This window comes from Dipodomys spectabilis, unplaced genomic scaffold (genome assembly GCF_019054845.1).
Source record: "Dipodomys spectabilis isolate Male_0828 unplaced genomic scaffold, ASM1905484v1 ptg000115l, whole genome shotgun sequence".
Lineage (NCBI taxonomy): Eukaryota > Metazoa > Chordata > Mammalia > Rodentia > Heteromyidae > Dipodomys > Dipodomys spectabilis.
This window is the reverse complement of record NW_024870792.1, coordinates 11,859,198-11,996,789: the sequence shown is the minus strand read 5'-3', so window position 1 is coordinate 11,996,789 and position 137,592 is coordinate 11,859,198. Positions and strand designations below refer to the sequence as shown.

General features: G+C 38.4%; 2 protein-coding genes and 1 long non-coding RNA gene across 4 annotated transcripts; 2 read left to right on the top strand and 1 right to left on the bottom strand.

Annotated features, from left to right (window-relative positions):
* The first annotated feature begins 18,936 nt into the window (after window positions 1-18,936).
* Window positions 18,937-36,311, top strand: Dusp19 (dual specificity phosphatase 19). Its single transcript, XM_042688304.1, has 4 exons — window positions 18,937-19,246; window positions 23,927-23,973; window positions 30,382-30,534; window positions 36,028-36,311. Exons 1-4 carry the CDS (start codon window positions 19,021-19,023, stop codon window positions 36,265-36,267), a joined length of 666 nt encoding a protein of 221 aa, XP_042544238.1. The 5' UTR covers window positions 18,937-19,020; the 3' UTR covers window positions 36,268-36,311.
* LOC122115009 lies at window positions 35,997-37,784 on the bottom strand. The gene is made up of 2 exons (XR_006148680.1): window positions 37,743-37,784; window positions 35,997-36,197 (listed from the first exon to the last, which is right to left on the bottom strand). It is a non-coding gene; the product is annotated as an uncharacterized LOC122115009 (long non-coding RNA).
* Window positions 37,785-44,647: 6,863 nt separating this feature from the next.
* Window positions 44,648-77,891, top strand: Nup35 (nucleoporin 35). 2 transcript variants are annotated; one of them, XM_042688302.1, is made up of 9 exons: window positions 44,648-44,771; window positions 50,076-50,246; window positions 53,147-53,274; window positions 54,940-54,997; window positions 64,978-65,119; window positions 70,945-71,014; window positions 72,710-72,838; window positions 75,413-75,577; window positions 77,248-77,891. In XM_042688302.1, exons 1-9 carry the CDS (start codon window positions 44,732-44,734, stop codon window positions 77,323-77,325), a joined length of 981 nt encoding a protein of 326 aa, XP_042544236.1. In that variant the 5' UTR covers window positions 44,648-44,731; the 3' UTR covers window positions 77,326-77,891. The 2 variants fall into 2 exon arrangements, with proteins under 2 accessions (XP_042544236.1, XP_042544237.1); XM_042688303.1 differs by lacking the exons at window positions 44,648-44,771; window positions 50,076-50,246 and adding an exon at window positions 50,260-50,287.
* Window positions 77,892-137,592: the final 59,701 nt, after the last annotated feature.

Below are 137,592 nucleotides of genomic sequence, written 5' to 3'. Positions count from 1 at the left end.
TTTGGTGGTTAATTGGAGATAAGAGTCTCAGAGACTTTTCTGCCCAGGCTAGCTTTGAATGGCAATCCTCAGATCTCAGTCTCCAGAGTAGCTAGGATTACAACATAAGCAACCAGCACCTGGCCCCAGGCATGACTCTTAATGACATTTTTCCCAAAGTTGCATATAAAGACTTGTAATTTGTCTATAAGCCTGAATTCTCTGATTTATGCTATGATTTGAAAAATGGAATAGAAACAATAGAAATTCTCAGAAGTAACTGAAATTATTCAAAGATAACTACTTTTAGTTCCCTCAGAAAGGTATTATTTTCACAGTTCTCAGTTGTAGTTTTAGTGATCTTTTTGAAAGAGGACACTGTAAGCATAAATATTAAAGTGACACTCCAGGCAGTAGCCAAATTAAGGAGGAAAATTTGATACCATCAGTTAATGACATATCTCTTTATGAAATGGAACTTTAACTAACATGGTCATGGTTCCATGACTCTAAGTAGTGCTTCCTAAATCTGAAGCTTGTGAGAAGGCTATCAAGAATGCACTTTGTGCTTTTATGGCTGTGTTACAAGGTACAAAGAGAGGAAGATAAACTGTCTTTTTCTTTTTGGTAATTCCCTCCTTTTTAAGAACTCACTGGTATAAAAACACCAGGCCTTATACAATCTGTCCTGTCTTCAGTAATTCTCTTTTTTTTTTTTTTTTGGTCCGGTCGTGGGGCCTGAACTCTGGGTCTGGGCGCTGTCCCTCAGCTCTTCAGCTCAAGGCTAGTGCTCTACCACTTGAGCCACAGCACCACTTCCAGCTTTTTTCTTTTTGCTTATGTAGTGCTGAGGAATCGAACCCAGGGCATGCAAGGCAAGCGCTCTACCACTGAGCCACCTTCCCAGCCCTGAGTCTTCAATAATTCTCATCCCTTGTTTGTTCAATACACTTTAATGTCAGACAAAGCAGCATGATAAACTAGAAATTTGATTATGTGAAAAGCTTTCTGGATGATCTAGAAGTGTGAACAAATAATATCCAATAATATAATAAAATTATTTCCCTCTTAAGAATAATAAAGGCAATTATTTGTAGGTACTCATACCTATAGCTTTGGAAAAGTTAACTTATTTTATTGATAAGCCTACTCCATCTAATTTTCGTTTAGTAAATTTTAAGTTAAACCTAAATTTGGGGCTGGGAAGGTGACTCAGTGGTAGAACGCTTGCCTTGCATGCATGAGGCCCTGGATTCGATTCCTCCGCACCACATAAGCAAAAAGAAAAAAGCCGGAAGTGGCACTGTTGCTCAAGTGGTAGAGCTCTAGCCTTGAGCTGAAGATCTGAGGGACAGCGCCCAGGCCCGGAGTTCAGGCCCCACGACCGGACCCCCCCCCCCAAAAAAAAAAAAAACCACTAAAATCATTGTAAAATGCTACAATAAATAAATATTAACCTTTATAAATTTGTATTGTTTATAAAATCAAATATCTTCTCCTTTCTATAGCACACACATAAAATATCCACATTTTATTTATTTATTTATTTATTTATTTTATAGCATGCAAAGAAAAAGAGATCCTTAAAATTTAGAACAGCAAGAAATTTTAGAAAACAAGAAATATTAAGATTAGGGCTGGGATACAGCTCAGTGGTAAGACACTTGTTTAACAAGTGCAATGTCCTTGGTCGATCCACAACCAAAAAGAAAAGACAAAAAAAGAATACAGTTAAAACAAAACAAAACAGAAATCTTAACTTCAGAAACAATTTGTTCTTGTTGTACAACTATTTTAAAGTTTAAGGTAAAAATGAATAGAAAAAAACGCTTTGCATAAAAGAGTACTTTGATACATTGCTGTAACTTGCAGACAGCTATTTAAACATATTCATCAAGAACATTGAAATTATTCTTGCTTTGTAAAAAACAATGCACACTTATACATTTGAAATTCCACTCCTAAAAATAGTAGGACTTGTCAGAATAAGTGAACAGCTATGAGTATGATACTCACAAGTCAAAAAATCATTTGAAAGCAATTTACTAGAACTAAATGAAAGGCCTATCTCATCCCTATCTCTGTAAACCCTGGAGCAGAGAGAAGTTCCTGGCATTGAGCGCTCTGATGTCATTGGCAGCTACCAAAACCAACAAACTAGCTTTATACTTTTCTGGAAAATGCTGAGTAGAATCAGTAGTGCTTTCCCCATGATACTTTTTTTTTTTCCTGGCCACTCCTAAGGTCACAGTGGCTTTCCTCCTTTATTACAACCTAAGTAGAGAGATGGGGAGAGTATGTCAGAATGAAGTTTAAAACCAACAGAAGGGAGTTTTCTACCAGTAAGAAAATTCTTCAATCTGTCTTCAATTAGAAAAATTAGGTATTTTAAACTTCATGGAAATGTAATCAACTGTAAGAGAAAAGAATAACAATAGTAAAATATTTGGAATTGACAGGACCACTACTCAGTTGTAATAGTTTTAAAACTCCTTTGTGTCACCTAGAAAGAGTAATGTGTGTATTTTCCTTGACTATTTTCTCATAATAATTAAAGTGAATGGCAAAATCATAAAATATAATTTCAAAGCTAAATAGGGTCTGGAGGATTGTTTTTTCTCTTCATTTTATGGACAGGAAATCCCAGAAAGGATCATGAAATACAAGAAGTTAAAAAGTTGCAAACATCTAAATAACCATAAAATAAAAATCAGGGCCCACAAAATAAATACTCAGCTTATTGCAGAAATTTTCAATACAGTTAGCCTTATTTTCTCTGTAGGGTTGAATATGTTGTTGTTGTCTCTCTCTTGGTAAAGGAATGGATGAAGGTGGTTGGTTTTTTTTCCAAAATTGTTCTTTGCTGCCACAATGGAAATCTACCAAAAAAAAAAAGGGTAATCAACTATTCTGGGACCATTGTTCTGGAGTGACTTTATCTTAGAACTGGTTACCATGGAGATGAGCACATGTTGTATGACTCTACAGCTGGCAGGTTGGAATCTTCTATGCTCCTGAGACACAAATAGCTGTATATACACCCAGATTCACAGGAGCCCAGACACATACGCATGCTGAAGTTATGCTTTTCTCATTTTGTAAAGTAATAATAATAACATTTCATGAAGCACTGACTCCTGCTGGTGGAAGAATCAGCAAAAGGTCTGGAAGTTTCAAACAGTAATATTGTACAATGATATCAAAACCACTTGTAAAAACCATCATCAAGTAGTCTGTATCCAGTTAAAAGGTTAATACACTTAACATGTAAAATAAATATTGAGGACACACTTTTAGCGTTCACTTCTCTTTAAAGTGTAAGTATAAAAATAAGAAGATAGGGGCTGGGAACTTGGTTCAGTAATAGAGTGCTTATCTTGCATGCATGGGGCACTGGGTTTGATTCCTCAGCACCACATAAGCAGAAAGAGCTGGAAGTGGCGTTGTGGCTCAAGTGGGTAGGGTGCTAGCCTTGAGCTGAAGAATTAAGAGACAGTGGATAGGCCCAGAGTTCAGGCCCCTTGGCCGACAAAAAAATAAATAAACGAATAAATAAATAAGAAGGTAAAGCTACTCAAAATATATTACGAAAAGTTATTTTATTTTTCCCAAAACATTCAATAATGTTACTCATAGCTATTTGCCTATGCCTTCTCACCTATCTCTTTTTCTCCCTCTTTATGTGTAGCTAGCTATGTTTTTGGTTGGTTGTTTGCTTTTAAGATACTTCCTTTTTCTGTTGAGCACTGGTACCTAACACGTGTAATCCTAGGTACATAAGAGGATGAGATATGAGGATCACAGTTCAAAGCCAGCCTGGGCAGTAAAGTCTGTGAGACTCTTATCTCCAATAAACTACCCTTCCTCCAAAATAAAGCCAGAAGTAGAGCTCTGGCTCAAGTGATAGGATGCTAGCCTTGGGCAAAAGAAGTTCAAGGACAGTGCCTATGCCCTGAATTCACACCCCAGGACTGACAGGGGAAAAAAGTTCCTTTCCTGGAATTGTCTTTTCCTTCAAAAAGCAAAGATTTTTAGTATGTTTAAAATTCCAAGTCATTTTTAGGAGCTCACAGAGGCATGAATGTTTATTAGTTTGCCTTTACATTTACTTTACATAATGATATTTTCAAACAAAAAGAGAAGAAATAGTAAAACTAAACACCCGTTTGTCCATCATCCAACTTCAATATTTGTCAACAGATGATTAATTCTATTTGTCTTTTAAAGATTATTTTTATTTTTTGGCCAGTCCTGGGGCTTGAACTCTGGGCCTGGACACTGTCCCTTAGCTTCTTTGCCCAAGGACAGCACTCTACCACTTGAGCCACAGCGCCACTTCTGTCTTTTTCTGCTTATGTGGTACTGAGGAATTGAACCCAGAGCATTTTGCATGCTAAGCAAGCACTCTACCACTAAGCCACATTCCCACAATTATTTTTATTTTAAGTAGTTGTACAAACAGGTTTCAATTCAACAAGTCTGATTATAGTACAATAAATCTTAAATAATGTTTGTTTGTTTTGTAACTCTCTTTCCCCCATCATTTTAAGCCAAATGGAAAGCATCATGACAAATATGCATTTGAAAAATTACAGGTAATGAGAAAATGTTTATTTCTTTAAGTTGGAGTTTTTCTTCTTTTCTTGGAATCTTCAAATGTTTTATTAGATACAAAAACTAATTTTATTATATGTAAAGTATTAATTTCAGTAGTATAATAATGACTAGAATTCAAAAACTAATAACTACTTCTAATGTACCAATTTAATATTTATTTTTCAAGACTAAAATTTAAAAGAAGACATTCATTTTGAGTTGCTTTATATGAACATAAGAATTGTACAAGTTTTCACTTTATCTTAACATATTTAGCCAGTAATGAAACACTGTATCTGCTAAAGAGTGCACTAACAGTATAACTATAAAAACTATAAAACAGCATATCATTTTTCACAATCTTTTCAGAGAAAAAAAAATTCTTGGGGTTAGAACTCAGAAGTAAGGGTACTTGCTTAAATATGTGAGGTCTTAGGTTCAATCCCTAGCACTGAACAACAACAATAATGGTATTTAATATTTGTTGTCATTTTCCAACTGAAGCATTTAGAGCTGGAATAAATTCTTCAGTTGAAAATCAACATAATACAAAGGTGAGGAGCTGGGAAGGTGGCTCAACAGTAGAGTGCTTGCCTTGCATTCACGAGGCCGTGGGTTTGATTCCTCAGCACCACATAAACAGAAAAGGCCGGAAGTGGCACTGTGGCTCCAAGTGGTAGAGTGCTAGCCTTAAGCCTTAAGCTAAAGAGCTCAGGGACAGTGCGCAGGCCCAGAGTTCAAGCCCCACGACCAGCAAAAATCAAACAAAAAATACACAGGTGATATCAGCACAATGTTGATAACATTTGTTCTTTTTTACTTCAATACTATTGCCATGGTGTTTTCTAAAGTTTTAGAACTGAAAATTTTGTGAAACTTCTATTTTTCTATCCAAACACATTGATCTAATATTCTTTATTCTATGTTATGTATTTTTGTATCAATGCCTTAACAATTTGATCCAAATCTTTAAAAATCCAGTTTTAAATCTTTTGTCAGGATGTGAAAGATTTTTTTTTCCATAGAATTCAAGAAAGACTCCTCAGAGATCGGGAAAAATTTCTTTCATTCTAACTTCTTCACAAAGTAATTAGTAAGAAGTTAAATAGCCATTGTTTGAAAAATGATTTCTCCTCTGTGTTTAACTCTACTGATGCTAGTTTTTACTATTAATCATCAGACAATTATATTGATAGTGATATTTATACAGTGCTTTCAGAGTATTTCCAAAGGAAAAAAGTTAATAAAACTTAATTGAAAAGGAGAGTATTGAAGATAAAAATAGAATACATGTATATTGCATTGTACCAACTAGAATGTTAATACGAAAACAGATTTGAAAGGGACATATAGTAATTGTTGAATTTGTCCATCAGAAATGCAAAAATATGGATGGTTTCCTTATTGAACTGGATCAATTCATGAGTGACCCAAACATCTGCTAAGCTTCTTGATCACTATTCTGCTTTGTGAATACCAGATATGACACCATAGTCCGTTTACTGCCCATATGTCATTTCAATTGACATAAAAATACTTTTAAGTTTCAAGATTGTTTTTAATATCATTTTATTTAGTTCACATTATCCATTTCATTCCTCTTGAGCTCTTCAGCTCAAGGCTAGCACTCTACCGCTTGAGCCACAGAACCAATTCCAATTTCCTGGTGGTTTATTGGAAATAAGAGTCTCTTGGACTTTCTTACCCAGGCTGGCTTTGAACTGTGATCCTCAGATCTCAGCCTTCTAAGTGGGTAGGATTACATGCATGAGCCACCAGCACCTGGCTCATTCCTGATTTTTTTTTTAAAAAAGACTACATTTCTTCTCATCATAATCATTATTTTTTTTGTTATTTGAGATGCAATCTTGTTTTGTTTATTTATTTTTGGGTTCGGTCGTGGGGCCTGAACTCTGGGCCTGGGCACTGTCCCTCAGCTTTTCAGCTCAAGGCTAGCACTCTACCACTTGAACCACAGTGCCACTTCCAGCTTTTTTCTTTTTGCTTATGTGGTGCTGAGGGATCAAACCCAGGGCCTCATGCATGCAAGGCAAGCACTCTGCCACTGAGCCACCTTCCCAGCCCATTGAGATGCAATCTTGTTATATAGCCAAAGCTGTGCTCAAATTTGTGATACTCCTACTTCAACCTCTCAAGTAGCTAAGATTACAGGTGTGTTCCACTGTGCTGAGTATTGGTCCTAGTATTTGAAATCTCATATACAGGCTGGGTTCCAGTGGCTCACACCTGTAATCCTAGCTACTCAGGAAGCTGAGATCTGAGGAGAGCAATTCAAAGCTAGCTTAGGCTGGAAAATCTGTGAGACTTTTATCTCCAATTCACTACCTACGAAAAGAAAATCTGGAAGTAGAACTGTGGCTCAAGTGGTAGAGGCTAACAGCTGAGGGACAGTGACTAGGCCCTGAATTCAGGCAATAGTCTGGCACATAAACACACAAAAAAGTCACATATGCCAGGCACTGGTGGCTCACCCCTGTAATCCTAGCTACTCTTGAGGATGAGATCTGAGAGTCACAGTTAAAAGCCAGTCCGGGCAGGAAAATCCATGAGACTCTTATCTCCAATAAACCACTAGAAAACAGGAAGTGGCCCTGTGGCTCAAGTAGTAGAGGGCTCGCCTTGAGCTGAAGAGTGCAGGGACGACTTAAAGATGTTAGAAAAGATAAATTCTCGGAAGACTATGGGCATATCATCATCTCTTGAGGATGACACTATGGCAGTGAATTTGATTTTTCTTTTTTTTTTTTGGGGGGGGGGTCTGGTCGTGGGGCCTGAACTCTGGGCCTGGGGGCTGTCCCTCAGCTCTTCAGCTCAAGGCTAGCGCTCTACCACTTGAGCCACAGTGCCACTTCTGGCTTTTTTCCTTTTTTGCTTATGTGGTGCTGAGGAATAGAACCCAGCGCCTCAGGCATGCAAGGCAAGCGCTCTACCACTGAGTCACCTTCCCAGCCCCTGGCAGTGAATTTTCTATCTTGATAATCGAATGTATTCTGAACAAGACCTACATCTATCTCTACTTCCAACTGATCAAACCCCTTTAACCTCTCTAATTTCAATTATTTGTTCCTACCACACTACTAAAGCTATCTTACTAAAAAGTGGCCAATAGAACCCATCATTTCAAGTTATCTTTTCTTAGTATCAGTGGCCTCTCTGAAGCTTTTCACACTATTGGACAAGTCAGTTAAGAAAAAATTCTAAAGCTGGAAGTGGAGCTGTAGCTCAAGTGGTAGACCACTGGCCTTGAGCAAAAAAAAGCTCAGGGGCAGTGTCCAGGCCTTGAGTTCAAACCCCAGGACTGGCATGCCTTGCACACACACACACACACACACACACACACACACACACACACACACACACACACACCAAATACTTTGGATTACATGGTCCAGGGTGTCTACTGATTTCTGTAACTTCTTATCTGGTAAGTATTCATGTTTCAATGTTTTTAGATCTTCTAATTTTGTCATTGTTCTTTGTGAGCTTTGTCCAGACGAGCTCTTTTGAAAAGTTCATGCCATCTCACTCAATTATCACCTTGATAAGAATGGTTTCAACTCAGATGCCCTGGGTTTACGTGTTCATTCATTCACTGATGAAATATTTACTGAATGCTTACAATGGGGTAGCCACTAAATAAATTAGTTGAGCTGCTCCCTAGAACAATACAGCTCATAGCAATTGTAAAACTAGTGTTCAAGTTTCCCTAACTAGAAACTGTCATCTTTATTGACTCTCTTTCTTTAACCCCTATATTCATTGTTTTAGTAAGCTTCATTAATTATTTCAAAAGCACTTTTTGAGTCATCAGTTCTCTTATGGGGTTCAATATAATCCAGTTTATGAAGTCCCTTATACCTAGATTACTACTTAGCTTTCTAGTTGGTCCTCAGGTTCATTTCTTCAACTTTCATGATAGTACTTGATCATATCATTGCTAGTGTTTGTAAATGCTATATGCCCAAAATCTCTACCTAGTTTTTTTAAAACTTATATAATTTAGACACACGATAGCATGTAAATATTATTCAGTCTTTTTATAATTAGGAAGTATCCCCACAAACGTGTGCTCTTTTTGCTTATTGCATTTGATGTCTTTCTTTATACTGTGATTTCTTTTCTCATTTCTGTATTTATTTTTATGACTCCCAAGCAAAATTATAGGCTCTCAGAGAACAGAATCTATTTTTAATCTAATTTCATCAACTCTGAGATATTTGTACTTTGTATGATTTATTTTAAAATCAGGATGCATTTTAAAATCAGCATCAAACACCAATGTCAAAAATCAATATCTTAAATATTTAACATTATTGGAAATATTTATTTTAGTGTTACTCAAAATATCAATCAATGTTATTTTTAATTAAATAAAATATCTTTTTATACACCTTTACATCCCTTGGTGAAGTATTAAGCCCATTGCAGATAATCCAGAATTGCTTATAGTTGATTGATTTCCTGGCCATACAGTTAAGAAGCACTGTATCTAATCACTATCTAATATATCACTAATTTCAAATGCAAATTTTAAAATGGTTTGTTTTTTGACAGAAATTAGAAAAGATGAAAAGGAATCTGACAGGTATAGAAAACTATTTTTTAAATATATATAGAATGTATATCACAAAGTCTGGAATTCTAATATTCTGAATTGTATCTTGGTTTTATGTCTCTAAGCTTTGAAAAAATGTTATTTATAAGCAATGAAAGGTTCTTAAAAATCACCAGAGACTTGAAAATAATTAATGCTGCGAAGGAAATCCAGAAGGATTTGACTTCTGTTCTTGCTTCTGTAGATGGTATCATTATAACATAAGCAAAATCATGCTTGTATAACAAAAAACCTGTTGTGTAACCAAAATGCTCAATTAAATTTATATATGAAGCATTGTGTTCATAAAGAAAATTTGTATTCAAATTATGTTTTAATTGAACTATATCTTATGAAAATGTCTTTAAAGAATCATAGGGGGAGCAGATGCAACAATAACAAAAGGAATTTTTCCTTTATTTTCGTTTCAAGCTGTGTCTACATGTTCCTAGTGAATTACATAATTAAGGTTACTAATTCATACCAGAGACTGTAATGCAAAGTAGAAGGTTGTAGGTTACAGTATCTATCATCCTTTTTACCCATATTAGTTATATCTAAATTGATAAAGTTTATATATTTCCGTTGCAGATTTTATTATGTAATATGTCAAAGTATGTAATGTCACAGGAAAGAAAATAGGTCTCAGAATCCAATATACCTGAGATTGAACACACAATCTGCTACTTACTAGTGCTTTGTATTCTAGTAACAATCTGAAAATGGTATTTTTTTAAAATGAAGATTAGAAGCAATACTTGGAAAATGTCTAACACTTTCATTTCTGGCTTGATATTTCATGTGTGTGTACTTGGCACAGACACTCTAAATCTGTTAGGAGGGTGCAAGAACATATTCTCGAGTATATTCACTACATTTTCACCTTCTCCTTAGACGTAGGCCCCTTAGTCTTTTGAAACAAGTGTCCCTCTTCCTTACCAATCCCTTGCTGATCATGTTTCAGCACAGCCAATGCCTCCCTCATGGGTGCAATGTGAGCTTTGTGCTTTGGCTTGGGTCTCATGATACTTTGCATCTTCTTTCTCTTTTGGCAGCACTCAAACATGAGAGAGATGCTTCTAGACTATCTTTTTGAAAAGTATTTTTTCCCTTAAAAGTATTTTTTCCGGTAAGACATATAGTGCAGTAAGCATTGTATACGGAATCAAAAGACCTGGAATCACAGTGATATTTCTTTAGGCAAATCAGACTATTTCTCTGGAAGATTCATCTTCTGTAAAATGCTGCATTCAATTGAATAGTTTACAAATCAGTGTATTCACACCGAGGGCTGCCACAGTCATGTTATTATCATAGCCTTATCATCAGGATCTGTGAGCAAAAATTTCTACTCATATTCTGTCGAATGATCTGCAAAGACTCTTGAATAAGATAGGTGTTCCATCAACCTTATTACTGTGCAATCAAGGGCAAAGTCCTCTTTCTTTCTTTCTCTTTTTCTGTCTTTCTCTCTTCCTTTCTTCTTTCTTTCTTTCTTTTTTCTTCTTTTTTTTGTCAATCCCATGGCTTGAACTTAGGGCCTGGGCTCTGTTCCTGAGCCTCTTTGTGCTCAAGGATAGTGCTCTACCAGGATCCTCAGACCTCAGCCTCCTGAGTAGCTAGGATTACAGGCATGAGCCACTGGCACCCATCTTCCTTCCACTTTTCTGACCATTCCATCCAAATCTCCTTGGCTGAATTGTCCCCATCCTTCCATTCCTGAATGAGAACAAACATGGGGCTTCCCTATCAACCCTCTCAGATGGTGAGGGTTGATCATTGTTTCATCATCTCATTGTTTCATTCAGTTCCACAACTTTAATGACATTTTTTGAGCTGATTATTCAAAAATTTACATTTCCAAAAGATACCTTCTTAGGAGTCCAGATAAATACATATTGCTGGTCACTTCATATATGCACTTGATTGAATGTATATTAATATATCTGAAACCACTTTTCTTATATACATTGTCCCTTTCTTGGCAAATGACTAATCTATTCTTTGGCTTCTCAGGCCAATTTTTACAAGTTATTCTAAAAGTCCTTACCCTGATATATTAATAAATCCTCTTGGCTTGATTTTCATATGAAAGCATATTTTACAACTTTTTTCCCTTTAGGGTGGTGAAAAAATGATTTTCACTAAGTGGAAATACACTATGAATTCTGATCTTCTCCTGGGCTAGTACATGAGCTGCTACATTTTCTAGCAATGCTGGGAAGCAGCAATGAGAGCTGAAAGCTCCCAGTCAGCCACAGCATCATGAGGGCAACCAACTCATGCTCTACAGGTGTGTTGTTAAGCTATGATATCTGGTAGGTTAGGCGTATTAAATGTTTATTTTCAACTCACAACATTTCATAATGTGATGAACTTACTGGGATAAGATTCTATCCTAAGTTGAGGACCATGTGTATCTAGACTATGCCACCATCTCTGCTGCCCAAGTGACTGTCATCTTCCACCCAAAACATGACAATAGTCTCCCTACTTTAATCTGTCCCCTCCCACTCCTTACAAAAGCCAGAAAAATCTTTGTACAGTATAAGCAATACCATATCACTTGTCACAGATTGGGTTTCTTTGGAAGCAGACTGAGGCAGAGTGTAGCATGCAGTTATTTTTAAAGGAGTGTCTTGGGAAAACCACTTGTGGAAGGGAAGAATGAAGCAGGACTTGGAATAGAGGAAAAGTCACTAGTTACGGAGAACTGATGACAGATTTAGCCAGTCAGAGCTAGAATTTCCCTTTAGAGTTGTTCCAAGTTGGTCTGTGAATGGCCAGGCCTCTATACTCACTGATCAATCACTCATGGATGTGGTCTCTACATTGAGGAGCACAACCTCTACAAGTAACCTTCTGTTGCTGAGGCGATCTTTGATCAGACTGTCAACACTCAGCCATATACCCAGGAGTGGAGAGAACAGGTTTCACCCAAGAGGGACCTGGTTAACACAGGTCTCTATCATATCACAGTGCCTCCAAGTTTTCTCCATTGGCTTTCCATCTCATTCAGAATGCAATCTAAAGTTCTTTCCCATTTTGTCTTCATCTCCTTCAAGTCTTCTACTAACTCATTTTTCTAAAGCCATATTAGCTACCTCACTATTTCTTGAAGCTTTCTCACTGTCTGCATGCTAACTACCAACAGGTATACCTGTCTCACTTCCCAGTAAAGCATGTAGGCATTAAGTATTTAGATTTAGATACTTCCTTCTTTCCTACTTTCCTACATATATCTACAAGGCTGGCTTCTGCTTGTGACTAAAGTCTCTTAAAATTGCACATTATCAGAGAGGATTTCTCTCACAAACCTACAGCAAAGAGCGCATTACCTTTTACTCTCTTCCCTTATTTGCTTGACATTTCTTTTTCATTTAAATGATGTTTCAGCATGTTTACACACACACACATTCACCTAAAATTCTAAGTGTGAGCTGGGAATTAATCTGGCCTGTAATGCTAGCTGCTCAGGAGGCTGAGATCTGAGGATCACAGTTCTAAGTCAGCCCAGGCATAAAAGTCTGTAAGACTCTCATTTCCAATAAACTACTTAGAAAAAGCCAGATGTGGCTGTATGGATCAAGTGGTAGAGTGCTAGCCTTGAACACAAAGAGGCTCAGAGACAGAGCCCAAGCCCTGAGTTCAAGCCCCACAACTGGCAAAACAACAACAATAACAATAAGAGAGTCTAACGATGAAACTGTAGAGATGAAAGAGGGGAGGGGAAAGGGGGGAGTAATTTTTGAAATATACTGCAGATGAACTACATTGAGATTCCTTTGCCATCTTCACATAGTTGCAATGTAAAGACGGCATAAGGAGTCTCAAGGAAAGCTGCTGATTAGTAGGGAGTTGTAGGGGTGGGAAAACAGCAACAGAGAAGATTTTTCTGAGTAAAATACAAAATATTCATGTCAGGGCTGGGAAGTTGGCTCAGTGGTAGAGTGCTTGCCTTGCATGCCCTGAGTTCAATTCCTCAGCACAACATAGGCAGAGAAAAGCCAGAAGTGGTAGGGTGGTAGGCTTGAGGTGAAGAGCTGAGGGACAGTGCCCAGGCCCAGAGTTCAGCCCCACAACTGACAAAAAAAATCATGTCAGTAACGTTGTGGTAAAACTCTTGGTAAAATATACACTACAAAATAAAATAATAAAACAGGAAAGTTAGACTGGGGACTGGGTACCAGACAGGTAGGTGTGGATGAATATAATTGAAATAGTTTATTTACATATTTGGAAATAGAATGATGACATCTGTTGAAATTGTTTGATGAAGCCATCATAACCCTCATTCCAAAACCAGGCAGGGACTCATCAAAGAAAGAGAACTACTGACCCATTTCTTTGATGAACATTGATGCAAAACTTCTCAACCAAATTTTGGCCAATCGACTTCAACAATTCATCCAAAGAACCATACACCACGATCAAACAGGATTCATTTCAGGGATGCAAAGCTGGTTCAATATATGCAAATAAATTAATATAATTCATCACATCAACAGGAGCAAGGATAAGAACCACATGGTTATCTCAATAGATGCAGAAAAAGTATTTGACAAGATCCAACACCCCTTTATGATGAAGATTCTGGAAAAATTAGGAATCCATGGAACATTCCTCATATAATAAAGGCTGCATATGACAAACCTACAGCCAGCCTTGTACTTACTGGTGACAAACTAAAGCCATTTCCTCTTAACTCAGGAAGGAGACAAGGTTGTCCACTGTCTCCACTGCTCTTCAATCTGGTATTAGAATGCCTAGCTACAGCAACTAGGCAAGATGCAAACATAAAGGGGATCCAAATAGGGAAAGAAGAAGTAAAAAATCTCCTCATTGCAGATGACATGATCTTGTATTCCCACAGAATCTCACATCCACTCCCAAATCACTCAAACTGATTCAAAACTTTGGCAAAGTAGCAGGGTATAAAATTAAACCTCAAAAATCAATGGCTGTTCTGTATGCCAACAATGAGAAAAGTGTGGCTGAAATTAGAAAAGCAACTCCATTCATAATAGCCCCACAAAAAATAAAATACCTAGGAATTAACTTAACCAAAGAAGTGAAGGACCTCTATGATGAAAACTTTAAAAACTTGAAAAAAGAAATCAAAACAGAACTTAGAAAGTGGCAAAAACTCCCATGCTCCTGGATTGGAAAGATCAACATCGTGAAAATGGCGATACTTCCCAAGGCTATCTACAAATTCAATGCGATACTTAACAGTATTCCATCCTCATTCTTCAAGGAAATAGAAGAGGCAATCCAAAAATTCATATGGAATAATAAAAGACCCCGAATAGCTAAAACGATCCTCAACAGAAAGAACACTGCTGGAGGAATATCAATACCAAATTTCAAACTCTACTACAAAGTCATAGTAATCAAAACAGCTTGGTACTGGCACAAGAATAGACCTCAGGACCAATGGAATAGAATTGAAAACCCAGGAATGAACCTACAGACCTATAGCCATCTAATCTTCGATAAGGGAGCTAAAACAATAGAATGGAAGAAAGACAGCCTCTTCAGTAAATGGTGCTGGCAAAATTGGTTAACTACATGTAGAAAACTAAAGCTAGATCCTTATATATCACCCTGCACCAGAATCACCTCCAAATGGATCAAAGACCTTGAAGTCAAAGCAGACACTCTGAAAACATTACAGGATGGAATAGGAGAAACCCTAGGTCTCCTTGGTTCAGGCCGAAATTTTCTGAATAGAGACCCGGAAACACAACAAATCAAAGAAAGGTTGGACAAATGGGATTGCATGAAGTTGCAGAGCTTCTGCATGGCAAAGGACATAGTTAGCAAGATCAATAGAAAGCCCACGGATTGCGAGAAGATCTTCACTAGCCATACAACAGACATGGTCTCATATCTAAAATATACCTGGAACTCAAAAAATTAAATTCCCCCAACAACAAATCTTCAAAGAAACAACTGCCCAATAAATAAATGGGCTAAAGACTTAAAGAGAAACTTCTCTGAAGAGGAAAGAAGAATGGCCAATAGACACATGAAGAAATGTTCAACCTCCCTAGCCATAAAATGCAAATCAAAACAACATTGAGATACCACCTCACTCCAGTTAGAATGGCTATAATCAAGAACTCTAATAACAACAGATGCTGGAGGGGATGTGGACAGAAGGGAACCTTACTGCATTGTTGGTGGGAGGGTAAACTTGTTCAACCACTTTGGAAAGCAGTATGGAGGTTCCTCAAAAGACTCCACATAGAGCTCCCCTATACCCAGCAATCCCACTTTTAGGCATTTACCCAAATGATCACAAACAAGGCCACACTAAAGCTACCAGCACAACTATGTTTATTGCAGCATTATTTACCATAGCTAAGATACGGAACCAACCCAGATGCCCCTCAGTAGATGAATGAATCAAGAAAATGTGGTATATATACACAATGGAATTCTATGCCTCCATCAGAAAGAATGACATTTCCCCATTTGTTAGGAAATGGAAAAACTTGGAAAAAATTATATTAAGTGAAGTAAGCCAGGCCCAAAGAAACATAGGTCCCATGGTTTCCCTTATTTGCAATATCTAGTATATGTATGAGTCAAGCGGAAAAGGTCAGATAATGTGATGTTAGGAAAACGAACCCTTAGATATGTATTTTAATATTTTTTTCTTTCATGCATGTGTTTCTAACGCATTTATAAGATTATTTCTTTGTTGCTTTGTATGTCCCTCCCCCACAGTGTAACCCCCGCTTTCACTATATTTGATGTCAGTATAACATGTGGAGGAGATGGGGACAAACAAGTCGTTTAAGGATTCAGGTGGACCTGTTGCAACAATGAGAAGTACAAAATGTCATGTCAAAACCAGCTTTACAATGTCGGTGTGTGGGGGGGGTATGATTGGGTGGGGGGGAGGGGGGAGGCTGGGAAGGGAGGTGAAGGGTAAACAAAGGAGGAGGCTGCAATGCTTGGTAAGAAATGTATGCATTATCCTGCCCATGTAATTGTAACTCCTCTGTACAGTATGTTCTCAAATAAAATAAAAAAAAAAAAAAAAAAAGATATGGAACCAACCCAGATGCCCCTCAGTAGATGAATGGATCAAAAAAATGTGGTATATATACACAATGGAATTCTATGCCTCCATCAGAAAGAATGACATTGCCCCATTTGTTAGGAAATGGAAAGACTTGGAGAAAATTATATTAAGTGAAGTAAGCCAGGCCCAAAGAAACTTAGGTCCCATGGTTTCCCTTATTTGCAATAACTAGTATATGTCTGAGTCAAGCAGAAATTGTCAGATAAATTGATGTTAGGGAAATGAACCCTAAGATATGTATTCAAATGTTTTTTTCTTTCATGCGATTGTTTCTAACATATTTATAAGATTATTTTTGGGGGGCTGGGAAGGTGGCTCAGTGTGAAAGGTTAAAGTTTGAGGCAGTGACCACCATGTGTTGCTTGTTTCTGTCTAGCAAAGCAACACGTGGTGATAATCAAAACACTTGGTTGATTGTGTGCCTTTATAAGACCTGCAAATCCTTAGCTCGGGGCTCTCCTCCTGGGCTCTGCTGTGTCAGAGTGTAGGAAGAGGCCAGAGCTGCAACCTGTCTAAATAAAACAGCTGTAGAGTCTGACTCTCGGTGGTCTTCTTGTGGGGGGTCCTGAGACCTTGGCATTACAAGTGGTAGAGCGCTTGCCTTGCATGCCTGAGACCCTGGGTTCGATTCCTCAGCACCACATAAGCAAAAAGAAAAAGCTGGAAGTGGCGCCGTGGATCAAGTGGTAGAGCGCTAGCCTTGAGCTGAAGAGCTGAGGGACAATGCCCAGGCCCAGAGTTCAGGCCCCACTACTGGACCCCCCCTCCCCCCGAAAAAAAGATTATTTCTTTGTTGCTTTGTATGTCCCTCCCCCACGGTATAATTCCTGCTTTCACTGTATTTGAGGTAGGTATAATTTGTGGAGGGGAAGGGAAAAAACAAATCGTTTAAATAGGGATACAGGTGGAACCATTGCAACAATGAGATGTACAAGTCAGTTATGTGGAAAAATGAACTTTACAACTTTGGGGGGGAGGAGGAATTGGGTGGGGGGGCAGGGGAGGCTGAGAAGGGGAAACAAAGAAGGAGGCTAAAATGCTAGATAAGAAATGTACTCATTATCTTGCCCATGTAATTGTAACCCCTCTGTATTTTCACAATTAAAAAAAATTGAGAAGGAAGAGGAAGAGAGTAATAGAGGAGAAGAGTGTGATTAGGGAAATATGTGGAAATGTCACATGAAACTTCCCTTGTACAACTAATGTAATAAGAGGGCTGGAAATGTGGCTCAGTGTAGAGTGCTTGCCTAGAGTGCATGAAGCCCTGGGTTCGATTCCTAAGTATCACATAAAAAAGTACCAGAAAAAGCCAGAAGTGGCGCTGTGGCTAAAATGGTAGAGTGCTAGTCTTGTGCAAAAAGAAGCCAGGGACAGCGCTGAGGCCCTGATTTCACAAGCCCCAGGACTGGCAAAACAACAACAATAACAACAAAAATTAATATACTAAGAGTTTTTGTTAACTGCAATTTTTCCACTTTATGCATGTTTGCTTAAATTGTGATTTATTTTAACAAAGGTTAGGACAATTCCTGTTGAAGAAATATGTCTTTTGCAAAGAAAATTCTTTTTTTTTTGTAATTAGAATCTGAATTCTATTATATTTATGCTTTGGAAATTTGGCTGTTTGCACACTTAACTTTTCCCCACTCTGTATAGAAAGACTTGCAGTGATATATATATATATATATATATATATATATATGACACTTCCTTAATAATAATTTATTTCATTAGCTCTACAGTAGTACTTCAGCAGGTAAAAACTCAGAAAATACAAAAACAAAATTAAGACTTGATAATAATCTATCTATATCTATGTATACAAGCATACTTTTTTTTTGTCGGTCATGGGGCTTGAACTCTGTTCCTCAGTTCATCAGCTCAAGGCCAGTGCTCTATCGCTGAGCCACAGCAACATTTCCGGTTTCCTGGTGGCTTATTGGTTAAGAGTCTCACAGACTTTTATGCCAGGCTGGCTATGAACCTGGATCTTCAGATTTCAGACTCCTGAGTAGCTAGGGTTACAGGCGTGAGTCACTGGCACCCGGCGGCATACATGATTTTTAAAGTTAGTGTGTCTTCTTCAGGCTTTATTTAAATTGCTGCCTCACAAAAGTTCTGTTAGTTTGACCTAGTAAGCGTTGCTCTTGGTGGTAACAGTAGAGAGAAAGCCAAACGTTTCCCAAGGTAGACCTAGGGCAGGCCGGCAGGAAGGCAGGACTGGTAGGGAGGCCTCTGGTGCCACTGGCCTCATTCGATCAGGATAACATGGAATCAGGAAGGATAACCAATTATCATTAGCGGTCACTACCATAAAGTGACACCAGTCGAACTTTCCAGAAAACCACTGCCTTTATAAACCTTGGAAAGATCAATCCTCTCGCCAAATTAAATCTTGCATTTTACCATCCTGTCTGTCTGTATAATTAAGGTAGATTGAAACCAGAACATCACTAAACCATGCAGATTACTGCTGGGCTGGTGTGTAAATGTGTGTGTGTGTGTGTGTGTGTGTGTAAACAGGTTTTACGTCAGAAGGAAGAAGAAGCATCACCCAATCGGCGCTGGCTTCTCAGTGACCAATCAAAGCTCGCCTTACACAGTCATACTGTGAAAGACCGAGTTAGGCGTCTGGCTCCCGGCGCAGCGCGGCTGCTGCGGTCACCTGCCGGGTTGTGCGTCCCCGCGGCCGGGCTAATTGCTGGCGCTCGCTGTGCTCGCCACCGCTCATGTGATGCACTCTCTTAACCAGGAAATTAAAGCGTTCTCCCGGAATAACCTCAGGAAGCAATGCACCAGGGTGACGACGCTAACTGGAAAGAAAATTATAGAAACGTGGAAAGATGCTCGAATGCAGGTGGTGGAGGAAGTGGAGCCGAGCGGAGGGGGTGGTTGTGGTTACGTGCAGGACCACAGCTTGGACCTGCAGGTTGGCGTTGTTAAGCCTTGGTTGCTTCTAGGTGAGTATGCCAACTTGCAACGGTGGTTGAGCTTTTAGCTGGATGGCTGTCTCTCCCCCCTCCGCACACCTCCCCGAAGCGTAACTGCCTGAACCACCAGCCGTCCTGCCGAGAAGCTGAAAGGTTTCCTTTTTTGTATGTGAAACCTACACTAACCAGCTGGAAACTCTCAGTGTACCTCTTAAGATAGGCCTGGAGCCTAAATAGCACTTTGGCCTTGAATTTTTCGAATAACTTTCCCCCTACTTTTCTAATGCTGATCTTCTGTTTCGTTGCATTAAGAAAAGCTACAGGCTTTTAAAAATTAAAAACTGGTTTTCTCAGGCAAGACAAGTGAAAGTGTTACAAGTGATACACACCGATCTAGTGTGTGCCTGCTTGGCTGTTTATTACAAACCACGTGCAGCGCATGCCTCCTATGGTCACGTCTCTGGGTGAGAGTTTCTGGAGTTTTAAGGAGATTTTTCTTTTCCTTTCTGGTGGCGTTTTAGGCTTCTATTTTGTAGTTGTGTGTCTGATCGTCTTATCGCGGGTGTGCTTGCGTGTGTGTGTGTGTGTGTGTGTGTGTGTGTGTGTGTGTGTGTGTGTACTGGGGCTTGGGCTCAGGACCTGGGCCCTGTTCCTTAGCTTTTTTCGCTCAAGGCTAGTGCTCTTTCACTTGAACCACAGCTTCATATCCTGCTTTTTGGTGGTTAATTGGAGATAAGAGTCTCATGAACTTTCTGCCTGGGCTGACTTAGAACCAAGATCCTTAGGCCTCAGCCTCCTAAGTAGCTAGAATTAAAGACGTGAGCCACCAGCTCCTTGCTTCCCCTTTAAAATCTTAACATCTTGACTGGGCGCTGGTGACTCACGCCTGTAATCCTAGCTACTCAGGAGGCTGAGATATGAGGATCGAGGTTCAAAACCAGCCCCGGGCAGGAAAGTCTGTGAGACTCTTTATTTCCAATAAACTACTAGAAAACCGGAAATGGTGCTGTGGCTCAAGTGGTAGAGTACTTGTCTTGAGCTGAAGAATGCAGGGACAGCGCTCAAACCCAGAGTTCAAGCCCCACGACCGACTCCCCCCCCCTCCCCAAAAAAAATCTTAACACATAGCTGCAACATACAGCGTCCATATACAATTGCAAATGAGTTTATGTGTGTATCTGGAGCTTAGAATTGACTTGAACTGAATATTTCTAAGTATTATATGTTAACAAGCTGATTTTCTGAGGTCTGTTTTTATTCACCTTTCACTTATTTCCCTATACTGTTAATAGTTATTTAATTTCACATTGTTCAGAAAAGCAGAAAATACATGTTATATTTTTCTTGACTCAAGAATATTAATTTGTGTCTACATAATCATATTTTGAAAGTCACTTTGAAAATGTGGTCGCCAGCTCTAATGTATCACCTTTTCTGTTTGGGATTTGTGTCTGTGTGTGTGTTTAGTAAAAATTATCAAAGCATCTGCTGTTGATAAATGTTTATCATAATGAAAGTGTTGGGTTAAAAAAAGAAAAATGGGGGGCTGGGAAGGTGGCTCAGTGGTAGAGCGCTTGCCTTGCATGCCTGAGGCCCTGGGTTCGATTCCTCAGCACCACATAAGCAAAAAGAAAAAAGCCGGAAGTGGCGCTGTGGCTCAAGTGGTAGAGCGCTAGCCTTGAGCTGAAGAGCTGAGGGACAGCGCCCAGGCCCAGAGTTCAGGCCCCATGACCGGACCCCCCCCCCCCCAAAAAAAAAAATTATTCATTTAAGCCATGACTTTGGTTTTTGCTGCTTAAGGAAAGGGAAGAGATCAATCACTTAAGAGATGATGTGCATGTTAAACTACTGAATTTAATTTATTTGAACCTATTTTCCCCTGGAGATGGTTACAATTTCCTATAGTAGAAAATTGAGATTGAAGAATGTATTTATCATTTAAAATTTACAAAAATCACAGAAAACAGTATCACAAACAATTATGTATGCATGATCCAACTTTTAAAAATGGAGTATTTTAATAGGCCCACTTTTAAGTCAAGCTGAATTTAGGCTTAGTTAGCAACCTGCAAACATGGTGTTATTAAGATAATATTGGCTAAACTGCCCTTCCTGGCCTTTAGCTACAAAATCATGAAATAAAAACTAATGGCTGGGGGCTGGGAATGTAGCTTAGTAGAAGAGTGCTTACCTAGCATTCATGAAGCCATGGGTTTGATTCTTCAGTATCACATACACAGAAAAAGCCAGAAATGATGCTGTGGCTCAGTGGTAGAGTGCTAGCCTTGAGCAAAAGAAGCTCAAGGAAAGTGCCCAGGCACTGAATTCAAGCCCCGGGACTGGCAAAACAAAACAAAAAACAAACAAAAAACCCAAAACTGAAAACTAATGGGTGATGTGGCTTACACCTGTAATCTTAGCTATTGAGAAGGCTGAGACCTGAGGACTATAATTTGACTCTAGCCTGGGTAGAAAGTAATAAGTAAATAAAGCTGGCTCATTTTCTTAGATAAGAAAATGAGAAAAACATTAGGTGAGAAAAACATTATGAGACTGTCACCTAAATCAGGAAAGTAGAATGTTTAAAATCTTGAAATATATTGTCCTATTTTTTGAGTTGTGAACCTTGTGTTATTTAAGCTATTCTCTGAGGTGAGAATATGCTTATTAACTAGAGTTAGTTTTCAAGTGTAGGAGATCTGGAAAGGCAACTTCTACAGAAAAACACTGTAAAAATGGTACATGCAGCGTGGGTGGAATCATCCTGCAGATCTCAAAGCTACTGAGTGTTCCCAAACCAGTTGGTGCTGTCAGATTGTGGGTGTCTGACTTTCTCATTACTCTCTTTTCAGTTATAAAATAAAGAAGTGTCCATTATTAAAAATACAAATGAGAGCCAGGCACCCATGGTTCATGCCATAATCCTACCTACTCAGAGGTTGAGAGTTCAAAGCTATCCAGTTCAAAGCCATCCCAGTTCAAAGCTATCCAGGCAGGAATGTCTGTGATCCTTTTTTTTTCCCGCCAATCCTGGGTCTTGTGAACTCAGGGCCTGGGCACTGTCCCTGAGCTTCTTTTGCACAAAGCTAGTACTCTACTACTTGAGCCACAGCCCACTTGTGGCTTTTTCTGTATATGTGGTACTGAGAAATCAAACCCAGGGCTTCATGAATGCTAGGCAAGCATTTTACCACTAAATCACATTCCTGTGATACTTTTATCTAATTAATCGTGAGGGGGAAAAAAGCCCAGTAGTGGAGTTGTGGCTCCAGGGGCAGAGCATTAGACTTGAGCAAACAAACAAATAGTGCCCCAGCCCTAAGTTCAAGGCTATAGACAGACATAGAAACAACAGCAGCAACCAGAAAAAAGTAAATTTAAGAAGAAAAAAATTACCTGAGACTCTACATCTTGTGTTCTGTATTCTTCCTGGCCATTCTTGAGGATATACATATTTTGGGCTTTTATAAAAATATATAATATTTTATAACTGACTTATGACTTAAAATATTAAGAACAAATATCTATACCATAAATATTTTTCTTATTTTTAATGGTTCTGAAGGCTATATATATTTCAGTATGTAATTTTACTGCTTTAAAAAATAACCTTTATTTAACATGTGAATTACAGAAAAAATATATAAGCAAAAAGCAAAGGATTAAGCAGTTCAGTTGGACATGACTGTCTAGATCCTCCAGGTACACATACCAATATGTACTGCTTTTTATTTAACTCAGCTTCTACAGTAGGATGTGTGTGTGTGTGTGTGTGTGTGTGTGTGTGTGTGTGTGTGTGTGTGTGTGTGTGTGTGTGTGTGTGTGTGTGTGTGTGTGTGTGTGTGTGTGTGTGTGTGTGTGTGTGTGTGTGTGTGTGTGTGTGTGTGTGTGTGTGTGTGTGTGTGTACCAATGCTGGGAATTGAACTCAGAGCCTGGGTGCTGTCCCTGAGCATCTTTTGCTCAAGGCTAGTACTCTACCACTTGAGCAACAGCTCCACTTCTGGCTTATTTGGTTGTTTAATTCAGAAAAGAGTCTCATAGACTTTCCTGCCTTGGCTGCCTTCAAATCACAGTCCTCAGATCTCAGTCTCCTGAGTAGCTAGAATTAAAGGTATGACCCACTGCCACCCAGCTATATTAGGGTTTTTAATTCCTTTTTGTTTTGTTTTATTTCTGTTTGTTGTGATTCAAACAATAGTATGATGAAATCCCTATAGGTAATTATTACAACATCTGTAAGTTTTAAGATACATTCTTTTTTTTTTTTTTTGGTCGGTCGTGGGGCTTGAACTCTGGGCCTGGGTGCTGTCCCTCACCTCTTCAGCTCAAGGCAAGCGCTCTACCAACTTGAGCTACAGTGCCAGTTCCGGTTTTCTGGTGGTTTATTGGAGATAGGAGTCTCACGGTCTCTCCTGCCCGGGCTGGCTTTGAACCGCGATCCTCAGATCTCAGCCTTCTGAGTAGCTAGGATTACAGGCGTGAGCCACCAGCGCCTGGCTTAAGATACATTCTTAGATGTGGAAAATCTAAATCTGAAGAATATTACTAATACTTTATGAAGAATACTGCCAATCATTACAATGAAATCTTCACAAGTTGTTGGATACACATACACACACATATTCAACAGAATTGTTGAATACATTAAATAAAAAGTGAGGTAATGAGATTTATTGATTTGATTTATTGATATGATTTATTTCTTTTAGGGTCACAAGATGCTGCTCATGATCTGGATATACTGAGAAAGTACAAGGTAAAAATGCTTTAAGTCTGGCCCTACCTTTAAGGAATATTTTAATTTTTATATTTAGGGAAGTTCCTTTGTATATATAATTAATTTATTTAAAAAAGTGAGCCGGGCACCGGTGGCTCACACCTGTAATCCTAGTTTCTCAGAGGCTGAGATCTGAGAATCGAGGTTTGAAGCCAGCCTGGGCAGAAAAGTCCCCTTGAGACTCTTTTCTCCAATTAACCACTCAAAAACTGGAAGTGATGCTGTGGCTCAACTGGTAGAACACTAGCCTTAAGCAAGCACAAAAAGGCTCAGAGACAGTACCCAGGCCTTGAGTTCAAGCCTCACAACCGACACACACACACACACACACAAAGAGAGGAAAATAAAAAAAAAGCCATGGTCCATCTTTTAACAACTTTGTCTGTTACTCTTTTGACTATTAAAAAGTAATTATATCTAATAAACATATGTGGATCTACATTCTTCCCAATCTATTTGTGTAATCTCATAAATTTACTTGGAAGTGCATTTTTTTTTACTTCACTTAAGTAATTCTTCTATGTAAGAGAGACTTTCTCTCATCTCTGCTTGCTAAAGATGTATCATGCCTTGAGTACCAATTCATATACCATTTCTTTTCTGATACTATTTCCTCCCATCCTTCTGCACACAGCTGATATGACTTATTCCTTATTTTCAGTATTTACACAAAAAGAATTTTTTGCTATCATTGTGTCAAGAAATATGTCAGGTTATGGAATTGCTATGGCTTGAATAGCATAAGAGATTCTTTTTTTTTTTTTTTTGGTCGGTCGTGGGGCTTGAACTCTGGGCCTGGGCGCTGTCCCTCAGCTCTTTAGCTCAAGGCGAGTGCTCTACCACTTGAGCTACAGCGCCACTTCCGGTTTTCTGGTGGTTTATTGGAGATAGGAGTCTCACGGTCTCTCCAGCCCGGGCTGGCTTTGAACCTCGATCCTTAGATCTCAGCCTCCTGAGTAGCTAGGATTACAAGCGTGAGCCTCCAGCGCCCGGCGCATAAGAGATTCTTGTGCTCATAAAGTTTAGCTTCAAATTCAGATTTCTCCTGCCTTAGCCTCCTGTGCGCTAGAATAATAGATGTAGGCCACCACTTGGCTGGTGTTGCTCATTTTTAATTTCAGATGCTGTAGACCATCAAAGTAGAGTTTAATGGACTGTACTTGCATATAGAGTAGAGACAGTGCAGGAAGAAGATATTTGTAGTAGTAAATTATAAACAGCAATTGAAATCATTTGGCCAGTGAAATCACTTTCAGAACTGTTTAATGCAAATAGAGAAGGCCTTTGTGGAAGACTGTTAGAACTGCTAAGTGGTGTGATACTGATCTGTAAGGTATGATCAAGGAAGAAGAATCTAAAGGGTAAAAGAAGTTATGAAAGGTAATAGAAATGTCAAAACAGATCATGGATGCCAAAAGAGAAAATTTTAAGGAAAAGAGTTGTCAGTGTCACATGCTGGAAAGTTTAAGTATAAATAGAATTAAGTTATGTTAGATTAAGGTTTCAAAAAATTAAGAACTAGAGAGGTAACCTTTTGGCTGTCTGAATAGCACCATGATGATTGGCAAGAATATTTTACCAAAGTTGACAAAAAGGGAGCTATGAGGAAAGTAGATGATCTGTTGTCTAAGAAAGGTTAGTATGATATGAAAACAACAGCATGTTCAATAAAAGGAATCAAGAAACCAGAATTGAATCTGATGCTTCAGGGGTTGACTAAGGTGCAGAATAGAATTTTATGTAGAAATTCAAGCTAATTCCTGAGCACGGCCAGGAAAAAAACCTGACTGACTAATGTTCATGGAATAGACCATAACATGACCATGTGTACCATGATCAAAAAATATATGGCAGACTATGATTTAGGCTGAAAAAGAATGAGCTGATTAGACATGAATCACCAATCCAAGGAACTATTTAAAATTTAGATCTTTCATCATGTCAAATAAAAGAGTCTTGCTTGTGAAGGAAAAAAAAAACCCGAGAGCAGCTGTAATTGTGGAATATGGGAGCATTTTGAGCATATTTTAAGGCTCATGTACAGGAAAGAATGGAACATAAAAAAGCAAGAATTAAGCTGGGAGCTGGTGGTTCACTCCTATAATCCTAGTTACTCAGGAGGCTGAGATCTGAGGATCTCTGTTCAAAGCCAGCCTGGGCAGGAAAGTTCATGAGACTCTTTAATTAACCACCAGAAACCCGGAAGTGCTGCTGTAGCACTAGTGGTAAAGCACTCACCTTGAGCTGAAGAGCTTGGGGACAGTGCCCAGCACCCCAGTTCAAGTCCCATGACCGACCAAAAAAAAAAAAAAGCAAGAATTATAAATAGAGCGAGATGCCAAGAAAGTAGGACTCAGTGTTATGCAGGCATAAGTACTAGAATGAGCCTTTAAAAGGCTGCAGGAGCAGATGATTTCTTGTAATAAGAAGACAAAAAGAAGGAGTGTAGGTGTAGGTAAGTGTAGATTTGATGGAGAGAGGTACAGATTCTTATGTGATGGCTTCTCTTTTTACTATAAAGAAGTCAATTATGAAGAGATGGTAGAGTTGAAAGATTTTAGAAGACTGGGAAAGTTAGAAGGAACTGGCACAGAATGAAGGACAGAGCCCGCTAGGAAGATAGAGTTGCTAAACCCTGATGCAAGTCCAGAGGGATTTCTCTAATAATTTTTGGTAAGCATGAAATGCAGAATTGTATTGCTTTTCTCCAGCAATGCTTTGTAGTCTGGGAATACAATGAAATTTTGCTAGACAGGTGTAGGGGAAGTGGACTTTGGACTGAAAGAAAAAAGAACTTTAGTTTGTATTGAAGGTAAAATTTTATATAATAAAGACAATTATTTTTCTAAGGAAAATAAATAGCCTATAACCAATGAATTTACTAGCCTGATATATGTAATATATATACATATATGTGTACTTAATTTGTACTAGTCTGATATTTTTACTTGTCAGTTTACTGATTTGTGTTTAAACTGATTTTGCTACCAACAATTACCATCTGGCAATGAGAAATAATGGCCTAAATTAAATAAAGAATAGGAGGGTCACTGATTGCATTTTTTCTATTGATACTGTGATTTGAATTCTGGGCCTCAAGCTCTTCCTTGTTATTTTAGTTCAAGGCTGACAACCACTTGAGCCTCTCTTCTACTTCTGGTTTTTTGGTAGTTAGTTGGAGACAAGAGTCTCATGGGCCTACTTGACAAGGCTGGCTTTGAACCTCCATCTTCAGACCTCAGCCTCCTGAACAGCTAGGATAATGGGCATAAGCCATTAACAACCTGCTTACAGTGGATTTCTTAAGAGGGTTCTCAAATACCAATATTTTAAGAAAGGTAAAATAAATTTCAAAGTCTTGCTTCTACTAACAAATTAGTATTCCATAGGGTAAAATAACAAATAGAATTTTTGTATTATCAAGAGGTTTATTTTTGTTTTGGTTTTTTAATTATCTCACCCTGCAAGGCATTGGTGACTTACTTCTGTAATCCTAGGTTCTTAGGAGACTGAGAGCTAGAGATTTGGTTCCAAGCTAGTCCAGGCAGGAAAACCCGAGACTCCTATCTCCAATTAACCACCAGGAAACAGGAAGTGGAGATGTGGATTAAAGTGGTAGAGTTCTAGCCTTAAGCAAAAAAGCTCAGGGACAGTGCCCAGAGTCAAGTTCCACAACCTAAAAAAATAAAAAACAAAAAATGACCTTTTTAATGACCCAGTAGTTCAAACTCTGTTTTACCTAGTGATGTGAAATGAGAATATGCTGTAAGCTCTTGTAATCAAACAACCTTGTTATTCAAAACTTGAGGAAACAAAACTAAACTGAGTTGCTGAGCAGAGGTTTCTAGAATAATTTAAGGATTCTGCAGAAATGCTGGGGCACATTTTAAAGCAATGCTTTAGAATTTTGATTAAGTATTGTAACTAGTAGGACTTCTCTTGTGGTGGTCTATTTCAGGAATTTAATTTTAATGTTTATAAATGGTAATAATAGTTGGATTAGAATGAGGTGCTCCATGAGCACATGGTGTCCACCTAATAAAGCACTTTGGAAAATAGAATACTAAATGTAACATAAAATGTTCCACTTTAAAAGTTCAATATTATACAAAATAGCAAATTATTGAAAATACTCACCTGCCCTTCCATAAAGAACACACTTAAGAGACAATAGTAAACCCATACTGTGGAATACAGGGGGAGATTTCTGGACCAAAGGGCAGGGTAGTCATGCCAGGGCCTGGGACTAGGGAATAGGAAGGCCATCCAGGAGAGCCCTTCTCTCCCATGTCCCTCACTATTCATCGACTCCATTCATCTCTTTGTGTAGCAGGAATTCTTCACTTTCCCTGAGCACTTAATAGAAAAGGACTGTTTCAGAGTCCAAGTTTTGGATCACAATAGCTATCTTTTAACCTTATTTTAAAATTTCTTTTTTTTTTTTTTTTTGTCAGTCGTGGGGCCTGAACTCTGGGCCTAGGCACTGTTCCTCAGCTCTTCAGCTCAAGGCTGGTGCTCTACCACTTGAGCCACAGTGCCACCTCCAGCTTTTTCTACTTATGTGGTGCTGAAGAATCGAACCCAGGGCTTCATGCATGCAAGGCAAGCACTCTACCACTGAGCCACCTTCCCAGCCCTTATTTTAAAATTTCTAAAGATAATCATCTTAACTTTGACTCTAATTTCTCTCTCTCTCTCTCTTTTTTTGTTGGTTATGGGGCTTGAACTCAGCCTGAGCACTGTCCCTCAGCTCTTCAGCTCAAAGCAAGTGCTCTACCACTTGAGCTACAGCACCACTTCCGGTTTTCTGAGTGTTTATTGGAGATAAGAGTTTCACGGACTTTCCTGAGTAGCTAGGATTACAGGCGTGAGCCACCGGTGCCCAGCTTGGCTCTTCTCTTAAATCTCCCAAGTCTAGTCAGCTATGTAGCAAGGGTGAGAAGTAGATATTTTCAGAGCGTAAGTGTGAGGGTAGTGAAGGGAAGAGAGGCAGGGCTAGATACATATTGAAATATATGAAATACATGAAAATAATGAGAAGTATATGAAAACTGGAGACTAGGTTATACCTCAGACTTATGCTAAGAAACAAATAGAATAAATACATTGAGTAATACTTTTATACCTATATTTATGATTTTCTGAACCATTTAGCTTTTGGCACCCTCTTCTCTCCTTTCTATCCCTTTCCCTCCCTTCTCCCCTTCCCTTCCTTCCTTTTCTCTTCCTTCCTTTCCCCTCCATTCTTCTTTTTTTCCCTCTCTCTCCCTCTTGAACTTTCAGGGCCTCATTAATGCTAGGTAATCACTGACCACTAAGCTATGTACATAGCACTGATTCTTCTTAATGATTTTGTTTGTTTGCTTTTGAGACAGAGTCTTGCTGTGTAGTACACAGTCTAGTATGCCTGGATTCAATTGTCATAACTGTCTCAACTTCCCAAGTACCTGGGGCTATAGGTATCTATCTGTCACCCTGCCAGGTTGCTTAATAGACTTCCCGTAAGTCACCTTTACAAGATAGGAAAGGAGCTCAAAACAGAGATGAAGTAAAATCTTCTTACCCTCTGCCAACCTCCCTGTTCAGCCAGATAAATTTATCAGAATCTTTGGAGCTGTGGCTCTGTGGCATTAATAGTTTCTAAAAGCTCATCAGATGATTCTTTGTTCAGCCACACTCAAGAACCATTTTACTAGTAAAGAATATGAAGGAAAATAGCAGAATAATCATTGAAAGCAGAGTCGTATACCACAGATACAAGTTTTTTTTTTTTTTTGTCGGTCGTGGGGCTTGAACTCTGGGCCTGGACGCTGTCCCTCAGCTCTTCAGCTCAAGGCGAGCACTCTACCACTTGAGCTACAGCACCACTTCTGGTTTTCTGATGGTTTATTGGAGATAGGAGTCTCACGGTCTCTCTTGCCCGGGTTGGCTTTGAACCTCGATCCTTAGATCTCAGCCTCCTGAGTAGCTAGGATTACAGGTGTGAGCCACCAGCGCCCGGCTAGATACAAGTTTTTATATGGATATAATGCATAAGTTTTTATATGGATATTCCCTGATTTATGTAACATGTATGTAAAGTGCTTTCTGCTAGGCTTGCAGTGCTTATAATAGTAACTTCCTGGAGTACCTAGTGAGGGAGACAATGTAAGTGGGAGGAGACTATGTAAGTTAGGGGAGCAAGCATAGGGGCTATGAATGTACAGAGGGAAGACTGTTGGTAGGCGACATTGTAGCCTGAGAAAGCTTCCAGGAGGAAATTTCAATCAAGGGAGTCATGTTGGAAATTTCTTCTTCTTTTTACAGATGCCAATATCACAGCTTCTTTTTATATAACCTAACTTAAGGGACTTTGAAAAAATCATCTTTTTTTTCCTTCTCTTTAAGGTGACTCATATTCTCAATGTTGCATATGGAATTGAAAATGCTTTCCTCAGTGAGTTTACATACAAGAACATTTCTATATTGGATTTGCCTGAGACCAATATCCTGTCTTATTTTCCAGAATGCTTTGAATTTATTGAACAAGCAAAAATGAAGGTAAGCTTCATTTTGATCCACAGTTCTTCAAAGGATTTTCTTTTGAAAGGATTGGTCAGCTAGCAATTTTTATTCTTCGTGATGAATTTAAGAAGAACCATTATGAAAATTTTCCTTCAAAAGTGTTCATTAACTCCATCAGTTCTTTCAGTTCTATAATTGCTCTTTACTTCCTGAGAAATTTACTCTTTTACATTAATTCAGCTTCTATTCTTATGCCTTACTGAAATAGATTAGGAGATAAAATTTCCAACTTGTTGAATTTCCCTATATAAATATGTATTTAGATTTCCTTTGAGGGCATGTAATCATTTTCCCTCTGAATAATTTGTAACATAACTATGGACCAGAGGGTAGAGACTGCTTTTTGTCTTGTCAATACTTTTATGATGATAGGGATTATTTATTAAGGAATTTGAAAATAATTTTTAAATTTGGAAGTCTCTCTGGGGACTAAACATCCATTGCTTTATTTTGATTGTATGAAAATGTTAACCAGAAGCTGTTCATTGGATTTTGTGTTTTAAGAAGACAAACAAAATATTTCAGGCATGGTGTTGAAGCTATGTCAACACTGATGAGGCTTTTAAGCAGGCTGTTATCAATAATTAGGTTTTGAAATGGCATCATATTTACTTAGTAAATCTTACAAAATGTACATAAAATAGGTGGATGAGGGATGTAAAATCAGTAATAAAGAGAAATAATTCCCCTGGAACACCTAGCAAAGACAGGTTTGAATCCAGTTTGAATTCTGATTTCATGGGTTCACTTCAACTTCCTTTCTTGCCTTAGGTGGTAAATATCATCTATATTCATACTAAAATGAGAAGGGATATACATGCTGCAAGTAAAATTGTATCTCAAAAAGAAGAGTGGGAAATTGAATAATTAATAAGTTTTGGAATTTAAAAATATTATAAATACAAAATTTTCCTTAGTTTGGAGCACTAGAGTAGTTCTTAGCTTGGATTTCTTAAAGAGTATCAAGGATTATGAACTGATGTTTAATTCAAAAGATCACCATCCCTAGGCAGTGACAGTAGTTAAGACAGCAAACTATAGTAGGAGTCTCATAGCATTCTGTACGTGACTACATCTACATCTACATTACTATATGTCTATGTGTTCATATGTGTTACTATATGCCTGCATATACATATACATCACTATATGTCTTCAGTGAAATGGAAATGGTGATTTGAAGTTTTGAGGCATCATATTTCATCACAGAAATGAGCAACAGATTAATTTATTCTCTCATCAAATATTTGTGGAATACTTAATACGTGCCAAGAATTTGACTCAAAGATAGATAAGATACACTTTCTGCCCTCATCTCATTTGGAAAGAGTCTTAGTACCAAAGCCAAAGTTAGTGGTACCAGTTTTTTTTTTTTTTTTTTTTTTTTTTGATCGGTCGGTCGTGGGGCTTGAACTCTGGGCTTGGGCGCTGTCCCTGGGCTCTTCAGCTCAAGGCAAGTACTCTACCGCTTGAGCCACAGCGGCATTTCCTGGTACCAGTAAACTCAAAGGTCTTCCAGGCAGAAGACACCAGCAAGCACAAAGGAAAAAGTTGCTTTATAAACGTTTTTTAAATCACAATTTTGAGTTTGAGAAAGGGAATATAATGACAATTATTTTCTGGAAATATTTTCCAGGCTCACATGATACCTAGGAATAATAACATAAAAAGTAGGTAAGTCAAAAGTCATAGAAGCCAGGTATAATGATGAATACCTGCAATCTCTCTCTCTCTCTCTCTCTCTCTCACACACACACACACACACACACACACACACACAAATGTAGAAACCAGTTGTTATACAAAGCAAGTAGCAAAGGAAAAGAAAATAATATTACAAGTTTCTCTGGAATATATGATTAACTTGTTTTGAGCTAATTGAAGTACATTTATAATTTCCAAGTTTCTATAATAAAATTTTTTCCCTTTAAAAAATTGTTATTATGGGTAGATGTTGGTGGCTCACACCTGTAATCCTGGCTACTCAGGAGGCTGAGATCTGAGGATCATGGTTCAAAGCCAGCCTGGGCAGAAAACTCCCTGAGACTCTTATCTCCAATAAACCATCAGAAAACTGGAAGTGGCACTGTGGCTCAAGTGGTAGAGCACTCGCCTTTAGCTGAAGAGCTGAGGGACAGTGCCCGAGCCCAGAGTTCAAGCCCCATGATCAACAACAACAACAAAAAAACCCAAAAAAATTGTTATTATGGGCCAGGTGCTAGTGGCTCACACCTGTAATCCTAGCTACTCAGGAGGCTGAGATCTGAGGATCATGGTTCAAAGCCAGCCTGGGCAGGAAAGTCTGTGAGACTCTTTTCTCCAATTAACTACCAGAAAACTGTAAGTGGTGTTGTGGCTCAACTGGTAGAGTGCTCGCCTTGAGCTGAAGAGCTCAGGGATAATGCACAGGCCCAGAATTTAAGCCCAATGTCTGACATAAATAAATAAATGGTTATTCTGAAGGTGAGATACAGAGGAGTTACAGTTACATAAGCCAGGTAATGAGTATATTTCTTTCTTTCTTTTTTTGGGGGGTCTGGTCGTGGGGCCTGAACTCTGGGTTCCCTCAGCTCTTCAGCTCAAGGCTAGCGCTCTACCACTTGAGCCACAGTGCCACTTGTGGCTTTTTTCTTTTTGCTTATGTGGTGCTGAGGAATTGAACCCAGGGCCTCAGGCATGCAAGGCAAGCGCTCTACCACTGAGCCACCTTCCCAGCCCCATGAGTATATTTCTTTTTGGACAATGTCATCCCTTTCATCACTCTCTTCCAATTTTTTCCTTCTGTCTCCACACACAAGTCGTATAGTTCATTTTCAATATAGTGTCTAGTTAGTTCCACTGCTGCATTTGTTCACCCTTTGTTCCCCCCCCCCCCCCACTCTCCCAAAGACAGAAAAATGAACACATAAAATAAAAGAAAATAAAAACAGCAACAAAGAAAAATCCCTACTGTTTCAATTTCCTGGATATAATAAAGTTCTTAAACCTCATGTTTTTAAAATGAGCTGTTGTTACAAAGTGAGGGAAGTTCCGGATGGATATAGAAACTGCTTCTTTGTTTTCCTTGTGCAGAAAAAGTTTGAAGGTGAATCATAAATATCTATTTGAAATAGTTAAGATTTTCTTTTTTGATATAATTTTCAAATTATTAACTAACTTTGTTGTTAGTCATCTTTGAAAAGAGATACACTTGCCAGTTTGTTACAAGGGATCAAAGAAAAGAATTGTATGAACAGATACATAAATGTGAGAAAAGTGCCTTGCAAACAGAAAATAAGCCAATGAATCATTTCAATGATATTGTGTGGTCTTTTCTTTTCCTCCTCCTCCTCCTCCTCTTCCTTTTCCTCCTCCCCCCCCCCATTCTTTTCCTTTGTTGTTTGCTAAATGGAGTGAGAGAAATGTCTCGTTCTGTGGAGGTGCTCCCAGTTCACCACATTTCATTTAGATCATTAACTTTTCACCAGCCTGAGGCGGGCCAAGCTGTATCAGTGCCATCCCATCAGATCTGTCACACTCATTATTCATGCAATATTGCCCCGTCAGCATTGGCCTGCACTGTGTCCCTTTTCAAGTGGAAAGTATTATTTTCAAGTTACCTGAAACGTTTCTCATTTATTCACCTTGTGCTGGTGTCTGATTACCTTTTCTACTTCATGTTGTCATGAGCTGTTCATGATCTAACCATTTTACTGAGTCATAAACAAATGTTTTTAAGATGCTAGCATCCAGAATAAAGTAATCCAATGTGGGGAAAACATTCCTTGCTGAGTTGTGTATATATGTGTGTGGGTGTGTTGGTGTGGGTATGCCAGTAATAGGGCTTAAACTTGGGGCCTAAGTGCTGTCCCTTTTTCCCTTTTCTTTTTTTTCTCAAGGTCAGCACTACCACTTGAGCCATAGTTCTGCTGTTTTCCTTCCTTCCTTTCTTCCTCCCTCCGTCCCTCCCTCCTTTTTTTCTTTCTTTCTTTCTTTCTTTCTTTTCTTCTTTCTTTCCTGGTTAATCAGAAAGAAGTCTCACATACTTTACTGCCTGGAATGGTGTTGAACTTCAATCCTCAGATCTCAGGTTTCTGAGTGGGCCAAATTGCAGGTGTTAGTCATCAATACCCAGCTCACCAATACCCAGCTCTTTGCTGATTTTTTTTTTGGGGGGGGGGAGTAGGGGGATTGGTCATTGAGCTCTCCAGCTCAATGCGAGTGCTCTACTGCTTGAGTCACAGCGCCACTTCCAGTTTTCTGGTGGCATATTGGAGATAAGAGTCTCACGGATTTGGGCTGGGAAGGTGGCTTAGTGGTAAAGTGCTTGCCTTGCATGCATGAGGCCCTGGGTTCGATTCTTCAGCACCACATAAGCAAAAAGAAAAAAGCCAGAAGTGGCACTGTGGCTCAAGTGGTAGAGTGCTAGCCTTGAGCTGAAGAGCTGAGGGACAGTGCCCCAGCCCAGAGTTCAGGCCCCACGACCGGATCCCCACCCCCCCCAAAAAAAAGTCTCATGGACTTTCCTGCCTGGGCTGGCTTTGAACCACGATCCTCAGTTCTCAGCCTCCTGAGTAGCTAGGATTACAGGTGTGAGCCACCAGTGCCCGGCTTTGCTGATTTTTATACATAGATGTCCAAGCCAGTGGCATTAATTTCCTCATGAGAATATATACTTTGTACTGTTTCTGGCTTTCTGTTTAGTTTGTGATTATGTCTTATGTTTCCATTTGTATATTCCAGGTGGTTTTTCTCTTACTCATATACATGGGCTGTTGATATGCTTAATAGCAACTACAGTTTTTATACTTTTATGTATACTTTACTAGATTACTTTTTTAGTTGTTTCGGTTGTGGGTCTTGAACTCCAGGCCTGGGCGCTGTCCCTCAGCTCTTCAGCTCAAGGCTATCACTCTACCACTTGAGCCACAGTGCCACATTCAGCTTTTTCTGTTTATATGGTACTGAGGAATCAAACCCAGGGCCTCACGCATGCAAGGCAAGCACTCTACCACCTTCCCAGCCCCATTACTTTTGTTTTATTAATTATACTGTTTTACAATTCCAAATACATCATCATAGCCTTTCAATCCTGAGAGGAAGCAGTGTTGGTTCTATTAATTAATTTTTTAAATTCATTAGTTGCAATTAGTTATATTTTGAAAATAAAGTAAGTCTAGACAAAATACAACATATGCTTCATAATTGTAAGTAGGATAAGATTATGCATAATTGATTTAATAATCTTACATTAATATTTCATAACTTTGCTTTTATTTCAGGATGGTGTGGTTCTTGTTCATTGTAATGCAGGAGTTTCCAGGGCTGCCACAATTGTAATAGGCTTTCTGATGCATTCTGAAGAAATCTCCTTTCCTGGTGCATTTTCTTTGGTGAAAAATGCAAGGCCTTCCATCTGTCCAAATTCTGGCTTCATGGATTGATTTAATAATCTTACATTAATATTTCATAACTTTGCTTTTATTTCAGGATGGTGTGGTTCTTGTTCATTGTAATGCAGGAGTTTCCAGGGCTGCCACAATTGTAATAGGCTTTCTGATGCATTCTGAAGAAATCTCCTTTCCTGGTGCATTTTCTTTGGTGAAAAATGCAAGGCCTTCCATCTGTCCAAATTCTGGCTTCATGGAGCAGCTTCGGACCTATCAAGAGGGCAAGTCAAGCAGTTTGTGTGCTGACACACCAGAATTGGGAAAGAGCAATAGCTCATGAGTTTCATTTTAACAGATGATGGACGAATGCAATTTCTGAATTGGTATTGGCAGCCATCTTTCCTCTTTTGGGGAGAGTAAACAAGTAACTTGCTTTTAACAAGTGGAAATGAGGGTCAATTTGTTCTGAATTAATGTCTGAATACATTTGAAAAATTATACTGCTTTCTCTTTGTTACTATAATATTTGTGTGTTTCTTTGATGTTTATAGAAGAAAAAGGCTTACATTTCAAGGCTATATTACAGAAAGAATAAATCAGTTAATGAGAACTTTTATCATTTTCTATCACAGCATCCAACTAAATAAAGCAAAAACCTTAAAGGGCTACTTGACTTCTATTTCTGAAAGAAGTAAATTTTTTGGTAAAGAATTTTAAAGTTAAAATGTGAATACCTTCTTACAGGACACTATATTGAAAATGAACTATACAATATTGGTGTGGGGGGGCGGGAAGAATTGGGGATGTGGGGAGGGAAGTGATGGTAGGGGGAAAATGTACTCATTTCCCAACTCAATGAAATACACTCATTACCCTACTCATGTAACTGTAACCCCTCTGTACAACATTTTTACAATAAAAAATTAATTAAAAAATATGAATACCTTCCAACTCCCAGGAGTGTATTGGAATCTTAAGGTTTATTTAATATGTAGTGGTTACAGTGTTTAGAAAAGTTTTAAATCTTCTTATAAAAACATATGTACATTTCATTTTGATTTTTAAAACTGTTTCATTTATTTTTTATTTTGCAATGTTTATATAGAAGCTCTCTCATGTTACTGTGAACTTATTATTTGTCATATTTCTTTATGTTTTGGGCTTTTGTTCCTTGGGTGCTTAGCATTCTATTGTTGGATTTCATTTTTTTATTTTTTTGGTTTCCATAGGCCTGTGGGAAAATGTTTCATAAGGAAATACCATTTAGACATAATGATAGGAGTAAGTCACTAGATGGAATTCAGTTTTTTAAATTGAGGGCCCTGTGCAAGACAAGGATACAGATACAGTGTGTTTATTGTACTTCCCATGGAGATTAGGCTTACCTAATCATTTATTTTGTGTGTTTGTGTGTGTGTGTGTTTGTGTGTGTGTGTGTGTGTGTGTTTGTGTGTGTGTATGCTACCAGGGACTGAATGAATTCAGTGTCTTACTCTACCTCTTGAGCCATACTTCCAGTCTTTTTTTTTTTCTCTTTCACATAGAATCTCTTCCTTTGCCCAGGCTGCTTTTGAACCACTATCTCCTACCTCTTACTTCTGAGTAGCTGAGTTCACAAGTGTGCACCACTATGCCTGCCCTCATTATTTTTAGGAAACAACATTTTCATTAAGATATTTAATTATATATTATAAGTGAAAAGCATATACATCACATATGAGTCTGTTTTGAGTAAGGTAAAAATATTTCATGCAGTTTTTGTTTTAATCTTTTTATTTTAAAAATAGATTTTCCATCCAGGCACCACTGACTCACCTCTGTAATCCTAGCTCCTTAGGAGTCTTGAAATCTGGACTGTGGTTCAAAGTCATCCTCGGCAGGAAAGTCCATGAGAGTCTTATCTCTAAATAATCAACAAAAAGTTGGAGGTAGAGGTGTGGTGCAAGTGGCAAAGCACTAGCCTTGAGCTAAAAGATAAGGGACAGCTTATAGGCCCTGAGTTCAAGTCCCAGTACTAACACAAAAAGGAATTAAAAATCAATGAATAGATTTTCCTACCAGTTTTTAAAGGAAGAGCACCAGCCTTGAGCAGAAAAACCCAAGCAAAAGTGTGAGTCCCTGAGTTCAAGTAGAAGAACCTGCACACACACACACACACACACACACACACACACACACACACACACACACACATTTTTAAAAAATTTAACTAATTTTATTGTTATTATAAAGGTAATTTACAGAGGAGTTACTGTTCCTAAGCCAGATAATGAGTATATTTGTTTTTGGACAATGTTACCCCTTCCATTGCTGTCTCCGTTTTTCCCTCCTGTCCCTGCCCACAAGTTGTATAGTTCATTTTCAACTGAGTACCACTGCTGCATTTGTTCATTCTTTGTCCCTCATTTCTGTGCCCTCTTCCCCCTCCCCTTACCAAAGACAGATAAATGAAGAAACAAGGCAAAAAGAAAAAGAGAAAAGAAAAACTGTCTCCATTTCCTGGAGTTCATTTCTTTTTTTCTTTTTTCTTTTTGGGTCTGGTCGTGGGACCTGAACTCTGGGCCTAGGCGCTGTCCCTCAGCTCTTCAGCTCAAGGCTAGCGCTCTACCACTTGAGCCATAGCGCCACTTCTGGCTTTTTTCTTTTTGCTTATGTGGTCCTGAGGAATCAAACCCAGGGCCTCATGCATGCAAGGCAAGCACTCTACCACTGAGCCACCTTCCCAGCCCCTGGAGTTCATTTCAATAAATATTATCAGAGGCAACAAGGCATTGTACCTCCCTGAGTATCCTTTAGTCTTTTTTTTTTTTTTTTTGGTCAGTTGTGGGGCCTGAACTCTAGGCCTGGGTGCTGTCCCTCAGCTCTTCTGCTCAAGGCTAGCGCTCTACCACTTGAGACACAGCACCACTTCTGGCATTTTCTGCTTATGTGGTGCTGAGGAATCAAACCAGGGCTTCATGCATGCAAGGCAAGCACTCTACCACTGAGCCACCTTCCCAGCCTCTCCTTTAGTCTTAAAAAGGCTAATTATGATTTAATATATAGGATTGTAGTTGCATATAATTGGAATTGTAAAACTGGAAACATCTAGGTCTTTTGAAAGTATCTAGTTCTAGAAGTTTTTTAAGGACAAAATTTAGACGAGCGTACTAACTCAAGGAAAAGATTTCAGAGGAAATTGTGTTATCAGTATTAAATGCTTTTACTGAAATTATACTTGCCTTCCCTTTCTACAACCTTGAAGGAGGCATAGAAATGTATGTGCATACACTAAGGAACCTTTGATTCTAATATATAATGTTAATGGTTATGGGAAACCTGTCGCCATGGTTACTAGGAACTTCAGTTGATGAAATGTATATAGAAAGTTCCCCCAAAAATGTCTTTTCTGGAAATATTATTCAATGTCCCATATATAAATAGGATCTTTATAGAATGACAACCATTGTGTTAGCTCAGTGAAGAATTACCTTTATAAAACCACAATACATTTAAACATAAAAATGTAGCATGATGATGCATTTTTACTTTTTCAACATGACTCTCAATTGTTAATTTTCCTGCCTAAGAGATTCTCAAGAGACTTGGACATCCAGTAGTTACATAGCACTTTAAACCAGAAGATTTTGAATTTTTATGTTCTTGAAGTACATACAATAGCATTTATACTGTGCAAGTGTGGTTTGTTTCCATTGCTATGTTTTAAAAAAAATAACATAGTTAACATTTTCTATTTCAACTATACCCTTGACTTATTTTGTATACATTGTTTTGTGTATATATTCATAATGTTCCCTTTATTGTTTCTAGGTGTTGTGTACTTATATATTTCTCCTGTTAATGTATTTTGTTGAGGACAAAATATCTTGTTTATTTGCTATCAAATTCTAAATTGTTGGGGTGACATTGATTAAGATGTTTTGTACTCATCATCTGACTTGCTGAAATTTTGTACAACTACTTAAAAATGAAATTTAAGTACTTTTAGTAAACAAATTATTGAACTAATGGATTTTCTGTGCATGATTGTTTTAAACTACATGGCACAGTTTGGCACTTAGCACCATACTTGCTTGTTGTTATGTCTTTGACCTCAGGAGGTAGTTTTTTTAATCTGCACTTTTTTTTTTTGGTCAACTGTGGGGCTTGAACTCTGGGCCTGGGCGCTGTCCCTCGGCTCTTCAGCTCAAGATGAGAACTCTACCACTTGAGCCACAGCACCACTTCCAGTTTTCTAGTGGTTTATTGGAGATAAGAGTCTTATAGGTCGGGGCTGGGAAGGTGGCTTAGTGGTAGAGCGCATGCCTTGCATGCCAGAGGCCCTGGGTTCGATTCCTTAGCACCACATAAACAAAAAAAAAAAAAAAGAAAGAAAAAAAAAGCTGGAAGTGGGGCTGTGGCTCAAGTGGTAGAGCACTAGCCTTGAGCTGAAGAGCTGAGGGACAGCGCCCAGGCCCAGAGTTCAGGCCCCATGACCAGACCCCCAAAAAAGAGTCTTATAGGTTTTTCTGCCCGGGCTGTCTTTGAACCTCAATCTTCAAATCTCAGCCTCCTGAATAGCTAGGATTATGGGCATGAGCCACCAGCACCTGGCTTCTTTTTTTTTTTTTTTTGTGAGACAGGGTCTCACTATGTGGCTCGGACTGACCTGGAACTCAAAGACTTCTTGCCTCACCTTACCCAGTGCTGGAATTACAGACTTACACAATTATGTACAGCTTGACCACTCTTCAGCTTCACCACATTGGCTTTTTGTTCTATTCCTTGAAAACATAATTGAGACCTCTACTTTACCCCTGCTATACCCTGTGCTTGGATCACTTTCTCCCCAGAAATACTAGATTTATATTTGAATCTTATCTACTTAGTAAAGATTTCATGACTATGTTATTTAAAATTGTGTGATCCCTAATACTTTTTATGTCTTATTCCCATTTTTTCTGCAAGAATGAACATAGTTTTTGTATTATGCATACTTTATTGTTTTTCATCAAAGCTTAGACTTGACATGATTTTTAATATGTTATATAACAGGCATTCAAAAATGTATGAATTCAAAGCAAGCATTCAAAAATTGTGAATATTGACAATGTAACTGGAGGAAGGAGAAACAAGACCCAAGTTAATAAAATTAGACAAGATATTAATGAAATTCATAAGGTCATTAAGGAAAAATTTGAAAACATTCTAATAAACTGGAAATCTAGAAAAAAAATGGATACATTTCTAGACATACATTACTCAAGAAGACCTCAACCACATAAACATAATAATGAGCAATAAAACTGAAGTAGTAATAATTTCCCAAAAAAGAAGTGTACCATACACAGGTGCCAATTGCTCACACCTGAAATTTTAGCAACTCAGGTGGCTGAGATCTGAGGATGGCAGTTCAGCCTGAGCACTTATGTCCTTGAGACTCATCTCTAATTACTACTAAAAAAGCCAGAAATGGATCTGTGGCTCAAGTGATAGAACACTAGCCTTGAGTAAAAGCAGTTCGGAGACAGGGCTCAGGCCTGGAATTCTAGCCCCAGGACTGCTGCAAAACAAAATACCTTAAAGATACAGCTGAGTGCTGATGGCTTACTGCTGTAATCATAGATATTGAGGAGTCTGAGATTTGAAGATCTGGTTTGAAGCCTGCAGGACAGGAAAGTCAGTGAGACTCATCTCCACTCAAAAATCTGGAAGTAGAGTTGTAGCTCAAGTAGTAAAGCACTAGCCTTGAGTTTAAGCCCCAGTAATGGCACAAAAACAACAAAAGGAAAGAAAGGGAAAAAAAAGAAGACTTGGTCCAGTCATTTATAGAGATCAGATGATACAAATAACAAGTAATGGGGCTTGTATTTTCTCAGGATGATCCTTCCATCTCAAACATTATGAAGGCATTTTAGAGATCATTGTGCTTTGGCACTGAGAAGTCAGAGAAGTCAGTTATCTCTATGTGTTTCAGTGTGATGTCACAATCGAAGTGAATAACAGCCCATGCTAAATACTAGCTACCAAATGGAGAGATGAAGACAACATGGATGATAAAAGATTCCTTTTTCTTCATCTTTCTGAAGATGACTGACTCTATCATTTTCTAAAATCTCACTAAAGGTGAATATCTTTTTTCTTCATTTTGATATTTTAAAATTATTGTTTTATAGAACAGATTGAGAAAGGGCTGGGAAGGTGGCTCAGTGGTAGAGCCCTTGCCTGCATGCCTGAGGCTCTGGGTTGGATTCCTCAGCACCACATAAGCAAAAAGAAAAAAGCCGGAAGTGGCGCTGTGGCTCAAGAGGTAGAGCGCTAGCCTTGAGCTGAAGAGCTGAGGGACAGCGCCCAGGCCCAGAGTTCAGGCCCCACCACTGGACCCCTCCCCCCCCAAAAAAGAACAGATTGAGAAAGATTTTAAGGGCAACAATTTGATTTTATATTTATAAATACTGCACATTAGAAGACATTTACAAATAGGTCAATGAATATTCAGTATATATGACATACACAGGATTGGTTGTGAATGTATCAAAGTTATTGAAATTTTGAGACTATATATTTGATTTTCAAAATTTGTTAGAGTTTAGAAGAAATTTGAAATATGTATGCCTAGAATAAAATTTGAGGTTATTCATCTAAGCTTTCTTGTCTTGTTAGAGGACAGATTAGTCAACAGAACCCTGCCTTGATGGGGCTTATCCTGTTCCTATGGGTTTTTTTTTCTTTTCTTTTTTTGCCAGTCCTGGGGCTTGACCTCGGGGCCTGGGCTCAGTCCCAGGCTTCTTTTGCTCAAGGCTAGCATTTTTACCACTTGAGACGCAGTGCCACTTTTGCCTTTTTCTGTTATGTGGTACTGAAGAATTGAACCCAGGACTTCATGCAAGCGAGGCAAGCACTCTCCACTAAGTCACACTCCCAGCCCTGTTCCTAAGTTTTTTTTTCCTTCAACCAGAGAAGTTCTATTGTATTTCCTAGTTATCTGCACTATGCTTTTAAAGGATTTTTCATCTTAAAATCCCATACTTTCCTTCCCCGGGCTGGCTTTGAACCTTGATCCTCAGATCTCAGCCTTCTGAGTAGCTAGGATTATAAGCATGAGCCATTGGGTACCTGGTTATAACTTGGTTTTGAAGGGAAAGAACCACTTTCTGTTCTCTCAGTTTAGTGCAAATGTTTTCCAATTTTACCTTTTATTTAGAGACCTCTATCTTTATCCCTCCTCCCCAAAATTTATCTATCCTTAATGAACTGATACTATATACACAGATGTTTGTGTTTTTAAGTCACTTAGGTAGGGAATCTTTTTTTTGCCTGCACATTAATCAGATCATAATTATCCTACTATATCTCCTGCATACCTGAGAACATAGCTGCTCAATAAACAAAGCCTGGCTTATTGGTTGAGATAGGATTTAGTTTAGCTAAATCCCCCTACTACGATTGGCTGGCCTTCAACTGGATTTCTGACTCCAGGTAGCTGAGATTACCAGATTGAGCCACTGTGCCTGGCCTGGATTATTATTTTAATTACTACAACTGGGTACTGAAATAGGGCTGATGTGGATTATGCCCCTAAGTCTTGTGGTTTATGTCCTTGTTTACAATTAACCTCTAGAAGCTAGAAAAGGCAAGATAGATTTTCCCCTCTAATGTCTCTAGAAGACACTAGTGTTAGTGGCATGTAGATTATTAATTCCATAAAACTCACTTTGTTTTTCTGACCTTCAAAGTACATAAAGATAAAAAAGTTGTGTTATTTTGCCTAACCAAATTGGTGGTAATCTAGTATGACATCTGAATTTTATTGTATCTACAAGGTCACTATTTCCAAGTAAACTCACATTTGTAGATACAAGAGTAAGCCTTGAACACAACTTTTTGGGTAACAGAATTGGACATACCCAATGAAATTTTTAAAAAGTCAGTTGAAATGGTTTTAAATGATGAATTCTGAGAACCTATTATATAATTCCGGAATTGCTATTGAATTATCTCAGTGACAAAAGTCATTCTAGATTTAGGATTTTTGAAAGCCTCAGAGGAAACAGAAGGACACGTGGCTATTTTTGAAACATGAACTTCATGTTGGGACTACGGAGCATCCCAGAATATGGAACATGCAGCATTTTATAAAGTTTGTAAAAAGTAAATTTAAATTTTTAGTTTTTCACACGTTACAGATTGTGTGTGACCAATACATGATCAGCCTTAAGGAAAAGCAGCAAAGTGAGAGGAGGGGGAAGGCGGCCAGCAAGGCTAGGAGAGCACAGGGGTGCCCTGACTTCTCTTATGAAGGTATACTGTTGTGTGTGTATTAATGTGCACTCCAACAGCCTTGAGACTTACGCCTTAACGTGAGTGTGCCCAGAGAACACAACTAGAATACAGATGAAAATTATGTCTTGACAAGGAAGGGTCCTGTGTTCAGGACAAAATTTGGCCTAGGACATAGCTGACCCATGACACAGGGAAAGTCAGGTCGATTATGGAAAGTGCGGGATTTGCCCTCATGAAATGCAAGCACCACCACATTGGGAGGCTTGACAGCGTGCCCAAGACATGCCCCGAAGCCGATTCCACACCAGCTCAGCGCTCGGCCTGAGAAGCCGGACTACTCACCCGTCCAGACTGCCAGGCAGAGAGGGGAAAGAACCGCCCGCTCGATGCCAGGAGTCCCGCCGCCCTCAGGGTGCCTACCACGCACGTCCGGAAGTGACGCAGCAGCGCACGTAGCGCGCCCCCGCCCGCAGGTGGGGGTGTTTCCGCCATTTTTGAAAAATTGGAAGGTCCTGGGTTTCACGGTAGTTGCCGCGGTCCAGATGGCATCGTTTGCCGTGGAGCCCCAGGCGCCCGCGCTAGGTGAGTGGCCCGCCGCCTGCCGTCCCGCGCCGGCGCTGTCACCCACGCTGCCGGCTGCGAGCGGCTGGGGAGCCAGGGTGCCGCCGCCAGGCAGTGGCCGTTGGCGGGGCGCGTCGTGCTCCGTCGCGGTTCCTCTCGGGCGCCGGCCCCGGCGTGGTCAGCGTGCCCCAGTCGGGGGAGCGGCCGCGGGGTGCGGGCCGCGCGGGCTCCGCCGGCTCCGCGCCCTCCGGGCTGGCCGCGTCTCCCCTCGCTGCGGGCCCCGCGGCGGGGATCGAGCCCGGGCGAGCGTGCGGGCGAGTGTGTGGAGAGTGGACCTGACCCACGTGGGCGGGTGGGCGGGGCCGCCGCGGGCCCGGCGCCCCCCACCCACCCCGGGTTGGTAATGGCCGTGTGCCCCGGTCCAGGTGTCATCCGCCGGATGCTGGGACCCATCGAGAGGACTGGCCTGTGCAGGAAGATAGGAGTTCGAACGGTATGGGGGAAGAGGCCTCGCTGGAGGTCTTCTCCTCTTGATTATCCTCCACGTGGTTTTCTTTTTGTTGTTTTGTTTTCCATACCTGCTGTGCACTGGAGTCTCACGCCTGGAAGCTTAGCTATTCCGGAGTCTGAGATCTGAGGATCGGGGTTCGAAGCCAGTCCGGGCTAGAAAAAGCTGTGAGACTCATCTCCAGTTAACCACCCAAAGCCAGAGGTGGAGCTGTGACTCAAGTGGTGGGGTACTACCTGGGACAGTGCCCAGGCTCGGAGTTTAAACTCCACCCCAGTACAGATAGATATAAACGCACACACACACAAATTCATTCCAATTATTTCTTTGGAACTTCGAAGAAAACTAAAACAAAACCAAGTTAATAATTGATCTTCTTGCTCTGGCGTTTTTTTGTTTTTTTTTTTTAACTTGTGGGAACCGCTGAAACTTAGGAGAAAAAGCAAAACGAAACATTTATTATCACAGCTTACATTAGTATTAAACTATAATTTTCTGAATTTGGACAAGAAAGTACAATGTGTATTGAGAATTTTCTTTCCTCCTCCATTCCTCCTTCCCTTCCTTTGTCTTGAACTCAGGGCCCGACCTGCACACTGTTCCTGAGCCTCTCAGTGTTCAACACTAGCACTCTACCACTCAAGCCACAGCACCGCTTCCGGCTTTTTCTGTTTATGTGGTACTGAGGAATCGAACCCAGGGCTTCATGCATGCTAGGCAAGCACTCTACCACCAAGCCACATTCCTAGCCCGAGAGTTTCTTTAGTTTTGATTTGAAGGGAGTATAATGCTTGCTGTGTTTTGTGTTGCAAACTTTTTTTTTGAGGATAAAATAACATGAATTGTTTTAACATTATAAAAAAACAATAATTTCCATAATGCCAATGAAAACTTGTGTACATATGTTGATCTGGTTATATTTCTTTTAGCTTAGAGACCAAGAAACTTCATTTTTAGTTCTAGTTTTCTCTGTTCCAAACATACTGAAGAGTGCATATTGTTGGGGTTACAAATGTGAATAATGCCACTCCTGATGTTGTTCTAGTCCACGTTGCAGATGAACTCTGGTACCTACATTTTTTTCCCCCAGAACTTTCTGAGATATTAAGTTAAACGTTTATATCAGCAAGTTTTGCTAAGATAAATTACAGTGCTTAATTATTAAAGAGCCCAAACGAAGTTTAAGACAAACAGGGATCCTTGGTTAAGTTATCTTAAGTAAAATTTAACCCCAAGGAATAGTGACATTCTGAAACTGTTGTGCCTTATTCATTCTTTTCTTAAAAAGAGCAACACTTTCTTAAACTTGCCATTTTATTTTCCTCTTGAGAAGAGTGAGTGAAGGTAGTTTGGATTGTTACCAACAACTTGATATTTTATTGCTATGATTTCCTAATGTTTGTTCAAAATATTTTATTTTGGCTTTTAGTTTCATTTTAGTGTTTAATGTTGTAGTACCAGGTAACATAATAACTAACACTTGTGAAATAATTACAATGTAACTATCATGTGTTACATCTTGTTTTAGTATTAACCTTTTTTTTTTAAAGAATGGGTTTTCTCCCTCCCTCTCTCTCTCCCTCCCTCCCCCCTCCTTCCTTCCTTCCTTCCTTCCTTCCTTCCTTCCTTCCTTCCTTCCTTCCTTCCTTCCTTCCTTCCTTCCTTCCTTCCTTCCTTCCTTCCTTCTCTTCCTTTTCTTCCTTTTCCGTCATGGGGTTTGAACTCCGCCTGAACGCTGTCCCCCAGCTCTTCAGCTCAAGGCTAGTACTCTGCCACTTGAGCCACTGCACCACTTCCAGTTTTCTGGTGGTTTATTGGAGATTTGAGTCTCACAGAGTTTCCTGTCCGGGCTGGCTTTGAACCACGATCCTTAGATCTCAGCCTCCTGAGTAGCTAGGATTATAGGCGTGAGCCACCGGTGCCCTTTTAACTATAATTTTACTGTTATTAAGGTGTGGTACAGAGGGGTTATCATTTCATAAATGAGATAGAGTACAGTTTTTTTTGGGCAATGTTACCTGTTTGCTTTCCTCCAGTTTCCCATCTCCCATTCCTGCCTACAAGTTGCATAGTTCATTTCCCACATAGTGTATACTGAATACCATAACTGCATTTGTTCACACTTTTCTTTGTTTCTGCCATTCCCTCTTTACCCCTAAAAAGACCCCCCATTACCCCCCCCACCCCCCCCCCCCCCCCCAGCAAGCAACCTCAAAGCAAATAAGCAGCATCGGGCTGGCAAGGTGGCTTAGTGGTAGAGCGCTTGCCTTGCATGCCTGAGGCCCTGGGTTCGATTCCTCAGCACCACAAAAGAAAATGAAAAAAAAGCCGGAAGTGGTGCTGTGGCTCAAGTGGTAGAGCGCTAGCCTTGAGTTGAAGTGCTGAGGGACAGCACCCAGGCCCAGAGTTCAGGCCCCACGACTGGACCAAAAAAAAAAAAAAAAGCAGCACCATCACCACCACCAAAAAATGTTTCTATTTCCTAGAATTCTAAGAAAGAAATTTTTTTTTTTGGGTCCGGTCGTGGGGCCTGAACTCTGGGCCTGGACGCTGTCCCTCAGCTCTTCAGCTCAAGACTAGCACTCTACCACTTGAGCCACAGCGCCACTTCCGGCTTTTTTCTTTTTTGCTTATATGGTGCTGAGAAATCGAACCCAGGGCCTCATGCATGCAAGGCAAGCATTCTACCACTGAGCCACCTTCCCAGCCCTAAGAAAGAAATTTTTTAGGCTATTTAGAAGTAAAGAAATAGTTAATAAAAGTCATTTAAATAACATTCTGAACACTTGGCCTTTTTTTTTTTTCCCTTAATTGTCCATTGTGGGGCTTGAACTTAAGACCTGGGCACTGTCTTTGAGCTTTTGCGCTTAAGGCTGGTGCTTTACCACTTGGAGCCATAGCACTACTTCTAGTTTTCTGGTGGTTAATTGGAGGTAAGAGTCTCTTGGAGTTTTCTGCCTGGGTTGGCTTTCAAACCATGATCCTCAGATCTCAACCTCCTGAGTAGGTAGGATTACAAGTGTGCTATGAATCAAACTCAGGTTTGTCATATAGTGGAAAAATTGAGGTTTCAAATTTACAGTCACACCTTGTTGTAATTCTAATACTGTAAAAGCTATGATTTTATGGCTACCCTTCTATTCATTTTTTTTTTTTTTTTGGGCCATTCCTGGGTCTTGAACTCAGGGCCTGGGCAATGCCCTTGAGCTTCTTTAGCTCAAGACTAGCACTCTACTACTTGAGCCACAGCTTTTTCTGTTCATGTGGTACTGTAGTGTCCAACCCAGGGTTTCATGCATGCTAGGCAGGCACTCTTATCATTAAGCCACATTCCCAGCCCTGTTCATTTTGCTTAGAGAACTTGAATCCACATATCTGACTGTTTTGGATCTATTTTACTGTGCTTGTTTATTCTGAATAGCTAGAATAAATTAGTTTCCCATAGGACTAATAACTTACGTAAGTTGTGAAGATTAATTTGAGTTATTAGTCATTATTTGATATTAGGAAATCTCATAATTAATCTAGCAACCTAATAATTATGTAATAGGTAATACAGTTATTAGTTATATATTTATTTTAATAGGTATATAATAGTATATTAATATTAATTATATAATTGTGTTATTAATATTGACATTTTATGTAATTTGTATATCTGTTACTATAACATGTATATTAATATAATATTGATATAATTATATATAATGATTATAATTAAATAATAATTAAAGAGATAAAATTTGCAACTCTTTTTAACTATATCTTTTTTTTCCCCCAGAGTTGACATCTGAACTTAGGGCCTTATACTTGTTAGACAAGTACTCTTTCTCTGAGCTAAACCCCCAACTGTACTGTATCTTTTTGCTATAGTTTTTGCTGGATTTTGTTCTGAGGCTTGAACACAGTACCCTTGCATACAACTTGAACCAGACCTCTTGTCTAGCTTTTTCCTGGTTAATTGAAGAGAGTCTGTTAGACTTTGCTGCCTGGGCTGACATTGTACAGTCTTCATTCAGGTCTAAGCCTCCTGAGTAGTCTGAGCCAGGGTCTGGTCTTCAGTGTACCACACTTCCTGAGTAGCTAGGAATACGAGAGACCTTAAATTTCAGTTTTCTTGTCTTAGTCTCCTGAGTGCTGGGATTACTGGCACCCACCCCTATACCTGGCTAATTATTATTATTTAAAATCAGTTACTAGGCACTGGTGGCTCATGCCTCTTATTCTAAGGAAGCTGAGGATCAGAGTTTAAAACAATGGTTATTTCCAATTAACCGCCAAAAATGAGGTACGCAATAGAGGTATGGCAAAAGTGGTAGAGCTCCAGACTTGAGTGGAAAAAGCCAAGTGAGACTCTGAGTTCAAGCTCCAGTATTGCTAGGCACATTAACAGAGAAGCAAGTGTTGATTTTTCCTAAGCCAGTGCAATGTAAACAAAAACAACTGTTGAAGACTAATATTGTGAATAGATGTTTACTTTTGTGTTTCTAGGAATAATATTGGTTTTTTTTTGGGGGGGGGTCCAGTTGTGGGGCCTGAATTCTGGGCCTGGGCGCTGTCCCTCAGCTCTTCAGCTCAAGGCTAGCGCTCTACCATTTGAGCCACAGCGCCACTTTCGGCTTTTTTCTTTTTGCTTATGTGGTGTGCTGAGGAATCAAACCCAGGGCCTCAGGCATGCAAGGCAAGCGTTCTACCACTGAGCCACCTTCCCAGCCCGTAACTTTTTTTTTAAATAAGAATTTTGGTTAAATTCTCAAACTTATGCTAGATTGTTATATCTTTATGATAGATTTAACTTTATGGTTTCATTGATTTAGGATCTGAACCAATGATGCTGGGTTCACCTACATCTCCAAAGCCAGGAGTTAATGCCCAGTTCTTACCTGGATTTTTAATGGGGGATTTGCCCGCTCCAGTGACTCCACAACCTCGAACAATAAGTGGACCTTCAGTTGGAGTTATGGAAATGAGATCACCTTTACTTGCAGGTAGGTGAATTGCATGGAAATGAGATCACCTTTACTTGCAGGTAGGTGAATTGCTTAGAGTAGTTTTATTACAGTGTATCAATGCATGTGTAGCCCATATTTATTGTAGGACTTTTTTTGATTTTTTTTTTTTAGCAAAATTACACTTTAAGAGGTAACTTTCATGTTTTACTTATGTGTAGTAAGAACTGTTGAAATGGAAGAATTCTGTGAACCTAATACTCTTGTTTTTTGGTTGGCCCTGGGGCTTGAACTGTGGGCCTGGGCACTGTCCCTTAGCTCTTCAGCTTAAGGCGGGCCCTCTACCACTTGAGCCACAGTGCCATTTCCGGTTTTCTGGTGGCTAATTGGAGATTAGAGTCTGAAGTCACGGACTTGCTTGCCCAGACTGGCTTTGAATTTTACCCTCCTGAGTAGCTATGATTATAGGCATGAGCTACTGGTGCCTGGCTTCTTCTTTCTTTAGTTGCCTTTTAAAATACTACTTGGCATAAAGTGGTTTCTTACCTTTTTTTATTAGCATTGATGAGACAGGCTTTTGTCATATTATATTTGAAATTAATTCATTTTAAAGCATTATATTCAGGACAGATGTTAAAATATCAGATGTATTATTTTATTGTGGCTTCCATATATTGTTTGTGAGACAGGCTTTATGTTATTTTATAGATTATCTCATGAAAAATACCAATTTTAAAGGGTAGGTGTAAATAGTATCTCTGCTTTTCAAAGGGTAGTATCTACTTTCCAAAAGAGAAATATGAGGTTAAATGTATTAAGCAATTGGCTATGTTCACTTCAGTTGAAGTGAACATAGAAGCCTAGATCCATTTTATTCTATAGCCTTTGCTCTAATTAGCTTATGCTGTACTCCAGTCTAAGGGTAGGTGTAAATAGTATCTCTGCTTTTCAAAGGGTAGTATCTACTTTCCAAAAGAGAAATATGAGGTTAAATGTATTAAGCAATTGGCTATGTTCACTTCAGTTGAAGTGAACATAGAAGCCTAGATCCATTTTATTCTATAGCCTTTGCTCTAATTAGCTTATGCTGTACTCCAGTCTCTCATCATCTTAGGAGAGATGGCGACCTGTGATGGAATCTACCTTGTGTTCTACCTTCCCCGATGCCTCCATTTCATGACTGTGATGATTATGGTCACTCTTCATCAATTCTTCATTAAAAATAATCGATACCCCATGAGTCTTGCCTATCATTTCCTACTCACATCAAGCAGGAACTACTCATTCAAGGATGAGATTGATTGCATTCCACCATTCTTCCTAGGCCCGGAAAAAAGTGTCCCAGGATCTCTGGCCATTCCCTCATCTTAACAGGGCTGACTGGGATTCGTCCTCCGGGCCTCCATTGTCTGGTTAGCCTGTGGCTTCACGAAAACCAGCAGGCCTTCAGCCATGCCAGGTCACTTTCACTCTGCAGGCAGCCATGTTCGTACCCAGAATGGTCACCATGGAAAGAAAAAAAAACATAAAATTGTCAGGTGGAACTTCCAGCTGCTTTTTTTCCCCTCGCGGCTTTTTTTTTTTCCAGCAAGCCCCAGGGTCCTGGGCTGCTTCATTATGCAACTTTGTTGGCTCTCTGACTTACAAAACCATTGTTACGTCACAAAAGTTGATTATTCTATGCATCTTTATTCCTACCTAAATATGCTACTCTGAGAAATATAAATGAAATCTGCTTAATTTTGACAGACAAATTCCACACTTAGAGATAATTCAGGTATTCATGGAATGAAGTATTTTTCAGGCGAGGGTGTTTCTGGGACTTGCATTCCTCCTAGCTTGGGCATTGTCCTTGAGCTTCTATGCTCAAGCCTAGGCCACTACACTACCCTTTGAGACACACCTTCACATCCTGAAATTGTACTTTCAGATGAGAAATGAACTCATATTTTCTTTTTTTAATTTTGAGATAGTGTCTTTCTTTGTTCTTCACACTTTAACCCATAGGTTCATTATCTTCCCACCTCAACCTCTTTTAAGTGGGCATGTTTCTGCTTCTGAAATTATTTTTGTTGTTGTTCCAGTGCTAGGGCCTGGGCACCAACCCTCAACATTTTTGTTCAAGGCTAGCTAGCTCTTTGCCATTTGAGCCACAACTTGTACTTCTGGCTTTTTGGTGATTACATTGGCTTTGAATCAGGATCCTTAGATCTCACCCTCCTAAGTAGCCACAAATTACATTTTTTTTCCACTGAAGTGTTAAGCACTTAGTAAAGAAAGCAAAAGTTACAAAGTTATGTGTGTGTGTGTGAGTGTGTGTGTGCGTGTGAAAGAGAGAGAGAGAGAGAGAGAGAGAATATGCTTGCCGCTTAGGCAATCTGGGGGAGACAGGGACTGTCTCTGAGCTGTTTTGATCTAGGCTAGCGCATTAGCACTTAAGTCACAGATTCCCTTTGAGAATTTTGTGGTTAATTGGAGATAAGAGTCTCAAAGACATTTCTGCTCTGGCTGACTTTGAACTGAAATCCTCAGATCTCAGCCTCTTGAACAGTTAGGATTACAGGTACAAGCCATTGGTGCCCAGCAAATCTGAGTTTTAAAAGTTGTAATTTTTATGTACTACTTAACTCAGAAACCTTTTCTTCAAACTACAGTCTATGACTCAGCAACAGTGGCATTACGTGGAAGCTTTTTAGCACTTTGTAATTTTAGCCTCCACCCCATACCTTTTGAATCATAGTATGAATTTCAACAAGATTCTAATGTTATCTTTCAGGCATATAACAGTATTAAAGTTTGAATAGCCCTAGGAGATGAGGGCTATTCTCTTGTTTTGTCAATATTTCAAAAACACAAGTTAAAAAAAATAGAAGATAAAAAGATTGTTCTATCACTGGATTGTGGGTTTTTTTTTTTGTTTTTTTTTTGGTATTTTGTAGGTGGATCACCACCACAACCAGTTGTACCAGCTCATAAAGATAAAAGTGGAGCTCCACCTGTTAGAAGTATATATGATGAAATTTCTAGCCCAGGACTTGGATCAACACCTTTAAATTCAAGAAGACAGGTAATGTTCATATCTTCATGGTCCATGATTAATATTCATGTCCTATGATTTATGGTTAATTGATTTATATTTCTAAGTGGCTACACAGTGGGGGTCAGGAGTTAGATAAATTGTTTCCTAAAGTCTGTTACAGAATAGCTATGTTGCACAAAATAAGTATTAAATACAATTTATCATAGACTCTACTTAAATTGTGTTTATTATGAAATATACTTAGAAATATAATAGAACTGTAAGTTATCCTTCATGGCACATGCCTTGTAATCATAGTACTCATAAGGCTAAGGGAGAGTTCAAGGCCAACATGCCCACATAATAGGACTCTGTCTCAGAAAAGATAAAAGAAAGTAGATTTTTTTCTCATGCAGGTGATTCTGCACATTCCTTCCCTCTCCCAGTACTAGGTCTAGAAGTCCCATCCTGTGCTCTCACTTGGCTATTGTGCTCAAGGCTAGTGCTCCTACGTGAGCCATACCCTCTTCCGCTTTCTAGCTTTTTTTCCTGGTTAATTGGAGATAAAAGTCTTATGGACATTTCTTTTTTTTTTTGGGTCCGGTCATGGGGCCTGAACTCTGGGCCTGGGCGCTGTCTCTCAGCTCTTCAGCTCAAGGCTAGCACTCTACCACTTGAGCCACAGCGCCACTTCCTGCTTTTTTCTTATGTGGTGCTGAGGAATCGAACCCAGGGCCTCGAGCATGCAAGGCAAGTGCTCTACCACTGAGCCACCTTCCCAGCCCCTCTTATGGACATTTCTGCCTGGGCTGCCATTGAACTGCACTCCTCAGATCTCAGCCACCTGAGTAGTGAGGATTACAGCTGTGAGCTATTGGCACCCAGCTCTTGTCAGTTTTTGGTTGGATACTGTTGTTGTTGTTTTTGGTTTATAGGATGATTTAAAATTACTTTTGATTTTTTTTTCATGTTTATAGGACTAGTAATGGTACATTTTCAGCTTTATAACTTTTTTTGGGGGGGTTCTAGTCTTGGGGCCTGAACTCTGGGCCTGGGCGCTGTCCCTCAGCTCTTCAGCTCAAGACTAGCGCTCTACCACTTGAGCCACAGCGCCACTTCCGGCTTTTTTCTTTTTTCTTATATGGTGCTGAGGAACCGAACCCAGGGCCTCATGCATGCAAGGCAAGCGCTCTACCACTGAGCCACCTTCCCAGCCCCCAGCTTTATAACTTTTTACTGGTAGTTTAGGGTTATGTAGTTTTTCATTGTCCAGGATGATTTTAATTTGTATTTTATAGTTTATAGCTGATTAAAATTGATACTTTTTTTTTGTATGTGAATTTGGTGATTTGAAGGATCATTATCTTCATTGTTTTAATTATTGTACATTGAGAACTAGATAGCAACTGGGTTAATTATTTCCTGCAGAATACTTTTTACCCAGTGTACATTTTCTTATTTTAAACAACTATGTTATGAATGGTCTAGCATATGTCTGGTTAATAATGACTGCTAAACATAACAACAAAAAAGTAAAAAAAGAAGCCTACCCATGGTACTGTGATTTGATTATAGACAACTATAGTACTAATTCTCTCTCATGAATTTCGGATATTTAGTTATTGATTGAAAAATTGTTTTGATAATTACTGTCTTTATTAGTGGTTAGCACTTTGCAGTTTTACCCTAATGCTTTGTTTTGTTTTAATGTAGACAAACATTTCAGTAATGCAGAGTCCTCTTGTTGGAGTTACAACTACTCCTGGAACAGGTAAACAACTCCTTTAACACCCAAGTCTATTCTCTCTTCTGATCAAAGATAATTAAGACTTTTGTTGCTAATTACTTACTTTTTAACTATGTACTTAGACATGAAGACTTTTCTCAAATGTCAATAATGTCCTTTAGGAAATATTTTATACATATGGTGATTATTTTTGAATTTATAGCTATGATAGGGTATCCTATTGAAAATATTAATAGTGTTTTAAAAATTATTAATAGTTGAAGTGTCTCCTGGGTTATTAAAAACTAAGATCAGAAGAGCTGTTGCAAATGGCATGAAACATAAATACTCATACTGAATAATGAACGAGTGTTGAGAATGATTAATGCATAGGTATAAATCTAAATGACATTGAAGCAGCCACTATATCTAGTTTTTCTTTTAACATTCATCTTTTTTATCACTATAATCATCTTTAGCACATGTTTCTTTTTTTGTTGTTGTTGTTGAAACAAGATAGTGAGCTATGTAGCTCAGGCTGCCCAAGAACTTTATTTTCTAAATAACAGCCACAGTCCTGGGATTTGAACTTAGGGTTTGGGTACTGTCTTTGGCTTGTTCACTCAAGACTGGCACTCTACCACTTGAGCCACAACTCCATTTCTGGCTTTTCCATGATTGGTTGGAGATGAGTCTCATGGAATTTTCTGCCAAGGTTGACTTTGAACCATAATCCTCAGAGCTCAGCCTCCTCAGTAACTAGGATAAGCGGCATGAACCACCGTGCTTGGCTTGTCTCAAATTCTTTTTTTTTTTTGGTCAGTCAAGGGGCTTGAATTCTAGGCCTGGTCGCTGTCCCTCAGCTCTTCAACTCAAGGCTAGCGTTCTACCACTTGAGCCACAGTGCTACTTCTGGTTTTCTGGTGGTATATTGGAGATATAAGTGTCTCAGGGACTGTCCTGCCTGGGCTGCCTTTGAACCATGATCCTCAGATCTTAGCCTCCTGAGTAGCTAGGATTACAGGTTTGAGCCTCTGACACCTGGCTTTGGTCTCAAATTCTTGATACTGCTGCCTTTGCCTCTTGAATGCTGAGGTTATATATGTGTGTTAGCATACAACTCTTTATATGTTGATATGCTTATGACCACATTAATCTTAGCAAATGTTTGAGTACCTACCTAGTTGCCAGACGAAGGAAATAGTGAACAAAATATGAAATTATTGACTTTATAGAGCTTAATTTATAGGATTTCCATTTTTTCAACAGTATAAGTAAATTAGGTTAGAAGGTAATATGTTCTGGAGGGAAAAATTAAAGCAGAATATGTGTATGTTTATATTTATATATGTATATAGGTATATATAATTAATTTTTTTTGCCCGTCCTGGTGCTTGAACTCAGAGCCCAAGCACTGTCCGTGAACTTCTTTTGCTCAAGGCTAGCATTCTACCATGTGAGCTACAGTGCCACTTTGGTTTTTTTCTGTTTATGTGGTACTGAGGAATCAAACTCAGGGCTTCCTATATGTTAGAAAAGCACTCTACTACTAAGCCACATTCTGAACCCCATAATTAAAAAAAATTTAAGCCAGGATCTTGCTGTGTAATTGAGTCCTCAAATTTGTGATCCTCTTACTTTAGCTTCTTGAGTGGGAGGGTTAAATTAGGTATATTAAACTTTCTTTTGTGCCTTAATGTTTCTGCAAACTTATAATGGCTTAAGCAATATAAACATATTACTAAACTGTAAAGATTTAGAAGTCAGAAGGTTTAAAATAGGTCTGATTGGGCCAAATTAGGGCATTGGAAGGGCTGTATTAATTTATCTGTTTTTCGCTTTTCTATTTTTAGAGGCTACTCACATTTCTTGGCCCATAGTCTCTTTTGTCTTCAAAGCCAACAACTTAGAGTCTCTCTTAACAGTTCTTTTGTGGTCACATCTCTCTTAAGGATGCCTGAGAGGCTGGCTGAGTGGCTCAAGTGGTTAAAGCATTGCCTAGCAAGTGCAAAAGGCCCTGAGTCCAAACCAAAACAGTAGGAAATAAAATGAGAGGGGTAGTGGGCACAGATTATTTTATCTGTAGGTCATTGTAATACCTGATAATTGCCTAGAAAAGTTGAAAAACAATTTGAATGAGGATGTTACTGATAGTAGTTTGCTAGTGAGTGATTGGGGTAAAAGGAAGCAAATGTGTTTGGAGATGGTGGTAGACAAAAAAGAAGGCAAAGAAGAAGACAGCAAGAACAACATAATAGATGGAATGTAACAGCAAGAAAGTGGATTTACAATAAACCAAATGAACAGTTGCACAAAATAAAATATCCTAGACATTCTAGTTAAAATACAGAGCTTGTGAGAATGTTGGATCTTTAACATTCCAGATCCACTCCAGCTTTCTTCAGCATGTCTTTTGAGCCCTTACTGGCAATATCCTGAAGGGCTAGATTTGCACTGACAGTTTGTTAAAGGCAATATAATCTAATCTCTGTCTGTCTGTTTCTCGCTCTCTCAATCTCTTTCTTGTTAATAAAAATACCTGTTTTGCACCTAAATTATGTAGAACTTTTTTTTGCTGAGAAAACAAAATACCATGAACCTTGTGGCTCTTGTAGCTTATAGCAGAAATTTATTTATCTCACAATTTTTGCGGGTAAGACATTTAGACATTGTTGGAGGTTATTTTTTTTTTTTTTCTCTTGGAGCTGAGGTATCAGCATTGTTTTGTGCTTATTTTTGGAGGCTATAGAGATGAATCCAGATGGAAGTTGGTGGAATTCAGTTCCGTGTGGTAGTAGCACTTCAGGTTGTCCTTAGGCTTTTAGAGGCTTTTCTCATTCCATGGCTTCATCCTCAGTGGCAGCAATGGCAGATCATGTCTTTTTTTTAAATATTTCATATTTCTTTTCCTTTTTTTTTTCCAGGGCTGAGGACCGAACCCAGGGCCTTGCACGCGCCGAGTGGGCGCCCTTCCGCTGGGCTAAACCGCCAGCCCCATATTTCATATTTCTTTGACTTGACTTTTTTGCTTTTTGTTGTTAGGGCTTATTGATTTTCTTGGGTAAAATGATATAATCTAGGACAATTTTTTTTTTTTTTTGTGGTGTTGAGTATCAAACTTTGGGTCTTAGACCTGCTACATCCCTGGTCCAGATAATTCTTCATTTTAAGATCAGCTGATTAGTAATTTTAATTCCATCTACAAAATTCTTTCACAGAAATACCTAAATTAGTGTTTAACTGACCTAATGGTCAGTCCTACCCAGGGACAGAATATTGGAGAGATCTTTAAAGTCCGGTTGTGTGTGCGTGCGTGCGTGCGTGTGTGCGTGCGTGTGTGTGTGTGTGTTGGTCCTGACGATTGAACTCAGGTCTTGAATGGTGTCCCTGAGCTTTTTTTGCTCAGTGCTAGTACTCTTGTCATTTGAGCCATAGTTCCAGTGCCACTTTTGGCTTTTTGGTGCTTAATTGGAGATGAGATTCACAGACTCCGGCTGGGGTTTACTTCAAACCTTAATCCTTAGCTCTCAGCCTCCCCAATAACTAGGGCCTGAGCCACTGACTGACTAGCTCTCTCTCTCTCTCTTTTTAAAGTTTAAATTAAATATCTTTATTATCTTTCAGTAGTAGTTCAGAAGAGTTACCATTCAACAAATCAGTATAAATACAATGCATCTTGGTCCATGTCACTTCTTTCATCATTCTCCGTCATCCTTCCCAACCCAGTCCCTTCTCTAGAAGTCTTGTTTATTATATGGAGGTGGCCCTGTATATCTGTGTTCACCCAACCACAAGTTGAAAATACAGTATAAGAATTTACATAGCATTTGTTATATTGCATGAAATACAGATGTGATTTGAAGTATATCAGAGGGTATGTAGAAGCTAATTGTAAATGCTGTACTATTTTATATAAGGGACTTAGGCATTTTGGTATTCTGGAGCTAGTCTCTCATTGGTTCTGAGGGACTCATGGTCAAATGATAATATGCCTTCTCAACTACATAATTGAGGGTCCTAGTAGAATTGGTTCTAGCCTTAACAACCATAACTTGACCAAACTTTTATAACAGGTAATAGCAATGTTACACACACATACTGATTATTTAGTTTTAAGGGACCAGGGATGTTCAAGATGCAAAAATGTTCTCCGTTTTTCTTTTTTCGGTCATTCGTGGGGCTTGAACTGTGGGCCTGGGTGCTGTCCTTCAGCTCTTCAGCTCAAGGTGAGCGCTCTACCACTTGAGCCACAGTGCCACTTCTGGTGGTTTATTGGAGTTTCATGGACTTTCCTTCCCAGGCTGCACTTGAACTGCAATCCTCAGATTTTATCCTCTTTAGTAGCTAGGACTACAGGTGTGAGCCACTGGTGTCTTGCACGGTCTCCATTTTCTGTTGCTAATAGTACAATATTGGTAAGCTGTGAAGAAAAAGATTTATTTTGGCTCACTAGTTCAGTGTTGCAGGGCCACATACCCTTTTTGCTAACAGTCCTGAGATACTACTGAGCATCACATGATGAAAGGGTTTATGTGTTTGTCTTCTGGTCTTTCCTCTTACAAAGTCACCAGTATTAAGTTATAGGGCCTTCATATTATCAAGTTTTAATAGCGCCAACAGTTCAGCTTCTATATACTATATAGTTTGTTTCTGCTCTCCTAACGGGTATTTAATGTGATTGTCAGAAGGAACTTACTATATTCAAATTATAGTAGACAGTGGTATACTTTGTCTCAGTTGACAGAAAAAACAGTTTCTTGTCAAGTGGAAGAGCACATAATTAAAGTTTAATATCTTTCTGTTAAACTATAACTTCTCTGAGGTTTTAAAAATTGAAGTAATGGTTTATGAGCATGAGAACTATGGTAGAAAAAAATATGACTGTCATAAATTGGCCACTGGGAGCCACTGCTGCCTCTTCTTTGAGTTTAAGGAATTTATGTGTAGAAAATTTAACAGGACATAAATGAAAAAGAGCAATTTTAAATAGTTGTGACAGGTGTGAGGACTTACACATGGTCAGTAATAAAGAAGGTACAGAATAAAGGAGTTGACGAGAAAATTGAGCAGGAAATCCTAGGCTTCAGTTACAAGTATTTTAGTTTCTATATTTAGTATTAAGCGTTACTTTCTTGTGTAATTTGTAAATTTTATTCTTCTGAGATTGACCACTTAAAAATTTGTGTCATGGAGTATGAGTGAGAGATTAGCATGATGCATAAATTTCTTGTGTTCAATAAGATTTGCTTGTTTTTCTTACATACCTGATATTGAGATCATTTTTAGATTTTTGTTTCTGGTATTAGAAAACCTTGGCCCTATCATAAAATAATTTTGAATTAAAGAATATCAGAAACAGTTGTCATTATGGTTTATATTGTCTCTGTTAAAGAAGATTGGAGCCGGTTGCCGGTGGCTTAACACCTGTAATTTAGCTACTGAGGAGGCTGAGATTGAAACTACAGTTCAAAGCCAGTCTGGGTAGAAAACTCTGTGAGACTCTTATGTTCAGTAAACCACCAGAAAACCGGAAGTGGCACTGTGGCTCAAGTGGTAGCGCACTCGCCTTGAGCTTAGGGACAGGGCCCAGACCCTGGGGAACTGATGAAACATTTCAAGTTAGATTCATTGTTCAGTTCCGGGAAATTTTCCTGGTTTATTTGATATTAATACTTTGCTTTGCTTTCTCCTTACTCTCTTTTTGGAGTTCCTTTTGCTTGTGTGCTGAATCACTTTGGAGATTTGTGGTTTTGTTTTTTATCTTGTAAGTCGTTTGTGTTTTATTTTTTGAGATTTCCTTGGTAATTTTTCTCTTTTGTATTTTAATTTATATGGCTTTTTTGTTATTCTTTGATTGCATTTAGAAATGCAGCATTCTATTTTCCCTATTGTGTCTTAACAGTGGGTGAATAGTGATCAGTTATTGTTTGTTCTTTTGTAGTTTATATTTATTTTAAAATCCCCCCCTTTTTGTCATTATTGGTGAAAGAATGTTTATTAATTGAAGTATTAATAAACTACTACTTGAAATCCTTTTTGTAGGTGGAAGGAGTTCACCGTTGGCTGGTTGAGGGCTAGGGGAGAACTGATGGAGAAAAACTGTTTTGTTTTTTGGGATGATCTTTTTTTTGTTGTTCGTTGTGGCACCTGAACTCTGGGGCCTGGGTGCTGTCCCTCAGTTCTTCAGCTCAATGCTAGCTAGCACTCTACCACTTGAGCCACAGCACCACTTCTGACTTTTTCTGCTTATGTAGTGCTGAGCAATCGAATCCAGGGCCTCATGCATGCGAGGCAAACATTCTACTACTGAGCCACCTTCCCAGCCCTTTGGGATGATACTGTGTTGCTCAAAGCACCAGCCCTTTCAGACCAAACCTTTATTGGAGTGACTCATTTCTGCTTTGTTAGTATAAATGTATCAGAGTCAGTCTCAGGAGTTGACTATAAATAACACAAGTAGTCCTATTGCTGGAAAAACCCTTAGAGTTTAGAAGTTAGTTACCAGGAATTCGATGGAGGTCAGATCTTACAATGGATTGAGAACAAATTCTTTAGGCTATGGTACTATGTCTCATGGTAAGAATCTGTTCTAACATAGACAGGATTTCTTTTTTCAAAATTGCCATTTGCCTGTTTAAAATTTACTACAATTTTTAATCTTTTTTGTTTTCATTGAGATTAGTTTGAAATAATTGAGTCTGCTTTCTAATTAAAGACATTTTCATAAAGGGTAAGAAGGTCTTTTGCCTTTCACTTTTAATCGGATTTTGTGAAGAATGTTTGAATAGTGATTTAACAAGGAAGACAAAAATTACAGTCTAATCTGATGTGGTTTGATAGACACATTTTTATTTACATCTAGTAAAGCATAGCATGTGGGTACCAGAAGTCTGATTTAGAGGAAGTGAAATCAGTGGAGCAATTTGAACATTAACCAGGTGGGGGGCAATTATGCTAAACTTATGTAAATACTTTTAGATTATGTACAAGTAATTATATTTTTAAGATTAGTTGACAAGGCAAAAATTAGATTACTTATTCATTTGAAACTTAATTTTGATTTGTCTTATTTTTAAAGGTCATAATGGTTGTCTCAATTTGAGCCCTCATTTAATTTCTTGCTGGAGGGTTATTACATGATGTGGCATAACTAAGTTGTATCTTCTTAATGTAATTCAGGTCATACAAAATGAATTGGCTTCAGATTTTATGATAAAGTACCTTTTACTATCTTTGGTTTATTAAAGGCATGTGTTTATAGTAAGAACTAAATTTATTTAAGGGATCTTTTATATAAGTATGTGTTTCCCATTGTTTCCAAAAAAGTTGATAAATTAGTTGATAACAGATTTTTTTTTTGGGGGTCCGGTCGTGGGGCCTGAACTCTGGGCTTGGGCGCTGTCCCTCAGCTCTTCAGCTCAAGGCTAGCGCTCTACCACTTGAGCCACAGCACCACTTCCTGCTTTTTTTCTTTTTGCTTATGTGGTGCTGAGGAATTGAACCCAGGGCCTCGAGCATGCAAGGCAAGTGCTCTACCACCGAGCCACCTTCCCAGCCCCAACAGATTTTTTTTTAGTCCTATATGGGTCTTGAACTCAGGATCTGGTGCTGTCTCTGAGCTCTTTTGCTCACAGTTAGCACTCTACCACTTTGAGTGGAGATAAGCGTCTCAGGGGGACTTTTCTGCCTGGGCTGGCTTTGAGCTATGATTCTGAGATTTCAGCCTCCTGAGTAGCTAGGATTATAGGCATGAGCCATGGTGCCCAGCTAATAAACAGATTATTAAAAAAAAAAAACATTTATCAAAGTGGAATGATTCATTTTAAACCATTTTTATTTTTTTCTTAAAGTACAAACTCGGGATTGTGTGTGTGTGTGTGTGTGTGTATGTCTGTGTGTTGCTGTGTGTCATTCCTGCAGCTTGAACTCAGCTTGGGCACTATCTTTGAGCGTTTTTGTCCAAGGCTAGGACTAGTGGAGCTATAGCTCCACTACTGGCTTTTTGGTAGTTAGAGGTAAGAGTCTCATGGACTTTCTTGTTCCTGCTGACTTTAAACTGTGACCTCAGTCCTGTCCCTAAACACTTTTCTGAAGCAGTCTTACCATTTCAGCCCCAGCTCTTTTTGGTGGTTAATGAGAGGTAAGCTCGTGTGTGTGTGTGTGTGTGTGTGTGTGTGTGTGTGTGTGTGTGTGTGTGTGTGTGTGTGTGTGTGTGTGTGTGTGTGTGTGTGTGTGTGTGGTAAGCTCGTGTGTGTGTGTGTGTGTGTGTGTGTGTGTGTGTGTGTGTGTGTGTGTGTCCTGGGGCGGGCCTGGACACTGTCCATGAACTTCTTTTATGCAAGGCTAGCACGCTACCACTTGAGCCATAGTGCCACTTCTTAAGTTTTCTGTTTATGTGGTATTAAGGAATCTATTCAGGGCTTTGTGCATGCTAGATAAGCATTCTACCACTAAGCTATATTCCCAACCTGTTTTTTTTTTTAATCTTTTTTTTGGGGGGGGTCTGGTTGTGGGGCCTGAACTCTGGGCCTGGGTACTGTCCCTCAGCTCTTCAGCTCAAGGCTAGCGCTCTACCACTTGAGCCACAGTGTCACTTCTGGCTTTTTTTCTTTTTGCTTATGTGGTGCTGAGGAATCGAACCCAGGGCCTCAGGCATGCAAGGCAAGCGCTCTACCACTGAGCCACTTTCCCAGCCCCTGTTTTTTTTTTTTTATCTTTTAATAACGTGTTATTATATATCCTTAATACCAAGAATGATGTCTGATGTGCATTAAGTGCTAAAAATTATTACTTGAATGAGCAAACTATTGCTACTATAAAAATGAAAGAAAAAGTCTCTGGTTCTCATAAGTGCAGCTTTAGTTAGATAAAACTAGTAAATATATAGCCAGGCATGAAGATATGTACCTCTAATTCCTTTACTCTAGAGCATAAGCAGGAGGATTGAGAGGCCAGTAGCGATGTAGTATAACTGGGTGAAAACCAAAGAGCCACCAACAAAAACAAAAAATACATGAAGAATTTGACATTTTTTGTTGGACACATAGAAAATATTGCATAGGACTTGTTTTTTTTGGTCAGTCGTGGGGCTTCAGGTGAGCGCTCTACCTCTTGAGCCACAGTGCCACTTCCGGTTTTCTAGTAGTTTATTGGAGATGATAGTCACACAGACTTTCCTGCCTGGGCTGGCTTTGAACTGTTATCCTCAGATCTCAGCCTCCTGAGCTAGGATTACAGGCGTGAGCCACCAGCGCCCGGAAGAAAATATTACATAGTAGTTATTATATTGAAGGATTAGAAATAATAGATTTAGAGGCTGGGAAGGTGGCTCATGCATGAGGCCCTGGGTTCGATTCCTCAACACCACATAAGCAGAAAAAGCTGCAAGTGGCACTGTGGCTCAAGTGGTAGAGGACTAGCCCTGAGCAGAAGAGCTGAGAAGAGGGACAGCACCCAGGTCCCGAGTTCAGGCCCCACGACCAACCAAAAAAAAAAAAAAGAAACAATAGATTTAGAAACTCTAAATAGAAGTGACCTAAAGAAGAACAATATTCACATTTTAGAGGGTAAGGTAGGTATTGTTGATCTTTTTCTGTGGGTAATGTTTGTTCCTGCCTCAGCTTGCCTTGTGCTGGGAGTCAAGCATGAGCCACCATGCTATGCTCTGAGCACCTTCTTAAATACATTTTAAAGCAGAGGTACTATGATAAAAGTGATAGGATTTTGGATGATCAGTCCAAAAAGAGGTTCTTGAGCTTGACAGATTAACCTTGTTGAAAGGCTCAGCCAGAAATTAAAAACAGAACATTTGAAAAATTTATAATGTGTAATAAAACATAAACTATGCCCAATTATTCATGACTTTTTCTCATTGTGTTAGTTTGAAATTATCCTTTGATTACAACTATTTATATTTTGAACTGTTTATATAATTGCTTATTTTCTTTTGAGACTAAGAGCTTTGCTTTAAAAGAAACCAAACTTGTTTATGTTCATAACTAACTTAACCAAGTATCTCAATATAGGGCAAAGTGTGTTTAGCCCAGCAAATATTGGTCAGCCACGAAAGACGACACTATCTCCTGCCCAGTTGGATCCTTTTTATACACAAGGAGATTCTCTGACTTCAGAAGATCACCTTGATGACACTTGGGTGACTGTGTTTGGGTAAGGTTTTTTTTTATTGTTTTGTAAAGGTCATGTGCAGTTACATAAGTTACCATAAACCACTGTTACATAAGTCAAGTAGAGAGTACATTTCTTTTTGCAAATATCACTCCTTCCCTTGCACTGGGTAAGGTTTTTGGACCTTTAACAATCTCTCTCTTTGCAACTTTTGTTAAAATTTTTAAACAGTACAGAATAGTTGAAAGTCTTGGACAGAAAACACATACATCATTACCTAGATTATTTAATTGCTAACAGTTTGCTGAATGGTATCCATCTACTTTTTAAAAAAAATTGAATTATTACTAAGTAGTTGTACAACAGGGTTATAATTATAATTTCATAAGTAAAGTTCTGAGTATAATGCCTCTTGGGTGATACCATTCCTTCCTTTGTTTGCCCCCTTTTGCCCCTCTTGTCCTTACCCTCAAATTCATCTATCATTTTTTATGGTGTATTTTATAGTAAATTGTAGACAACTATGCATATTATCCTGATCTTTTTTTTTCTTTTGTCGGTCGTGGGGCCTGAACTCTGGCCTGGGTACTGTTCCTAAGCTCTTCAGCTCAAGGCGAGCACTCTACCACTTGAGCCTCAGCGCCACTTCCAGCTTTTTCTGTTTTTGTGGTGCTGAGGAATTGAACCCAGGGCCTCATGCATGCAAGGCAAGCACTCTACCACTGAGTCACCTTCCCAGCCCTACCTAGCCCAATACATACATACATGCATTTAAATTTTTTATTATTTTTTTGTGCCATTTCTGGGGCTTGAACACTGTTCGTGAACTGTTTTGCTCACGGCTAGTCCTCTACCACTTGAGCCACAGCTCTACTTCCAGCTTTTTGGTGATTAAGTGGAAATAAGAGTCTTACAGACTATCCTGCTATCCTGCTCAGGCTGGCTTTGAACTGTGATTCTCACATGTCAGTCTTCTGAGTAGTTAGGATTGCAGATGTGAGCCATAGGCACTTGGCTTAAAAAAAAAATCTATCTATCTATAAATATATATATATAATATATTTATCTATCTATAAATATATATAGATAGATAGATAGGTAGATAGATAGATAGATAGATAGATAGATATTTTTTTTTGCCAGTCATGGGCTTGAACTCGGCTTGGGCACTGTCCTGGAGTTTCTTTTGCTGAAGGCTAGTACTCCACCACTTGAGCCACAGTGCTACTTCTAGCTTTTGCTGTTTATTTGGTACTGAGGAATAGAACCCAGGGCTTCATGTGTGCCAGGCACAATACCATTAAGCCACATTCCCATTCCTAAAATTTTTTTTTTTTTAAGATCATTTAATAAGTTTGCTTCCTCCCGTAACACTTTTCCTTAGGGAGCCACTTTCCAGTGGCTGTGCCTCTGTTTCTGTGGTACATAGTGTTAACTTTCACTAACATGGTGTGTATACTATGCTATATAGAATTTATACATTTTAGTACTGAAGATTAGAAGTAGAAGGTGACTATCCTAATGCATTTTTTTCTTTTTTTGGTTGGTTGTGGGGCTTGAACTTAGGACCTGAGCGCTGTCCCTGAGCCTCTTTGTGCTCAAGGCTAGTGCTCTACCACTTGAAACCACAGTGCCACTTCTGGGTTTTGAGTGGTTAATTGGAGATAAGAGCCTCACAGGGACTTTTTTGCCTGGGCAGGTATGAACCATGATCATCAGATCTCAGCCTCCTAAGAAGCTAGATTATAGGTGTGAGCTACCAGTGCTCGCTTGAACTCAGGGCCTGGGCACTGTCCCTGAGCTAGCACTTTGACACTTGAGCCACAGCACCACTTCTGGCTTTTTCTGTGTATGTGGTACTGAGGAATCAAACCCAATGCTTTCTTTATGCATGCTAGGCAAGCACTCTACCACTAAGCCACATTGCCAGTCATAAGAGTCACTTTTTTTTTTTTTTGTTGGTCGTGGGCCTTGAACTCTGGGCCTTCGTGCTGTCCCTCAGCTCGTTAGCTCAAGGCTAGCGCCCTACCACTTGAGCTACAGCGCCACTTCCGGTTTTCTGGTGGTTTATTGGAGAGGAGAGTTTCATGGACTTTCCTGCCCGGGCTGGCTTTGAATCGCAATCTTCAGATCTCAGCCTCCTGAGTAGCTAGGATTACAGGTGTGAGTCACTGGCGCCCGGCTGTCCCTGAGATTCTTTTTTTTTGTTGGTCATGGGGCCTGAACCCTGGGCCCGAGCACTGTCCCTCAGCTTTTCAGCTCAAGGCTAGCGCCCTACCACTTGAGCCAAAGCGTCATTTCCAGCTTTTTCTGCTTATGTGGTGCTGAGGAATTGAACCCAGGGCCTCATGCATGCAAGGCAAGCGCTCTACCACTGAGCCACCTTCCCAGCCCTCCCTGAGATTCTTTTGTTCAAAGACTAGTGCTGTACTACTTGAGCCTCAACAGTACTTCTAACTTTTTTGGGGTGTTTAATTGGAGATTAGAGTGTCATGGACTCTCCTGCCTGGACTGTTGGCAATCTTCAGATCACATCCTTCTGAATAGCTAGTATTACAGATGTGAGCCATTAAGCCTATGCAGCCCAGGTTATTTTGTTACTTCTTTGTTCTAGTAACTCTATATAAGAGTTTAACTTGGGGCTGGGAAGGTAGCTTAATGGTAGAGCGCTTGCCTTGCATGCCTGAGGCCCTGGGTTTGATTCCTCAGCACCACATAAGCAAAAAGAAAAAAGCCGGAAATGGTGCTGTGGCTCAAGTGGTAGAGCACTAGCCTTGAGCTGAAGAGCTGAGGGACAGCGCCCAGGCCCAGAGTTCAAGCCCCATGACCGGACCCCCCCAAAAAAAAAAAGAGTTTAACTTTAAGATTTACCCAGTCTCCTTAAGGGGAGACATTTTGATCATTTACAGGAAATTTTTTCTAAAACACCTTATATTTGCTCTTTCCTTGGTAGTTTTTTATGCTGACTCAGTCACTGTGAAATGTCATTCATTATTTTCAGTGATTCATTTTTTTCTTCGGTCATGGGGCTTGAACTCTGGGCCTGGGTGCTGTCCCTCAGCCCTTCAGCTCAAGGCTAGCACTCTACCACCTGAGCCACAGAGCCATTTTCAGCTTTTTCTGCTTGTGTGGTGCTGAGGAATCGAACCCAGGGCCTCATGCATGCAAGGCAAGCGCTCCACCACTGAACCACCTTCCCAGCTTCTCAGTGATCTTTTAAAAGTTTTTTTTTTTTTTGTCGGTCATGGGGCTTGAACTCTGGGCTTGGGTGCTGTCCCTTAGCTCTTCAGCTCAGGGCTAATGCTCTACCGCTTGAGCCACAGCACCACTTCCGGTTTTCTAGTGGTTTATTGGAGATAAGAGTCTCAGGGACTTTCCTGCCTGGGCTGGCTTTGAATCGCGATCTTCAGATCTCAGCCTCCTGAGTAGCTAGGATTAAAGACATTAGCCACCAGTGCCCAGCTAAAAGTATTGAAATACTTCTTCCTACTTAAAGTAGACCTTGGGCCCTAGAATTAGGTTTTAGTTTTTTAAGTACTACCTTATTTGAAATGTATTTTTCTTTTTCATTTTTGTACTTTGAGGTACCCTAATTTTATGTATTTGTAGGGGTGAGATTTCTCATATCCAGAGAGATATAAGTAAATTAAAATTAAAATTCTAATTTTGATTTCAGTGAATATTTCACTAACATAGATTTTAATATGCTTAGTTTTCAGTTATCTTTAGCAGCTCTCTTTTGGGAGGTTCTAGTTGAAAGTACAGATTAATTTATATTAGTAGTTTAAAAAACTTCCAGCTGAGGGCTGGGAAGTTGGTTCAGTGGTAGAGTGCTTGCCTTGCATGCATGAGGCCCTGGGTTCGATTCCTCAGCACCATATAAGCAAAAAAGAAAAAAGCCGGAAGTGGCGCTGTGGCTCAAGTGGTAGAGTGCTAGTCTTGAGCTGAAGAGCTGAGGGACAGCGCCCAAGCCCAGAGTTCAGGCCCCACGACTGGACCAAAAAAACTCCAAAAAAACAAAAAAAAAAACTTTCAGCTGATTGCTGGTGTTTCACGCCTTTAATCCTAGTTACTCAGGAGACTGAGAGCTAAGGATCATAATTTGAAGCCAGCCTGCACAGGAATGTCCATAAGACTCTTATCTCCAATTAACCACCAGGAAATGGGAAGTGGAGCTGTAGCTCAAGTGGTAGGTGCTAGTCTTGAGTGAAAGAGCTCAAGAACAGTACCCAGGCTCTTGAGTTCAAGGCCCATGACTGACAAAAGTAAATAAAAAACTTCCAGATAGGGGCTGGGAAGGTGGCTCAGTGGTAGAGTGCTTGCCTTGCATGCATGAGGCCCTGGATTCGATTTCTCAGCACCACGTAAGCAAAAAAAGAAAAGAGCCGGAAGTGGTGCTGTGGTAGAGCATTAGCCTTGAGCTGAAGAGCTGAGGGACAGCGCCCAGGCCCAGAGTTCAGGCCCCATGACTGGACCCAAAAAAAAAAACAAAACAAACAAAAAAAAGCTTCCAGATAGTTGCGTACAGATAGCTATCACTATTTTTAAAATTAAAAAAAAAAAAAAAAAAGCTGGGGGCTGGAAAGGTGGCTTAGTGGTAGAGTGCTTGCCTAGCATGCATGAAGCCCTGGGTTCAATTCTCAGTACCACATAAACAGAAAAGGCTGGAAGTAGTGCTGTGGCTCAAGTGGTAGAGTGCTAGCCTTGAGTAAAAGAAGCTCAGGGACAGTGCCCAGGCCCTGAGTTCAAGCCTAGGACTGGCAAAAAAAAAAAAAAAAAAGTCAAGCGCTGGTGGCTCATGCTTATAATCCTAGTTACTCAGGAGGCTAAGATCTCAGAGACTCTTATCTCCAATTAACCACCAGAAACCCAGAAGTGCCACTATGGCTCAAGTGATAGAGCGCTCACCTTGAGCTGAAGAGCTGAGACAGTGCCCCGACCCAGAGTTCAAGCCCCATGATTGACAAAAAGAAAAAAAAAAAAAAGCTGGGCACCAGTAGCTCACACCTGTGATCCTAGTTACTCAGAAGGCTGAGATCTGAGGATTGCAGTTTGAAGCCAGCCCAGGCAGAAAAGTCCCCCTGAGATTCTATTTCCAATTAACCACTCAAAAACTGGTGCTGTGACTCAAGTGGTAGTGTGCTTGACTTGAACACAAGGAGGCTTAGGGATAGCACCCGGGCTCTGAGTTCAAGTCCCATACCCAACAACAACAACAAAAAAATTAAAAACCAAAAACCAAAAAACTTTATTGCTTAAATTTAGGAAAATGATGCTATTTTATTGTAAAATATTCAAAACATATTTAACTTAAACTTTTCATATAACATGGCTACTAAAAGTTTGATTGCAATTCTTTAAAAGGATTCTAGTACCATTGTTAATTGGTACTGAGTTTTATTTTTGCTTGAAGGTTAAATTTCAGAAAATTTACATAGTGCTTCATGTAGAATGAAGAATGGAATGCTATATAATTTAAATTATTTTACCTTCTAAAAATCATAATAAACCTAAAGAGTGCTTATAAGCACACCTACTATAAAACACATATACAGAAATACAACTTTATAATTGTTTATGAAAAGCTGAGATAATGGCAATGAGAGTGGGAATTTTGAAGATTTTAGAGAGAAAATGTATGGAGAAAATTACTGAGTCAAAACTAATTCTAAGGGATCTGTCTTTGAATGACCGGTATTTCATAGTTAGCCTAGATAGGAGAAAACAGCGTGAATTAGGGTTTTCCTATTATTAATCTTCTAAACTAGAAGTTTGGGTAGCAATTTATCCAGACGTACTTAAAATAATGTGGTTTTCTATTGATAAAGGAAGTTGCTTGCTTAAACTGGATAACTTCTTTTTTTCAGGTTTCCACAAGCATCTGCATCTTATATATTGCTACAATTTGCACAATATGGAAATATCTTAAAACATGTGGTAAGGGGTACTTTTTTTTAATTCAAGATTTTGGCTGAGGAAAGAGAAGCTATGAATTGAAGGAAACTACTTCTGAACTTTGTGTATGCTTTTCTAAATAACATTTTTCTTTTTCGTTTTTTTTTTTTTTTTTTGTCAGTCGTGGGGCTTGAACTCTGGGCCTGGGCGCTGTCCCTCAGCTCTTCAGCTCAAGGCGAGCGCTCTACCACTTGAGCTACAGCGCCACTTCTGGTTTTCTGGTGGTTTATTGGAGATAGGAGTCTCACAGTCTCTCCTGCCCGGGCTGGCTTTGAACCGCGATCCTCAGATCTCAGCCTCCTGAGTAGCTAGGATTACAGGCGTGAGCCACCAGCGCCCGGCTTTTTTTAAGTTTTGAAAGAATAGGGCTGGGTGTTTGAGTGAAGTGGTAGAATGCTTGCCTAGCAAGGGGGCAGGTTCCTGAGTTCAGAACTAGTGCTCTCCCCATGAAGTTTTGAATCTGCCTGCCTGTCTGTCTGTCTGTGTATGTATCTGTGTATCTGTCTTTGCCTGCCTGCCTGCCTGCCTGGCTGGCTACCTATCTACCTACCTACCTACCTACCTACCTACCTACCTACCTACCTACCTACTTATTTACCTACTTACTTACTTTTTTTTGTTGTGGGGAGGTAGCAGTCCTAGGACTTGAACTCAGGGCCTGTTCACAGTCTCTGAGCTTTTTTACTCACTATTTGAGCCACAGCTGCTCATCCAGCTTTTTGGTAGTTAATTGTAGTTAAGAATCTTAATGGCCTTTTCTACCATGGCTAGCTTTGAACACTGATCCTCAGATCTCAGCTTCCTTGGTAGTAAGGATTACAGATGTTATTTATTGTCCAGAAGGCTCAGAATTGCATAGTGCTTGAGAGTTTCAGCATCTATTCCTCCATTATTCAGTGTCTTTAAAAGATAGATTACTAAAAATAGATGAATTATTTATTATTACTATTATGATTATTATTATTGTTGGTCTTGGGGCTTGAACTTAGAGCCTAGGTCTCTGAGCTTTTTGCTTAAGGCTAGTGCTCTAACCACTTGAGCACTACCTCCACTTCTGGGTGTTTGCTGGTTAATTGGAGATAAGATTCTCAAAGACTCTCTTGCTCTGGCTGGTTTCAACAGATCTCAGATTGCTGAATAGGTAGGAGAACAGGAGTAAGCCACTGATATCCAGTAAAGTATACTATTTTCTAATATGAGCTAGCTTTTGGGGAATAAAATAAGAGAAGTTTCATGGTATTACTGCTTTTTCTCTAATTGGGAGTTTTAAAAGATCGTTTATATCTTGCCCAAGTTGTCCCCGTCCCTCCCCCCCCCCCCCCCCAATCAGTATGAACTTAACTCCTATACCAAATTGTATTGAATACAGTTTCTTAAAAATTTCATATCAGGTGTCAATTTGGCTTTTTTTTTTTTTTTACAGGAAACAAACTTTTTGAGAATTATTTTACTTTTAGAGTATATTAGCCATCTACTTTTTGTTTTAGAGAATTGGAGCTAGGTAGAGATTATTAAAACTTCCATTGGATTTTTGTTGAATTATAATATACAATGTTTTTAGAGAGCATGAAACAAAAGTCAAAGTATGAATTTATTCTCACATTTCTATTTTCTGATAAAATTCATTAGTACAAATTTTACATATTTTATATCTTGAGAAGACTCTATTCTTTGTAGATGTCCAACACAGGAAACTGGATGCATATTCGTTACCAGTCTAAACTGCAGGCCCGGAAAGCTTTAAGCAAAGATGGGAGGATATTTGGAGAGTCCATCATGATTGGTGTAAAACCATGCATCGATAAAGTAAGTTTTTGGTGATAGACACCATGGCAGTACGTCACCTGCCTTCCCCATATCTCTTTTTTTTTTTTTTTATTAAATTTTATTTTATTTTATTTGTGAACATACTGTACAGAGGGGCTACAATTACATGGGCAGGATAATGCGTACATTTCTTACCAAGCATTGCAGCCTCCTCCTTTGTTTACCCTTCACATCCCTACCCAGCCTCCCCCCTCCCCCCCAATCCCAATCCTTCTCCTTCTCCCCCCCTTCCCCCCCACCCCCCCGCACCTTATTTACCATAGCTAAGATATGGAACCAACCCAGATGCCCTTCAGTAGATGAATGGATCAAGAAAATGTGGTATATATACACAATGGAATTCTATGCCTCCATCAGAAAGAATGACATTGCCCCATTTGTTAGGAAATGGAAAAACTTGGAAAAAATTATATTAAGTGAAGTAAGCCAGGCCCAAAGAAACATAGGTCCCATGGTTTCCCTTATTTGCAATATCTAGTATATGTATGAGTCAAGCGGAAAAGGTCAGATAATGTGATGTCAGGAAAATGAACCCTTAGATATGTATTTTAATGTTTTTTTCTTTCATGCATGTGTTTCTAACGCATTTATAAGATTATCTCTTTGTTGCTTTGTATGTCCCTCCCCCACAGTATAACCCCTGCTTTCACTATATTTGATGTCAGTATAACTTGTGGAGGAGATGGGGAAAAACCAGTTGTTTAAGGATACAGGTGGACCTGTTGCAACAATGAGAAGTACAAGTTGTCATGCCCATATCTCTTTTGCTTAGCTTATAAAAAATGTTATTTAAAGCTGGGTGCTAGTGGCTGCTACTTAATCCTAGCTACTTAAGATGCTGAGATCTGCGGATGAGGCTCAAAGTCAGCCTAGGCAGGAAAGTCTGTGAGACTGTTATCTTCATTTACCCACCAGAAAACCAGAAGTGGCACTGTGGCTCCAAGTGGTAGAGCACTAGCCTTGAGCAAAAAGAGCTTAGAGACAGCGCCCAGGCTGGAGATCAAGTCCCATGACTGACAGGAAAAAGTAAGCCAAAAATATTTAACTTTAAGATTTTAGAGATAATACATCCAAATCCCTTCATGTCACATAAAGAAGCCAAGAGAACAAAAGTAGCTTGTCCAATATTGAAGTGAGATCTAGACTTTAGATATCGTAACTACTAACCCATTTTGTACTGTACAAAGCAACATCAAATGTTGTTGAGAACTTCAAAGGAATGTTGCTGTTTCATAATGAATTGATAGCATTAAATAATGGGAGTTTTGGTTATGTATTTTAATTTCACAGTACTTAGAAATAATGTACTTAATACCAAGTAAAGTTCAAAATTTTCTTCTTTGTAAAATCACTGTGTACATACTGTATATGCAAACTTATACTACCATGTGTTTATTGCTTGGCACATACATGTTAACCAGCAAAACAGACTTGGTTTCTGTACTTAAAATTTGTTGTAGCCATGTGATTATATAATTGTGCTATGATATATTACCAGAGAAGAGAGGACTTTTGGAGCTTTAGACTTTGATTCTCTTTTCCAATCCATATTCTCCAAGAATTTTTAATTTTGCCTTTGCTGACTTGCTTTAGAGGATTCTTAATTCTGGACCTGGGCGCTGTCCCTAGCTCTTCAGCTCAAGGCTAGCGCGCTACCACTTGAGCCACAGTGCCACTTCTGGCTTTTGTTTTTCCTTTTTGCTTATGTGATGCTGAGGAATCAAACCCAGGGCCTCATGCATGCAAGGCAAGTGCTCTACCACTGAGCACCTTCCCAGCCCGAGGATTCTTAATTCTTGTGGCTTATAAAGTTACATTGATGGGAAGGGATGGGAAGGGGAAACAAAGGAGGAGGCTACAATGCTTGATAAGAAATGTACTTATTATCTTGCCCATGTAATTGTAACTCCTCTGTACAGTATTTTCACAATAAAAAAAATAAAGTTACATTGAATTTTTTTTCCCTTGATGCCAGTATTGGGGCTTGAATCAGGGTTTGGGTGCAGTCCCTGAGCTTTTGTGTTGCAGGCTAGCAGTGCACTACTTGAGTCACAGCTCTATTTCTGGCTTTAATGGTGATTAATTGGAGATAAGAGTCTTATGGACTTACCTGCCTGAGCTGTCTTTGAACCACAATCCTCAGATCTCAGCCTCCTGAATAACTAGGATTATAGGTAAGATACTAGCTCCAGGCATATTAAAGTCTTTGAAGTGATTAAATTGAGATCTCTTGCTCAAATCCTGCTCTTAAATGCTATGAATCGTATTGTATTCTCAAACCTAAAATTATTGGAAGGGTTAATTAGAATCCAGGAAAGCATGCCTCCTTTAATACATTTCTTTGGATGTTTATGCAGTACTGTATATATATATATATATATATATATATATATATATATATATATACAGTATATACAGTATATATATATATATACTGTATATACTGTATATATATATATATATATATACAGTACTGCATAAACATCCAAACATATATATATATATATATATATATATATATGCTTATAAACAAAGAATTGTTTATTTCTCTAGACTGTCATGGAAAACAGCGAAAGATGTTCTTTGTCATCACCATCTCTGGCATTTACACCACCAATTAAGACCTTAGGTACACCAGCACAACCCGGAAGTACTCCTAGGATTTCTACCATGAGACCTCTTGCTACAGCATACAAAGCTTCTACTAGTGATTATCAGGTATTTAAGTAGAATTGGATAAAAAAAGATCTAATTAAAGGCATTTTGAAAAAGATCCCATTGAATTGATATAGCTATTATTAAACTTTTCATGCTGGAGTGATTTCCTCATTGAAACCTTTAACTTTTAAATTTTCTATTTTAAAGTTGGAATCTTGGCTACTTTGAAAGTTGTCTTGTTTTATTTTTGTTTTTTCCTTTGGGCTGGGGATGTAGCTTCGTGGTTGAGTACTTTCCTCACATGCTCAATGTTGGAAAGCAAAATTTAAAAAAATTGCCATTTCTTCAGACATTCTGATGTCTTTGAACTTTTCTGAGTTGTATTTGTATACAAAACAAAGTGTCTCCTGTACACATTGTTAGAATGAGAGAATATTATAACCCTGTTAAATCAGTGATAAAACTGATGATGTCACAATTTATAAAACCTTAGGATTGAACACATTATGGTATCAAAAGAAGACTTTGGCCTACTATTATTCAGAGTTAAAAGTTTTCATGTCATACATTTTTAAGGAAGTTCATTATATTTATTGGAAGTGATATAAGAATTTTGACTGTAAATTTTCTATATTGTTGTCCACTAGTAATTAGTCAAAAGTATTTAATTTAGGCAGCCAAAGACATAGGTCTTAGATCACAGTACTTGAACACAAAAATGCTTGTATTCTAGTAGGGCAAGTAGTGACAGTGTGTTTTTGATTCCCCTGAAATAGGAAGATAATTGTAAAATTGTTTCTGTTCCTTAGTTTTTTGTTTTTCAACTTGTATTTAAAACTCTTATTTCTTGATGCTCTTTTTAAAATTTGTTCAGTTTTCTAATTTATTTGTTTTGCTAAAGGAAAGAGTATTAGTATTCTTTAAAAAAAATATTGTAAAGCTAATATATAGAGGGTTTACAGTTACAAAAGTAAGGTAATGAGTACATTACCTCCTCTCATTTTCTCCCATTCCGTCTACCACTGACTCTTCTCCCCCCAGTTGTAAAGTTCATTTCCAACATAGTATCTATTGAGTATCACTGTTGCATTGGTTCACCTTTTGTCCCATCATTTCTGTGATTCTCTTTCCCCACTTCCCCAATTCAGATAAACTTATAAAGAAAACAAAGGGTACAGAAATAAAAAACAAGGTGGGGAAGAAAAAAGAAAGAAAAAAAGAAATAACTGCAAATAGTACAATTTAAAAAAAAAGTCTTCTATTTTTTGGAGTTTTTTTTTTTTTTTTCTTTGCTAGTCCTGGATCTTGAACTCAGGGCCTGTGCACTGTCCTTGAGCCTCTCTCCTTGAGCCTGTCCTTGAGGCTAGCCTTCTATTACTTGTGCAACAGGGCTACTTCCGGCCTTTTCTGTTTATGTTGTACTGAGGAATTGAACTCAGGGTTTCTTGCATGCTAGGCAGGCACTATACCACTAAGCCACATTCCCAGCCTTGGCATTCATTTTGATAAGCATCATTTTATATGGTTATATTTGAGTTGTTGGTATTCTTAAGAACATAAAGATATTACAAGTCCAAATTATAATCTTCAAAACATATAAATAATTGTTGGAAATGAATTTTAGTGATTTTAGTATTTCCCTTTTAAATTAGCTATTAATTATAGAATTGACTGTCATAGAAAAAATCATAACCTAACAGTTTTTTTTCCTTTTGTGTGTATTTTAATAGGTTATTTCTGACAGACAAACGCCAAAAAAAGATGAAAGTCTTGTCTCGAAAGCAATGGAGTACATGTTTGGCTGGTAGATAATAAGAGCTAAGAGCTCCGCTATGAAGGAGGAGGTCCTTGCACTAAAACCAGAGTTAGCAAAGTACCGCCAGTTTCCTTTGGTTAGTTGTATAACCATACTTGGCAGTGGTGGGTAGCTATCTCAGATGCTTATTTCTAAAGATTTTTGTTTTTTAAGAATACATCCTATTTATAGCTCGCGCTTTAAAAGATGCTTGAGATACATTTTGAAGAAAACCTAAAAATCATTCTAGATAGGATTTTGTGCTTCATGTGATAGTGCATGCACAAGAAACTCAGCACTGATTATTGTAAACTAAGTAATTGAATTTGGAGAATTATCTCCTAGTTTTCATGAGAAGGTGAATTTCATGAAAGCTGCTTGTATTTACCAAGACACAGGATTATAACTAGCAATGTGAATGATGGTCTTTTAATTGAGATAGTATTTAATATTCTAATTACCTTTGTATATGTCCTGTTGTGGCTTATCATCTTTTACTACTATAAAACCCAACCATTCTTTTTTAAAAACCTACTACTAAAATTTCTTGATAATAAACTTTGTCAATTATGTACTGAACATATTTTGAAGTGGTGATTTATTGTTTTATTTGTTCACTGAAGTATAGAAAATATTTTATTAACTTTTGTATACCTATGATCCAGCTTTAATTGCTATTACATTGTACCATTATTTTTTGTTTATTTATATTTTTAAATAGTTCAAAGGGGTTTCAATTAAAATGTCCATTTATTGTAAGTGCAGTGTGTCTTGATCTTCCATCATTCCCCTTCCCTCTCCTTTGTGTTTGTGTTTAAAGCACACACGAGATGGATGCAGTTTTAATATAAGTACTTCAGGATATATTAAAAAATAAAAATCATATTTCTGTATGTAATTAAAATGTCTGTATCCCACTTACCAATTAGTAATGGCTACTGTGCAACATTCAGTTCATTAAATGAAATATTTATTATTTATTCAAATCATGATCAAACTCGATTTACACATTATTATTTATCTCTTAACTGTCCTAGTAAGTTAGTTCTTTCCCTGGTCCCCATTGTCCAGCATACCACAACCTACTGAAGCTGCCTTCTGAGTTGACTGTAGGCTGAGCTTGCTCACTATTTTTTCTATGTCCTGGAAACTAGATCTAGAGAAGATTAGATTCTGATTTCATTTTTTTGGAAATAATAGTTGGTAGCTTCATGCTACACATAATAAGACAAAAGATATTAATTGTAATTGTTTGATTTTAATGATGTTTTAATTGATCACGGTGATATGTGCAGAAGCCTGACACATCCTCATTGTAAACTTTACCATAATAATACATAATGTTTTAAAAAGCTATATTATTGATGCTTGTTCGGATCTGTTATTTCATTAAGGACTAAAAAATGACTTTTCTGCCCAATTTTTGTCATTTCTGTTGCATTTAAGAAGCTAGGGCTATTTGGTTACTGTGATATATGTTCCTACAGAATGGCAGGATAAATACATAATCCTTTTCCTTTATTACTTTTCAGAGTGATGTTTTGGAACTATGACAACCACCAGTGCTATCCTATGAGCTTAAATATATTTTTTGTGGGCTGGGAAGGTGGCTCAGTGGTAGAGCACTTGCCTTGCATGCATGAGGCCCTGGGTTCGATTCCTCTGCACCACATAAGCAAAAAGAAAAAAGCTGGAAGTGGCGCTGTGGCTCGAGTGGTAGAGCATTAGCCTTGAGCTGAAGAGCTTAGGGAAAGCACTCAGGCCCAGAGTTCAGGCCCCACAACTGGAACCAAAAAAAAAAAAAAAAAAATTTGTGTCATGGTGTTCTTATGGCCTTAAAAAAATCACTGCTTCATTGAGTCATTTAGTTGCTATCATTGTTACTTATCCGTATTATCTCCTTTGGCCAATTTATAAGAAACTAATTAAAGTGGCTCTTGTGAGAGATTTATAATTGAAATAATATTTGACCAATAGTAACTGACATTTGTCCATGTATCTATATAATCTGTATATTTTCCTTTAGTTTTTATTTTATTAATCATGGCTTAATATAGTCTATGGGAGATTTTATAGGTTTATTTAAAAAACCACAGCCGGGGCTGAGAAGGTGGCTCAGTGGTAGTGCTTGCTTTGCATGCATGAGGCCCTGGGTTCGATTCCTCAGCACCACATAAGCAGAAAAAAAAAAGCCAGAAGTGGTGCTATGGCTCAAGTGGTAGCGTGCTAGCCTTGAGCTGAAGAGCTGAGGGACAGCGCCCAGACCCAGAGTTCAGGCCCCACGACCGGACTACCCCCGCCTCCCCCCCCCCCCAAAAATAAATAAAAAGACCGCAGCCAAACTAGAATTAAAGTTAAGTTTTTTGAGATGAAGTGATCCTAAGGAAACTTTTTTTGTTTCTGTTTTGCAACCGTCTCTCTCTCTCTCTTTTCCAGTCCTGGGGCTTGAACTCAGGGCCTGAGGTCTGTCCTTGAGCTTCTTTTGCTCAAAGCTAGCACTCTACCACTTGAGCCACAGTGCCACTTCTGGCTTTTTCTGTGTATGTGGACTGAGGAATTGAACCAAGGGCCTCATGCAGGCAAGGCCAGCGCTCTACCACTGAGCCGCCTTCCCAGCCCTGCAACAGTCTCTTAATGTAGAATTGGCTTCACTGGAACTTGCAGTCCTTTTGCTTTTGTCTCATGAGTGCTAGATTACATGTGTTTTCTATCAAAGCCCAGCTCATCAGAAAACTTTTACACTCAAGTCTTATTCTTGATGCTATTTCATCTCCTGTTTTATTATATATTTGATTCCACTTTTAAAGATAGAAGTGGGTACTATGTTGTACTTTTTTTTTGACATTTATTTATTTTTTTTATTGTAAAGATACTTTACAGTTACATGAGTGAGGTAATGAGTACACTTCCTCTTGAACATTGTTACCCTCTCCATTGTTTTCCCCCTATCATCCCTTCCCTCCCTACCTTCCCCGAGGTTCTTTTTTTTTTTTTTGATTGTGATTAAGTGATTACATAATTCCCAGTATTGTGGAATAATGATGCTCATTTAAAAGCTTTGAGTCCATGTAATTTTGTATTTTTATTTTATTTTATTTTAATATAATTTATGTAATTTTGTTTAATTTAAAATTTGGTATTGGTACTGCGGCGTAAACTCAGTCTAGATTTCGTCACTTACCTTCTTTGCTCAAAGTTGGCACTCTATCATTTGAACTACAGCTCCACTTGCAGGTTTTTGATGGCTAATTAGGTTGAAGTAGTCACCCTACTACCTGAGCTGGCTTCAAACCACATTCCTCAGATCTCAGTCTCATGAGTGGATAGAATTGCAAGCGTGAGCCACAGATGCCTGGCTTATGTTTTGTTTTTTAATAGTGTGTGCTCTTTGCATAGTCCATCATGGTACATGAAGTATCCTTTTTAGCTAAAAAGATGTTTGCTGTATTGCTCTCCTAATATTCTCTGAACTATCTTTGTTGTCACATTTCCTAAGTAGTGCCAAGGAAATCTCAAGAAGCAAACTACTACTGTATTTTTCAACATTTTCCCAAAAGAAACAGAGATGAGATTGCTTTGAAGCCATAAAGTCCATTTAACAAAACCTTTTTCTGAAAGTTCAGAAACACTGATCCACACAGAAAGAACAGAAATGTATAGTCATGCCCAGTTATCTAAAACAGAGGGAAAGGAATGAAATAATGAAATCACACCAGAAAAGCATGCCTATACATTTTTATAAAAGTGTTAAAAGATGCAAAAAAAAAAAATGATACAGCATGTAAAAGAATAGGAGAAATCAGAATTTGAATTTTGAGAAAATAGAAAAATTAAACCATATTGAGAATAAACAAAACAACAGAATGCTTTAAAGGGTATATACGATTAGAAGAGAATGGTGGCTTAAAATGTAGTTCAGTGATAGCATCCATTAGGCTCTAGGTTTGATCTCCAATACTGCCAAATTAAAAATAGAGATCAGAGGAAAGCACAAAGGATTAGTGAGAAATTGGAAGCACACAGCACTTGTGAGAATCTTATAGAAAGCAAGAATAAAGCAGAAGTTTATGGTTTGGCTATCTAAAAAAACAAGTTTGTAAAAGCAAGACTTAAAATAGCCTTATGCCAAGAGGAAGGAGAAAACCTAATAAATACATTTAACATATTTATGGAATAAAAATGTGAACAAAACATTTCATGTAGGGGCTGAGAAGGTGGCTCAATGGTAGAGTGCTTGCTTTGCATGCATGAGGCCCTGAGTTCGATTCCTCAGCACCACATAAACAGAAATAGCTGGAAGTGGTGCTGTGGCTCAAGTAGTAGAGCGCTAGCCTTGAGCTGAAGAGCTTGGACAGTGCCCAAGCCCAGAGTTCAAGCCCCATAACTGGCCAAAACAAAAAGCCCCAAAACAAACACTCCCCCCCCCCCCCCCCCCCCGCCCAAACCAACATTTCATTTATAAAAAAACTGACTTAAGGATAAAAATCAATGCTTGTACATTATCCAGATACAAGAATTAGGTGAGCATATTCCCTTTGATTTTTGCTTCCTGAGAAATGGAGATGCACCTCAAATAAGCTGAATGAATATGTTTAACATCTGTGATGAGTGTTTGATACCAGAGCACTAGATCAAGGATCTTATGAGATTTAATGCATGAAGCTCAGCAGTTGGAGTAGATTTTCCTCTAGACTTGATTAGCATTTAATACAGAGCACATTTTGGTTTATGAATGTATCAGGCTGACATATCTGAACCAAACCAGTGTTTTCTCTGGTGTTCAGAGAGGATAGCATAGCTCCACAATTTTAAGACTTGCCAGAGATTTTGTGATAGTTCTAGAATAGTCTAGAGTCATGGGACATACGTGGTAATGTGGTCAAGTGTCAAGGTTATTTGTGTTATAGTTTGAAGATATTTCTGAGCTCTATTACTCTGGGTCCCACTAAAATCTTGTAAGTCATCTGAGAAATGGGCTAAAGTTTCTACCCGTCAAATGCTGTATCTTTTTTTTGTTTGTTTGTTAGCAATAGGAAGAACAATGATTTGTCCTTTAGGGAGGAGGTATCTAATATGACCCCGACTAGTGGATCCTCATACTTTACGGAGAGTGTGGTAAGCTTCACAATTTTTGTGTTTTTTTTCCTATTGTCTGGCATGCATGTAACTCACCAAAAGTCTCTGAACCATTTTATTAAAGGCTAGTGCTCTGCCACTTGAGCCACAGCTCTACTTCTGGCTTTTTTGGTGCTTAATTTGGAGATAAGAATCTGATGGACTTTACTACCTGGGCTGGCTTTGAACCAAAGTCCTCAGATCTTAGCCTCCTGAGTAACTACAAGTACTGGTAGCTACCTGTGCCTGGCTGCAACCACTTTCTTTGGGATTTTCTCTGATGATGGTATACACCTTCAATTCCATCAGGAGGCTGCAGCAGCAGGATCATGGGGTTATGACCTGCCCAGTCAGCCTAGTAAGAACTTGTCTAAAAAAAAACAAGTAGATTTTTCCTTTCTAATTTTTTCTTATTTACTTGCTCTTACAAGTAGAACTTTTAACATTATGTTACACACAAGACAAATTTTCCTTTTTTTTTTTTTTTTGGACATGGGGCATGAACTCTGGGCCTGAGCACTGTCCCTCAGCTCTTCAGCTCAAGGCAAGCCCTCTACCAGTTGAGCCAGAGTGCCCCTTCCGGCTTTTTCTGCTTATGTGGTGCTGAGGAATTGAACCCAGGGCGTCATGCATGCAAGGCAAGCACTCTACCACTGAGCCACCTTCCCAGCCCCACAATTTTTCCTTTGTTGCCCATCTTCGTGCCAAATCTTGTAGATTTTCACCATTGATTATGTTCCCTCTGTTTTTGTCAGTGCCACTGCGGACTGAATCCAGGGAGACATTTCAGGCAAATGCTCTAACATGGAGTTACCATGAAAAACCCAAGCCCTGCCATTCCTATTCAGTTGACTTTTTATTGTGAAAGCTGCTGAATTTTTCCCCGTGTTTTTTCTGTGTCAGTTAAAATAATCACATTTTTCTCACCTTTTATATGATTATATATTTTTTCAACTGTCTTACTATTCCAGGAGTAAATCCTATGTATTATGACCAGAATATTAGACTGTGGTTTTTGTTGTCTGAGTGACTTGTTTTGATATCAAGGTAACACAGTTTTCTGAATTTGGAGATTTTTCCTTGTTAAGGTTTTGGAATAATTTTTTTAAAAATGTTTAAAACTCACCACTGACAACATCAGGTCTAGGGCTTTTCTTCATCAGATTTTATTTTTTCTTTTTGTAGTCCTGGGACTTGAACTCAGGGCCTGGGCGCTGTCTTGGAGCTTCTTGTAGTCAATGCTAGCGCCCTACCACTTTGAGCCACAGTGCCACTTCTGGCTTTTTCTGTGTATGTGGTACTGAGGAATCGAACCCAGGGCTTCATGCATGCTAGGCAAGCTCTCTACTACTAAGCCACCCTCCCAGGCATTCATCAAACTTTTTTTTTTTGGGTCCGGTAGTGGGGCCTGAACTCTGGGCCTGGGTGCTTTCCCCCAGCTCTTCAGCCCAAGGCTAGTGCTCTACCACTTGAGCCACAGCGCCACTTCCGGCTTTTTCCTTTTTGCTTATGTGGTGCTGAGGAATCGAACCCAGGTCCTCGAGCATGCAAGGCAAGCGCTCTACCACTGAGCCACCTTCCCAGCCCTCATCAAACTTTTGATGGACTTAGTTTGCTAGTTATAGGTCTATTCAAATTTTTTTTTTAATATTCAGTTTTGGTATGTTATTGTACCTTTTGTAGAAATTTGTCCATTTGTTATATAGGTCATCCAGTTTATTCATATACAATTGTTCATTATATTCTTTTACAACCATTTTTTTTCTGAACAATTGGTAGCATCTATGATTTTTGAATATTCTGTTTATCTGTCTGTGTCTGTCTAATATCATGTGGCTTGAACTCAGGGCCTTGAGCTATACTATCAGTTGAGCTACACATCCAGTTGGCCATTTGCTGGTTAATTAGAGATGGAGTCTCATGGACTTTTGGCTGGATTGTCTTGAGGCTGAGATCTTCCAATCTTAGCCTTCTGAGTAGCTAGGATTACAGGTGTGAGCCATCAGCACCTGGCTTGTTTTCAATCCACAGATTCACCTCAAATGCTTTTTCTGTACAGTCACATGCTGCACAGTTAGGTTTGTGTCATTGATGAACTACAGAGATGACAGTGGTTCCATTGCTTAGTGACATATCGCTTGCTCATCTTAGTGTAAGTGAAGTTTATGTTCTTATAATTACACAATCGCATATCTCATGTTAGATAACCTGTGGCTGTAGTTTATTATTGAATCACTGTCATTTGAAGGGTAGAATTTCTCACTCAGCACTTGTTGATTGCATATTCTGGGCAGTTTTACATGGTCTTCTGTCTGTATTTTGCTAATTAGCAGCTGGACTCAAAGGCTTGACAGTAGATTCTGTTTTGATGTTTTGGCAAGACTAGCTAGCAGTCTGTTCTTCTATCAAACATCCATTAATTTACAATTTACAGAATAGGTGATATCATAATATTTTCATTTAATAAAATTTTTATAAAATGATAGTTTAAAAAATATTTGTTATTCAATGATATGATTCATAGAAAAATGTCAGATATGTACTTAGCAAGTTTTTAAGCTATTGAACTAGTTCCTTATTCTTTAAATTTGCAATTAATTTCTCAATTTGTGATTAATTTTTCTTTTGGGCATAAGATTTTTATGATGGTTTAGTTCCTTCTAGTAAACTCACTTGAAGTGTAAATCATTTGATCTTTAGAAGCATCTTTTTTTTTTTTTTTTTTTGGGTCCAGTTGTGGGGCCTGAACTCTGGGCCTGAGCTCTGTCCCTCAGCTCTTCAGCTCAAGGCTAGCGCTTTACCACTTGAGCCACAGCACCACTTCTAGCTTTTTTCTTTTTGCTTATGTGGTGCTGAGGAATCGAACCCAGGGCCTCAGGCATGCAAGGCAAGCGCTCTACCACTGAGCCAACTTCCCAGCCCTAGAAGCATCTTTTTTTCTTTTTTTTTTGGTCCAGTTTTGGGGCCTGAACTCTGGGCCTGGGCACTGTCCCTCAGCTCTTCAGCTCAAGGCTAGTGCTCTACCACTTGAGCCACAGCGCCACTTCCGGCTTTTTTTTTTGCTTATGTGGTGCTGAGGAATCGAACCCAGGGCCTTGAGCATGCAAGGGAAGCCCTCTACCACTGAGCCACCTTCCCAGCCCAGAAGCATCTTTTTTTTAAGTAAGTTTTTTATTGTAAAAATACTGTACACAGAAGGGTTGCAGTTACATGAGTAAGATAATGAGTATATTTTCTATCAAGCATTGTTGCCACCTCCTTTGTTTTTCCCCTACCATCCCTTCCCTCCCACCTCTACAACTACCCCTCCCCCCACCTAAATTGTAAAGTTTGTTTTTAACATAGTGTCTTGTACATCTCATTGTTACAATGGACCAACCTGTATCCCTATTTAAATATTTTGTTTTTTCCCTTCCCCTCCGCAAATTAGACAGACATGAAATACAGTGAAAACAGGGGTTATGCCATGGGGGGAGTAACATACAAAGAAACAAAAAATCACATGGTACATTATAAATACATTGGAAACAATAGCAAGAGATAAAAAAACACTTTTGTCCCTATCTTGGGGTCATCTTTTTTTTTGGTTGGTTGTAGGCCTTGAACTCTGGGCCTGGGCGTTGTCCCTCAGCTCTTCAGCTCAAGGCTAGCGCTCTACCACTTGAGCCACAGCGGCCACTTCTGGTTTTCTGGTGGTTTATTGGAGATAATTGTTTTCACGGACTTTCCTGCCCGGGCTGACTTTGAACTGAGATCCTCAGATCTCAGCCTCCTGAGTAGCTAGGATTACAGGGGTGAGCCACCGGCACCCGGCTGGGGTCATCTTCTTATCTGGTCATATGTACATAGCTTTTGACCTTTTCTGCTTATCCCAGACATACATGTCTGGGAGAAGCATCTTTTTGACTGAAGTTGTCAACTGAGACTCTGTCAGCCCGGTCATAAGGCTTAAACTCAAGACCTTAGCACTGTTCCTGAGCTCTTTTTCTCAAAGCTAACACTAAAACTTTGAGCCACAGCTCCACTTATGGTTTTTGAGTGGTTAATTGGAGATAAGAATCTCATTGGGACTTTTTAGCCCCAGTTGGCTTCAAACTGTTATCCTCATAGCTCAGCCTTCTGAATAGGTAGGAATGCAGGTGTGAGTGACCATCTCTCCTGACACTTTCCTTCTTTTTTTTATTGTCAAGGTGATGTACAGAGGGTTTATTATATAAGTATGGAAATAAATACATTTTTTGTCAAAAATTCTTCCTCATTTCTCCTGACACTTTTTAAATTGGTCATAGTAGTTTTTTTTAATAATCTCTTCATTATCTGTTACAAAGGATCATTATTACTCTGTTACATGTTGTATATACCCAAAATATTTACTGTTATCTATTTACTGATTTCTATAGAGGTTGAACTACTTTACAGTCTTACCAACAGTGTATGAAGGTTCCTTTTCCTCCTGTATCCTTGACAGTATTTGTGTTCTTGATGATGGCCATTCTGACTGGAGTGAGATGAAATCTCAAGTCATTTTGATTTGCATTTTCTTTGTCGACCAAGATATTGATGATTTCTATGAATATATTGACTATACTTTCAAATAGTTTATATTCATTTGCCCAATTATTGAGTGTTTATTCTTTGGAAGTTTAGTTTTTGAGCTCCTTGTACATTGTAGCTATTAGCCCATTGTTGGCTAAACCACTGGCAAAAACCTGTCCTTTCATAGGCTATTCGTTCAGTCTAGTGACTTTCTTTTGCAGTGCAGAAGCTTTTTAATATGACATAATTCCCTTTGTCAGTCCTTTTATTGCTGAGCTATTTGGGTTCTCTGCAGGAAGTTATTGCCTATACCAGTTGGTCACAGCTTTGTCATTATTATTTCCTATAGTAGTTTCAAAGTTTCAGGTTATATGTTTAAAGATCCTTTGTGCACTTTGAATTGATGTTACTATAAGGTGAGAGTCAGAAATCTATTTTCAGACTTCTACATGTGGATATCCAGTCTTCCCAGCACCATTTGTTGAAGAGACTAACTTTTCTTCAGTGAATGATTTTGCGTCTGGTGTCAAAAATCAAATGATTGATCCCATGTGAATTTATTTCTAGGCATCTATTCATTCATCTTTGTGTACTTATTCCAGTACCATACTGTTTTTGTTACTATGGCTCTGTAGTATAATTTGAAGTTTGCTTGAGTGATACGCCTTCCCCCCCAACTCAAGATTGTTTTATTTTTGGTCTTTTGTGCTTTCATATAAATTTTAAGATCTTGATATTTCTGTGAAGAAAGAAATTGGGACTTTTGTGGGGATTGCATTGAATTGGAGCTTGATTGTGTGTGTGTGTGTGTGTGTGTGTGTGTGTGTGTGTGTGTGTGTGTGTGTGTGTGTGTGAGTATTGGGGCTTGAACTCAGGGCCTGGACACTCTGCCTGAGCCTCTCTGTGCTCAAGGCTAGCGCTCTACCACTTGAGACACAGTGCCACTTCTGGCCTTTTGTGTTTATGTAGTACTGAGGAATCGAACCCAGGCTTCATGCATGCAAGGCAAGCACTCTACCACTAAGCCACATTCCCAACCCATATAGCTTGATTTTGGTAGCATAGCTATTTTCATGTTATTCTACCAATCTATAAGGATGGGAAGTCTTTCCATTTTCTGTTATATTTTTCAATTTATTTCTTCAACATTTTATAGTTTTCATTGTAGAGGTCTTTCACTTTTGTAACTTGCTGAATTGTCTATCAGATCTAGGAGTTTTGGAATTCTTTTTAAAAATATTTATTATTATAAAGGTGATATACAGAGGGGTTGCAGGTTAATGAGTACATTTCTTTTTGGACAATTTCACCTTTCCTTTGCTTTCTCAATTTTTCTCTCCCATCCCCATCCAAAAGTTGTTTAACATGGTGTCTACTGAGGACCACTGCTGCATTTGTCCACCCTTTGTCCACTATTTTTGTACTTCCTCCACATTTTGGAATCTTAAGGATCTTTTCAGTGTGAGATGATGTCATCTGCAAATAGGGATAACAGAGACTTCCTCCTTTTCTATGTACATCCCTTTTCTTGCTTTATTGTTTAGGCTAGGAATTCTAATATTGTATTTAATGGAAAGAATGGACACATCTTTGTTCCTGACTTTAGAGAAAATGATTTCAAATTTTTCCCTTTCCCCCTTTATTATGACATTGGTTGTAGGTTTGTAGGTTTGTCACATGTATATGCATAATAATATATACACATTTGTATATGTATGGATAGCCCTTTTTTGTGTGCTGTCCATGAGCTTTTTTGCTCAACGCTCATGTTCTACCACTTGAGCCACAGCTCCTCTTTGGACTTTTAGAAAGTTTATTTGAGAGAAGGTCAACATAAGGTCGACCAGGGCACTGAAATGGACATCTGTTACATTGTTATTTAACTGCTATGTATCCATGTATATCCTTTTTGAATCTTAACTATATGCTTCTGGTTCTTGAGAAGTAAAGGATAGTAAAAGTATCAGTGGCCTATCTACTCAGGAGGCTGAGATCTGAGGAGGTGGGTCAAAGCCAGCCCTGGCAGGAAAGTCCATGAGACTTATCTTCAATTAACCACCAGAAAACCAGAAGTGGCTTACGTGGTAGAGTGCTTGCCTGAGCTGAAGACCTGAGGGACAGTGCCAAGGCCCAGAGTTCAAGCCCCATGATGGACAACTCCCCCCTCCCCCAAACCCCAATAATTTCACCTATTCCTTTCATCACCTACTATAGTAGTACTTGGATTTCATATGGGTTTATTACGTATGCTCATGAAATAGGATTCAGGATGTTTCAAGACGTGCTTTCATTGAGTAGGAATCATCGGTTCCAGAAAATTAGAAAATTTAAGTATCTGAAGGCAAGCACCATTAGTTATTTTAATGTTCTTTAGCATATTTGGAAGAAAATGATAGACTAATGAATGTGAATAATTTTAATTGTCACATGCTTGGTAAATTGATATTTTTCTAAAAGAAAATCAAAATATTAATAGAAAAATAGTCATACAAACTTCCATCAATTATACTGATATAATGACTATCATTGCTGCACATTTATAGCTTGTTTATTCATAGAACATGTTGATTACTATCTTAATTTATGTAACCACTAAGTCCACATTCTTGAATCACAGGAACCATTTCCCTGAAATAAATTTACTCTTATAAAACATCCAGGGCTGGGAAGGTGGCTCAGCGGTAGAGCGCTTGCCTTGCATGCCTGAGGCCCTGGGTTCGATTCCTCAGCACCACATAAGAAAAAAAAAAAGCCAGAAGTGGCGCTGTGGCTCAAGTGGTAGAGTGCTAGCCTTGAGCTGAAGAGCTGAGGGACAGCGCCCAGGCCCAGAGTTCAGTCCCCACGACCGGACCCAAAAAAACAAAACAAAAAAAAACAAAAAAAAAAAATCCATGTAATTAAGGACTTAAAAAACAACACTGGAGGACAATCATTAACATAAGCATTTTGGATCCATTAGTTATAAAGTCAACTTTCAAGTCTCTTTAGTGAAGCTATACTTTGATACACTATTTTCAATGTACTGTTTGGCATGAAGAAACTTCTCATTGTTGAATGTATAAACTTTGAAAGCCTAACAGCATTGACTTCTAAATCTATTTTTATTAATGTGAATTAATGAGATTTTCTTCTCCCTGGAGGAAAGTAGGTTGTTAATAGGTTACACAATGATGAGCAAAATACAGACAATGCTAATTTGATAAAGTGTCTTCAATTTAGAGGAATGACCTTTAAAAAGGAATATAAAAATATCCTCAACATAATCAGTTGGTATAGTATTATGGGTTTGCAGTTTAGATAGCAGTAGAACATACTTATTGACTGATTTGATGTTTAAAAATTGTACCCTGTGGAAAATCACCTCAGTGCAGAATTAAAGTAAAAAGGCAGGAATGATAGCAAAACAAAACAAACACTAAAGCAAGCATAGAATGAATACTGGCTGGAAAGTACCCTTTTAATATTATACTTGTCATAAGTTGTATTGTCAGTTTATTTACATATTATACCCAACAAATAGGAAACACTAATATTGTATATTCACTTCTATAATTACAGAGAAGTAATCTGATCTCCCACAAAAATACAACTGTTATACAAGGACAGGTCTCCTTCAATTTTCTTTGTATGTGCCAGTTCTGGGGCTTGCACACAGGGCTTTGGTGCTGTCCCTGAACTTTTTTACTCAAGGCGAGCACAGTTTTCTACTTCTGGCTTTTTGGTGGTTACTTGGAGATAAGAGAGTCACACGAACTTACTTTCCTTGGCTAGCTTCAAACTGTGATCCTCAAATCTCAGCCTCCTGAGTAGCTAGGATTACTGGCCATTACAACTATTTTTGTATCTCTCTGGTCCAGCATTTTTTCCTCGCTACTGATAGTTTTACCAAAAACACATGTTTTTTTATGTTCCCATTGAAAAACCATTCCTTTTAACAAAAGTCTATCATTTGTCCCATAAATAGTTTAAACCATCTTTTATACCTCTCAGCTTTTAAAACTCATTAAAGTTACCTTTTACCATAGGCATCGTGGTAATTTTTTTTTAATGATGATATTTATATTGTTAACTGCAGTGGCTAATTCTTCACTATTATTTGACTTAACTCATGAGGTGCACTTGGCACAACCACAACTGGTGACTCTTCCTTTACCTCAATGATCGTGTCTTTGGGTCTCTTGTTGGCACTTAAGTCATCTTTAGCTTCTTAATGTGAGAGGTCCTGAGTTTATTCCTTGAATGCCTTTTCTTTTCTGTCTGTGTTTATTCTCTGATCTTATCCAATCATGTTTTTGTTTTCATTTTGTTGCCTATGGTGCTTGAACTCAGGGCCTGGGTGCTGTGCTAGAGCTCTTTTGCTCAAGGCTAATGCTCTATCAGTTGGAGCCCCAGTGCCATTTCCAGTTTTCTGGTGGCTCATTGTAAGAGTCTCACAGATTTTCCTGTCTGAGCTGGTTTCTAACCATGATCCTCAGATCTCAGCCTTCTGAGTAGCAGCTAGGATTAGAAGCATGAGCCACAAGTGCCCAGTTTAGTCATAGTTTGTGTGTGTGTGTGGTGTGGTGTGGTGGGGCTTGTACTCTGGGCCTGGGCGATATCTCTCAGCTCTTCAGCTCAAGGATAACACTCTACCATTTGAGCCACAGCACCACTTTCAGGTTTTCTGGTTGTTAATTGGAGATAAGAGTCTCATGGATGCTTCTGTCCAGGCTGGCTTTGAACCATGATTCTCAGATCTCAGCGTCCTGAGTAGTTAGGATTTACAGGCCTGAGCCACTAGTGCCCTGCTTCTGACCCTCTTGCCCTCAGGTGATTAAGCATTCTGAAAGTTTTGAAACTGACAAGTAGAGTCTTGATTCCCTCAGCTATTCCTCCATTCCATGACAGTGCTGTTCTCCCTCCACCCTCTTGCATTTAGGAGATATCTTGGAATGTTTCCCAGGTAGGAGAAAACTGGGGAACTTGTTGAGCATACCTGCCCAACAGCTAGTGAACCTCCTTGTAGTCAGTAGTGGCTCCTGGTACATAAGGGAAATTTATATAGTGAAATCAGCCCTGAAGTGGACAGCTGACCCTTGCCTAATCCTTCCCTCCACCCACATATAGCACCAGTCTCTACACCAGGAGGTATACAAAGTTTTTTCTCTTGAGTGAGTGTTTCAGGAGGTTGGGCCTGGTACCCTGACTGGTGAGCGAAGTTTTGGCTACTGAATTATGACTCCAGTGCGTGTCCAGAGACACACAAAACCAGCCAATACCCAGTTCTGCATTAAAACAGATTACTTCAATAGAAAGACTACTTAATGATGGTTAAAACCTACAGTTTTGGTGAATGATAACTCCTTTGCACAACTAGTTAAAGATAATAAAATATTACAAACCCTACGCTCAATGGCTTTGCAGATGTGCAAGTACCAATGTAGAAATAAATATGGGAAAAAAACCAAGACAATGTGGCTCCTGTAAGTTCCACAATAATGAACTTTAATGATGGTGAAGTGCATGAAATTTCACACAATTGAAAGGAAGAATTATAGAATAACCAATGATTTTAGAGAGTACACAGATTCTTGAATTAATTCAAGAAAACAAGTGAATGGAAGAAAAAATATAGGCTATCTTCAATAAATAGGTATAGATACACTGATAAATGAAATTCTGGAAATGAAAACCTCAATAGTAAAACAAAAAACCCAAACCAAAAATCTCCCTAAAAAATCGTCAACTTACTCATCAACAGTCTAGCACGAGTTGAAAACATGATAGATGAAGTAATTGATTAAAACCATCATGAAAAAAATGTAAGAACAGAACTGAAAATATCTGTGAGGACACTAATAAGATCAAACTTACAAACCTTAAAGGAAAGAGAAGAAATGTAAGCTCAGAGCATTGAAAACATTTACTAAAAAGCAAAAAGTTTCTCAAATCTTAGGGGGAAATATGCTTGTTTAGGTACTGTTTAGGACTCTATAAACAGAGAAGACCCGAAAGAACCTCTCAAAAGCATAGTTAAAATATGTATACAAAACATGAAAAAGATATTGAAAACTGTAAGGGAGAAGTACCAACTCATAAAAAGTAAACTAGCAGAACAATAGCTAATGGATTTCTCAACAGAAAGAGTAAGGAGAGTTTGCAATAGAGGTCCCTCTTATGTTTGGTCAATTCCTAGTTATTTTGAGGCAATTACAAATGGGGTTGCTTTTTTGATTTCAGTCTTAATCTTACTATTGTTGGTATACAGAAAAGCTGATTTTATACCCTGCTACTTTGCCAAAGTTTAGGATCTGCTCTAGTAACTTGGAGGAGGAATGCACACACCATTTGCAAAAAGGGATAGTTTTACTTCTTCCCTATTTGGATCCCTGTTTATGTCTTTCCTTATTTGTTTTTCTCTTGCTTTATTGCTCTTGCCAGGATTCCACTACTCTGTTGAAGAAGAGTAGAAAGAGTAGACATCCTTGTCTAGTTCTGATTTTAGAGGAAATGGTTTTAGATTTTCACCATTAAGTATAATGCTGGAAGTAGGTTTGTCATAGCCTTTATTAAATTGAGAAATGTTCTGTGTATCCCTAGCTTCTCTAGAGCTTTTGTCATATTGGGGTGTTGGATCTTATCAGAAGAGTTTTCTCTATCTATTGAGATGATCATGTGGTTCCTGTCCTTCTGTTGGTGTGTTGTGAACTATACTAGCTTTGCATCCCTGGGATGAATACTATTTGATCATATTGTATGCTTTTCTTGTTTAGTTGTTGAGTTTGACTGGCCAGATTTTTTTTTGAGAAGTTTTGCATCATGTTCATCAGAGATGGGTCTATACTTCTCTTTTTCTGATGGGGTCTTTATCTAGTTTTGGGATGAGTATAATGCTGGCTTCATAGAATGAGTTTTGTAGTGACTTTTCCTTTTCTATTTCATTGAAGTGTTTGAGGAGTATTAGTGCCAGTTCTTCTTTGAAGGCTTTTATAGAATTTCACTAAAAATCCATGGATTCTGGGCTTTTCTTGGATGGGAGGTCTTTTATTGCCAAAAGGGAACTCAATTACACTGTTGGTAGGAATGTAAACTTTTTGAACCACTCTGGAAAGCAGTATGGAGGTTCTTCTAAAACTAAACATAGAGCTATCATATGACCCAGCAATTCCTCTCCTAGGCATTTATCCAATAGAGCACACTAACGGATCCACCATATTCATTGCAGCATTATTTACCATGGCCAAGATATGCAGTCAGTCCCTCAGTGGATGAATGGATCAGGAAAATGTGGTATAATACACAATGGAATTCTACTCATGCCTTATAAAGAATGATATTGTACCATTTGTAAGGAAATGGAAAGACTTGGAAAAAATGAAGTGAATTAAGCCAGACTCAGAGAAATGTAGGTTGCATAGTTCCCTCATTTGTGGTAGCTAGAATGTGTCTATAAATCTACAAGTAAACCCACTTCATTGTAAGCAAGGGGTTACAGATGAATTAAGTGAATAGACTCTATGGAGACTGCAAATAGTATAATTCTTAAATTAAAAAAAAGAAAAGACAAGTTAAAGCCCAACAAAATAAGTACCAGGAAATAGGTACTTGAAAGAGGAGGATGGGGCCTAGAGGAGAGGATTAGAAAAGTCGGGGGTGGGGGGGGGAGAGACAGTCAAGAATTCATTCTATAAATATGATAAAATTGAGAAGTAAAAGTTACAGGATGGGTTGAAGATGTTGAAGTGATGACGCAGATCAAGATGTATTGTACACATAAACTGCTCTGTTAAAAGGCAAAAATAATTCAATACATAACCTAAAAGAAGGGAAGTGGTCGGTTACGAGGGTGAGTGAGAATGTTGGAAGAGTGACATTGATCAAGATGCACTGTATTCATAAACTGTTTTGGCATATCCTTTGCACAACTTCTTAAAGATAAGATAAAAAAACTACTTTCTGAAGCAAGGAGAGTAGAGAATGATCTATTTCAAGTCCTGTAAGAAAATAACTGTCAATAACATAAAATAACTTATCCAGCAGAGATATCTTCCATAGTTAAAGGAGAAGCAAAACTATTTCCATAATAATGAAATTAGAAGTTTTCGTGATCAGAAGCCAGAACTGCTGAAAAAATTTGACAGTAGATGTAAGACAAATTTGAAAATAGAGGAAAGTAAAAAAATTCATGAGATGGCAAAATAAGCAATGTGGATTGAGAATCAAATATTACAAAATAAAATAATAGAAATTACTAATACCTTTAGTAACTATGAATGTTAACAGGCTCTTTTCTCTAACCAAAAGACACAGACTAGACGATTGGATTAAAAAAACCAAAACTCATCCATTTTTTGTCTACAAGAAACAAACCTCATTGGCAAAGACAAACACAAACTTAAAGTAAATGGTGGAAAATGATATTCTAAGAAAATAGAGGGTAAGAGTTAGCAGCTGTAGCTATATTTGTATCTGACAAAGCAGACTTCAAATCAATTTAGTCAGAAAAAAAAAGTCACTTCATATTGATAAAGGGAACAGTATGTTGAGGGACTATAAGAACTGTGAACATATACGTACTAAACATCAGTGCATCTGATTTCATAAAACAAACACTATTAAACATAAGAGAATAAATACACAGAAATAATACTCTACTATTGCCAGTAGCTAGATTACACAGATAAAAGAATCACCAAAAGCATCAGCATTAATTGCCAATATAGATTAAATGAGCCAAATAAACAGAATATTCTACACACAGCCACAGTATATACATTTTGTTTAGTAGCCCATGGAACTTTTACAAAAAAGTCATATTTTAGGGCATATAAGAAAACTGAAATAGCTTCTTGTATTTTATCAGAACACATGGAATAAGACTAGAAATCAACAGCAAGAGAATCTACATAAATTATAATAAGCTATAATGACAGTATTGTACCAGCTTAAAAATAAGCACGTAAATCAAGGATATGCTAGAAAAACCAGAAACTAATATATAATGTGTATATTAGAAACATCAGAAATAAACTCATATGACCAATAAATTCATACATGAGCTTATGTTAATTTTGATAGCAACCTAAAAGTTATACACCTAAAATATACCCAATAGGTTTTTAAAAGATACGTTTATTGTTACTATTAATGTGTCAGGTAATGAGTATCTTTCATCTTTTGGACAATGTCACTCCTTCCTTTGCTTTCCAACAGTTTCCGCCTCTCATTTTCCACATAATATATAATGAATACCATAGCTTGATTTGTTCCATTCACTCTTCCTCCCTTTCTGCATCTCCCCACAAAAAAACACCTAAAAACAAAAACCACCACCACCACGACCAACAAAGTATAACAACAAAAAGCCCATGTATCCATTTTCTGGAGTTCATTTGTTAAATAGTATTTAAGTTTTCAGAAAAGTTCCACCTTTGGGTTCTTCCCCTAAGGGTGTCCTCCTTCAGTTTGTTTGTGTGTGAATGCCTAGAGTCCTGCAGAGGTTATCATATCCACTTCTATTTTAGATCTAGCTTCCACATATGAGAGAAAACCGTCTCTCTGAGCTTGGCTTACCTCACTTAGCATGGTTTGTTCTAGGTTCATCTATTTCCCTGCAAGTGACATCATCTTATTCTTTCTACTGGATAAGGAAAATTGCATTTTGTATAGGTACCACATTTTATTGATTGTAGGGCATCTGGGCTGTTTCCATAATTTGGCTATTGTGAATAGGTCAGCAATGAACATGGATGTGCAAATGTCTTTACCATATCCTAACTTGTAATGATGTGTGTAGATGCCCAAGAGTAATAAGGCAGGGTTATAGGGAAGTTCTATGTTTAGTTTTCTGCGATACCTTTAGACTGTCTTCCTGAGTGGCTGTACTAGCTTAAATTCCCACTAACAGTGTAATATCCACTGCCACATACCTGCCAGCATTATTTGTTGTTCGAACTGACAATGTTGACCAATCTAACTGGGGTGAGATGGAATCTCAAAGTTGTTTTGATTTTTACTTTCTTGCCTTGGATGTTGAACATTTCCTCATATGTCTAATTTACCATACTTCTTCTTTTGGGAAGTGTCTCTTAAGCTCCTTTGCCCATTTATTGATTGGCTTTTTTGCTTGGGGTATTAATTTTTTAAGGTTGTATATTTGGGTATTAATCCTTTATTCGATGTATTATTGCTGGTAAAGAATTCCTCCCAGTCTGTTGGCTGTCATTCTAGTTTAGTAACAGTGTCCTTGGCTGTGCAGAAACATTTTATTTTGATTTAATCTCATTTTTCAGGTCTCTTTCCTATTTACTGTGCTGTGTGACTCTTTTACAAAAGTTCCTGCCTATGCATAAAAGTTTTAATATTTCTTTTACTCCGTCTCACAGTAGTTTCAAAGTTTCAGGTCTGATGTTTAGGTCTTTTATCTCCTTTTATATTGGTTTATGGTGACAAACACATCCAATTTTATTTTTTTTCAGATGACATGATCCTGTATTTATTTTTATTTATTTTTTTATTATCTTTAAGTAGTTGTACAAAGAAGTTCCCATTCTACAAAATAGTATATGAGTACAAAGTGTCTGACAACATTGTCACTCATCTCTCTTAACCCATCCAATTTTAATTTTCTACATATGGGTGTCCAGTTTTCCCAACACTAATGAGTTAAATATCAGATAACTGTAAGTGTACAGCTTTATTTCTGGGTCTTCTATTCCATTGATCTTTGGGCCTAATTTGTGCCAGTACCAAGCTGTTCTTGTTATTATATCTCAGTAGTAGAGCTTGAGGTCTGTGAATGTAATATCAGCATAGCTTTTCTTTCTCCTATAATTGCTTTGGCTATTCTATGTCTTTTTGTTGTGACATTTGAATCTTAAATTTTTTTCTCCATCTCAGTGAAAAACATCATTGGGATTTTGATGGGGATTGCATTAAATTTGTAGATCACAATCTTTTGTAGGCACAGTCTTAGGATATTTTTATTCTCCATATGCTGGAGAATAAAAATTTACTGGAAATTTAAATTAAATTTACTGGAAATTTAAGTTTATTGTCCTATTTCAGGAGTACATGAGGGACCATTGTAGGTCTATATTCCATCTACTGTTGATACCATACATTATTAGGCCAGGGCATGGGTGGCAATGAGAATTACACCCGGGACTTTCCAATCCACAGAAATTGTCACAATTTAGGGTGGATATATGAATCACATGGAATAGACTAATGGGGTAAGGGAAGCTTGTTAAAAAATGTACATCTGTTGAATTTAACACAGGAGGTTTCAAATTCAGGGTGCTCCTCTAGTGATCCTGACACAGATAATTCCTCTCCACTCTTCCATAAAATACTTCCCCAATAATTATTGTCAAATTGAGTCACATGGAAGAAGTCTGGAAAGAATTTTCAGAATTTCATATTTTGGTAGAATATTGAAGAATTTAGGGGTCCAATTATGTTCCAGTTTCTGATTTTTGCTTCTGTTGATTATTTCCTGTGGGGATTGAATTCAAAGCCTCAAACATGTTAGGTACTTGCCACATTTTAAAACTGAAAATGATGATGACTTGCTGATACCAGGGTTTGAACTAATTTTTTTGCTCATAGCTGGTGCTATAACACTTGAACCTGTTTTTTGTTTGTTATCTTTTTTTGCGGGGGGGGGGGGGGTCTGGCCGTGGGGCCTGAACTCTGGGCCTGGGCGCTGTCCCTCAGCTCTTCAGCTCAAAGCTAGCGCTCTACCACTTGAGCCACAGCGCCACTTCCGGCATTTTTTCTTTTTGCTTATGTGGTGCTGAGGAATCGAACCCAGGGCCTCAGACATGCAAGGCAAGCACTCTACCACTGAGCCACCTTCCCAGCCCCTTGTTTGTTATTTTTGAGATGGAGTTTTGTGGACTATTTTTCTTCCAGGAGTAGCTTCAGTCTACCAGATCTATACCTCCTAGGAGCTATGATTGTAGATATGAGCCATTGGCTCCTGGCTGAAGGTTTATCTGTTTACAAGAAAAAAATCAAGTCACTGGAAATGATGATGTCAGAAACATATTTTCTATTAGTCAAAATGGTAAGTATCTAGTAAGGGATTAAATTTAGTGTGCAATAATAAAACCAAAAGAATGTGATGAATTGGAAACTAATACCTAGTCAAAGTGAATATTGAGAAAAACAGACATTTCTGAGTACATGGTAAAAGTGGATGTTATGTAATTTGAGAAAATGAAGCAATATAAAAGAGGATTTATGAAAGCATTATGTTTTTCTTTCTTTTTTTTTTTGGTCTGGTTGTGGGGCCTGAACTCTGGGCCTGGGTGCTGTCCCTCAGCTCTTCAGCTCAAGGTTAGTGCTCTACCACTTGAGCCACAGAGCCACTTCTGGTTTTTTCTTTTTTGCTTATGTGGTGCTCAGGAATCGAACCCACGGCCTCATGCATGCAAGGCAAGCGCTCTACCACTGAGCCACCTTCCCAGCTATGTTTTTTCTTTTATTTGAACTATTTGCAGTGAACAAAATAATTTTTTGAGTAAACAAATAAATAGATAACTAAGGAAGTTGTCTCTGGCTTTTTAATGTATCTGTAGCCATTAAAAGATCATTGGATTCAGTGTTTATTTGATTTCAGTGTAAATTTGATTTGTAAACCAAATATTTTGTTATTGATATTTTACAATATTAACTCTTTACTTCAGTCTTTATTATCTACTTAACTGTTATATTGCTTTATTCTTGGAGCTGATAGGGATAGAACCCAGGATTTTGCATGTGATAGGTAAGTAATCGATCCTTGACCTATCTCCTCAGCCCTATTAATTTGCATTTGAGTCTAATCTAATCTCATCTTTGATCCTAATTGAAGGACAAGTAACGTGATTTTTAAAATTTCCTCTTAGATTGAGTTGATTTGTTCAAATTATAATAGTAAAAGTAACATCACTTTTTGTATTAGCTTTTTAAAGGAAACCTTTTATTTTAGATTTACAGAAATATTGTAGATAGTATTTGATTTCTGTTTTCCTTGTTTTTATTTAACTGTTATAGCTATATTGATGGAGTGCAATGTGATGTGTTGTATGTATTTACATACATATATAATTATCTAGTTTTCTCTGTTTTTTCTGTTCACATTATATTTTTGTGTGTTTTTTTCTTTTTTAGTATAATTTATTGTTATTAGGTGTGGTTACCATAAGTCAGGTTATGAGTATATTTCTTTTTTTTTCTTCTTTTATTGTCAAGGTGATGTACAGAGGGGTCTCAGTTACATAAGTAAGGTAACGAGTACATTTCCTGTAAACCTTGTTACCCCTTTCTTGAATTTTCTCCTATTTCCCCCCCCCAATTTGTACAGATCGTTTCCAACATATTGTCCTGTGTATATTGCTGTTGTGCGGGTTCCCCTTGTTCTTTGTTTCACCATTCCGTTGTTCCCTTTCCCTTCGCAAATTCAAATAAATGTATATACAATATCAGGGTACCAAAATCAAATACAGTAACAACAGAGAATATATCAGAGGGGGAAGAACATACAAAAGAAACAAAAAAAATCACAAAGTATATTAAAACAACAACAACAACAACAAAGAAAAACCTCTTGTGTCCATGTCTTGGAGATCATTTCTCTTAGCATCATCTTATATGGTCATACGTACATAGCTATTGAGCTATTCTGCTCATCTGCTGAGATTATCCTAGACATGTACTAATTATTGCAAATACTTAATATGATTTTTTCCAAGACTTTCCATTTCCTTACAAATGGGGCAGTGTCATTCTTTCTGATGGAAGCATAGAATTCCATTGGGTATATATACCACATTATCTTTAAAAAATATATTTTTATTGTAAAGATACTGTACAAAGGGGTTACAGTTACATGAGTAAGTTAATGAATACATTTCCTATCGAGCATTGTTACCCTCTCCTTTGTTTTTCCCCTACCATCCCTTCCCTCCCCACCTGCAACCTCTCCCCTCCCTTCCCCCACAAGCCGTAAAGTTCATTTTCAACATAGTGTTTTGTACATCTCATTGCTACAGTGGGTCAACCTATATCCTTGTTTCAGCATTTTGTTAGTTCCCTTCCCCTCCCCAAATTAGAAAAATGTATATTCAATATACAGGGCACTGGAATCAAATACAGTGAAAACAGAGGTTATACCATGGAGGAAGAACATGCAAAAGAAACAAAAAATCATGTAGTACATTATAAGTACATTAAAAACAATAGCAACAAAAATAAAACCTCTTGTGTAGGTACATCATCTTATATGTTCATATGTATATAGCTTTTGACTTTTTCTGCTTGTCCTAGATATATACTAGTTATTGCAAATAAAGGAGACCTACTTTAATTTGGGCCTGGCTTACTTCACTTAATATGATTTTTTCAGTCTTTCCATTTCCTAACAAATGGGACAGTGTCATTCTTTCTGATGGAGGCATAGAATTCTATTATGTTTGTGTATGCCACATTTTCTTGATCTATTCATCTATTGAGGGGCATCTGGGTTGGTTCCATATCTTAGCTATGGTGAATAATGCTGCAATAAACATAATTGTGCTGATAGCTTTAGTATGGCCTTGTTTTTGATCGATTGGGTAAATGCCCAAAAGTGGGATTGCTGGGTCATAGGGGAGCTCTATGTGGAGTCTTTTGAGGAACCTCCATACTGCTTTCCAAAGTGGTTGAACAAGTTTACACTCCCACCAACAATGCAGTAGGGTTCCCTTTTGGCCCCACCCCCTCCAGCATCTGTTGTTATTAGAGTTCTTGATGATAGCCATTCTTTTTTTTTTGCCAGTCGTGGGGCCTGAACTCTGGGCCTGGGCGCTGTCCCTCAGCTCTTCAGCTCAAGGCTAACTAGTTCTACCACTTGAGCCACAGTGCCACTTCTGGCTTTTTCTGCTCATGTGGTGCTGAGGAATTGAACCCAGGGCCTCATGCATGCAAGGCAAGCACTCTACCACTGAGCTACCTTCTCAGCCCTGATGATAATCATTCTAACTGGGGTGAGGTAGAATCTCAATGTTGTTTTGATTTTCATTTGGCTAGAGAAGTTGAGCATTTCTTCATGGGTCTATTGACCACTACCACCTATAAAACTAAACCTTTTGAAATTGAAATATTTATCTTTAATCTCCAACACAGAGACCTAGCTCATTACTGTCTTTCTTCTAGTCAAATTTAAAAGTAAGTTTGTTAAATGAGTTTTGGATATAAAAATTATAACTTTACTTTTAAGGAGAATATATATTATATCAAAATAATTATTTTGCTTCAGGCTGCTAGCTTGTTCATTTTGAATTTTCTATTACATTTCTGAGTACTATTCTGTTCTATCCTTTATATCCCAATAAAATTAAAGTAAATGTAGGTCACTTTGCATGTAGGAGTGAATAAGCAAATGAACATTCCATAGCCACATATTTTAGTAGATTAAACTGAGCTGAAATGGTCTCATACTGGCACTGTAATAGGCTATTGATCTCCGATTACATTTCTGTTTCTTTATAATTGAATTTTGTTCCCAAATAAAAGAGCATGTTCTTTTTCAGGTTATATTTAGCAAAATAAAAATTGCTTACGGGATAACTTTTATTATGTGCTCAATGGAGGATAAAGCCTTCATAAAATTATTATGGGATGTTGTGACTATATTTTTTTTTAAAGAGGAAATGCATAAACTTCTTTGGGAGATCTTTTCCCCCAAAGTGCTAAATTTCAGACCTAACCTGTTATAAAATTTCTGCCTTGCTATATCAGTTAATCAGAATATATACAATATTATATAATATTCCTCTGTTCATAACAACTAATAGAAAATATACATAAAATCTACATAAATTAACAAATTTGTAGCAGCTAAAAGAAATTAAGATTAAAAAGTTCAGAGGTCTTAAAAAGAACTTTTAATGAAATAGTCTTCTAGAAGCAGTGATTATTTTCCTGATTCTAGACCTTCCTTTGATTCTTTTCCTTGCAGTGAGAAAAACATCACTCAAAGTATTTTGCCTGATCTTTAGCCCTATCTTAATACAATTATCTACCTTTATTAATCAGATACTAAACACATTGCATTTAGCCCAGTATCTGCAAGTGACAGGCTTTAACTATCTAGAAGGTCTTGGGTTCTAAAGCTCCAGTGACTCATTGGATAATGGATACAGATAAAAGGGTTTGGTTTCCATCCCATAGCCTATATTGGGACACCTGGGGTACAAGAATCATTTTGAAACAAAGCAGGTTTTGTATGTTTCTTTTTCTTACTCCCCTTGGATAGATAACAAGGAAGACAAAAGGGCTTTAGTGAGATTCAATTACAACACATTGACTCATCTAACTCATTTTGTAGACCCAGAGAAAATTTCCCCAAATTTCTTGTCCCAAGTAATTACAACAACATACAGCTTCATTCATATGCTGCATTCATATTAGAAAAGGATGAGACTGCTTTAAAGTATGGAGAAAAGGAGACCTAGGAAACACTTAGGTAAGAGGAAAGATAAATTAACTTTCCAAATCCTTCCAGTCAGATGGCATGAATACAATAGTCTCTACAATGTCTTGTTTTTTTTTTTCTTGTTTCACTTTATTTATGAGTTAGTCAGAGTTTTCCTCACAGTGACAGATACCTGAGAGAAACAATTTAAAAGGAGGACATACTTTTTTTTTTTTGGGTCCAGTCGTGGGGCCTGAACTCTGGGCCTGGGCGCTGTCCCTCAGCTCTTCAGGTCAAGGCTAGCGCTCTACCACTTGAGCCACAGTGCTGCTTCTGGCTTTTTTCTTATGTGGTGCTGAGGAATCGAACCCAGGGCCTCAGGCATGCAAGGCAAGCACTCTACCACTGAGCCACCTTCCCAGCCCGACATACTTATTTTTGCTCATGCTTTTAGGTGTTTCAGACCATAGTTTGCTGAGTCCATTGTTTCTGGACTATAGTGAGGCAAAGCTTCATAGTGGTGGGTAGAGAGCATAGAGGTGGCCAAGAAGTAAAGGACATGTTACTTCCTAGGAACTCTGATGTGAGTTTCTCTCAAAATAGAAGCACTAGCATGAAAGTTTTGGGTATAGGACACTTCATATCCAAAATGTAGCCATATTCAATTTGTATTTATTTTATTTTGTCGGCCATGGGGCTTGAACTCTGGGTTTCATTGCTGTCACTAAGCTCTTCAGCTCAAGGCGAGCATTTTACTACCGTTTGAGCCACAGCACCACTTCCAGTTTTCTAGTGGTTTATTGGAGATAAGAGTCTCACGGACTTTCCTGACTGAGCTGGCTTTGAACCATGATCCTCAGATCTCAGCCTCCTGAGTAGCTACATTACAGACGTGAGCCACTGGCGCCCGGCTTTATTTTTATATAATATTTATTATGTACACCATTGTAGATGGGCATTACAATTTAATGTTATAAATGATTTTATCTAAAGTCTTTAATAGTATTAACTTCTTTTTTATTTTTATTTTTTGCCAGTCCTGGGGCTTGAACGTAGGGGCCTGGGCACTGTCCCTGAGCTGCTTTTACTCAAGGCTTTCACTCTACCATTGAGTCACAGCGCCATTTCTGGCTTTTTCTGGTGATGTGGTACTAAGGAATTGAACGCAGGGCTTCGTGCATGCTAGACAAGTACTCTCCCACTAAGCCACATTCCCAGCCATCATTAACTTCAGCCTTGAGCTGAAGAGCTGAGGGACAGCGCACAGTCTCAGAGTTCAGGTCCCATAACTGACAAAAACAAACAAACAACCTCCTCACCCCCAAAACCCATTCATACTGTGCTTTTCGGTTTTTAGGGATAGATTTTTAGTTCAAAGAGAAAATGGAACTACAGGCATTCCTTATCCATGGACAGGGATGCATTCTGAAAAAAGTGTGTCATTAGGTGATTTTGTTACTGTGTGAGCTTCTCATAAACCAGTGGGTCCTAAAAAATCTCTTGAGGACTGCAGTATAATTTTCAACTATTTATTTTGTTGAGTAACAAAAGAAGAATAGTTATACTTTCATAAAGGAATGGGATTTTAGCATCCAATTAGTAGGAGGGACAAAACCCAGACTAAAGGATAGAATATTAAGATGCCAAAGAATAAAATGCCAAAGAAAAATAGAAAATAAAGACAATGCTGTAACTTTTTCCCTTTCCTTCCCCCTCCTTTTTCCTCTCCTCTTTCTCTTTCCCTCCCTTCTCTCCCCTCTTACATGTATCACAATAGGATTTATGTAGTCCAGGCTAGTCTCAAATTTAGGATTCTCTTGCCTCAGCCTCCTGAGTATTGAGATTCTAAGGGTTACTACAACACCCAGTGTTATATGTTGTATTTAGTAGTCAATATTGCACATATAAATAATATTGCCTTAACAGGCTACAGCATGTCATGTTCATGTCTTGCTGCCTTTATTATAAGAACCAGAAACCAGAAATGCAGTTGCCAAATACATGACAATGATGTTTTCAATAGTGACTGATGGATATTTCCTCTTCTAAAGCAAGAGTAATCCATCAAATAGTCATGTCAAACTGAAATAATAGATTTTTTTTCACCAAAATATTCTTAGAATTTGTTCTGCACTCTTGACAATTGCCATTTTACAATTACAGGGTTTTACTGTTGTAGGTGTAAGCCCAGATTTGGTTTTTCCTTTACGTTTCATTGGAATGATTTAAATAAAGATGTGGAAGCTCTTATATGTACAAACACCTTTGTGGCTTTGGGAGTTATATTTCAAGGTTATATGCTGAGAAGATGGTGACTTTGTTTCAAAGATATATAAAATTAGTAAATAGCAAATGTATTGGCTGCAGGATATTAATCCATAGCATCAATATAAGATGTTTTAATATGTTATCAGAGTTCTAAATGTCAAACTGAAGAAAGGATAATCTGGCTCACCCCTCTGCTTGGTAACATCTAGTGTGCTGCAGGGCTTTTAAAATATTTTGAGATTTATTTAAAAAAGTTGCCAGTTCACTTACTATACAATAGCTTGGAATGTGAATGTCTGCAAAAAGGAAAATTCAATAAAGGACTGTGGAGTTATTTGGTGGAATTCACAACATAATAAAACAAAGGTTTTCAGCTTTGAACACAAAGGAAATGATTCAGTATCTTTTAAAAGTCTATGTGCATTTAAATGAGTCAAGCAACTGTTAAAAGCAAGTTGTAAGAAATAAATGGAATTTATGCAAAAAGGAGACTATGTTCAAACTACTAATGCATTTAAATTGCCACAAGAGCAAATTTGAGTGCAGAATACAGATTAGGATTTATTAACAATTGGGAAGTTTTCATTCCCTTAATATCTTAGAAATAACTCTATCACTTAACTATTTTAACAAAAAAGAATAAAAGTATTAATGTTGATTCCTATTAGCATGTGTAACTGAAAATTAAATATATGATAAATAATTGTAGTTCTAATAGCTATTTGATTTAAATCTTAGGTACTAAAATGTAATGAAATACTCAGTGTTCATACCAACTGGAAGAATGTGTGAATTATGCTTCAAACATAACTATATCCTTTTTTTGTTTTTCCAAATTATGTTTCAAAATGCAAAGACCCTTTTTCATCTTTTCAGTAGCAATTGTTTTCTTATTAACTGTAGCCTTTTAAAGAAGCTCTACCTAGAGAATAACCTAAAAGACAAATATCAGGCTACCACCCTGTTTTACCTAGAGTTATTGCATTATTAAGAGTAAATATCTTATTAAACTCAATAGGGAGCCACAAAATTAATATACAAGAATTCTAAAGGAGGCAACTGAATGTATATAAAATAATTAATGACATACAAGTTAATAAAATGGGGCAGCTAAGTCACATAAGCCAATAAAATTTGGAAAGATAAATATTGACTTCAATTTTTCTAGGTTTCCATAATGAAGTACTATTATGTGAAGATAAACATGAGGATAATGGACATTTTACTGAATTGAAATAATTTTTTTTTTCTGTTGGTTGTGGGGCTTGAACTCTGTGCCTGGGCGCTGTCCCTAAGCTCTGTAGCTCAAGGCAAGTGCTCTACCACTTGAGCCACAGCGCCACTTCTGGTTTTCTGGTGGTTAATTGGAGATAAGAGTCTCACGGACTTTCCTGCATGGGCTGGCTTTGAACCACAATCCTCAGATTCAGCCTCCTGAGTCACTAGGATTACAGGCGTGAGCCACTGGTGCCTGGCTTAAATAATCTTTGTATGTGTTCGGAACCAGCTACAAATAATTGAGATACTATTCAAACTGAAAATATTTATTAACTCAATTCTCTCAAATAGTAAGGTGGAAACTCCTCGTTTCTTAACAATGCATAGATGAGAAAACTCAGGCAAATACAGCTCAGTGATTTAAATGGACAAATAGTGCTTGGAGGCTGTGGGTCTGAGACCTGGCACCATTTGAGAGTTGTATTTCATGGTTCCTACTTATCTCCTGTAGTCCTCCAGTCATTATGTACCATAATTCCATTGTATGTATCTCTCTTCTCTTCCTTTGGGATCTCTCATTTTGTCCAAATGAGTACATATACCATATTCTTATTTTAGCGAATCTCAGGCATCAGTGTGAAATCTTGAGCTAATTTATGTTAACTTTCAACATCTGCCTCTCCTCTCCCACTCCTTCTCCCTCTTCTTCCAGTTCAGCTCCACTTCTGACTTTTTGGTGGTTAACTGGCAATAGAAGTTTCACAGACTTTTCTGCCCAGGGCTGGTTTTGAGCTACTATCTTCAGATCTTAGCCTTCTAAGTGACTAGGATTACAAAAGTGAGCCACTAGAGTCTGGCTTAACATCTGTTCTTAACCTATTGATTTAGTTCTGTTTCAAAGAATAGTTTATGTACAGAGCCTTATTTATAGACTGCTGTGGAATCCACTGTCTGCAGCCATTCACTAACCCTTACAGAACCACTTTCTAATTTTCTGAATGGTTTTCCCTGAATCCATTCTTGTTTCTTCCATTCTTCTCTCTACAGCAGCCAGAACTTCTATTTTAGAATGTAAATTGGATAATGTTGCTTCCTTTCCAAAATTCTTTGAAGCTTTCTTCTGTACTTGGAATAAAAATCTAACTCCTACTTAGGTCTGCAAAACCAAAAATAAACTCATTCCTATCTACTTTTTGGCCTTCTTTTGTATGACTGTTCTCTTGTTCGCTCAAATGCACAGTTATTCTTCTTTTCTCTTTTTCATGATTAACTGCTTAGCTCCTTTGCAGACTTTGTTTCATTTCTCCTGACGCATTCCAGCAAGGCTAACATAGATCCTCCTGCTATTCTCTCATGCTTTCAATTCTTTTCCTTTTTAGTCTCATCTCACTTGTGATTCTATACATATCATTTGTTAACTTTTTAAAAAAATGTCTTTATTATCTATGAAACTGTAAACTTGTCCAGGGACTTTGTCTCCATTGTTTACCAAAGTACTTTCATCACATAGTACAGAATTCTGTATGCAGTGGACTCACAGTATTTATAGAATAGGTCTATCTTCTTAGGTATTTTCATGTGTTTCAGTGAGGGCAGCTGAAATATGAACCTAAATGAAAATGTTTAAAGTCTAAATTTGCAGCAGTTTAGTCAGAGAATACACAGTCTCAAAAATGGTGAAGACGAGACTCTCTTTTAAAGGCTGAACTTCCTATTTCTCTCCTATTGTATTCTTATACATATTCTTTCAAAGAACAGATTGCAGAGAACATGAACATCAAAAACAAATTTACTTGCTACACAGAAACCACAGTGATAGTCAATAGGGTAAAAAAGTCTATCATCCCCAAATATGCCACTTTGGTTTCAGGGTTGTTTGGAGCTAACAATTAAGAAATTGCAAATACAGCAAGAGCTATATGCTCTCCCCCTATATGCTTCAAGCAGGACTTCTCCTGGCTAAATTTCTCCTATACTAGGAAGAGGAAATCAACCATTTCTCTATAAATTTATTGCCTTTGTTAAATTGGTATAGATCCTTGAATCTTTTTTTTTTTTTTTTTGGCCATTCCTGGGGCTTGAACTCTGGGCCTGGTAACTGTCCCTGAGCTTCTTTTACTCAAGGCTAATACTCTATCACTTGAGCCACAGTGCTACTTCCAGATTTTTCCATACTGAGGAATCGAACTCAGGGCTTCTTCATGCATGCTAGGCAAGCACTCTACCACAAAACCACATTCCCAGCCCGAAATTATTTCTTTTGCAGAACTCTTAAAGGAAAACCATAGTTGAGATTAGAGTAATTCATTCACAAAGTGACATTTCCCTTACTTTTTTATTTTTTTTTTTAAATTTTTTTTTTATTGTGAAAATACTGCACAGAAGAGTTACAATTACATGAGCAAGGTAATGAGTACATTTCTTTCTTTTTTTGGGGGGGGGGTGTCTGATCGTGGGCCTGAACTCTGGACCTGGACGCCGTCCCTCAGCTCTTCAGCTCAAGGCTAGCGCTCTACCATTTGAGCCACAGAGCCACTTCCGGCTTTTTTTCTTCTGCTTATGTGGTGCTGAGGAATCGAACCCAGGGCTTCATGCATGCAAGGCAAGCGCTCTACCACTGAGCCAACTTCCCAGCCCCAATGAGTACATTTCTTATCAAACATTATTGCCTTCTCCTTTGTTTCCCCTTACCATCCCTCCCTCCCAATCCCTCCTCTTCCCCCCCCCCACCAAAGTTGGAAAGTTCATTTTTCTTCTTTCTTTCTTTCTTTTGTGAAAATACCGTAGAGAGGGGTTACAATTGCATAGGCAAGGTAATGAGTACATTTCTTATCAAGCATTGTTGCCTCCTCCTTTGTTTCCCCTTACCATCCCCGCCCCCGCCCCCCTTCCCAGCTAATGTTGTAAAGTTCGTTTTTCAACATAACCTCTTGTACATCGCATTGCTGCAATAGGTCCACCTGTATCCCTATTTAAATAATTTGTTTTTTCCTTTCCCCTCCCCAAAGTATACCAACATCAAATACAGTGAAAACAGGGGTGATACCGTGGTGGAGGGACATACAAAGCAACAAAAAAATCATCTTATAAATATGTTAGAAACAATTGCAAGAAAGAAAAACCATTTGAGTTCTTATCTTGAGGTTCATTTCGCCAAACATCAACTTATCAAATTGTTTCTGCTTGTCTCAGACATTATACTAGTTATTGTAAATAAGGGAAACCATGGAACCTATGTTTCTTTGGGCCTGGCCTACTTCACTTAATACAATTTTTTCCAAGTCTTTCCATTTCCTAACAAATGGGGCAATGTCATTCTTTCTGATGGAGGCATAAAATTCCATTGTGTATATATACCACATGTTCTTGATCCATTCATCTACTGAGGAGCATCTGGGTTGGTTCCATATCTTAGCTATGGCAAATAATGCTGCAATAAACATCTGCCCAATAAATAAGTGGGCTAAAGACTTACAAAGAAACTTCTCTGAAAAGGAAAGAAGGATGGCCAATAGCCACATGAAGAACTGTTCAACCTCTCTAGCCATAAAAGAAATGCAAATCTAAACAACACTGAGATACCACCTCACTCCAGTTAGAATGAACTCTAGTTCATTAGAACTCTAATACCAACAGAAGCTGGAGGGGGTGTGGACAGAAGGGAACCCTATTGCATTGTTGGTGGGAGTGTAAAGTTGTTCAGCCACTTTGGAAAGTAGTATGGACGTTCCTCAAAAGACTCCACATAGAGCTTCCCTATGACTCAGCAATCCCACTTTTGGGCATTTACCAAGTGATCACAAACAAGACCATACTAACGACATTTCCCTTACTAACACCCCAATAAAAGATAAGCTAGGTAGTTAAGCAATGGCAAGGTTAAATAACATGAGCAGTCCAATTTGCTTAAACTAAGCATTTAAAAATTCTTTTTGAGGGGCTGGGAAGGTGGCTCAGTGGTAGAGCACTTGCCTTGCATGCCTGAGGCCCTGGGTTCAATTCCTCAGCACCACATAAGCAAAAAGAAAAAAGCCAGAAGTGGCACTGTGGCTCAAGTGGTAGAGCGCTAGCCTTGAGCTGAAGAGCTGAGGGACAGCGACCAGGCCCAGAGTTCAGGCCCCACTACCAGACCAAAAAAAAAAAATTCTTTTTGAGTAGACAATTATTTCCTCCTTGTAACTTTTCAGACTTTCTCCTATACTGTTTAAGGGAATGAGATTTTGCTATAATAACCCTTGCAAAATGTTTCCATTTTGGACAATTATTATTTTTTAAATATAACAATCTATTTACCAAAATGTGTGTTCTAAAATATCTTTTTTTTGTCAGTAGTGGGGCTTGAACTCAGGGCCTGAGCTCTGTCCCTGAGCTTCTTTGTGCTCAAGCCTAGCACCCTACCAAGCAAGGGCTAAGTGTACTTGAAAACAACACTTTGATTGGGACACATAATGATTACTACGCCTTGTGTAAAAGATCTTGCAGTTGGGGAAGTTTGATGGTGATAATCTGATATCTTTCCTCAAAAATTTACTATTAACTTATTACCTAATAAATCTTATCTGCTGATAATTACTGCTTCAATGGTTGAGTTGAAAAATAATGATACTGTAATATTTTTCCTCAATATTTGTAAGCTTGTACTTTTAAAAGAAACCCTTTTATGACTGAAGAGAACTTTCAAAAATATTTCAATCCAATGTAGAGGAAAGTAATGCATGATATTGTATTTTTTGAACCTGATTATGTTTATACTGTGATCCAACATTTAGACTCATGATGATTTTATTGCAGATTTACTTGATAATGGATCCAAGTGCACACTAATATTTAATACACTTATAGAGAATCCAGTCTTGCCATGTAGGATATTTATTTTTCTCTGACTCCATTTGTAGAATTCTGCAAATCCATCACATTTTTTTCCCACTTAGACACAAGGTGAAAAGCAATCATCCTTAGCTTATTGCCATGATGCTTACTTATATGGAGGGAGATGGCTGCCAGATTCATTGGTTATATTAGTGTCTTTTATTTTTTTGTTTTGCCTACCAGCTGTTTCTTCATGGAGAGAAATATCCAACATCTTTGCACCACTGCTCCTAAAGCAGCTCTGCTGGCAGATGGTGACTTGAAGGAATCCCATAGTTCATCATTAAATGTGGGTGTCAGATTATCTGAACATGTTGGAAGAAATCGTTTAATTGTTTTTGTTCTTTGGAGCTAATGCAGTTAAAAGAGATAGTTCTTTATGTTCACATTGAGAGCATTTTAGAGAAAGAAGTATGAAAAATATGCCAGATCTCTGTTGAAGAAGCTAAATTCTATGGTCCCAGTCAGCATTATTTGTCCATTTTCTTAAGTCAAACTTGGGAGAAACTCTAATATTCCTTGATACCTTCCTCATCCTTGAAAAACAGGTTGATTATTTTTTGTTTGAAATTGTTCCAATATTTGAATGGATAAATGATATTTTGAGGTAGAATAATGTTCTACAAAACATTTTAGCAAAGAGCTGTAAATTGCCAAAAGTCACATGGCTGCCTTTTAAAGAAGTTAAATGATACCATATGAGTAAAATGCTTTAAAATGAAAGAACAAATGTTTAACTGAATGGCTTATTTTTATGGCAATGTTTTACTCTTTCTAATTCAGGTGGGCTTCAGCCATACTAGTCACTTGTGCATCTTTGAATATACCAGGTGTTTTATAAAAACTTACGCATTTTCCCTAACTTACTATGATTTGTTTCCAAAGAATAGGTTTGTCCCATGTTGCTTGGGTTAAATCTGCTGTGGGTGGCATGTGGAGGGCAACTTGATTGTTCCTTGTGTGGAATCAGTATTTGGGAAATTTCCCTAGGCATGTATTATCTGTCTCCCTTTCCTTATCCTCCCTTTCCTTATTGTTCTTCATGACAACTGAAAGTTTTAACTTGTTGCTGGACATAGTGGCTCAAGACTGTAATCCTAGTTATTTAAGAGAGAGAGAGATCGGGAAATCAAGACTTGAAAAATTCTCTAGACTCCATCACAACCAATGGTTGGGATTAGTGGTGCATGCTTATTATTCCCAATGACAAAACACAGGGAAGAAGAAATAGGAGATTACATGATCAACTAGCCCTGCATATAAAGTGATAGATTACCTTGATAATTACCTTCAACTATAGGACATTGATTAATATATTACAAGTATAAATGTCAGGGTGGGAGGTCTCAAAACTTTATATCTGTACTACCTGCTTGTGTGTTACTTCTTTTTCACAAATTTTGACTTATGGATATAAGATTGCCTTTTCTTTTCTAAAAATAGAATCAACCTGGTCCTTGGCCCAGTGTAGTCTTATTTTAATTCTATTTGTTATAATTATTAAGTAATTATTTTTTGTCGGTCATGGGACTTGAACTCTGGGCTTGGGCACTGGCCCTGCGCTCTTCAGCTCAAGGGGAGCACTCTACCACTTGAGCCACAGTGCCACTTCCGGTTTTCTAGTAGGTTATCGGAGATAAGAGTCTCACCGAGTTTCTTGCCCAGGCTGGCTTTGAACTGAGATCCTCACTTCTCAGCCTCCTGAGTAGCTAGGATTATAGGTGTGAGTCACTGGCACCCAGCTCTATTTGTTATTATTATCATTAGGTATTTGTGCAAAGGAGTTGCCATTTAGCAAAGCAGTTTGTGAATACAGTGTATCTTGATCAATGTCACCACTTTCAGCATTCTCACCCATCCCTCTGAGGCCTACCACCCTTTCCCTCACCCTTTTTAATTTTTAAGATACACACTAGATCTTAACTGCATTTTCTCTTCTCTTCATTCTACCCATTTCCCCTTGATTCCGCCCACTTCTTTTGAGAACCCTAGTGTTTTATTTTGCTGAACTTTGATTTTTTTCTTTTTATTTAATTTTATTGTAAAGGTGATGTACAGAGGGGTTACAGTTATGAGTCAGGTAATGAGTCCTTTTGAACAGCGTTACCTTCCTCCCTCATTCTCTTCCAATTTTTCTCTTCCTGACTTCCCTCCCCCTAAAGTTTTGTAGCTTTACAATATAGTGTCTAATTAGTTTCACTACTAAATTGGTTTACCTTTTTCCCACTGTTTCTGTGCTTCCGTTCCCCTCCTCAAATCAAATAAATGTATACAAGACAAGGGACACAGAAATCAAAAACAAAAAAAGAACCACAAACAGTATAATTTTAAAAAAACCCTCTTATTTCCATTTCTTGGAGTTCATTTCAATGAGCATCATTTTATATGATCTTATGCATATAACTATGGAACCCTTGTGATCCTTTTATAAGAATATCTTTTGTTCTCACTATGTGAATGTTTAGATTGCTGTTTAATTAATCTTGTCCAGGCGTAATTATTTGTCTCTTATTATACATTGGGTTTACTTGTAGATTTATAGGCACATTCTAGCTATTACATATGAGGGAAACCATGCAATCTATGTTTTTTTGGGTCTGGCTTACTTCACTTAGTATGATTTTTCCCCCCAAGTCTTTCCATTTTTTCACAAATGGAACAAAGTCTTTCTTTCTGATGGAAGCATACAATTCCATTGTGTATATATACATTTTTTGATCCATTTGTCCACTGAGAGGCATCTGGGTTGATTCCATATCCTCGTTATCATAAACAGTGCTGCAAGGAACATGATTGTGCTTGTGGTTTTAGTGTAGCCTGGTTTGTGGTTGGTTGGATAGATGCCCAGAAGTGGGATTGCTGGATCATAGGAAAGCTCTGTGTTTAGTCTTTTGAGGAATCTCCACACTGCTTTCCAGAGTGGATGAACAAGTTTATATTCTCACTAACAGTGTAGTAGCATTCCCTTTTGGCCATATCCTTGCCAGCACCTGTTCTTGTTAGTTTTCTTTCTTTCTTTTTTTTTTTGGTCTGGTCATGGTGCCTGAACTCTGGGCCTGGGTGCTTTCCCTCAGCTCTTCAGCTCAAGGCTTAGCGCTCTACCACTTGAGCCACAGCACCACTTCTGGCCTTTTTCTTTTTGCTTATGTGGTGCTGAGGAATCGAACCCATGGCCTCGTGCATGCAAGGCAAGCTCTCTACCACTGAGCCACCTTCCCAGCCCCTTCTTCTTCTTTTTTTTTTTAAATGACCTTCAGGTCTTATTCTAGAACATGAAGGGCCATGTTGTATCCACCCACCCTCAAATTTTATCCTCTACTATCTCTTTCATGACATGGGGCTTTTGAAAACATGTCAAACTCAGAATATTCTTAAATTTGTTCCCCTCCCCCTTACACTGATAATATTATTTACAGAACTTACTCTTAACAATAGTGGTGGAAGACCTTAGCACTAAACCCACTCTTCACTGTATCTTCAATTTTTTAAAATAGTTCTAACTGAGGTGAAGTGGAATCTCACCCCAGTTAGTTTGTTTTGATTTGTATTTCTTTTATGGCCAAAAATAAAATACTTAGGAATTAATCTAACCAAACATGTGAAGGACATCTATGATGAAAACTTAAAAAATCTGAAAAAGAAATTAAAGTAGACTTAAGGAAGTGGAAAAACCTCCCATGCTTCTGAACTAGAGGGATTAACATCATGAAAATGGCAATCCTACCCCTAAACTTCAAATTCAATGCAGTACCCATCAAAATCCCAACAACATTATTTAAGTTATAAAGAAGAAGCAATCCAGAAATTCATGGAATAATAGAAGACACAAACAGTCCTTAGCAGGAAGAACTATACTGGAGAAATATCAATACCATGCTTCAAACTCTGTTACAAACTTGTAGTGACAAAAACAGTTTGGTACTGGCACAAGAATAGGCCTGAGGACCAATGGAATAGAATAGAAAACAGAAATGAACCCACAGACCTATAGCCACCTAATATTTGATAAGTGAGTCAAAAAAACAGGATGGAAGAAAGACAGCCTTTTCAACAAATGGCGCTGGCAGAATTGGCTATACATGTGTAGAAAACTGAAGTTAGATCCTTATATATCACCCTGTATCAGAATCAACTCCAAATGGTTCAAAGACTCAATGTAAGACCAGATACTGTGAAAATATTATAGGAAGGAACAGGGGAAACAGTAAGATTCCTTAGCACAGGTTGAAATTTCCCACATAAAGATCCAGAATCACAACAAACCAAAGAAAGGCTGGATAAATTGGATTGCATCAAACTGAAGAGTTTCTGTGTGGCAAAGGACTTAACTAGCAAGAAAAACAGAAATCCCACAGAATGGGAGAAGGACACTCAGAGCTCAAAAAATTAAACCTCCCCAAAATAAATCCTCAAAGAAACAACAATCCAATTTTAATAAATGGGCTAAAGACTTCAAGAGAGACTTTTTCCAAAGAAGAAGAAAGAATGGCCAATAGACACATGATTTTGCCTTTCTAAGGCACTATTTGAGATCTCCCTTGAATCTACTGTATTTCAGTTTGTTTTAAAAGCAGTACTGAGATTTCATCTCAGGGATTTGTGATTGCTTGATAGATACTGTACAGCTTAAGTCATCATCCAGTTGCCTTGTTATAGTTGTTTTGAAATAGGATCTTGCCTACCATGATCTTTGTATTTATGCTTCCATTATTGCTGGGAGTAGCTAGAATTACAAGTGTGAGCCATTGGTGTCTGGCTCTTGACTGTGCCTTTCTCAGGAATTATGCTATTTGAATTCTTCCTTGAATCCACAGTATTTCAATTAACACTTTTGTGTGAACTTGCATACCACCCAACATACTTACTTTCAAATTTATAAATTAAACTTAGCTTCCACAAATAAGGGAAGATATGCATCCTTAGTCTCTCTAGGCCTGACATGTCACTTTAGCATAGTTTTTCAGGTCTTTCCATGTCTTCACAAATGGTACAATATCATTCTAATGGATAAGTAAAATTCCATTGTGTATATATTCCATATTTTCTTGATCCATTTGTTCATTGAGGAAGATCTGGGTTGATTCCATACCTTGGCTATGGTGAATAGTGCTACAATAAACATGGTTGTGCTGGTGGCTTTATTGTATCCTGCGTTGTAATCTACAAACTGCCATCCAGAGTGTTGGTACTAGTTTAATTCTCACCAACAGTGTACTAAGGTTCCTATTTCTCTAGCATTTGTTATTATTGGAATTCTTGATGCTGGACAATCTTACTGGGGAGAGATGGAATCTCAGTATAGTTTTGATTTACATTTCCTTTATGGACAGGGATGATGAGCATTTCTTCAGGTGTTTATTGGTCATCCTTTTTTTCCGAAATGTCTCTGTTTAGTTCCTTCACCCATTTATTATTCAGGTTATTCGTTTGGGGGTGTTGGTTAGTTTTTTGAGCTCCTTATATATTTTGGACATGAAGCCCTTTTTGGATGTATATGTGGTAAATAACTTCTCCCAGTCTACTGGCTGTCTTCTTGGTTTAGTAATTATGTCTTTTGTTATACAGAAACTTTTAGTTTGATGAAATCCCATTTGTCAAGTCTCTCTTATCTGCTGTGCCCCTGGAATCTCTTCAGAAAGTTCCTGCTTATGCTGAAAAGTTCTAATATTCTCCTACTTCATCTTGCAGTACTTTCATCCATTTTGAGTTGATATTGATGTAAGTTGACAAATAGGGATCCAGTTTTAGTTTTCTGCATATTGATATCCATTTTTCCCAACACCAATTATTGACAAAGATTGGGTCTTTTTTTTTTACAACATATATTTTTGGCTTTGTTGTCAAATATCAGATAACTGTAAGTATATAGATTTATCTCTGGGTCTTCTTGTCTATTCCATTGATCCTTGGGTCAATTTTTATGCCAGTACCAAGCTGTTTTGTTATTATAACTCTGAATCCTATTATTCTTTACAAAACAATATTCAGATTGGACTGATACTTACCCTTTTTAGCCTCTCAACTAAAATAGAATTTTTATTTCCATGTTCCTTATATACTTATTTTCAAGATGGATAAAAATACTTCAATATATTTTCAGTATTTAAAAAGAACAAATGGGTTGAATGGTTTGAATTATGAAACTTTATGAGCCTAATATAAAACTGTAGTCCATCATTAGTTTTATATGGTTCATTAGTTCCAGTGCTTAGCAGTTGAATGCCACTTGGTTAAGGATGCATTTGATTATTTTCTGTGGGTATGTCTATCTTGATATAGTGCTGACTCTGTTATTCTTGCACCTAATGTATTCAGCTTGGCATAGAAGTGAAAGACATAATTCTCATTACATGTGCTAAGCCAGGCAGCAAGGGAAACAAGCCTGACTAAATGCTTGGATTTCACCCAATGGTGCAGCAAACTAATGTTGTTTCTGAAAATGAAAACTGTGTCTGTATTTGTCAGCTGGAAATGTCCAGGGCTTTGGGAAAAGCATGCAATAAATGGAGGACACTGTTCACCAAGTTAACCCTTTTCATTCAAAAGTACTGAGATGAATAATAACTCTATGAATAATAACTGTGCTTGTTAATAACACAGAACGCTTTGGTGTCTTTATGCTGAAGGACACATTGTAGAACATTTTTATTTTAACTTGATGCATTCCTTGGCAGCCTCAGCTAATAAAATTAGATTTTTTAAAAAAGTGCCAGAAACTGTTCAAATAGCTCTGGTAGGCCAATCATATCATCTATAGTTAAAAATTTGGCATAAAAATTTTAGTTGGGCTGGGAAGGTGGCTCAGTGGTAGAGTGCTTGCCTTGTATGCATGAGGCCCTGGGTTCAATTCCCCAGCACCACATAAGCAAAAAAGAAAAAAAGCCGGAAGTGGCACTGTGGCACAAGTGGTAGAGCGCTAGCCTTGAGCTGAAGAGCTGAGGAATAGCGTCCAGGCCCAGAGTTCAGGCCCCATAACTAGATTCCCCCCCCCCAAAAAAAAGAATTTTAGTTGTCTTTTCTTATTCACTATTAACTTTGAACTTGATCCATTAAAAAAATTTATTGTAAAAATACTGTACAGAGGAATTATAGTTACATGAGTAAGGTAATGAGTACATGTCCTGTCAAGCATTGTTACCCTCCTTTGTTTTTTCCTTACTATCCCTTGCCTCCCCACTTCCCCAATACCTCCCTCAGCCCCCCACCCCCACGCAGCTTTAAAGTTAGTTTTCAACATAATGTCTTTTTTTTTGGGGGGGGGGGTCCGGTCATGGGGCCTGAACTCTGGGCCTGGGCGCTGTCCCTCAGCTCTTCAGCTCAAGGCTAGCACTCTACCACTTGAGCCACAGCACCACTTCTGGCTTTCTTCTTTTTGCTTATGTGGTGCTGAGGAATCGAACCCAGGGCCTCATGCATGCAGTGCAAGCACTCTATCATTGAGCCACCTTCCCAGCCCCTCAACATAATGTCTTGTACATCTCATTGTTACAATGGGTCAACTTGTATCCTAATTTCAGCTTTTTATTTCCTTTTCCCTCCTCAAATTAGAAAAATGGATATACAATATACAGGGCACCAGAATCAAATACAATGATAACAGGGGTTATACTATGGGGGGAAGAACATACAAAAGAAACAAAAAAAATCACATAATACATTAAAAACAATAGCGACAAAGAAAAAACCTCTTGTGTCCCTATCTTGGGACTCATTTTGCTTAGCATCATCTTATATGTACATAGCTTTTGACCTTTTCTGCTTGTAAGATTATCCTACACGTATGCTAGTTCTTGCAAATAAGGGAAAACCATGGGACCTGTGTTTCTTTGGGTCTGACTTACCTCACAATATAATATTTTCCAAGTCTTTCCATTTCCTTACAAATAGGGCAGTGTCATTCTTTCTGATGGAGGCATAGAATTCCATATCTATATCTATATCTATATATATCACATTTTCTTGATCCATTCATCTACTGAAGGGCATCTGGGTTTGGTTCCTTATCTTAGCGATGGTGAATAATACTGTGATAAACTTAATTGTGCTGGTAGCTTAGTATGACCTTATTTGTGATAGTTTGGGTAAATGCCCAAAAGTGGGATTGCTGGGTCATAGGGGAGCTCTGTGTAGAGTCTTTTTTTTTTTTTTTTTTTTGTCAGTTGTGTGGCCTGAACTCTGGGCCTGTGCACTATATCCTTCAGCTCTTCAGCTAAAGGCTAGCGCTGTGACACTTGAGCCACAACGTCAGTTCTGGCTTTTTCTGTTTATGTGGTGCTGAGGAATTGGACCCAGGGACTCATGCATGCAAAGCAAGCACTCCACCACTGAACCACCTTCCAAGCCCTATGTGTAGTCTTTTGAGGAACCCCCATACTGCTTTCCAGAGTGGTTGAACAAGTTTACATTCCCACCACCAATGCAGTAGGCTTTCCTTTTGGCTACCTCCCCTCCAGCATCTGCTGTTAATAGAATTTTTGATAATAGCCATTCTAACTGGGGTGAGGTGGAATCTCAATGTTGTTTTGATTTGCATTTCTTTATGGGTAGAGAAGTTGAGCATTTCTTCATGTGTCTATTGGCCATTCTTATTTCCTTTTCAGAGAAGTCTCTCTTAAAGTCTTTATCCCACTTATTAATCAGGCAGTTGTTTCTTTGAGGATTTGTTGTTGGGTGATTTAATTTTTTGAGTTCTAAGTATATTTTAGATATGAGACCCTTGTCTATTGTATGGCTAGTGAAAGTCTTCTTCCAATCTGTGGGCTTTCTATTGATCTTGCTAGCTATGTCCTTTGCCATGCAGAAACTCTGCAGTTTCATGCAATCCCATTTGTCAATCTTTCTTTGGTTTGTTGTGTTTCTATGTCTTTATTAAGAAAATTTTGACCTGTGCCAAGGAGCTCTAGAGTTTCTCCTATTCCTTCCTGTAATGTTTTTATGGTGTTTGCTTTGACTTCGAGGTCTTTGATCCATTTGGAGTTGATTCTGTTGCAGGTTCATATATAAGAATCTAGTTTTAGTTTTCTACAGGTGTTCAACCCATTTTGCCAGCATCATTTAGTGACAAGTCTGTCTTTCTTCCATTCTATTTTTTTTCGCTCCCTTATGGACGATTAGGTGGCTATAGGTCTGTGGGTTCATTTCTGGGTCTTCAGTTCTATTCCATTGGTCCTGCGGTCTGTTCTTGTGCCAGTACCAAGCTATTTTGATTACTATGACTTTGTAGTAGAGTTTGAAATTTGGTATTGATATTCCTCCAGCACTGTTCTTTCTGTTAAGGATAGTTTTTGCTATTTGTGGTCTTTTATTGCTCCATATGAATTTTTGGATTGCCTCTTCTATTTCCTGGAAGAATGAGGTTGGAATATTGATAGGTATCTCATTGAATTTGTAGATAGTCTTGGGAAGTATTGCCACTTTTATGATGTTGATCCTTGGTATCCAGGAGCATGGGAGGTTTTTCTACTTTCTAAGTTCTGTTTTGATTTCCTTTTTCAGATTTTTAAAGTTTTCATCATAGAGGTCCTTCACATCTTAAGTTAATTCCTAGATATTCTATTTTTTTGTGTGGGGCTATTACAAAAGGAGTTGCTTTCCTGATTTCAGCAGCGCTCTTCTTGTTATTGCCCTACAGAAAAGCCATTGGTTTTTGAGGGTTAATTTTATCCCCTCCTACTTTGCCGAAGTTTCGGATCAGCTCAAGTAACTCGGGAGTAGAGTCCATGGGGTTCTTTAAATACAAGATCATTGGGGCTGGGAAGGTGGCTCAGTGGTAGATGCTTGCCTTATATGCACGAGGCTCTGGGTTCGATTCCTCAGCATCATATAAGCAGAAAAAGTCCGAAGTGGCACTGAGGCTCAAGTGGTAGAGCACTAGTCTTGAACTGAAGAGCTGAGGGATAGCACCCAGGCCCAGAATTAAGGCTCACGAAAGACAAAAATAAATAAATAAATAAATAAATATAAGGTCATGTCATTTGCTAAAGGGAGAATTTGAACTTGATCCATTTTTATGCAGTGAGGAAATTATTCTATATTTTTGGTTGGAATTACTCTTATTTTAAGTACTGACCTGGTTTCAAAGTAATCACCTTGTAGTTAATACATTCCTATTTTCTTCTTTACTTAAAAGATTTTCCTATTTGTTTTTCATTTATTTTCCCTTGTTCACTATACTTAGTGTGTGGAGTATATGGTTATTTATGAGCATATATGATAGCTTAAATGCCTCTTATTAGACAATATTTCTAAACATTATTAATATAATAAATTGCCTTATTGTGCATCCATAAACTTTATTAGAAAGGTTTTATTGATGATAACATAATGAAAATTGATCATCCAAAGTTCCTTAAACTTTGAAAATAAGGAATAATGTCACAATGGGTATTATGTGAGAATAATTACTCGTCCACTAATGGTCAACATTGTCAATAGGATTAAGACTTTACCTATTCAGGCAATTTGTATCATATTACTTTAAGAAATACTTTCTCTTAATTTGCTAAGATGACACCTGAAATTCACTTCTCTAAATAATCTCTTCCAGGGATATTGGATATAAATACCAACATAATAGATGTTTCTAGCTAGAGAATTAGAAAGGGATAGATGTGTTTAGCTGTCTTTAGAAAAGTCCTGCATTTTAGTCTATTTTTTAAAAAAATAAAGATGAAATTATGCTGGATTGCCTGTGCATTCTGAAAGTAACTGTATCATTAAATGGTTGTATTGTACTTTAGGGATTATTGAAAGCTAAGGTCAGCTAAGGTCAGCATAATTATATGTGTCTGACTTTCAATGGAAAGTTTTCTTCTGAAAGACTATAGGAATTAGTATGACTGCTTTTGTTGTGGTATATCTTCCATCTTTTTTTTTTTTTTTAGCTCCAAGATGAACTCAAATCAGTGCCTGCTGTGTTGCTCATTGGCTAGTCCTCTACTAACTCAGCCATACCTCTCATTACAGTATTTAGCCATCTTTTGCCAACTTTTCTAAAATGTATATTTTAAGAAGGAATTTAAAAGTGACTACAAGGACTCAGTTTGAACATGGATTTAGTCATCTTTATATCTGTCCACACTTACTGAACACCTCTCCTCACCTATGGATTCTATAGAACCTCGTATCCATACTTTTCTCATCTATGCTTTGGCTTCATGAATTCATGAAAGATTTATTTGGGAACATGACAACTTGTGCCAATGTGGATGCTTTAAAGTTTTCCCTAGCTCTGCTTAATATAAGGGTCATGAGAAGGAATGTGCAGAAGTTATTGAATGAATTTTGAGATTGAATAATTTTATAGGATTGAAGATTGGGAGTTGTATTTCCAATTTTCACTTATGATTCCGAATGATATACATGGTCATAGACTCTACTACAGGAAAGAAAATCAGGCTTAAAAAATCAGAACCATAGTGTGAAAAGCCAGTATCTTTCATAACACATTTTCTGTTTATAGGCTGGCAGTCTCAGCCACTGACACCTCTGCCCCACTCCATCTCACCTCCTGCATCTAATTACACTGGGGAGTCTCCTGAGGCTTTACCACAGGGACCAACTCATCTACTTTGCTTGTCCTTTTGCTTCAGTTCTTTCCCTTTCTGAAATCTGGGATTGTCCTTCACTTCCTGAGAACTTCTTCACGTGCACTTAGGTTTCCATTTCTTGACAGCAACCCTGATCTGAGACAAAACTGGGCCTAATTCTTGTCCTCCGGGACATATTAACCAAAAATAAAAAAGCCTAAATTAATGAGTTTAAATTACATATACTATGTGCTTTTCATGATGAAGAAAAAATTGACTAGCACAAACACTATTTCAATAATTAAAATATTTTAGTTTTTCTCCTGGGTTTATTTTTTTTTTTTGACTCATTATTTCACAGTTTTGAAGAGCTTCGGAAAATTTAATCTTAAAAAATTCTCATCTGAGATTTTGACATTATCTTATTATGAATTTTGAAAAAAAGTCTTTTTAAAAATGGCCCACCCTTATTTGCTTATGTGTTCCAAAGTGCATTAAAATTATATCAGGAATAACTACAGAGAGCCAAGTTTCCAAGGGCTTGTTGTTGTGAAATAAGATCCAAAATACAGATTTTAAAATGAAATGGATGTATTCAATAACAGAATGAACAATAGGAGTCTCAGCAAGAGGTGAGTGGAGAACAGGTGGTATTGAACTATGTAATCTGTGTGCCAATGATAGGTTGATGATGTTAATAATTCATAAATATCAATCAATATAGAAACCATTATAACATATTGTCTTGGATAGGAAAATCTCTGCTAAGACTCCTCCCTGAAGGGTTGTTGGTTACTTGCTGCACACCCTCTGGCCACAAAATCTTGACTACAAATGTGAGAAGAAAATTCTGGGTGCAAATACTTGTTGTTTTTCTTATTTTTTATAGTGTTGGAAATTGAACTCAGGGCTACCCAAATGTTCCATCACAAAACTATAATTCCAGCTCTCTTTGTTTGCTTCACAACAGTTTTATTCAGATATAATTTAAATACAATTAATTTACCCTCTTAAAGTGTACAATTCAATGTTTTTTAGTATATACATGGAGTCATGCAACCATATCATAATAAATTTTAGGACGTTTTCACTATCCCATAAACAATCCATTTAGCAGAAACCCTATCCAAGAGAGTGCTTTATCACTTGAACTACAGCCCCACTTCTGGCTTTTTTGATTATTTAGTAGAGACATGACTTTCCTGCTTGGGCTGGCTTCAAACCATGATCCTCAGATCTCAGCTTCCTGAATAGTGAGGATTACAGCGCCCAGTTTCATTACTATTTCTTTACTTCTCTGTTTTGTTTTGTTTTATGGTAGTGGGGCTTGAACTCTGGGCCTGGAAACTGTCCCTCAGCTCTTCAGCTCAAGGGTACCACTTGAGCCACAGCACCACTTCCACTTTTCTGATGATTTATTGGAGATAGGAGTCTCATGGACTTTCTTGCCCTTGCTGGCTTTGAACAGCGATCCTTAGATCTCAGCCTCCTGAGTAGCTAGGATCACAGGCGCCCAGCTCATTAATCTCCATCTCCTCCTCCTCCTCCTCCTCCTCCTCCTCCTCCTCCTCCTCCTCCTCCTCCTCCTCCTCCTCCTCCTCCTCCTCCTCCTCCTCCTCCTCCTCCTCCTCCTCCTCCTCCTCCTCCTCCTCCTCCTCCTCCTCCTCCTCCTCCTCCTCCTCCTCCTCCTCCTCCTCCTCCTCCTCCTCCCCCTCCCCCTCCCCCTCCCCCTCCCCCTCCCCCCTCCCCCTCCCCCTCCCCCTCCCCCTCCCCCTCCCCCTCCCCCTCCCCCTCCTCCTCCTCCCCCCCCCTCCCCCTCCCCCTCCCCCTCCTCCTCCCCCCCCCTCCTCCTCCTCCTCCCCTCCTCCTCCTCCCCCCCTCCTCCTCCTCCTCCCCCCCCCCTCCTCCTCCTCCTCCTCCCCCCCTCCTCCTCCCCCCTCCCCCTCCCCCCTCCTCCCCCTCCCCCTCCCCCTCCCCCTCCCCCTCCCCCTCCCCCTCCTCCTCCCCCTCCTCCTCCTCCCCCCCCTCCCCCTCCCCCTCCCCCTCCTCCTCCCCCCCCCTCCTCCTCCTCCTCCCCTCCTCCTCCTCCCCCCCTCCTCCTCCTCCTCCCCCCCCTCCTCCTCCTCCTCCTCCCCCCCCCCTCCTCCTCCCCCCTCCCCCTCCCCCCTCCTCCTCCTCCCCCTCCCCCTCCCCCCCTCCCCCTCCTCCTCTTCTTCTTCTTCTTCTTCTTTTCTGGTCATGGGGCCTGAACTCTGGGCCTGGGCTCTGTCCCTCAGCTCTTCAGCTCAAGGCTAGCACTCTACCACTTGAGCCACAGCACCACTTCCGGCTTTTTCTGCTTATGTGGTGCTGAGGAATGGAACCCAGGGCCCCATGCATGCAAGGCAAGACTCTACCACTGAGCTATTTCCCAGCCCCTCATTAATTTTTTTTAAAGGTATGTTTTTACTTATTCTGAGCAACCACCACTAGATTTAGCTAGAGAATAATAGGAATAAATGCAGGTAGAACAAAGATAATATGTAACTGCCCATACTAAAAAATAAGATTTTGTGTAGTCTTAGTTACAATGCTACTGTCTTCAGAAATTATTATGTAAACTTTAATTTTTGTTTTAAGTTTACAAGAGTCTACGTAAGATGGCCTGCTTTTGATGGTGTTATGTATACGAAGTCTAGGTAGGAAGAGGAAGTACAGTGAACTTTTCAGATGCTGGTGACAAAGTAGGCAAACGGATGTTGATAGTCATGTCAAATAACTTCGAGTGGGAGAGGGAGTTCTTGGAACTATAATATCCTTCCCCTGTATTTTTTTTTTTTGTCGGTCATGGGGCTTGAACTCTGGGCCTGGGCTCTGTCCCTCAGCTCTTCAGCTCAAGGCGAGCGCTCTACCACTTGAGCTACAGCGCCACTTCCCTTCCCCTGTATTTACTAGAGCTCCGAGAAATGTCTATGTCCTGTGTTGTTCCACAAAGTCATAAAGTGTAGCCACATTTTTTCATAGCAAATTGAGGTAAAAGAGTGTGTCAGGTTTGATGAAAGGAACAAGAGGGAGGTAATAATGGGTCTACGGTGGAGAAGAATTTGTTTAAATACAGAGTGGTGCGTTGAAATTTAGATTTCCTATGTCTGTGGGAATCTGGGTTGAATCCACCTATCTGTTAAGAGGCCTGATATAGGGCTTCTGCATGGCAAAGGACATAGCAAGCAAGATCAATAGAAAGCCCACAGATTGGGAGAAGATCTTCACTAGCCTACAACAGAAAAAGGTCTCATATCTAAAATATACTTAGAATTCAAAAATTAAATCCCCCAACAACAAATCCCCAAAGAAACAACTGCACGATAAATAAGTGGGCTAAAGACTTAAAGAGAAACTTCTCTGAAGAGGAAATAAGAATGGCCAATAGACACATGAAGAAATGCTCAACCTCTCTAGCTATAAAGAAATGCAAATCAAAACAATATTGAGATTCCACCTCACCCCGTTAGAATGGCTATCATTAAGAAATCTAATAATAACAGATGCTGGAGGGGACGTATACAGAAGGGAACCTTACTGCATTGTTGGTGGGAGTGTAAAGTCGTTCAACTACTTTGGAAAGCAGTATGGAGGTTCCTCAAAAGACTCCACATAGAGCACCCCTCTGACCTAGCAATCCCACTTTTGGGCATTTACCCCAATGATCACAAACAAGACCATACTAGAGCTACCAGCACAACTACATTTATTGCAGCATTATTCACCAATGCTAAGATAAGGAATCAACCCAGATGCCCCTCAGTAGATGAATGATGAAGAAAATGTGACACACACACACACACAAAATGGGATTCTATACCTCCATCAGAAAGAATGACACTGCCCCATTATTTAGGAAATTAGAGACTAGGAAAATCACATTAAGTGAAGTAAGCCTGTCCGAAAGAAACATAGGTTCCATAGTTTCTCTTATTTGCAATAAGTAGTACATGTCTAGGACAAGCAGAAAAGGTCAAAAGCTATGTACATATGACTATATAAAATAATGCTAAGGGAAATGAATCCCAAGATAGTTACACAAGAGGTTTTATCTTGTTGCTCGTGTTTTTAATGTACTTATAATGTACTGTGTGATTTTTTGTTTCTTTTGCATGTTCTTCCCCCATGGTATAACCCTTGTTTTCACTGTATTTGATTCCAGTGCCCAGCATATTATATATCTATTTTTCTAATTTGGGGAGGGGAAGAGAAATAGCAAAAATAAGGATAAAGATTGTAGTAATGAGATGTATAAGACACTGTTGAATATGAAGTTTATAGCTTTGGGGGGGAGGAGAAAGAAGTTGGGGAGGTGGGGAGGAAGGGATGGTAGGGGAAAGTAAAGGAGGGGGTAACAGTGGTGGACAGGAAGTGTACTCATTACCTTATTCATACTGTACCTGTGTACAGTATCCTTATAGTAAAAATAGATATTAAAAAAAGAGGCCTGCTATAATGGGGTAGACTCTGGGCTGAGAAACAATTGATGGATGGGAGAAGGCATCTGTGGTCTGTAGCTTGCTAGGGTATATAGGATGTAGAGCCAGTAAAGGATATCTGATTCTGAATGACTGCCATATACTATTTTAACAGTGTGATGCAGTGCATAGATTAATGAATTGCATCAAAGTCTATAAGGTTATCTCTCTGTGTTATTTACCTTTTATCTGTTCATTCATATATTCATCTATCCATCCATCTATCCATACACCTACCTACCTACCTGTGTGCTCATCATTATCTACACACACACACACACACACACACACACACACACACACATGCGCGCAGTGCTGGTACTGGGGCTTGAACCTAGAGCCTAGGCACTCTCACTGTGTTTTGTGCTCAAGGCCATTATACTACCACTTCAACCACAGATCCATTAATGGCTTTGTGTGTGTGTGTGTGTGTGTGTGTGTGTGTGTGTGCTTAATTGGAGATGAGTCTCATGGACTTCCTTGCATAGGCTGGCTTCAACCCTGGAATTCTAGCTACTCAGCCTCCTGAGTAGCTAGAATTGTAGGCATGAGCCATGGATAACCAGCTTATTTTACATATTTTTTGCTTGTGAGAAAACAGGAACTTAGGCTAGAATCACTAGAGATAAAATAAATAATATTTTCTCTGTATTTTTCACAGTTAAGAGATTAAAAATTGAGACTCATAATGTATTTATCTATATATAGACAGATATATATGTTATAAGCATATGTCACAGTTGTTCCAATACTAAATATTAGTCATAATTTTTCAAATATTTCTTTGGAACTAGCCAATGAAAGCATGTCTACCCTGTTCTTTTTTTTCATTGTACTTACCTTTTCACTTACTAATTGTTGTCTCTAGTTGTTTGGAGCCTAAAGAAACAGGTGGCAGGAAAGTGATGCTGTACTCTTATAAAGAGGAGATTCCAAATGAGACAGCTCTCTGCTCTGAGACTGATTCTTTATTTCATAATAGATTAAAACACTTTGAGTATGCTAATTAGGCATTTTAAGAGATTGCATCTCTGCCATGCATAATTTTTAACCCACCCAGGGATGTTTTTCCATTTTATTTTATTTTTCTTAGATATCTGTTGACTTTTTGTTGAGGAATGATATGTTTTTAATGAGGAGTACATTGACTTATATAAATAGTATGTATAGGGTCTTTTTTTGGGCCAAAAGTCTAAGTTAAATGGAGTAAGTAGAATACATGTAGCTTTCTATCTCCTAAAGTAGGCTAACTTGAAACTGTCACTATTTTAAAGTGATTGTTCTGAGGGTGGTATTTTGGTGACCCTATTAGATTGCTAGGACTACTATAACAAAGTACCAGATACTGAATGGCTTAAACAGCAAAAATGTTTCTCCTCCCCTCAATATTTCTGGTTGACTTCTTCTGAGCTCTCTCTGTGCTTCATCCATGGCCATGTCCTTTGTCTTGGTGTGGACTGCCTTCTCTGTGTGTCTGTGTCCTAATCTTTTCTTAGAAAGATACCAGTCATATGGAGTCGCATGACTCTATTTAACTTAATTACCTCTCAAAAGACCTCATCTCTAAATACAGTTTAAAGAATTGAGGATGATGCAAAGGAGGAGGCAACAATGCTTTATAAGAAATGTATTCATTACCTTCCTCATGTAATTGTAACCCCTCTGTACAGTATTTTCACAATAAAAAACTTAAGAAAAAAATTGAGGGTTATAGACCAATGGAATAGAACGGAAGACCCAGAAATGAACCCACAGACCTAATCTTCCACAAGAGATCTAAAAAAGTAGAATGGAAGAAGACAGACTCTTCAGTAAATGGTGCTGGCAAAATGTGTTAAACACCTGTAGAAAACTAAAGCTAGATCTTTATATATCAACTTACACAACTCCAAATGGATCAAAGACCTCGAAGTCAAAGCAGATACCCTAAAAACATTACAGGAAGGAATAGGAGAAACTTTAGGGCTCCTTGGCGCAGGTCAAAATTTTCTTAATAAAGACGCAGAAACACAACAAATTAAAGAAAGGTTGGACAAATGAGATTGCATGAAACTGCAGAGCTTCTACATGGCAAAGGACATAGCTAGCAAGATCAATAGAAAGCCCACAGATTGGGAGAAGACCTTCACTAGCCATACAATAGACAAGGGTCTCATATCTAAAATATACTTAGAACTCAAAAAATTAAATCACCCAACAACAAATCCTCAAAGAAACAACCGCCTGATTAATAAGTGGGCTAAAGACTTAAAAGAAAGACTTCTCTGAAGAAGAAATAAGAATGGCCAATAGACACATAAAGAAACGCTCAACTTCTCTAGTCATAAAAGAAATGCAAATCAAAACAACATTGAGATTCCACCTCACCCCAGTTAGAATGGCTATAATCAAGAAATCTAATAAACAGCAGATGCTGGAGGGGATGTGTCCAGAAGGGAACCTTACTGAATTGTTGGTGGGAGTGTAAACTTATTCAACCACTCTAGAAAGCAGTATGGGGTTCCTCAAAAGACTCCACATAGAGCTCCCCTATCACCCAGGAATCCCACTTTTGGGCATTTACTCAAACGATCACAAACAAGGCCATACTAAAGGTACCAGCACAATAGTGTTTTTTTTGCGGCATCATTCACCATCGCTAAGATAAGGAACCAACCCAAATGCCCCTCAGTAGATGAATGGATCAAGAAAATGTGGGGTGTGTGTGTGTGTGTGTGTGTGTGTGTGTGTGTGTGTGTGTGTGTTATAATGGAATTCTATGCCTCTACCAGAAAGAATGACATCACTGCATTTGTTAGGAAATGAGAGACTTGGAAAAATCATATTAAGTGAAGTAAGCCAGGCCCAAAGAAACATAGGTCCCATGGTTTCCTTTATCTGCAATAATTAGTATATGTCTAGGACAAGCAGAAAAGGTCCAAAGCTATGTACATATGACCATATAAGATGATGCTAAGTGAAACAACCCCCAAGATAGAGACACAAGAGGTTTTATCTTTGTTGCTCTTGTATTTAATGTACTTATAATGTACTATGTCATTTTTTTTTGCATGTTCTTCCCCCATGGTATAACCCCTGTTTTCACTGTACTTGATTCTGGTGTCCTGCATCTTGTATATTCATTTTTCTAATTTGGGGAAGGAAAGGGAAATAACAAAAAGCTAAAATAAGGATACAGGCTGGCCCATTGTAACAATGAGATGTACAAGACACTATGTTGAAAGCGAACTTTAGAGCTTTGAGGGGGCCATCGAGGGAGAAGTTGGGGAGGTGGGGAGGAAAGGGATGGTAGGGTAAAAACAAAGGTAATGTACTCATTACCTTACTCATGTAACTGTAACCTCTTTGTACAGTTTCTTTACAATAAACTATATATTAAAAAATAAAAAAATAGAAATTTAAAACAATCTAAAAAAAGAATTGAGGGTTAGGATAAATTGAGGGGAGACATAAGTTAGCACATAACGGTGATCTTCAGTGACTTTTCACTTTTATTCTTCCAGATCTTCAGGTATATTACAGTTCTATCAAGGTTACTTTGACTACGTCCTCACATGAAACATAACATATCAGTAGTCCTTCCCAGACAAATCTTTCACTGTTTTTCATGGAAAATGTGTATGGCTCCAGTTAGAGAGGAATACTATAATTCTTCTGAAAGTGTATTTGTTCCAAAGAGAGATGATAGCACTCCTCTGTTACAGCTGTGTTGTGTATGTAAGCCAAACCCTTTTGGTTTTGCAAGTTGACTTATAAACATAACTCCTTCATCCTTCCATCTTCTAGAAAGTTGAAAAAATATCTGCACATTGTACCTATAGGAGGAACACTCTTTCCCCTTCACAGTGCCATGAATTTATACTTTGACTATCTTTACTGTTCCTTCACAGAGCTTTTTGAAAAAAGAGAGATCATGTGTGCCTTTTGTGGTATGCCAAATCAGAAGTTACTCACACACAAAAATCTTAAACTACTATAATTGTATTTCTACATATGGTTCATGTTTATAAGGAACATCATATATGTTGTCTCTTAGTCCTCAGAAAAATCTTCACTTAATTTGTCTTCTGCTCTCTGCTTTTCCTTTCCATAGTAATGATGTTTTTACTGCTTGTATTACAGTACTTTTAGGATAAAAAGAGACCAGAAGCAATTTCTCTATCCAGTACCTCGAATGTAGAAGAGTAAAAATACAATATTAATTCCTTTGCATTTTTACAGCCCTGCCATCCTTGCCTACATCATAGTCATGCCATTAGAGTGAATGGTAGTGTTCCTTTTTTTTCTTCTTGAAAGCTTTTGTGTTAGCTTATTATTTGCTTATTTGCAGGCCACCAGTTTGTGAGGTCTTCTCCTGAGGATTCACTTTCTTAAAAAAAAATGTAAAGGAACAATTGATGTTAGTGTGTACCTGATAATGTTTAATAGGATTATAAGGTCATAAGATTTTCCTGTACATTTATGCCCTTTTTAGTTAATTTACTATTTGTGGGCATTGAATATAATTTTTTCATAGGCTAATCAGATTAATTCAGATTGCTTTAATGTGCAGGGAGCTTGCAGGATGGAGAATTGCTGATTCATTGTTACTGCAAAAAAACAAAACAAAAAAAAAACCAACAAAAACCTTCCAGTGCTCTTGAACTACTTTTGTTTCATTGGCCTCTTTGGCTTTATCTCTATTTGCATTTCTCATGTGTCCTGTAAGCTCAGATTACACGTCTGAATATACTGTGTGGGTTTGGTGCATCAGATCTTTTTATGTGCCCAAGTCATGGATCTGTTGCTATCTGTGAATAGTGTTTCCAGACCAATTTGTAATCCTAGGTGAGAGAGATCTATGTTCAGGGTCATTGAATTTCACCAGAATTGAGAATTAGATGAAAGCTCAGAGCATATTATCTGTTACACTTTAAAACCCTGAGAATTTCAAGGGAAACATAATCCGTATGTTTACAACTTTTCTTATCAAAATGTTATGCTGTTACGCTATGAGGTGCCCAGGACATCAGTTAGACCTTTTAAAGGCTCCTCATTTAATTGTGTAACAGAAAATCATGTTTTGGCAAACGAAAGAGACTCCATCTGTCTTTCATGTCCTCCATTCATCATTCTCCAAATCAGATTTAAGACATAGGTGAAATGACTAGTGCTGTAAGGGATACAGGTAAGAAATAAGACAGGGAGTAAGTGGTACTACTGTTGTGACTCAAAAATCATAAGGAAAAAGGAAAGACTTTAGGAAAATAATTTTCTAACATTAAAAAGAGAATTGAATTCCTTAATTTGTAGTGATGTGGCTTTCACTAAATAGCAAGTTTTTATTTATAAGTGGAAACGTTGTAAAAGTGCCTTGGGCCGAGAATGTGGCTTAGCAGTAGAGTGCTTGCCTAGCATGCACGAAGCCCTGGGTTCCATTCTTCAGTACCAAATACACAGAAAAAGCCAGTAGTGGCACTATGGCTCAAGTGGTAGAGCACTAGCCTTGAATACAGAGAGGCTCAGGGACAGTGCTCAGACCCTGAGTTCTTTTGTTTTTGGCCCCAAAACAAAAACAAACAACAAAAAAAAGTGCCTTACAACTTCATAGCAAAATCAGCAGGAATCTGTATATTTTATATTTTAAAACTGATTTTTAATAACAAATTTCCTTTCCTCTTTTGCCATGTGAAATAAGAATGAATTGTAAATGAAGCCAGGTGCCAATGGCTCATGCCTGTAATCCTAGCTACTTTGGAGGCTGAGATCTGAGGATCACGGTTCAAAGCCAGCATGGAGAGGAAAGTCCATGAGACTCTTATCTCCAATAAACCATTTAGAAAACAGGAAATGGCATTGTGGCTCAAGTGGTAGGGTCCTAGCCTTGAGCTGAAGAGCTGAGGGACAGCGCCTAGGCCCAGAGGTCAAGCCCCATGACAGACAAAAAAAAAAAAAAAAAAAATTGTAAATGAAAGCTACAAATCATTGAGACTGCATCCAAAAGAATTCCTTATCTCTGTTGCATCTTACTGCTACCATAAGGAAAGCAAACCAGATTTAAATTATAAAAAAAAAGTGAGGGTAAACAAAGGAGGAGGTTGCAATGCCTGATAAGAAATGTACTCATTATCTTGCCCATGTAATTGTAACCCCTCTGTACAGTATGTTCACAATAAAAAATAAAAATAAAAAATAAAAATTTTTTAAAAAGTGGGTTGAATTATACACACACAAATGTTGTCAAGTGCAAAGTTTGTAATAGTGTTTAGAGTTATTTATCAAATAGGTTTTATAAAACCTTTGCATTTTTGTCATCCTCTAGAATAACTGTCCATATGATTGTATTATAATTCGCAAAAGTGAGAGTTATATGTAGCCTTTTCACTTGCTGTTTTATCTTACAAAATACAGCCTCAGATAGTGTACCACAAGCAGTAGCACTATTTCACAGAATTCAGGGCTTCATTTTCATTTCTTGTATTTGGCAAAAATATTACAGATTTCTAATACTTCAGTATTGAATATAGAACGAACACTTTCTTCTTGCATTTTGGCCTTGCAATTATACACAAATAGGAATTGTGACTCTGCTTTGTGTCCTTGGGCATTAAACAGCCTCTCTGAGACTATATTCTAGTGTTATTGGAAAAAATGATATAGAACTGCATAGAGCAGTTTAAATAAGTAAATTAAATATGACAAATAAGTAGATAAGATATAATATTTGATTTTGTCTGGATGATGGTAAGGGCTCAAAGTGTGTCACTGTTGCTACCACTAATGATACCAGTGAGTTCCCCATTCAGAATTCCTCTCAGAATTCCTCATTCAGAATACTTTTAAAAGTATTGTTCTGTTATTAGATGTACTCTGCTATGTGGAAGTCACACCTTTCTTTGTGGCCAAGGTTTCCTTTCTTGCCTCCTATTTCAGAACTTTTTAAAGTTAATTGCAGATTGTTCTTACTTAGGAGATTTAAAATGTTGATTATTTTGTGATTGAATGAAATGGAAGATTGTCAATAAGATGAATAGAGTCAAATGTAGATTGAAAGGCAATACCATTTTAAGAGTGTCCTTTCTGCTTCTCTGGCTCATAACAACAACAACAAAAAAAGAAAAGAGCAATGTGTTCACTGTCAATGTGGTATGAGTTCTGAGAAGTTAAGGCCCTTTTCTCTCCTCTTAACCAAAGGACAATTCAACAGGAAGTGTTAAAATGAGAATTTTTCTTTTTATAAAAGTAAAGGAAAAGAAAAATCAAATAAAAATTGCTGCCAAGGGAGAAAGAGAATTGGAGAACTGTGACAAATCCCTCTGGGGTCCAGATTGTTGGCACAATGAGAGAGGTTAAAATGAGGGAACAATGGGAAATCAGTCATGAGCCTGAAGGCAATCATTTGGTTTAGTAACAAAAGGAGGAAAGAACCACTATTTTAGAAAGGGAGGAGAGCCCAGGGAGCTGGTGCAGAGCAAGTTCCTTTATACAAGAACAAAATGTCAAAGAATTAAAAGACGATTTACTGGAACCTGAGTGGCATCTGAAAAACACTTAAATGTTCTAGAAATGTTTCCTTTTCTTGATAGATGAAACAATGTTGTAAAAAATACCTTTAAGGATATATTTGATCACATGTTAAATTTTCTTCTTTTCCTTCACAATTATAAATAAAGGGGTCACTCTTAATTCCAAGCAGATGATGGAGATAAAAGATGTAATGTTTTTGGTATGCAGAGGGATTGTTGTTCTTCTTTAATTATATTAATAATGCTGGAGAGATGCGTGTACTCTTATTTTTCTATTTTCTATACTATGTGAAAGTAAATAAAATCTATATATGATTGTATGATCACAATAATGTAAGGAAGTATGGATTGAATGAATGTTGGGGAATTTTTTTAAATTGTTACCTAAAGTATTTCATGATCATGTTCCTACAAAATGCTCATATGAATTCCCCATTAGACTTAGAAATCAGCATTGTTCAGCTGATTCATTGCTCCACTACTTTCAATTTAAAGAAAAATGCTAGGTAAATTTCCACTGTATTAACCTTTAAATGAAATAGTGACGAATGTGTGGGTAGAGAAAAGATTTAAGTATCACACTAGTAAACTCTAGGAAAAGTCCAGGCTGAAAATTTCAGATTTAAATGCTATCATAGTTGTTGTTCAAGATGGAGTCTTCATCTATATTATGTACCAGCTTTATGGACTATTTTCTCCTTTTAATGAGTTAGAACAGAAGGAATATAAAAACAAAAGAATAAAAAGATACTGTTTAGTAATAGCTACCAGTAAGCAACTATCTGGAAGTTTTTTATTTATTTTTGTCAGTCATGGGGCTTGAACTCAGGTCCTGGGCATTGTCCTTGAACTTTTTCTGCTCAAGCCTACCACTTTGAGCCACAGCTTCAGTTTTCTGGTGTTTAACTGGAGATCAGAGTCTCATAGTCTTGCCTGCCTGGCCTGAGTTTTGAACCATGATCCTCAGAGCTCAGCCTCCTGAGTAGCTAGGATTATAGACACAAGCCACTGGCACCTGGCGACTTTCTTATTTCTTAACTTTTCTATTTCTTAACATTTTTGTTATGTTACATAATTTCTTTCTTTTTTTCTTTTTTGTCAGTCGTGGGGCTTCAACTCTGGGCCTGGGCTCTGTCCCTGCACTGTTCAGCTCAAGGAGAGCGTTCTGCTACTTGAGCCACAGCACCACTTCTGGTTTTCTGGTGGTTCATTGGAGATGAGTCTCATGGACTTTCCTCCCGGGCTGGCTTTGAACACCTCGATCCTTAGATCTCAGCCTCCTGAATTGCTAGTTTACAGGCATGAGCCACAAGGCGCAGGGCATACTTAATTTCTTTTAGGTTAACAAGAAACTATTTAAAGAAATGAGTGTGACAAATCTGTCCTTTTTTTTGCAGGGTGGGGGGGAGAGTCCGGTAGTGGGCCTGAACTCTGGGCCTGGGCGCTGTCCCTCAGCTCTTCAGCTCAAGGCTAGCGCTCTACCACTTGAGCCACAGCGCCACTTCCGGCTTTTTTTTTTTTTGCTTATGTGGTGCTGAGGAATCGAACCCACGGCCTCATGCATGCAAGGCAAGCACTCTACCACTGAGCCACCTTCCCAGCCCCAAATCTGTCCTTTTAAATTTGAAACTCATTCCATACCCTTAAGAGAAAACATTCTGCATATTTTACTCAGTGATTTTTGATGTCTTTGATGTACACTTTATAAACACAGGACAAATAAATCTAATTAAAGCCTCAATTGCAATGTATGTATTTTCAGTTCTTCTCTTTTTGTGGATTATATTTTGTTCTAATAAAAATTAAGCCTTCATCTCAAGGGCTATCTCTGGGTGATACAGATGCTTGGATTCCTCTGTGCTTTGTTGAAACTCATTTTGTGTCTGAGTGACTAAAGGGAGCATGGATGTTTTTATATTCCTCAATGGATGTCAGTTGTAATCAAGTTCAAGTTGCAAACAAAGCTCAATGTGAATGAACAGAGGGTGTTATCTATCAGTGGCATCTTCATATTTGAGCTATTGTGCCATTCACAATAAAGGCAACAGACAGACTCTGTTGTAAATGAACACTGAATCTCAGTTTAGTTCATTCAAATTATTGTTGATGTGTTATTAACATAGGAGTGACCTGGAAGGGAGCCAGTTTCTCTGCTCTGTATCTAAAAATGGATCACTGTGCTGCTGAGAATACTGTGAAACCAATGTACAAAGTCATTCATTATGGAAAGATACAGTCTAAAGGGCTGAAAAATTCTCCATTTAGCAATTAGATTGGAATGATTCAGGACTTGCTTGCAAAACTTCCTTGACTGAAGGACTA

Coding starts and splice junctions, on each gene's coding strand:
- Nup35 (XM_042688302.1), top strand. CDS start 44,732: ATGGCATCGTTTGCCGTGGAGCCCCAGGCGCCCGCGCTAG. Junction 44,772..50,075: donor GCCCCAGGCGCCCGCGCTAG/GTGAGTGGCCCG, acceptor TCATTGATTTAG/GATCTGAACCAATGATGCTG. Junction 50,247..53,146: donor GAGATCACCTTTACTTGCAG/GTAGGTGAATTG, acceptor GGTATTTTGTAG/GTGGATCACCACCACAACCA.
- Dusp19 (XM_042688304.1), top strand. CDS start 19,021: ATGCACTCTCTTAACCAGGAAATTAAAGCGTTCTCCCGGAATAACCTC. Junction 19,247..23,926: donor TAAGCCTTGGTTGCTTCTAG/GTGAGTATGCCA, acceptor TATTTCTTTTAG/GGTCACAAGATGCTGCTCAT. Junction 30,535..36,027: donor TTGAACAAGCAAAAATGAAG/GTAAGCTTCATT, acceptor CTTTTATTTCAG/GATGGTGTGGTTCTTGTTCA.